Below are 144179 nucleotides of genomic sequence, written 5' to 3' on the forward strand. Positions count from 1 at the left end.
AGGATCCCTTCGTGTGGCTTTTTGTGGTTCTTTGCGACTGACTGAACAATCTGGATTTTGGAATACATATATATACAATACACATAATTTTCCTCCTTTTTTCTTTTTTGTTCTTATTAATTACTTATTAGGATGCATCTATTTGATATGCCTATGATTATACCTTTATATATGTATTGTGGTACATCTTTGTATGTATTCGGATACTCCTGTTTATCTTCAGGGCCCTTAAACTTCACTATGCATTTTATATATGTATAGTTTCTAATCATTTTTTAGTATTTATATATAATTATTATAGTCACAATATATGTTATATAATTGTTTTTTATAATTATTATATGCATCCCTTCTAATTAGGTGCAATTATCACGTATTCGGTAATGCAATTTTAATAAGTGTATTATTTATTATCTATTCGATGCATTATTACCCACTGGCATTTCACTATATAAAAATTATGTATACGATTATGACATGAATTCTCACTTTTTCTATGTTTTTCCATTTTTTATACTTATCACCATTCACCCTTATCACTACTTTCACTCAATTCACCTCACTTATGTTCGATAATATTGTCCCTTTGATTTAATCTGTACAATTATGTATTGTTTTGCTGCTAGATACAAGCGGAATGTTCCGATCATATGACCCAATGGTCCGGTACGTCATGAATCATGTGACCTATTTTCCTTCCTTCCCCCCCTCCCCCCCTCCCTTTCTTCCGTTTCTCTCCTCCCCCTCTCTCTCCGTCCTTCCTTCTTTTTGTGCATTTAGGGATCATAGTAATTTGGAGACTGTTCCGATCTCCTGTTTTTCCACGATGGGAGATTTCATCCAGACTTATATTACGATTATTATCAGTACCACTGCTAGCTATGCTAATGTGATGTTTGAGCGGCTCATCAGCATGTATCATTAGAACACTGATGGGCAGCACTTATGATGACGTGCTGACGTAGCAGTCACGTGACCTAAGTGTCATGATGACTACACGCCGAACGCCAATGACCCCTATTGATTTCCTTCCCCTTTCTTACCACCTGACTTACCATGTGAGCCCTCATTGGTGAGTCCAGCCCCATCACACACCGAATAAGGATTATTGTATTGATTACATGTATGGGAGCGATATATAAGAAGGTAGAGTTCTCATTAAAAACGCAAAAGTTCTCATTAGTCTCTTATCCCCTGAAGAAGCCAGGTTGCTGGCGAAACGGCGTTGGGAGAAGGAGACTGAGGGATCGGCGCGCTAATATTGGGTATTTTTTCTGAGCTTCTTCTAATTCCACACTGCCTATATATACCCCTATTGGATCTAACTATCCAGGGTTACTCCCCCCCCCCCTTTTTTCTGGCTTTGTTGTGGCGCGCTTCATCATTTTATGTATGCCCATGGGTGTCGATCCCCCGGTCCCCCTCGGGTCTTTCCTCACTATAACATGCCTGTTTTCTGCTGTTTTTATATGATAATGTGATTGTGTTTATTTTATTTATAAGACTTTTTTGTATTATGAGCTGGAGCGCCTTAGTTCAATTGTTTGGGTATCAACCATTACAGAAGAGGCAGTGAGTAATTTCCATACATTGAAGCTGTGCATATCCTCGGCCCCAGCCCTGGGTATTCCAAAATATGACGAGGAATTTAACCTGTTTTGCTCAGAAATGCAGGGTCACAGCACAGCTGTACTGACTCAAACATGATGACTGCCAGCGGCCAGTGGTGTACTTTTCAGCCAGATTTGATTCTGTTGCCAGAGGCGCCCCCTCCTGTGTCAGGGCGGCAGTCCAGACAATGATAGAAAAAGCCTCTGAAATTGTGTTAGACTCCCCGGTGATTGTAAAAACACCCCATGACATACAGGGCATATTAACACAGGTTCAACGTAAGCATATTTCTATGGCCAGGCAACTCAGACTCTAATGTGCACTCCTCATGCCTGCTAACATTTATTTCACAAGGTGTACTACTCTGAATCCTGCTACTTTGTTACCAATCACAGATTCAGAAATGGGGGAAGGGGGCATAGAAGGTATGGGCAGCCTCCTAAAAGACATGTTGGAACATAATCCCCATGACTGTGTACAATTAATGCAACAAGAAACGTCAGGATTTAATCATGTACATGAAAACCCCCTTGATAACCCTGATTTTGAGTATTTTGTAGATGGAAGCAGGTTGATGGGAGAGGACAGCAGGTTTTACACTGGATATGCAGTGGTCACACAGCATGAGGTAGGGATAGCTGAACCACTGCCACCTCGCATGTTAGCGCAAGAGGCGGAGCTGAAGGCACTCACTTAGGCATGTAAATTGGCCATGGGGAAGAAGGTGAACATCTACACGGACTCAAGGTATGCTTTTGGTATTGCACATGACTATGGACCCATATGGCAGGCTAGAGACTTTCTAACATCAGCAGGCCAGCCAATTAAAAATAAAGACTCTGTACTTGAAATGAACTCTCTGTTATTACCAGAGGAAGTCGCCATTATTAAGGTCAAGGCTCATACAAGATGTACCACGTGGAAGCAAAAAGCAATGATCGAGCAGACAAGGCAGCCAAACAAGCTGCACTCCAGCCACTAAATGCTGACGCCACCCCGGTGAGAGCCTTGAGGCCTGAGGACATTTCTGTAAGTACATTTCAAAGAATGCTCTAACAAGCCCCTCCAGAGGAAAAAGAACTTTGGGCAAAACAAGGGGCCAAACCTGATGAACATGGAATTTGAAGAAACAAGGACAAAATTTGTCTACCGTGCCCTCTATACCCAGCTATGGCTCAGGAGGCCCACGGGCCCACTCACCTATCAAAAGGTGCCATGGTAAGTGTGGTTAATGCAGGGTGGATTGCTCCAGTATTTTCTACAGTAGCCACTCGGTTTGTACAAGGATGTATGGTCTATGCATTGAAAAATCCGGTCAAGTGGTCAAGCACACCCCAGGCCACTTTACCCGTTCCAGAGACTGCAGATAGACTATATACAGCTGCCTAAGGTAGGAGTATATGAATTTGTCCTTGTGTGTTGATCTCTTTTCAGGGTGGCCGGAAGCCTTCCCAGTAGCAAAGGCAAATGCAAAGAACACAGCAAAGAAGCTGGTCAGTGAACTGGTGTGCAGGTATGGTGTCCCTGAAGTGATTGAATCAGACAGGATTATCCCTATTTGAGATTCTGTTTGGAAGCGCCCCCAAATTAGGATTGTATTTTCCACAACAGTTTTTAAATGAACAATGATAGCCTAACAAGCTACATGGGGGCCCTCACAAAGAGGCTTGAGAACACCCATAAACAAGTGTTTGCTTCCCTTCCAGATTCAGTAGAAGGAACACACAGTCTGCAACCAGGAGACTGGGTGGTGATAAAAAGACCTGTGAGGAAAGGCCTGGATCCCAGATTTGATGGTCCTTTCCAAGTCATGTTGACTACTTATACAGCAGTAAAGGTTGAAGGAAAGCCTAACTGGATACATGCTTCTCACTGCAAGAAAGTTCCAACGCCCAAGGATGAGGATCCTCCTGCTGATGGCCACCCTAATCCTGGGAACAACGGCACTGTACCAACAACTGAAGGATAACTGGGACAATGCACTTATCTGACACCACCAGGTGGTTTAGAGGACTCAATGACACTGACAGTAAAATTAAAGACAGTTGGATCTGTACTCACAGTCCAGTGAGTTCAAGAACTCTGCCTTATCTGGCAATCCCTTTGACTTTTAAAGAACTTATTCATATGTCTTGTTGGCAGTTTGTCTCACAAAGAAGACCAGGGCCTGATGATCAAAAGTATAACCCCACTGCAGTCCCTCTCCCCATAGCAGGGTGGGTGGAGGCTCCCTGGTGGCAAGACAAACAATAATGCAAGTAGTGTTGATTATTATAGTACTATATGCTGGGATTAAGCTTATGTTTATGTGCGCCAACAGGTTCTGTACCAAAAGGAGAAACTACCAAGATCATTGAGAGGTCTTGGGAACTGCATCAATACCTGAGAGGGAATCTGGCCTCCGGCTGGCAGTTGGACCTATCCCACCTGAAGTACCTCTGGGTTAGGATGTCAGTTCCAAGATATCTAAAAATGGGGGAATTGTGAGGGATGAAAATCCATTTTGTATTAACATGTCCTTCTTTCTTGTGCTTAGGTGTAAAAATGACTGACCCAGCTGTGAAGGATGTAGGGAGGGGGGAGGTTTCTGTTAATAAGTAAAAGTTCTGAACTCAAGATCAAGATAGCAGGTTCCTCCCTTCCTTACCTGAGTTGATGTTCCTTCTGGTTTAGGGATGTGCTGTTGAAGAGTGGTTGAGATAAGGATGGTACAGAAACTTCTTAATTAATTAAGAATTCTTTTAGCATGATGCGGAAGTATTACCTTTTATGAATAACCAATCAAATCATTAGTTTTGATTTCCACCCCCTTGGTGGTGTGCCAGATTTGTCTATGGTTATCTGTATAAAGAAACATGCTTGTATGGAATAAAGTAGAGAGTATATCTGATTCAGCGATGCGCCTGTGTCAGCTCTCTGAATTATCATGAGAATATCTCAATTTGGATCCCGACAATTATAGAGATGGGGGTTTTGCCCTAACACGACTCTTTTTGTGATAAATCTGGAGGGAAACTCAATAACATAACCATGTATAATTTCTCACCCACTTTTCAAAACTGGAGTGAGTGGTATAAAAATATGGAGTGCATGGTGTGATAGATTCCCTCAAGAGTGTTGTGTAAAGGACTCCAGAGACAATTAGAGTGCAGCTACACGGCAACATTTGTCAATGATTGTCAATGGTGTTGCAATGCGACATGCTGCAACTGCGATGCGAACAATCAAGACATGCTGGATTTTGTGTCGCAAGTTGCATGTCTCTTGCAGCTTTCATTCCAGAGGCTTTAATGTAAGTCATGCATGACATGCAACTCTCCTGCGACTTGACTGTATTCTCATAGCCAAATCACAGCTCTAAGAGTCATGCAACAGCAAGTTGCAGCCAAGTCGCATATATTTTTGTGCCACGTAGTCATACCCTTAAAGGAGCCATGGACCTAAGCACCCATTATGTACCGTACCTAAAAGAGATCAGTCATTTTACTGTTGCTCACTGTGGTACTGAAGTATCCAGCTGTTATCTATTAAAGATTGGTGCAAGGATAAGTAAAGCATTGTTGTTTTGCAAGTTTGGCGTCAGTGACTTTTCTTACGACATCCTCAGCTAATCCTTCCACATAATTTTTTTCCCCCTGGCTCCCACGTCTGGTCTGCCAGTCCAGGACTAACCCTCCACCACTCCAGGCAGAAAATTTATAGTCCTCCTGGGACCACATCCTCTGTCACTGGGATCATTTAGTGGCCCTTAATTTGAGTCCCACCCGGGGTCACACCTTCTGTCACTGGGACAGATAAATCAGTAACCTCTAATTCAAGCCCCCTCCCAGAGCACCCAAGGGATACACCCTCTGTCACTTGGACAGATAATTTAGTAGCCCCTAATGCGGCCCCGCCCGCCTGCCAGGGGAAATATCTTCCTCTGCTTAACCATTAGCTGTGACGGTGCCTGACACGAACCACACAGACAAAACACAAACCACAACCACAGAAGAGCAAACTCAAACTTTCCCTCTAAGGTTCTAGGAACTCAGGATTTTACATCAACCGGAGTTGCTACTACGTACGTAACATCAACAGCAGAACAGATTACCACAGCCCAGTTGAGTACAGCAAGAGGCAGATAAGATGAGCAGAATTTTCTCACCTTGTCTCTGAGGCTGCAGTCCTCGTCCTCAAGCGTGGTCCACCATGCTCTGGGAACCCCAAACTTCGGCTAGCGACGCTACTTCTGCTGAACCCACGTTGGGCGCCAACTGTTGAAGCTGCCCTCAATCAGGGCTTATTATGTTTGCTCTACTGCTCCAAATCATTAGTAAATCATTAGTAACCCAAGGGTTTTATGTGCACAGAAGAAAATAACTGTGACACACACACTGGGGTCAAAGCAAATTCTAATTTATTACAGGAAGTGAAACAGGTTATATAGACATCAGAGGGGCATTCCCCCTGAGGCTTGTGGCATTGTTACATTGGCTAAAATGAAAATAAGAAAAGAGATAATACTTGGCATCTGCACATTGTTTTACTAACTGTGGTATGTGAACTATGTAAATATCTAGCTGTAAGCGGCATATTCTAATGGAGTCTTCACTAACAGCAGAACAGCATATATGACATAGTAAGGAGGCGTGTCATCTTGGGTAAGATGGAACCTTCATGCTCTGGAGAAGATAAGGCGTTGTCTGAGAGCTGGAGTATATGGGCGCTTTCTTAGCTGATTCAAAGAATGATGGCCACATCTCTATCAGGGCGATTCATGGATCAAACACTTGTGAATTCTGCTGTTAAGCTCCTTGTTAGATAACAATAAGTTGTGCAAAAAGTACTTAAACATTGAACAGTTGGACATGTACATTCAAAAGTTTAGAGGTCACATTAAGTTCACCTATAAAGGTTAGAGTGCATTTTAGGTTCATCTTGAAATTTCACCCACAAGCCAAATATCCCTAACTGTTTGTGAGTAGTGTATTGTGTCTGTGAATAAACCAGTAATATGTATATTAGCTTTCAAGAGGAGGGGGAGAGCGCAGGGGGTGTTACAAAACAGTGCTCCGAGAATTCAGACCTGCCCCCTGCTGCTCCAACTTGCTCATCATTTAACCCCTCAGATGCCGCAATCACCTGTGATCTGTAAGGTAATGCCTTACGATCGGAGCTCCCACAGTTAAATTGCGATCGGTTACCATGACAGCCTGGGGCCTACTGAGACTTCGCAGGGCTGTCATAGTAATCACCCTGCTGAACTATGCACGAGACACAGCTCAGCAGGAAGCACGTCAAACTCCTATTCCATCTAATCGATCTCTATTAGGGTGAATAGCAGAAGGGATCAAAAGATCCAATGTACTAACCCCCTAAGGGGACTAATAGTTACGAAGTAGAAAAACCCCACATAAATATTAAAAGTTTAAATCACCGCCTTTCCCAATTTTACATATAAACAATGAAAAAATTAACATATTAGGTATCACCATGTCAAAAAATATCTGAAATATTAAAATATAAAAAAACAAATTGTGTGGTGAACGCCGTAATAGAAAAAAAATGAAAAACATTTTTTTGTCAACTTGCCCCCCCCAAAAAAAATTAATTAACAGTGATCACAATAGTCGTACATACCACAAAAATGGTACCAATAAAAACTACAGTTCGTTCTGCAAAAAAACAAGCCCTAATACAGCTCTGTAGACAGAAATATAAAAGTTAGAGCTGTCAGAAAATGGTGATGCAAATAAAATGTAGATTTTTTACAAAAGTTTTTTTTTTTAAAGTACGTCATGTTATTTTTAGCACACAGTGGATACTGTGATGTCAAAAGCCCAAAAACCTTGGCAGAAATGTTTGTTTTCAATTTTACCCCACAAAGATTATTTTTTCCCCACATTCCAATACAAGACATGGTAAATTACATAGTACCATTAAAACATGCATCTTGTCCCGCAAAAAAAAAAAGCCTTTATATAGCTATGTTAAGGGAAAAATAAAAAAAGTTATGGCTATTGGAACGTGGGAAAGAAAAATTAAAAATGAAAATAGCCCCCGTATTTCCTTCCCCCTGTTTTCCAGCCCCTTGTCTTGGTCTTATTTGTTCAGACTCATCACACTTATTTACATGCTTATGATAGCCATGTTTCCTTTATAATTGGGCACAGGTTATTTTGCCCTTTTCCTCACTTGTTGTGTGTCTATGTATCTCATTTTCATATTTGCTTCAATAAATATGATTGAACCATAAAAATGAAAATAGGGCCAGTCTTTAACCCCTTCCTGAAAGTGGGATTTTCTGTATTTGTCTTTTTGTTTTTCCCTCCCTACCTTCCCAGAGCCATATATTTTTTTTTTTTCCCGTTCACATAGCCGTATGAGGGCTTGTTTTTTGCCGGACAAGTTGCACTTTCTAATGCCACCATTTAATATGGAATACAATGTAGAGGGAAGCTGGAAAATAATTCCAATGGGGTGGAATTGGAAAAAAACACAGTTTTATGGGTTTTGTTTTTACGGTGTTTAGGATTACGGCAATACCACACTTACAGATTTTCTTGTGTTTTAATACTTAAAAAAATAAAAACTTGCAAAAAAAAGGAGATTTTTGTGAACTCACCTGTAAAATCTCTTTCTCGCTTAGTTCATAGGAGGCGACACTAGGCTGAAAAGTGATAACTCCTCCCCTGCCGGTTATACCCCCTCCAGCCTGGAGAGAGCATATTAGTTTGTGCCCAAGCAGTAGGAGTAGGAAAAAGAAAAAACTACAGGAAACAAACATAACTAATGCCAGTCGAACAGAACCAGAACTGAGGACCGTACAGGCAAACCAACCGCCATTACTTGCGGTAATAATAGAAACAATGGGTGGGAGCTGTGTCCCACAATGAACTAAGCGAGAAAGAGATTTTACAGGTGAGTTCACAAAAATCTTGTTTTCTCGCTCGTAACATTGGGGGACACAGGACCGTGGGACGTTCCAAAGCAGTCCACGGGGCGGGAAGAACACACCCTCATGAAAACTGCCTCGCAGAAGCTCAAGACACCGCTGCCTGCAAGACCTTGCGGCCCAGCGCAGCGTCCGCTGATGCAAAAGTATGCACCTGGTAAAACTTGGTGAACGTGTGCAAGGAAGACCATGTCGCTGCCTTACACAACTGTGAAGCGGAAGCATGGTGGAACCGAGCTCAGGAAGCGCCCACTGCCCTAGTCGAGTGGGCCGTGACACCGAGGGGCGGTACCTTGCCCCGGGAGCGGTATGCTTTAGCAATCTCCAAATGAATCCACTTGGCAATCGTCACCTTAGAGGCTGGCAAGCCTTTGCGGGGACCTTCAGGAACAAAAAATAGGGAGTCCGTACAGCGGAACGAACTACAAAATGGACAGGTAAATCCTCAGAGCCCGAATCACGTCCAGCTGATGGAGAGCTCGCTCCCTAGGATGTGAGGGAGAGGGGCAGAACGAAGGGAGAACAATGTCTTTGTTAACGTGGAAGGCAGAGACCACCTTCAGCCAAAAAGAAGGTACCGGGCGGAGCACAGCTTTATCTTGGTGGAGAACAAGAAAGTGCTCCTTACAAGAGAGCGTTGCCAATTCCAACACGGGCCTAATGGAGGTTATTGCCACCAGGAAGGCAAACTTCCAGGAAAGAAGACGGAGGGAAACAGCGTCTAGAGGCTCAAAAGGAGCAGATTGGAGGGAACCTAGGACCAGGTTCAAGTCCCAAGAGGGTAAAGGGGGGCGATACGGCGGGACAGTGTGAGCTACCCCTTGTAGAAAGGTCTTAACCGGGGCCTGTCCGGCTAAAGGACGCTGGACAAAAACTGACAGCAAGCACAGTGGAGGGAGGCCACGTTCCGCGCAGAAGTACAGAAAGGACCTCAAAGTTCTATAATAAATCTTGGAAGACGCTGGTTTCCTGGCCTTAATCATGGTGTGGATGACCCTGTCAGGGAAACCTTGCTGCCTCAGAATGGCGGTTTTAACAGCCACACCGTCAAACATAGCGACTCTAAACGCTGGTGGAAGACAGGACCCTGAGAGAGAAGATCGACTCTGAGCGGAAAAAGCCAGGAGCATGATATCGGTGTACCACGCGCAACGGGGCCAATCCAGAGCAATGATAATCATCTAGATGCCCTCCAACCTGATTCTGCGCAGGAGTCGGGGAAGGGGAGGGAATATGTACAGTAGAGAGAACCCGTCCCATGGTGCCACCAGTGTGTCTACGGTGCACGCTCGAGGATCTCTTGTTCGAGAGAAGAAGGCGGGAAGCTTGTTGTTGAGTCTGGATGCCATCAAGTCCACCTCTGGTCGGCCCCAACGGAGACAAATGGAGTCGAACACTTCCGGGTGCAGCAACCACTCTCCCGGGTCCACAGTTGTCCGACTGAGGAAATCTGCCGTCCAATTCTCCACCCCCGGAATGTAGACCGCCGATAGCGCTCGTACAGAAATCTCCGCCCACTGCCAGATTTTGGCCGACTCTTCCATCACCGCTTGACTGCGGGTTCCCCCTTGGTGGTTGATGTATGCCACTACCGCGGCATTGTCCGACTGGATCCGAATCAGCTGGCCCCTCAGCAGAGGGGTCCAATGGAGAAGCGACAGATGAATGGCCCGGAGCTCCAGGATGTTGATGGGCAGTTTGGACTCCGACTGAGACCATACACCTTGGACTGTCCGGGGTGGGAAGACTCCGCCCCAACCCTGAAGACTGGCATCGGTGTTAATGACCGTCCATGAGATCTGGAGAAAGGACTTCCCCACCTCCAAGGTCGGGGCCGAGAGCCACCACCTGAGTGCCAAACGCACCCTTGGGGACAAGATGATGTGACGGTCCGAGATGATGTGACGGTCAAATTGTTTGTTGAAGGGGACGAGCGTGAAATTGTGCAAACGGAACTGCCTCGAAGGAAGCGACCATTGCATCCAAGATCCGCATGCAAAATCGGATCGATGGCAACTTGCGGCGGAGAAGACGGACCAACTTCAGAAGGGCTAGCCACTTGTCCAGAGGAAGGCGAACTAACGCCGCGTCTGCGTCGAGGATAATCCCAAGAAAGGTGATCCACCTGGTTGGGCGTAGGGAAGTCTAGAAGTTTACCAGCCAGCCAAAGCGTGTCAGGGTGTCGAGAGTGATACGTAGACTGACCTCGTTCTTACTGAAGGTCGGCGCCTTGACCAGGGTGTCGTCCAGATATGGATTCAGGGTGATACCCCTGGCACGAAGAAGGGCCAGGAGGGGAGCGAGCACTTTCGTGCTCGTGCTAAGCCAAAGGGAAGGGCGACGAACTGGTAGTGGCGGGGGCCTACCGCGAAGCGGAGGAAGCGCTGATGTACCGGAGCAATGGGGACGTGTAAGTACGCGTCCTGGATGTCTATTGAGGAGAGGAATTCTCCCCGCTCCAGTGAAGCAACAACGCAGCGAAGGGACTCCATTCTGAAGTGTTGGACCCGGAGAAACTGGTTCAGCAGCTTGAGGTCCAGAACTGGACGAACTGACCCTTCCTTCTTGGGGACGATAAATAGGTTTGAATAAAACTCTATGAAGTGTTCCTCCCGGGGAACCGTGGAGATCACGCCCCGATCGAGGAGAGACCGAATTGCCTGAGAAAAGGCGACAGCCCGGTCCGGATCTCTGGGGGGCTGGGACAGGAAGAAAGGGTCTGGGGGAGGAGAACCTGAGGTTACAATTTCGAGCGTCCACCCGTCTGAAATATGGGCCCTCCAAATGTCCTGAAAAAGGAGGAGACTACCCCCCACCCATGAGGATGGGGGCGCCCTTTCATGCAGAAGGCTGTTTACTGGCCAAGGGACGAGTGGGCTGTGCTCGTGGGCGCCAGGCTGGTTGAGGCCGAAAGAATGGCTTTTTTCGCTGGTCTTGCGTGGAGGACTTGGGAGGGGCTCCTGCCACCGGACGAGTACCCGAAAAGCGGCGAAAGGAGTAAGTCCGGGCATTTGGGGACTTAGCGCGAAACGTGCGCTTAGATGGGAGGTGGGTACTTTTACCACCTATGGCCTCAGAGATAATTTCATCCAAACGGGAGCCGGAAAAAGGGAGGCCTGCCAAGGAACGCTTTGAGGACGAATCCGCTGCCCAGATCTTAAGCCACAGTTTGCGCTGTAAGACTACCGCAAGAGCTGATGAGCGGGCCACCAGTGCACCTGCGTCTAAGGAGGCCTCACAGAGATATTTCCCCGCCTGGGAGATTTGCACGGCCAAAGACTGGAGCTCCGCCAGAGGGAGGTCTGTCGCCAAGTCTTGATTTAACCGGAGTGCCCATTCTGAGACCTCCTTAGCCACCTAGGCGAAAGCAAAAATGGGTCAAAGTGCTGAGCCACTTGCTGCAAACGCCGACTTAGCAAAAGACTCCATATGGCGATCTACGGGATCCTGGAAAGATGAGCCGTCAGCCATGGGAATGGTGGTGTGTTTGGCGAGACGTGTGACCGGAGGATCCACCTTAGGCGGAGAGGACCATTTTGACACACAATCCGCCGGAAAGGAATACAGTAGATCAAGTCGCTTGGATGTGGTAAAGCGACGATCTGGGCGGTCCCACGCCTTTGCAATGACCATCAAAAAGTCGTCATGTAAGGGAAAAGCTTTAGGGGAATGTCTTGAGCGGAGAAAAGACACCCCTTGATTGCTCGTGGAGGGGGAGTCATCCTACACCTGGAAGGTGTCACAGACAGCAGTAACTAGGCTGTCCACCATGGAAGCAATCTTAGAAGACTGTTCCGGATCCATATCAGAGTCAGATTCTCTAGTCTCCCCATCGGACAGAACTTCCCCTGGGAGGGTGAATGCGTCCGAGCGTGACCCAGGTGGGGTGGAGGAATGATGACCTGCTCTGAGCCACTTGTGCGAAGTTCTGCCCCTAAGTTGTTCACCCGAGGAGGGTCCAGTGATCCCAGTGGAGCTTGAGGCAGCCTGAACAGTGCGGGGAAGCAAAGGGTCCTCCCACAGAGCCTCAGCGGGAAGCACATCGCCGCCCCCCTCGTCATAGCGGTAGGCGGCAACTTGCAGCCTGCGTTTCCTGGGAAGCTGCGGCCTAAATTCGCAACCCGCGGCCAACCGTGATGCACTTCCGGTCGGCCGGGGGAAAAAAAGGGGCCCGGAGCGGAAATGGCCGCGTAGACCCCCCGGTGACCCGATAGCAATCCCAGAGAGGGCGCGACCCGAAAGGCAGGTAGGCCCGAGAGAAGCCAGGGCCTAAAATGGTGCAGAGGCAGGCCAGCGCAGCGGTGGCCCCCGGAGGAGCGCGGGATGCTCTGTAAGAGCTCCCTGTGGTGCTCTGAGGACAGAGCACCAGATGTTCAGCCCACCCACTCAGGGGACGACTGTGCTGGAACTGGAGACCCAGCAGGTGCCCATACTAAAATAAAAAGGGGGGGAGGGACTACACCCCCGTGGACCCTGAGAATGGTGAGACCCGGCGAGAGAAGGAGGGGGAGGTAAAATACTCACCCAATCTCGATTACTCACCCCATCTTCATCCTCTTCACCCTCCCTTAACGGACCAGCAGGGTAACCTCTTCAGCAGCTGGCACCCAAAGTGGCAGGAGACTGGTATAGCGGGAGGGTCTTCACAGAACCAGGTGACCCTTTGGCTGGCGGGAAGCAGGGGAGCGAGGCTGCCCTGGTCCACCTCTTCTTCTGTGGGGATGTCGGGCGGTGAGGGAAACCGACACCGGTCTTGCTCCCCGGGAAGACAGAGAGGCTAGGCGACTCTGCTTCTCATACCTAAAAAGGGAAAAAAAGGAAAAATAACAAAAAGGAAGCTGCCCTGCAAGCAGGGAGGTCTGCCTCCTACGACACTAAGTTAAAAACTGATATGCTCTCTCCAGGCTGGAGGGGGTATAGCCGGCAGGGGAGGAGTTTTCACTTTTGACCCTAGTGTCGCCTCCTCGTGGCAGCAGCAGCTATACCACGGTCCTGTGTCCCCCAATGATACGAGCGAGAAAAATCTATTTTCACTTGTCATATCCGTATTCTGCCCCCCATAATCTTTTTAAAGTTATGTCTACGGAGATGTGCGAGAGCTCATTTTTTTTGCCGAATAATCTGTTGTTTTTGCTAATACCATTTTGGGCTGTGTATGACTTTCTGATCACTATTTATTCAATTTTTATTGGGAAGTAAAGCGATGAAAAAACAGCAATAAGTAAAGATTTTTTTATATATATTTTAATAGTACAGACGTTTTCAAGCGTTGTAATGCGCATGATGTTATTTTTTTAACAGTTTATTTTGATTTTAGCAAAAGTGATTTGAATTTTTCTATTTTTATTTTTTTCAAAACTTTTTTTTAGGTCCCTAAGTGGATCCCAACTTCCAATCATCAGATAGCAATTTGTATAGAATAATGGAATTTGCTCCATTATCCTATACAGAAATAGGTATATTACAGTTCAGTGCTGCCCCCTGCTGGCCTGATCTGTAATATACAAGTAATGAGCCTGGAGGCTCAGGCTCATTACATGCATAGAATGTTTTTCCCGATCTCTGCTGGGAAAAAGCATTCCTGCCCTGGAAGCGCGTTCCAGGTTTTAGCCCTCTAAGTCGCCATGGTCACATTTGACAATGGCATCTGAGGGGCTAAATGCGCACGGTCAGCATTACCGCCGATTGTGGACATTAGCAGCTGTATGAAATAGTGCCATCTTTAAAGACCCGACATCTGTCGTTACATGTATGGCGGATGTTGTGAAAAGGTTAAGGGGTTAATACTTTCTTTGAGTGAAAATGTCCCTCCTTGCTGAATCTGTGTCTAAAGAATGTGTGTGTGGTTTCCTCCCAATCTACAGCCTCTTACTCTGCTGTTATCTCTAACACACACACAGTGTAGATTACTGCATACCACTAGCAGAGAATAATAATCACATTAATATACAGTAAAAGGCACAACATACAGATCACGAATAAGGACTAGTGCGGTCAAAAAAGCACCAGGGTTTTCCTTTGTGTATAAATGCCCTGATCTGTATATTTTCTGCTGCCTGAATCCCTGTCATGAGTAAGGGTCTGATGTGGTGGCTCAAAACGAGTAGACGCTTCTTGTCTTCTTTAATTGGCTGTTACGTCCTTGATAAAATAAGGCATAATTCTATGGAAGCTGGAGTTCCTCCATTTTACATGTTACCATATGCCTTAGTCTGATCCAGGCCATTCTGTGCTTCCAAGTGCCTTCAGGTAAGCTAGACTGGTGCTGTTTATTACATGTGTACTTTTAATAATACATTTTGGTGTAGGAGCACCTAAGTACAGTTGAAGCTTCTTACCAAAAGTAAGTGAAGTAATTAACACTGAAGAGGACAATATACTGCTACAGATGGATCTGGATAGATTGGAGGTTTGGGCAGATAAGTGGCAGATGAGGTTTAACACTGACAAATGTAAGGTTATGCACATGGGAAGGAATAATGCAAATCACCCGTACATACTAAATGGTAAAACACTCGGTAACACTGACATGGAAAAGGATCTAGGAATTTTAGTGAACAGCAAACTAAGCTGCAAAAACCAGTGTTAATGGGTTGCATCAAAAGGGGCATAGATGCCCGTGATGAGAACATAGTCCTACCACTTTACAAATCGCTAGTCAGACCACACATGGAGTACTGTGTACAGTTCTGGGCTCCTGTGAACAAGGCAGACATAGCAGAGCTGGAGAGGGTCCAGAGGAGGGCAACTAAAGTAATAACTGGAATGGGGCAACTACAGTACCCTGAAAGATTATCAACATTAGGGTTATTCACTTTAGAAAAAAGACGACTGAGGGGAGATTTAATTTCTATGTATAAATATATCAGGGGTCAGTACGGAGATCTATCCCATCATCTATTTATCCCCAGGACTGTGACTGTGACGAGGGGACATCCTCTGCGTCTGGAGGAAAGAAGGTTTGTACACAAACATAGAAGAGGATTCTTTACGGTAAGAGCAGTGAGACTATGGAACTCTCTGCCTGAGGAGGTGGTGATGGTGAGTACAATAAAGCAATTAAAGAGGGGCCTGGATGTATTTCTGGAGCGGAATAATATTACAGGCTATAGCTACTAGAGAGGGGTCGTTGATCCAGGGAGTTATTCTGATTGCCTGATTGGAGTCGGGAAGCTCCCATAGGAATGAATGGGGGGCTGCCATGCATGCGCAGTGCGCACTCCGGGGCTTTGCGGGCTCCGATCTAAGTATAGGTGCAGGTCCCAGAGGTGGGACTCGCACCTAATAGACATTGGGGACATATCCTGGCGATATGCCCCCAAAGTCCAAGACTGGAATACCCCTTTAATATTAAATATGTTCTACTTCATAACAACGCAATACACCAATGTGACAAGTGCAGGAATTGCATTATAGCAGTCAGCAGAAATACAGTCAGTTCTCATTTAAATGAATGCCACACTAACAAAATAAATACCATATACAATCGTGTAGAAACATGACGAGATGGCACATTTTATTATTTAAATGTTATTACATTTTTGGATCCTGACCATAGACCTGCATATAATACATATAAAACCCAGCATGTGTTTTATAGAAAAGGCCATAGGAAATCAGAAAATACATGAAGAGATCATATTCACAGAAAGTACAGGCATTGGTAGTGGCACAGAAACCTCACAGAAAATGTGAAGTGCATAAGACAATGTAACATTAAAGGGTTCTCTGGGCTTTTCCAATTGATGACCTATCCTCAGGCTTGATAAAGGCTACCATGAAGCAAAAACGTTGCTGTCTGGTTTTTATAATACACTTTCTGTGAAGCTCGTCCAATAAAGAATGCACTGAAGACGCTGCCGTTGCCTCTTCGTTTACGGTTCGTTGGACTGCTGAGGATCTGCGGTCGTGGCTCGGCTGTTGCATTCCAGTGTGGTCACAAGGTCCGTGAGTGCTGCTCTACAATTGCTATTTACACTATCCTCAGGATAGGTCATCGATATCACATTGGTGGGGGTCCGACACCCGGCACCCCCAGCGATCAGCTGTATGAGGAGATGGTGCATGGAGTGTGCACATGTCGTCTCCCTTCTCTCTTCCTGTTCACCACTGCTGTCTATGGAAAAGACCATAGACAGCAGAGGCGGACAGGAAGAGAGAAGGGAGACGGCATGCGAACACAGTCTCCTCATACAGCTGATCGGTGGAAGTGCCGGGTGTAGGACCCCTGCCGGTCTGATGTTGATGACCTATCCTAAGGATAGGTCATCAATAGTAAAAGCCAGTACTCATGTCAAATGCAGTAACAAGAAAATGTTACATAACTGTAGATATTGTCACTTTGTGCAGTTCCTGCATACCTCTTCTAGTAATCATGCCTCATGTTGCGCTGCTTAAATTTAAAATGTAATACCTTGCCTAACCACAGGGTGTGCTGTTAATAAACAGTGTCCAAGGCCCCACTGTTCAGTATAGATCAGCACACTTTAGCATCACATAGTGGTAAAAATGTTTAGTGCAATAATCTGAAAACCATAAAGTCACACTGCGATTCTTGTACTTATGGTGTCACAGCATAGTTTTAGATAATCTCATCAATTCTATATTTATTTTACAATATAAAAAGCACAAGGAGGGCAGCACGCCAATGAAAATTCGGGCTTTTATTCGCCCAGAGTTAGCTTAATGCAGCCATTTTCAAGCATTTAGCAGCTGAAACATTGCAAACTCTGGGTGAATAAAAGCCTGAATTTTAATTGGAGTGCTGCCTTCCTTGTGTATGGACTGATGAGGATTTGGATTCTATCTCCCTGGGGGCGTGCACCCGTTTTCCTTTCTTTTTGTTAATTTTTACTAATTTTCTTCTTTTTTTTTCTACCTCACTGTGCTGCTTCAATTGCTCTCTTCTATTTTACAATATATATGCAGGCTATCAGACCATCAATTGGTATGGGTATAGTTACAATATATAAAACAGATAAATTAAACCACCGTGACTGGCAAAGTTTTGGCAAAACTACCTGGTAAAATGCTCTTCCTAGAACAAGAATTTTACAATGACAAAATAGTCTTTTGAACAATATACAGGACAGAATATATACAAAGATGGAAATAAAATCTGATGTATTATAAAAGAAATGGAAATCTAAAAAATCAAGGACCCCAAAAACTTAATGCAGGTAAAGTGTTACTCCCACCTCAGCTCCTAATGGCTGAGATCGGAGTAACCCTTATTAGCGGCATCCAGATGTGGCCGGAGTGACGGAACCAGCTGAGCAGGCTGTACTACACCCTGAACTCCATACAAGTGAATGAGAGCTACCGAAACAGCATAACACAGCAAGCTCAGCTTTTTCTGTAACTCTGGTGACATCGGCCTGCCGCTAACGACTAAGTCCAGTAATGAAAACTGGGAGCTGCGGAGCCTAACAGAGCGGCAGGGTGCAGGTAAGTGGGTGACAATGCCCCGGACAACCGCTTTGAGGATACATCCATACAGGTCAGTGTGCCTGGCAATTAAGGGTACTTTCACACTTGCGTCAGAGGATTCCGGCAGGCAGTTCCGGATCCAGCAAACGGATGCATTTGTCATACGGATCCGGATCCATTTTACAAATGCATTGCAATACCGGATCTGTCTTTCCGGTTGTAATCTGCAATAACGGATACGGTATTTATCTTTTTAACATGTTTAAAGGTCTGCGCATGTGCAGACTGCAAAACCGGATCCATTTTTCCGGAACACTTGGGGCCGGATCCGGCATTAATGCATTTCAATGGAAAATAATGCCGGATCTGGCATTCCGGCAAGTGTTCAGGATTTTTGGCCGGAGATAAAACTGCAGCATGCAAGTAAGAGGGACTGAGCTGATGCATCCTGAACGGATTGCTCTCCATTCAGACTACATTAGGATAAAACTGATCAGTGTTTTTACGGTATTGAGCCCCTAGGACGGGACTCAATACCGGAAAATAAAAACGCTAGTGTGAAAGTAGCCTAAGTCTGGGATTAACGGCTTGCTGCAAGTAGTCAATACAGATGTGGTTATAACACAGATTTAAATTTCTAGCCTACAACGGTGTATCAAAAATAATCATACTTAAAATACAGTTCTTTGCAATAGGTATACTGTATGTATAATGCACACTCTCATACTGTAAAAGCTAGTTAAAATCCTATTATATGATGTGCTAAAGGTAATTTCCTGAGTAGTATTCAGAGGGCCCCCCTATATTTAAATATATTTCATTGGCACTTATTAAAAGTTGCTTACTGGACCAGGGTTGAGCTCCTGGTCCATTTATATTCTCCTGGCACTTCCGGGATCACGTGCTGTACATCGTACACATGACCCTAGCCTGGTTACAATCCACAGCGCAGGCGTGAGAATGAATCTCCCGCCGCCTTGCTAGCATGCACTGTGGGTTGTCACCAGGCTAGGATCATGGGTACGGTAGGATCACAATGTACGGTGAGTGATCCCAGAAGTGCCAGGAGCATATAAATGGACTGGGAGGGAAGCACTGGCTCCTTAAGTAACTTTTCATAAGTACCATAGAAAAAGTTATTACTCTAATTGGGTTGAGGGCACATGAAATAAAAATTTTAAATGATTGGATAACCCCTTTCACCTAAAAGTAGCACGTGTGAGAAATATTTTTAGGAACATTCAAGCAAAAAGAACAAACACATTAACAAATTAACAAAGTATAAAGAGGTTATCCACCTACAAATATTTTTAGAAATGACAATTTGAGAATTTTTAGGGCCAGGAGGCACCGCTGGTCTAATTCGCCACACATTGGGGAAGATGTCTCAATATTGGAACACGTCATGTCAAAGTGATTCTGAACCACTGCTCAACTCATGTTAGGAAAAGAGGCGCGGGGGCTTCATAAATACGGCATTCAGACTGTACGCCATATTGTCGGTGCTGCACGTACACTGATATATCTGCCACGTTGTCATCTGTCGGATCTACCGTAGAGTAGTGTGGGCAGTGTTTCATGGCCTACTTCTACCCCAAACACTTCATGGTCAGCCTGGTACCAGGGGGCAGCAGCTGTACAAATACCCACAGCAACCAATAGCACAATATGGTCTCCAGTGTAAAAGATGGGGGTTCTTTCTAGGTTGCTCCGGGTACTGCTCTATGGAGCACTCAGGCATTTTGGAATCCATATTTGAGATAGGACAGCAGAATCATTTGAGGCAGACCTCGGCCATACTAATACCGTAATATACCGCTTAGGATATATCAGATCGCTGTAGAACTATCATTAGGTGGAAAACCACTTTAACTGGTCATATACACACACAATCAAAAATAATACAAGCTTTTCCTCATATACAATTCAAATATAGCTATACAACTGCATTCTCAATAACTGAGAATATCAATGTAAAAGCTTGTTGATTTAAAGGGCCTGTCTGGTTTGGTAAAAAATAACCAGCTTAGATTGCTGGTCCCCTGAGACAAACTAACCAAGCACCAGTGGCACTTCTGGGAGCCCCTTCAATCAGCATTCAGATGGTTTACATTGAAATCAATGGACATTTAATTCTTTCAATAGAGGTCAGCGGCGGTCCTGAGGTCCACTACATTGGCCTCCTACAGTCCAATCAAGGGGTTAAGAGAACTCAACATTGTCTATTAAGACATGTAAGGGGCTTCAAGAAGCAGACATCCCCTTTAAGGGGTGCCTTTTAGGAGTGATATTTACATTGCTGAATATAATCATATAATAAACCCTTAGTGACCAAGCAATTTTTTTTCATAGTCACATTCTTAGAGATATAATTTTTTTTTCGTTGATTTAGCCGTATAAGGGCTTGTTTTTTGCTAAACAAGTTGTATTTTTTTATCTTTTAATTGCACCATTTCGGGGTACCCATAACTTACTGATTAACTTTCTTTTAACTCTATGGGGGAGGGGGGATTGGGAAAAACTAAAATATTGCCACTGAGCTTTTACAATATAAATTTTGTGGCATTCATTTAGGTTTTTTAAGTTTTACTACTTCTGCACAATAAAATCTGTTTAAAAAAGAAAAGAAAATGTTTTTGCATCGTTGCACCCCAAGAACCATAACTTTTTTTTCTCTATGTTAGAGGGCTTGATTTTTGCAGGACAATTTGTACTTTTTACTGGTATCATTTTGGGGTATACAAATATTTTTGATCGCTTTTTGTTTATTTTTTTGTTGGCTAATAAGTAAAAAATAGCAATTCTGTTACTGTTGTTTTTTACAGCGTTTATCGTAGAGAATAAATTAAATAATTGTGTAGCGAGGGTCATTAATGACACGGCGATAGCTTTTATGTGGCTTTTATAATACGTCTGTACTGCTTATGCAGTACAATGTATTATACCGTCAGTGCTTTACTGACAGTCACCAGCAGGCTGCGCCAGAGAGGCACAGCTGCTAGGCATACAATGCAGACAGGCCTGGGGCATCCATTAGGCTCCAGGCTGCCAAGCAAAGACATCGGGACCCCACCACCCCACCATCTCATTTGTGGGATACAGATGGAAGCTCCTTCCTTCTAAACCACTTAGATGCTGAAGTCTCTATTGACAGCGGCATCAAAGGGCTTAAATGGCCAGGAGCGGTGCTTCTGATGGTCCAGGCCATTAGAGCAGGAGCCCAACTCTCATGTGAGACCAGAGCCCCCGCTCTCCTCTGCATAGGAGACCCGTGCAGCGTTTAGACTAGGCCGCAGTAAAAAGGCAGCAGCCTAGCCTAAGGCCCCTCAGTGACCACCATAAAAAGACGTATTGATGTCACTAAGGGGTTAAAATTACCTGTTATAAAATGTTTCATTATTTGGTAAGAAATGCAAAGCTTTTTCACTTGTAAAAAAAGATATGAAATTCCTGCATGTAAATGAGGCTCCTATGAATTGCATAGTAATGTATATAGTATGGCTACAGTTCATATCAAGTTTTCTTCAAGTTGTCAATAAGGTAACATTTTTCTTTTCCATGCTCTGCACACGGTTTCTTCAAACACCCGAAACAAGAGTTTAGGAGAAGATCTTCATGAAGTGAATGATTTCACCGTACATACGATCTGCAGCATCCAAGCCCCAGATAAAATCCAGATGTTCCCAGTCTGGCAGCTCTTTGTGGTATACCAAATTACTGATTTGGCTTAGCAATAAAGATACATCGTTGCGATCAGCCAACCAGTCGTTGCCCCCACTCCATAAGGCTGTGGGAATTGTCATATCCTTCACACTGTATAAAGGAGCCGTAGTCTAGAAAACAATAGTCCACAAATTAAGAGGAGTTACAACTCAGTGCAAAGAACAACAATAGCATAGTCCACAGTGACCTTCATATTACCCAGTGGGCAACTATAGGCAGCCATATGCACGCGTTTCAGAAGACCCATAGATACGTAGAGCGACCGTATTCATAGACCCATAGATACAGTACATTTGACATAATGGCGTTACTGTCACTGTACCTGGATAATAGAGTTTTATTACCTGGTTGTAATGAAAAATATTGCCCTTTGTTCCATAGTCAAATGCCTTCAGTTCTCCAGTCTTTACTGCCTAAAAAATCAAGGGGGTAAAAATGTTGTCACTTTAGATGCAATGAGCTAAACCATGAGGTTGTCTCAGTTTTAGCAAATGGTATTTATCATGTAGATAAAGTAAAAGATTGTCTAGAATCGGCAAATAGCATTTATCATGTAGAGAAAGTTAATACAAGCAACTTACTAATATATTGTGCTTGTCCATATTGCTTCCTTTGCTGGCTGGATTTATTTTTCCATCACATTATACACTGATCTTTCCATGGTTACGACCACCCAGTAATCCATCATGGGTGGCCGTGCTTGCAGATTATAGGAAAAAGCACCAGCCTATGTACGCTCCCACAGGCCCACCCACCAGAGAGGTCAACACTTTTTCCAATAGTGTGCAAGCACGACCACCGCCATAGCTACATCTACTAAAACAACTACAACTCGAGCCTCAGGAATGCCCAAGTGCAGAAAGGTTGCTGGTTTTCCTTAGGTGTGCCACAATAAAGCAGCAATTGATCCTTTGGCACTTTTGTCTCCTTGCATGAACTGAGGTGGATTTCACCCCCCAAAATAGCACGCCTTCTCGGACCTAGTTGACATGACATCCATTTGGATACTGATACTACAAAAAATATCATCCCTCCTGCAACTACTACTGACACTAATGCTGCCATTTTACTTCACCAAATGCCATAAACACTGCTATAAACAGCACTACTACAACTACAACATATAGTGCTACTACAACAATAACAGCATATACCACTACAATTACTACACAACATCTGCTACTACTACATATATTCTACTCTCTGTTCTCAGCATTAGGCCTCATGCACACGGCCGTTGTGGGTCCATTCTGTGGATTGGGGAACGCAATTTGCGGTCCCCAATGCATGGGCAACGTCCGTGCAGCGGCCGGGATGAATTGAGACCCATTCCACTTGAATGGGTCCGTGATCCGTTGATACCGCAAAAAAAAAAAAAGAACAAGCTCTATTTTTTTGTGGTGCAGTGGCACGGCCATATACACCAAAGAAGCACTTAGTAGGATTCCAATCCGTGCTACTGTTCTGCATATCCGTGATTGCGGACCCATTCAAGTGAATGCGGGCCACAATACAGCCGCAGGTACACAACAGCCGTGTGAATGAGGCCTTAGAAATGCCGGGAAAGGCCTGCTCAGCCAACGGTATTACAAATACTATCTCTACTACTACTACAACAGATATCACCATTACTACACCATGCACCACTATATACCAGAAAATATCAATACTATTAATAAAAATACCACTACCACAACGGCTCTTCCTGCGCTGCTCCAGTCCTTGTTGCCCTACACCCGAGAAAAGGCCTGCTTAGAGAATCAGTGGCTGAGGTGGGCCACCTCCATTTCCGGAGGGTTGAGCCAGGACAGAAAGTGCAGAGCATCAGGGTCAGATCAGCAGTGGTGGGGTATCGTGGAGGTGAGTAATGATTTTTTTAAACATTTTGTGGCCTGTTTAAGACCCTATTCACACGACCGTATGTTTGGTCCGCATTTTTTGGCGGATTGCACACAGACTCATTAATTTCTATGGGTGAAGACAGTTTGGAATTAGGCGCATCCAGCCACACCTTTATTCCCATTCAATGAGGCCAATAGGTGAGTGGTTACCCACCAGAGGTGTTCGCATGGGAATCATGGTAAAAACTACGTGGGAATAAACCATGGTCACATGAATGGCAGTGTGGTCTCCCACAAAAAACTATGGGAAGGGGTGAACCCATGCCCAGGGGGCCGCCCAAGCCCTCCTCATGGCTGCCAGTCGGGTACATAGAGATCTGATGCTCTCAGTGTTAATCTTTGGAGCATCTACTACCTATGCACTTGGCTGGCAGAAGAAAGTGCCCTCCTGCATTCAACTGTATTGCCATCCTCAGGACGGTGACAGAGTTCAGTGTTGCGGCACTGTGTATTTGGTTCTGCCGGGGCAATAGTTTGTGCTGAACTACAGTATTTTTGGCCCAGCCTATTTATATTGGCCCTGCTTTGTGTCAATTTGGACCCGCCTACAACATAGGGCCACTTTAACTCCTTAACGACCCAGGATGAGAATGCTAGTCTCAAATGGCCGGTACTTTGTGCCCCAGGACGAGCATTCTCGTCCTGCGATCCTTCCTTCTTTCCCCATGTGCGCTGCTGCGATCAGCAGAACGGATTCGGCTGTTACTGACAGCCGAATCCGTGCTGCATCCACCAGCATCGGTGATAACGGCAATGCCGGTGGATTAACCCCTCATATGCCGCGGTCAGCGCTGACAGCGGCATACGGGAGGTTTGCACTCCCTCTCCTTAGCAATCGGGTCCCTGCGCATTGGTGGCGGGGACCGGATGGTTGCCATGGCAGCCCCGATGCCTATCAACAGGCATCGAGGCTTGCCAGCTACAGAAGCCCAGGAGATCCAGCCTGAGCGCTGGGTCTCCTAGGCAACTGTCAGCGTCTTACTGTGTAAGACGCTGACAGTTCAATTGAGTACAATACAGAATGTATTGTACTGAATTAAAAACAGGGATCAAACCCTGAAAAGGTAAAGTCCCACAGTGGGACAAATATAAAAAGTAAAAAAAGAAAGAAAGTGTTTTTTTATAATAAAAAATAAAAAGTTTCAAGTAGAAAAAAAAACATCCTTTTCCCAAAATAAAGTTAAAAAAATTGTAAAAAATAGGGAAAAAAAGAAAAGTAGACATATTAAGTATCGCCGCGTCCGTATCAACCAGCTCTATAAAAATATCACATGACCTAACCCCTCAGATGAACACCGTCACAAAAATAAAATAAAAACTGTGCTAAAAGAAACTTTTTTTTGTCATCTTACATCACTAAAAGTGCAACACCAAGCGATCAAAAAGGCATATGCCCCCCAAAATAGTACCAATCTAACCGTCACCTCATCCCACCAAAAAATCAGCCCCTACCTAAGACAATAGCCCAAAAAAAAAAAAAAAAAAAATACTAGGGCTCTCAGAATATGGAGACACTGAAACATGATGTTTTTTTATTCAAAAATGCTGTTATTGGGTAAAACATAAATAAATTATACATATTAGGTATCGCCGCGTCCGTAAGAACCTACTGTACAAAAATATCACACGAACTAGCCCCTCAGGTGAACACCGTAAAAAAATTAAAACTCTGTAAAAAAAGCCATTTTTTGTTGCCTTACATCACAAAAAGTGCAATAGCAAGCGATCGAAAAGTCATACGCACCCCAAAATCGTACCAATCAAACCGTAATCTCATCATGCAAAAAATTATACCCTACCTAAGACAATCGCATAAAAAAAAAAATTAAATATGGCTCTAAGTGCAGCGTCCCACTACGTGTGTGTGGGCACTGCTTAAAAGCACTTTTTACCTTGTCAACAGTATTAGGTTGTAATGTATGATTTTGTATTTATGTATCTGCAAAATCCCTGTTAACAGGCAGATTAGGTGTAATTTATACATCCCACCACTAGATGGGGACATAGCTTAGGTCTTATATATACCTAGGTCAGGCCTAGTGAGGCAGTTCAGATCAGGTTGTTGAAAATGTAGTTCAGAAGAGAGCAGATCTGAGGGAGGTCAGATCAGATTAGTGGGTGAAAATGTAGAGTGAAGACTTCATTACACAGATTAGTGAGTGGAGCCAACTTCGCTAGGAGGTAGTACTCAGATGTGAGGCGCAGAAGAGCGTTTTCCTTCTGCGGCCGGACTATAGACTTGCATCCCTGACCAGTAGGAGAAGAGTTTGCCTCCCTGGAAAAGAAACAAGCTTTCCTAAGGAATCATCGGTTATAAGAGCCCTTATTGAGGGCCACAGACACCTTTGCATGGTGGAGGATTTATAGCTTCTGGCAGCCACACCAAAATTCAGAGAGACAGTTGCGTTTTCCTGTCTAAATATTCAGCTTGTAGGGAAAGGACAAGGAATAGGATCCAGCACATCAATAGGAACAAGGTACACCTAACCCACTGCTCCAAACTAAAAACCTGAAAAGCCTAGAAACTGTGGATTTGCAGAATCAACTCTGTACTATCAAGAAACGGCATTTTTGTACTGCTGCAACCAAAGACATCAAAAGTAAAAGTTGTGAGTTGCATCTTACCACTGGCTACCTCCTTATTACCATTATTGGTTGTACCACCATTAACGGTACTGGCGTCACGACAAAAACCATCAAGGGACTCAGCCGCAACAAGCACCCTAAGCACCCCTAACATCAAGGGCACCTCAACCACCATCTTGGCTGATGCTTCCCTACCACAGAGCGTGCCCTGGAGGATTTCGTGCTGTCCACCTCAACACTGTGCTGCCAGCCCAGGGAGGCTTTCTGCTAACCGTGAGTAAACTGATGAACTGTGTGTTCTATCGGTCCACCGTGCACCTCACGTGTTGCCCCTGCACTACTGGCTGGCTGCATCAGAATAGGGAGACACTGAAACATGATTTTGTTTTAATTCAAAAATGCTGTTATTGTGTAAAACTTAAATAAATAAATAGATAAAAGTATACATATTAGGTATTGTCGCGTCCGTAAGAACATGCTGTATAAAAATATCACATGACCTAACCCCTCAGATGAACACCGTAAAAAAAATAATAATAATAAAAAAGTGTGTCAAAAAAAGCAATTTTTTGTCATCTTACATTACAAAAAGTGTAATACTAAGCGATCAAAAAGTCATACGCACTCTAAAATAGTATCAAACAGTCATCTCATACCGGATTTTTACCCTACATAAGACAGTCGCCCAAAAAAAAAAAAAAAAAATATGGCTTTCAGAATATGTAGACACTAAAAAAATTTTTTTTTCTAAAATGCTTTATTATGTAAAACTGAAACAAAACCAAAAAAAGTCATATTAGTCAATAGTCATATTTGATATTGTCGCGTCTGTAACAACCTGCTCTATAAAAATAGCACATGATCTAACCTGTCAGATGAACATTGTAAATAAAAAATAAAAACAGCTATTTTTTGTTACCTTGCCTCACAAAAAGTCTACTATAGAGCAACCTAAAATTATATGTACCCTAAAATAGTACCAACAAAACTGCCACCTTATCCCATAGTTTCCAAAATGGGGTCACTTTTTTGGAGTTTCTACTCTAGGGGTGCATCAGGAGGGCTTCAAATGGGACATGGCAGCTTGAAATTATCCCTGTGAAATCTGCTTTCCAAAAATCATATGGCGTTCCTTTCCTTCTGCACCCTGCCGTGGGCCCGTACAGCAGTTTACAACCACATATGGGGTGTTCCTGTAAACTACAGAATCATGGCAATAAATATTGAGTTTTGTTTGGCTGTTAACCCTTGCTTTGTTAGCAGATTTTTTTAAATTAAAATGGAAAATCTACCAAAAAAGTGAAATTCTGAAATTTCATCTCCATTTTCCATTAATTCTTGTGGAACGCCTAAAGGGTTAACAAAGTTTATAAAATTAGTTTTGAATACCTTGAGGGTGTAGTTTCTAAAATGGGGTCATTTTGGGTGGTTTCTATTATGTAAGCCTCACAAAGTGACTTCAGACCTGAACTGGTCCTTAAAAAGTGGGTTTAGGAAATCTCCTAAAAGATTTCAAGATTTGCTTCTAAACTTCTAGGCCTTCTAACGTCCCCAAAAAATAAAATGGCATTCACAAAATGATCCAAACATGAAGTAGACATATGGGTAATGTAAAGTAATGACTATTTTTGGAGTTATTACTATGTATTATAAAAGTAGAGATATTGAAATTTGCTAATTTTTTGTAAATTTGGTATTTTTTTTATAAATAAAAATGAATTTTTTTGACTCCGTTTTACCACTGTCATGGAGTACAATATGTGACAAGAAAGCAATCTCAGAATGGCCTGGATTAAAAGCATTTTAAAGTTATCATCACATAAAGTGACACGTCAGATTTGCTAAAAATGGCTTGGTCCTTAAGGTGTTAAGTTCCTAGACTGTACCTGACTATGGGAGGGGGGTTGTGGAGCAGAATCTGCATCAAGAACCACACACAGAAAACTTTGTGTGGTCAAGGTCTTAATGTTCATTGATAAACAATAAGTTCACATTGCTGCTGTAAATCCCATCCTTACCTGGGCCCAGTGGATCATATTTTTCACAGATGTTCCTGCGGGACAATGGGTTGCATATACATTTAACCGGCTCTAAAAGGAGGAAGATATAAAACAAGTTAAATTTCCAAATTTTTTTGTCTACCAAGGCTAGATATTTCCCCCCCACACAGATACTAACATTAAGCCAACTAGCCAGCTCTGCATTTGGAAGAGAGCTACTCCCTGGATGCTTACACCAAGCAGCACATCTATCCCACATGTCAGCACAAAGGCCAATTGGAAAATTGAAAAAAAAAAAATATAATAATTTAAGGAAAGTTTATATTTTACTTACCATGTTGAGGTTCTTTTCGTTGAATCCACTTATAATAAAGAAAACATTGCCACACATTTCCTCCCATATCACTACATGGTCGCAGAAGCTAGTGACAAGCCATTTAAGGACGTATGACTGGGGGAAAAAATCCCTTTTCCCAAACAACTCCTAAACAAGAAGAAAGAAGTCAAGTGTCCTCTACTTATAAGGAGCATGTTCATACAAAGCCCAGGATTCCTACATTTTCCTAAATAATAAAGATGTTTAAAGGGGTTATGTGGTCTTTTATGAAACAGACAAATATATCAGAGCAATCAGAGCACAAGAAGAGAACATATCATGCACTCTCCTGCTCACAAGGGATACAGCGCACAAAAGTCATAAGGAATAGAATAATCAATCCCTTTGTGCTACCTGATCTAAAATTTTAAAAGTACATACAGTATAAGGGTTGTACAGGATTAAAAAACATGGCTGCTTTCCTCCAAAAGCCAATATCACAACCAACCCAAGGACAACTGTGGTGCTTTTTTTGGAAGAAAGATGTCATGTTTTTCTGATTCTCTACAAATTCTTTAAAGAAGTTATCCAAGAGTCAGACAAACCTCCTAGGGTGGCAGACTGGCGGTGGAATTCATACTTACCCGGTCCCTGCCACTGGGTACCGTGTCTAACGCTGCAGGGCTAGCCTTTCATCTCCTTGCCGCGCTATGATCAACATCCATTGATGGGGGAGAGGGGGACGTGTCTTGTCCATCAATGGATGTTGATTTCAGTGCAGCAGGGAGAGGAAAAACCCGCCCTGGTAAGTCTGATCTCCACCGTGGGTCGCCCATCTGAGAGGTCTCTCTGACTCTTGGATAACTCCTTTAATGTAAAATGTATGTGTTAAGTTCCCTCTAGGGGTAAATTGTGGAGATCTTGCTGTATAATGCTGGTGGTGCGCCCCAGAGAAGAGTCCAGCTTTCTTCTTTGGAAAGGCTGCAGCACTCCGATCCGGAGCACACGGTCATCATTAAAATGAAAGTATAAAATGGATAACAGATTCCCTTTCATAAGGGCTGTCCCATCTGGGACACTTATGGCATATTGCTAGGATATACCATAAAGGTCTGCTCCTGTCTCCAAATCAGAGTCCCCGAAGTGAATAGACAGCACACTGCACATGTGCAGTGTCCTCTCCATTCACTGGTATGGGATTTCCAAAAATAGCCAAGTAAATCATGCACAGTCACCCCTCCACTCACCACTATGGGACTTCTGAATATAGTCGAGCAAGCACTCAGCTATTTACCAAACTCCGACAGCGGTGAAAGGATGGTGGCCACACATGCGCTGCTTCAACTTCCTTCATTATGGAGTGCCATTCTGGAGATAGGTGCAGGTCACCGCCAGATCCCAGTTGAAAGAGTTTCTCTTTTAGACCTTTTCATAAATCTGTCAATTTATTATACTGGTCATATGGAGCATACCTTGAAATAGAATTCTGGAATAAGGCCTAGCTTTGCCAATGGACTGGTGGCGAACTTGACTGTAGCCACAGGACCCAGACCAAAAAACATTTTCACTTTTTTCGCCAGCTGGGGCAAACTTGAAAACGCGATAAATCCTAAGGCACAAACATGCAGTATGCAACAATTAGGTCATTGTCCAAGTATATACTAACAGCAATAAGGCCACATTCACATCTCCAGTGAACGTTTCCAGCAGACTGCCAGAGTTCACTGGATATGGCGTTGCCAGATTCTACAGATGACCACCATACGCCTATTGATTTTTATTGGGATCCAAAGGTGATCTTCCACTCACTGGGGCATTTCACCACTGCAATAAAACAAAGACTACCAGAGACCACTGAAGCATCTCACCACTCCAAAGTGGCGATTAAAGAGCGAGTGGCCGGGAAGAGGGCAGAGTTGGCTCATTAATCATTTTCCTCGCCAGTTTTTTGGGTGGAAAATGCACTTCGCTAGAAATAGGACTGGCGTAGAGTTAAGTATTTCGCACAGCCTGTCAGACGAAGCCCCAAACTTATATAGTGGATTGCGCCTCTACTAAACGTTGGCGCTTCCTCCAGCAGATCAGAAGGACTTGAGACTGGCGTGTAAAATACCAGTCTTGATAAATGTCCCTCTTTTTTATAGCATTTCCTCATGTTTGCTTCATTTCTCAGTTTTTTTTCTAGCACATACCTATAGTGGTTCCCTGAGAATGTCCAATGTAAAAAATTTGCTCCTGTCCGGTTTTTTGTAATATAAAGTTTATGACTGCAGGAAGATCAAGTAAAGCCATCTCATCATAGCTGGAAGAAAGCGCAATATAAAACATACAAAGATATTAGTTATACAATTAAAACCTCTGCACATCATTATGGAGATCATATTGTGTAATTCTGTCAATGCATTGCTTTAGTCAAAGTGGTTGTACAGGATAAGAAACACATGGATGCTTTCTTACTAAAACAGAAACACGTCTGGCTACAGGCTGTGTCTGTACTGCAGTTTAGCACCTTTCATTTCAGTAGCACTGTGCTGCAATACTAGATATGACCCATGGACTGGCGTGACACTGTTCCTGGAAGAAAGTAGAAATGCTTTTCGGATTATGGACAATATCTTTAACCCCTTTAGGACCCAGCCTTATTTCACCTTAAGGACCAGGCCATTTTTTGCAAATCTGACCAGTGTCACTTTAAGCGGTGATAACTTTAAAATGCTTTGACTTATCCAGGCCATTCTGAGATGGGGTTTTTTCATCACATATTGTACTTCATGACACTGGTAAAATGAAGTAAAAAAACTTCATTTTTATTTATAAATTTACCACAAATTTGTAAAAAAAATAGCAAATTTCCAAGTTTCAATTTCTCTACTTCTATAATACATAGTAATACCTACAAAAATAGTTATTACTTTACATTCCCCATATGTCTACTTCATGTTTGGATCATTTTGGGAATGATATTTTATTTTTTGGGGATGTTATAAGGCTTAGAAGTTTAGAAGCAAATCTTGAAATTTTGCAGAAATTGTGATCCCATTCTAGAAACTACACCCCTCAAGGTATTCAAAACTGATTTTACTAACTTTGTTAACCTTTTAGGTGTTCAACAAGAATTAATGGAAAATAGATACAATTTTAAAATTTCACTTTTTTGGCAGATTTTCCATTTTAATAATTTTTTCCCAGTTACAAAGCAAGGGTTAACAGCCAAACAAAACTCAATATTTATGGCTCTGATTCTGCAGTTTACAGAAACACCCCATATGTGGACGTAAACCGCTGTACGGGCACACGGAAGGGCGCAGAAGGAAAGGAATGCCATACGATTTTTGGAGGGCAGATTTTGCTGGACTGTTTTTTTGACACCATGTCCCATTTGCAAGCCCCCCTGATGCACCCCTAGAGTAGAAACTCCATAAAAGTGACCCCATTTTAGAAACTACGGGTTAGGGTGGCAGTTTTGTTGGTACTATTTTAGGGTACATATGATTTTTGGTTGCTCTATATTACACTTTTTGTGAGGCAAGGTAACAAGAAATAGCTGTTTTGGCACCGCTTTTATTTTTTGTTATTTACAACATTCATCTGACAGGTTTTTATAGACCAGGTTGTCACGGATGCAGCGATACCTAAGGCCTCTTTCACACTTGCGTTGTTGGGATCCGGCATGCACTTCCCTTGCCGGAGGTGCCCGCCGGATCCGGAAAAACGCAAGTGTACTGAAAGCATTTGAAGACGGAACCGTCTTCCAAATGCTTTCAGTGTTACTATGGCACCCAGGACGCTATTAAAGTCCTGGTTGCCATAGTAGGAGCGGGGATCGGGGGAGCAGTATACTTACAGTCCGTGCGGCTCCCGGGGCGCTCCAGAGTGACGTCAGGGCGCCCCATGCGCATGGATGACGTGATCCATGCGATCACATGATCCATGCGCTTGGGGCGCCCTGACGTCACTCTGGAGCGCCCGGGGAGCCGCACGGACGGTAAGTATGCTGCTCCCCCGCTCCCCACTACACTTTACCATGGCTGTCAGGACTTTAGCGTCCCGGCAGCCATGGTAACCACTCTGAAAAAGCTAAATGTCGGCTCCGGCAATGCGCCGAAACGACGTTTAGCTTAAGGCCGGATCCGGATCAATGCCTTCCAATGGGCATTAATTCCGGATCCGGCCTTGCGGTAAGTGTTCCAGATTTTTGGCCGGAGCAAAAAGCGCAGCATGCTGCGGTATTTTCTCCGGCCAACAAACGTTCCGTTTCGGAACTGAAGACATCCTGATGCATCCTGAACGGATTTCTCTCCATTCAGAATGCATTAGGATAATCCTGATCAGGATTCTTCCGGCATAGAGCCCCGACGACGGAACTCTATGCCGGAAGACAATAACGCAAGTGTGAAAGAGCCCTAATATGTATACTTTTTTTTTTATTTATGTAAGTTTTACACAATGATCTCATTTTTGAAACAAAAAAAAAATCATGTTTTAGTCTGAGAGCCATAGTTTTTTCAGTTTTTGGGCGATTATCTTGGGTAGGGTCTCATTTTTTGCGGGATAAGATGACGGTTTGATTGGCACTATTTTGAGGTGCATATGACTTTTTGATCGCTTGCTATTACACTTTTTGTAATGTAAGGTGACAAAAAATTGTTTATTTAGCACAGTTTTTATTTTTTACGGTGTTCATCTGAGGGGTTAGGTAATGTGATATTTTTATAAAGCCGGTCGATACGGACACGGTGATATCTAATATGTATACTTTTTTTTTATGTAAGTTTTACACAATAACAGCTTTTTTAAAACAAAAAAAATTATGTTTTAGTGTCTCCATATTCTGAGCCATAGTTTTTTATTTTTTTGGGCGATTGTCTCAGGTAGGGGCTTATTTTTTGCGGGATGAGGTGACGATTAGATTGGTACTATTTTGGTGGGCATACGTCTTTTTAATCGCTTGCTGTTTTACTTTTTGTGATGTAAGGTGACAAAAAAATTGTTTATTTAGCACAGTTTTTATTTTTTATGGTGTTCATCTGAGAGGTTTGGTCATGTGATATGTTTATAGAGCCGGTCGATATGGATGCGGCGATACCTATTATGTCTAATATGTCTTCCCTCCCCCCCTTTATTTTTTACCAATTTTTTTTTACTTTATTTGGGGAAAATTACGTTTTTGTTTATTTTTACATGAAACTTTTTTAATTTTTGGGGAGGAAAACTTTATTTTTTCAACTTTATTTTTCATTCTATTTTTTGTCCCACTTTGGGACTTCAACTTTTGGGGGTCTAATCCTTTACAATGCATTCCAATACTTCTGTATTGGAATGCATTGGCTGTATGAGTAATAATGTGTGTATTACTCATACAGCATCCGGCCTGTGAGATCCAGGGGGCTAGATCTCACAGGCTCGTCACCGGAATGCAGCGTGATGCCTTCCATGCCATCGGGTCCCCCCTACAGCCCCACGGGGACCCGATGGCACCTGCGCCCGCCGCACCATTGAAAAGCCGCGAACCACAAGTCTGAATTGACCTGCAGTTTGCGGCAATCGCCGACATGGGGGGGTCACAGGACCTCCCCGCGCATTTAGCCAAGGTGCCTGCTCAACGATTTGAGCAGGCACCTTGTTCCGATCAAAGCCCGCAGGGCGGCGGTGATCGGAAATACACATGACGTACCGGTACGTCATGTGTCCTTAAGTACCCGGACAACATGCCGTACCGGTACGTCATGTGTCCTAAAGAGGTTAAAGGGTATCTGACTTGTCCTCCATCAACTAATCTCCATCATCGTCACTGAAATCACACAGCAAGAGCTGCTCTGAGACTGTCAGCACCGACTGGACAGTGTCTGAGCATTCAGGTTCACGCCCCATTGCCACCTATTGCTCATCCATGGTGGTAGGGAGAGGTGAAGCTGTTGGAGGACATGACAGGTCCTCTTTAACTGGTACCCATCCTTGCTCACAACAGGTGTTATAGTCCAGGGTTGCATTTACAATTCTAGCAGGCTTCAGAGCTGAAATCTCTCTACACTCTTGGCTCAATGCCCGTACAATGTTTAATCTGACGTAGGGGAAACTAAGGGGCACATTTATTAAGACCAGAGTTTAAAGAAGTCCTTTCACCAGATTTTATTAATTGAGTAAAGTACCTGTACTTCGTTAAAATAGCGCTTCTACGCCGCGCTGTGCCCCCCGGCATTTCCCCCGCTTAGTATGCAAATACTGAGCATCGGAGCAATGAGGAGGAGACTGAGTCTCTCTCTGTGGGAGTTTCCTTTTCCCTAGCTGTAGCGCTGTCCAATCGCAACACAGAGCGTCACATCCAGGGAGAAAAAACCTCCCTGGCCGTGACGCTCTTCGATGCGATTGGACAGAGCCACAGCCAGGGAGAAGGAGACGCCCACAGAGAAATACTCAGTCTCCCCCTCATTGCTCCGATGCTCAGTATTTGCATACTGAGCGGCGTAGGAGTGCTATTTTAACAAAACAGGCAGGGTGGCAGCATCAGGTACTTATCTCAATTAATAAAATCTGGTGAAAGGTCCTCTTTAAGCCCTGCACTGGCGGTGGATCTGCTGAAGTTATGTAGAAGTGCCGGCCTCTACATAACATCGGCAGATCCACCGCTGCTTCTAAATATAAGACAGCTTCCTAGCTGTCTCACATTTAGACCATTTTCTATGCCGAAAACAGGCATATAAAATAGAAAATGAGACGGGCCTGCTGGCCCGGCCCCTTCCCCGCCCACTTTTTTAGACCTGGCGTGAGAGGGGAGCAGTCACAGATTGCGAGCGAAGACCTTTGCGCCACAAATAGCCCTAATTTAGGTGTATTTCTGTTTGAAGGGGGTTCACTGGGAATTGAGAAAATGAAAATAATTAAATATTACTTCATTATAAATATATTAACAAATACCTTTCTTTAGTTATAAATGGCTCGGTTTGTCTGGGGAGCAATCATTAGGAAAAATAAAATGGCCGCCATCCTACTAGTCCACACAAAACCTGTCCTAACCACAGAGGAGGACAAGTTAAATAGCTGCGCCATCTTCCTCTCTTACTTGTCAGGGATTAAGATCCTGAATACAATTTAGGCCTCATGCACACGACCGTTGTGTGCATCCGTGGTCGTTGTGCCGTTTTCTGTTTTTTTTCGCTGACCCATTGACTTTCAATGGGTCCGTGGAAAAATCGGAAGATGCACCGTTTTGCAGCCGAGACCGTGATCCGTGTATCCTGTCCGTCAAAAAAATAGGACCTGTCCTATTTTTTTGACAGACAACGGTTCACGGACCCATTCAAGTCAATGGGTCCGTGAAAGAACACGGATGCACACAAGATTGGCATCCGTGTCCGTGATCCGTGGCCGTAGGTTACTTTAATACAGACGGATCCGAAGATCCGTCTGCATAAAAGCTTTTTCAGAGCTGAGTTTTCACTTTGTGAAAACTCAGATCCGACAGTATATTCTAACACAGAGGCGTTCCCATGGTGATGGTCACGCTTCAGGTTAGAATATACTAAAAGAACTGTGTACATGACTGCCCCCTGCAGTTAACACATTGGTGGCCAGTGGGCCCCCCCTCCCTCCCCTGTAGTTAACTCGTTGGTGGCCAGTGCGGCCGGCCCCCCTCCCTCCCCTGTAGTTAACTCGTTGGTGGCCAGTGGGCCCTCTCCCCTCCCGCCCCCTCCTAATTAAAATCTTCCCCCCTTAATTAAGGTCATTAAGCAATGCGCCGCACAGACCTGTCACTTACCAGTAGGAGGAGCTCCCGGCCAGACGCAGACATCGCAGCTTGCAGGTAAGTATAACGCTTCTACAAATTGCTAAGTAACCATGGCAACCGGGACTGCAGTAGCGTCCTGGTTGCCATGGTTACCGATCGGAGCCCCAGCGATTAAACTGGGACTCCGATCGGTACTCTCCGCTGCCACCAATGATAGGGGGGGGAGATTTTAATTAGGAGGGAGGGGGGGCCCACTGGCCACCAACGAGTTAAGTACAGGGGAGGGGGGGGGCCCACTGGCCACCAACGAGTTAACTACAGGGGAGGGAGGGGGGGGCCCACTGGCCATTAACGAGTTAACTACAGGGGAGGGAGGGGGGGGGCGGCCGCACTGGCCACCAATGTGTTAACTACAGGGGAGGGGGCTGCCCCCTGCTGCCTGGCAGCACCTGCCAGGCAGCAGGGGGCAGTCATGTACACAGTTCTTTTAGTATATTCTAACCTGAAGCGTCCCCATCACCATGGGAACGCCTCTGTGTTAGAATATACTGTCGGATTTGAGTTTCACGATCTAACTCATATCCGACAGTATATTCTAACATAGAGGCGTTCCCATGGTGATGGGGACGCTTCAAGTTAAAATATACCATCGGATTGGAAAAAACTCTGATCCTATGGTATATTAACTCCTGACTTTACATTGAAAGTCAATGGGGGACGGATCCGTTTGAAATTGCACCATATTGTGTCAACGTCAAACGGATCCGTCCCCATTGACTTGCATTGTAATTCAGGACGGATCCGTTTGGCTCCGCACGGCGTGTCCGTGGATCCTCCAAAAATCAAGGAAGACCCACGGACGAAAAAACGGTCACGGATCACGGAAAAAAATACGGTCGTGTGCATGAGACCTTAATATGATCTTCAGATGAATCTCTGTAGGAATGGAGATCATGAGGAAACATGAAGTACAGAGAGGATAGTGGAGGTGTAGATAATGAGCAGCAGCACTTGTATACAGTCTGTTAGCCCAGCGGTCCATGCCGGCGCCGCTGCCCCTATCCGCAGGCACGGGCGCCCTCTTTTTCCTCATGCCGCCATGCTGACAAATGCGGGTAGCAGGTAGCTTAGGGTACTTTCACACTTGCGGCAGAGAATTCCGACAGGCAGTTCCGTCGCCGGAACTGCCTGCCGGATCCGGCAATCTGGACGCAAACAGATGCATTTGTGAGACTAATTCGGTGTTGTGTCCATGTTGCATCCGTTTTTCACTGAAGACTAATAGGAGATTCTTTTTAAATTAGTTTTCAGCTGAGCAACTTCTGTGAATTATGGATGACACACAGATGGTAAAAACTTAAACACGGACCAACCACGGATCCTTCACGGACAGCTTCACGGATGAAACACGTACGCTTTTTTTTCACAGACATGACACTGACACAGAAGTATGAATGAGGCCTCAAGGTTGGGTTTCCGCAGGGTGGGTGTGGTACGACGGCTGCAACCCCGCCAACCAATAATGACCAATGGCCACACACATTTCAGGGTTAATGGCGGTATTACCTCAATATTTGTACGACCAATGGCCACTGTGGGTGGGCAGGGATGAATCAGCCATATTATGCCCCACCTATGGAAGGTCAGCCTAAAACAGATGCTCTTTATGACTTACAGCTGTGCATGGTCATTGCTCATAATTACCTGAAAGCCCAAAATTCTTCAGAATCAGGAGAGAGAGTCTTGTGTTTCCGAGACCACGTATTTCCCCGACTATTTCCTATCCACACATCATACCCTGCATCTGCCAGGATAAAGCCCAAACTGTTGTTGGCAAGATTGCTAACCCAGTTACTGCCATCTGCAAGTAGGCCATGCTGTAAGAGCACCACAGGCTTGGGTCCTGAAATGTAAGACATATATTACATGGCACAGCTTTATACAGTACAGTGTTTGAGAGTCAGATAAGTGCAGGTTTTTGGGAAGTCAAGACTAATTTGTTTTCAAAATGAACCAAACAAATTACAGGTATTTGGAGTCAGATATTTTGCATCTTACATCATTGATCTGTTGCAAAACTAAAAAGATGCAATTTCTACGTTGAGAGTAATGTTTCTGTAAAATGTGGCATTCACAGCAAGACCCATTCAGATTCTCTATGCTTAAGCCCTTATTGCTATACCACCATGAGGCACTAGGGGAGCCGGTGTCTCATTTTTAGGCATATTGCTTTACAATGTGTAGTAAAAATGTCCACATTTAATGAACAGTATTGCTTAATGTTTTTATGGTGTTGAAATGCCAGACACCCAGGCACACCACCAACAACAAGAAACAGCTTTTACCTTTAGTGGTATAACTCACCATAAAGAGGAAAAAGAATAAAGACATGCATGGGCACAAGCTTAGCTAGTTTCCACTATTGTGTCTGATATTTTTTGCTGTAAATCTGTGCCAAAAGCATAGCAAAATCTGCTAGTGTTAGGTCCCATGAACACGACCATATCCGTTTTGCGGACAAATATAGGGCATTTTCTGTTAGCGGACTGAAATACGGATGTAGAAAGAACAGTTACCATCCATGTGCTTTCCGTATCCGTATGTTCGTTCTGCAAAAAGAAAACAATAGACCCGCAGATAACATGTGGTTGGCACACAGACTGCATCCGTTTTTGTGTGAAATCCATGGTGAAAATCTTTGCCATAATCTGGTCTTCAGAAAATATATAATTTAAGAGACTGGCACTCCCTCGTACGGAAATAAAGCAATGATAATAGTGGTGACTGAATGTTACACAATATTTAATATGGCATATTTGCTTAAAATACAATGTTAGTGGTGACTGAATGTTACACAATACTTAAAGAGGACCTTTCACCTGTATAAACTATGGTAACTGAGTATGCTGACATGTAGAGCGGCGCCCGGGGATCTCACTGCACTTACTATTATCCCCGGGCGCCGCTCCGTTCTCCCGTTATAGGCTCCGGTACCTTTGCTTCTTAAGTTATAGTAGGCGGTGTCTTCCCTTGTCCTGTGGGCGTCTCCTTCTCCTAGGCTGCAGCGCTGGCCAATCGCAGCGCACAGCTCACAGCCTGGGAGAAAAAAACCTCCCAGGCTGTGAGCTGTGCGCTGCGATTGGCCAGCGCTGCAGCCTAGGAGAAGGAGACGCCCACAGGACAAGGGAAGACACCGCCTACTATAACTTAAGAAGCAAAGGTACCGGAGCCTATAACGGGAGAACGGAGCGGCGCCCGGGGATAATAGTAAGTGCAGTGAGATCCCCGGGCGCCGCTCTACATGTCAGCATACTCAGTTACCATAGTTTATACAGGTGAAAGGTCCTCTTTAAACATTTATACAATGTTAAAATACTTCACAATTGCTGCAGCAAAAACACAATTACCATAAACCCTAAAATTACCTAAAATCTAAAAACTTGAATAAAACTCAAAAACAGTCCAATAAGAAGGGGACCATACGTCCTGAATGAGAAAAAATATTGCAAGCCAAAAATATAGATTATCCAATCAGTCTCTTCCTTGTAATAATATTAGTGTCTCTACAAGGCCCTTTTTCAAATATTCGAAATTGTTCGATTTAAATATTCGATGAAGTATCCAATTGGACATAAAAGTTTTTACTCCCAGGTGAATGTCGATTATCCTGCGGTCCCAATATTCAAATGAAAGTTATGTTTTAACACCTAAAGGAAAAACATAATTAAAAAAAGATGCTGTTTCTCTAAATGACCTGATGTTGATAGTAGTGTTAATAGAGTCTCAAAGGTTTGTAAAAATAGTGTACCTGCTTCTATAGACCTTTGAGACTCTATTACCACTACTTTTAGCATAAGATCATCTGGAGAAACATCAGGTTTTTTAATTATTATTTTTTCTTTAGGTGTTAGAGCAATCAAATGGAGGGGGAGAAATGTGACATAGGTGAGGATGGGGTTACATGATGGGCCGGAGACAATGTCTGTAGTCTGTCTGTGCCATGGACGGGGAGAAATATGACATGGAGGGCTGATGGCTAACATGGGGATTGGTTTAGGAATGATATGGCTGGTATATATTTTTTCAAACCCTGGTGTGTCTGCTAGATAGTCTTATAATTTGAGAAAGCTGAACCCCCCCCCCCCCCCAGGAAAAAAAAATTATCTACGGCCCTGGCACTTGGCAGCTGAAGATATCTGTGTTGGTCCCATGTTCATATGTGCCCGCATTGCTGAGAAAAATTCTTTAATATATGCAAATTAGTCTCTAGGAGCAACGGGGGCGTTGCCATTACACCTAAAGTCTTTGCTCTCGCTTCAACTGCCACGTCATCTGCACTTTGATTGACAGGTCCATGTCTGATGGTGTTTTCACTGTGTTGTTCTCAAATCAAAGCGGAGAGGCCGTGGCAGTTGCAGAGAGAGATGAGCCTCTAGGTGTAACGGTAACGCCCCCGTTGCTCCCAGAAGATAATTTGCATATAATAAAGCATCATCTTTCTCAGCAATGCGGGCACATATGAATATGAAGTATTGCTGTTTTTCCCATCTCCCTCCCAGAAAGAGTTAATAAAAGTTCATCAGAAAGTTATGTATACCCCAAAATGGCGCCATTAAAAACAACAACTTGTCCAGCAAAAAACAAGCCCTCATAAAGCTATATAGACGGAAAAATAAAAAAGTTATAGCTCTTGGAATGCGACGATGAAAAAAGGGAAGAAAAACGCTTGGTCAGTAAGGTACAAAACAGGCTGGTCACTAAGGGGTTAGATCTCCCTATTGATTCCAATTTGTGTCAATTCTTTTGGAGTCTCAAAGCTCTATCTCTTAATCTACAGTCGGGTCCATAAATATTGGGACATCGACACAATTGTAACATTTTTGGATCTATACACCACCACAATGGATTTGAAATGAAACAAACAAGATCTGCTTTAACTGCAGACTGTCAGCTTTAATTTGAGGGTATCTACATCCAAATCAGGTGAACGGTGTAGGAATTACAACAGTTTGCATATGTGCCTCCCACTTGTTAAGGGACCAAAAGTAATGGGACAATTGCTTCTCAGCTGTTCCATGGCCGGGTGTGTGTTATTCCCTCATTATTCCAATTATAATGAGCAGATAAAACGTCCAGAGTTCATTTCAAGTGTGCTATTTGTATTTGGAATCTGTTGCTGTCAACTCTCAAGATGAGATCCAAAGAGCTGTTACCATCAGTGAAGCAAGCCATCATTAGGCTGAAAAAACTAAAGAAACCCATCAGAGAGATAGCAAACCGGTGAGCTCAGCAACACCAAAATACCTGGAAGACCACAGAAAACAACTGTGGTGGATGACCGAAGAATTCTTTCCCTGGTGAAGAAAACACCCTTCACAACAGTTGGCCAGATCAAGAACACTCTCCAGAAGGTAGGTGTATGTGTGTCAAAGTCAACAATCAAGAGAAGACTTCACCAGAGTGAATACAGAGGGTTCACCACAAGATGTAAACCATTGGTGATAAACAGGAAGACCAGATTACAGTTTGCCAAATGGCATCTAAAAAAGCCTTCATAGTTCTGGAACAACATCCTATGGACAGATAAGACTAAGATCAACTTGTTCCAGAGTGATGGGAAGAGAAGAGTATGGAGAAGGAAAGGAACTGCTCATGATCCTAAGCACACCACCTCATCAGTGAAGCATGGTGGTGGTGGTAGTGTCATGGCGTGGGCATGTATGGCTGCCAATGGAACTGGTTCTCTTGTATTTATTGATGATGTGACTGCTGACAAAAGCAGCAGGATGAATTCTGAAGTGTTTCGGGCAATATTATCTGCTCATATTCAGCCAAATGCTTCAGAAGTCATTGGACGGCGCTTCACAGTGCAGATGGACAATGACCCAAAGCATACTGCAAAAGCAACCAAAGAGTTTTTTAAGGGAAAGAAGTGGAATGTTATGCAATGGCCAAGTCAATCACCTGACCTGAATACGATTGAGCATGCATTTCACTTGCTGAAGACAAAACTGAAGTGAAAATGCCCCAAGAACAAGCAGGAACTGAGGACAGTTGCAGTAGAGGCCTGGCAGAGCATCACCAGGGATGAAACCCAGCATCTGGTGATGTCTATGCGTTCCAGACTTCAGGCTGTAATTGACTTCAAAGGATTTGCAAATCAAGTATTAAAAAGTGAAAGTTTGATTTAGGATTATTATTCTGTCCCATTACTTTTGGTCCCTTAGCAAGTGGGAGGCACATATGCAAACTGTTGTAATTTCTACACCGTTCACCTGATTTTGATGTAAATACCCTCAAATTAAAGCTGACAGTCTGCAGTTAAAGCACATCTTGTTCGTTTCATTTCAAATCCATTGTGGTGGTGTATAGAGCCAAAAATGTTAGAATTGTGTCAATGTCACAATATTTATGGACCTGACTGTACATCTCATGTTTGTGAATGGGTTTTCTCTAGCTGCATTTGCATGCAACGAAAAATTTCCAGGCAGATTTTTCGAGCTGCAATGGCACAAAACTCTGGCGCAAAAATGATTAGCATGCTACTTATTTCACATGGAGAAGCAGAGGACAAAGGGGCTAATTATCCGCAGCAGAAATCTGACTGTAAGCCTTGGATTTCTATGGTGTATCTTAGTAAATGTGTGTGAATGTGCCGCGAAGGGAGTTGTCAAAGAGTTTGACGTGTAGGGCTCGGCAATGATGCCAGTAAACATGGCATGTGCTGGTACAACAGGTTATTTTACTTGCAGCCTGTTAACAGACACTGGTGGAAGCTCCGAAGCATCAGAAGGGGTCTAGGAGGTGACTATTGTTTGTTTTTTGCTATATTACATAGACCAGGATGTAATATAAGAGAGCAGGATGTACGTAACGCAAGAGAAAATAATCATATTTAAAATGGAAAAGATAATTCCTGCACATAAAAACCAGACCGTTTTTTTAAACTCTTACATGAACTCTTGCACCAAGTGGGAGTCATATTAGGCTACTTTCATATGAGCGCTTGTTACTTCCGTTTTTACTGAATTCTGTGATGGAAGACCCAAAAGGAGATTGGCAAAGAACGCAGATATGAAAGCAGCTCTAGATGTAAGAACACTGTAACGACAAATTAATCCAAAATTAAATGGAAAAACATGAGATTCCAGAGGAAAACACAAATCATCGATGACCTTGGCAATCATATCTCATGGCTTTGTAGCAACAAAGGATTTATTCAGTCAGCGCACTAACATCCTGACAGAATAAAAGGGAAGTCAAAACCCTCAATAATCTTTACTTAACCTTTAGAGAAAATCATGCAATGACACAATGTGGAATAAGCATGTTGCCATCTGTATATAAATCATCAAAAAAGCCAAGATTTGAGTCACGAAGCTCAGTGACAACATATTTCCAAAATATCCAACCTTCAAAGGATTCATGATACTTATTGAAGAACCAATAGCCTGAGGAACATAAAATCTGAAAGTGTATTCTTGTTCTTATACCAGATTGGCTCAATATTGCCATTTCCAGAGTAGTAGGGATTTATTGGAACTACACGTTTCCATGAAGTAGCCCTTGGCACGTTCTTCGATGTCTTCTAATGAAAGTCATGTTCTGTCATCGTTCCTCAGAGAGCCTTGAATTCACTCTCCTTTTCACACATTTCCAGATGAAACGCAGCTCTTCCTAAACTCTTGGTTTCTTCCAAGAACACGTTTAGTCATGGACATCCCGTCCTAGCCGAAAGGAATACCCATGCTAGGACTTGGCTCTAATATGGATGATGTTACTGTTGCGTCAAAGCCAAGTGAGAACAGAACAGCTGAAACCTTGTCCTTGTTACCGGTCCTCATAGGCATCTGCGTGAGGCCCGTGTGACATCACCAGATCAATGCGCAAACCTTTCACATTTCATTAACTAAAAGAGCAGGATGTACGCAACGCAAGAGAAAATAATCATATTTAAAATGGAAAAGATAATTCCTGCACATAAAAACGCTCATTTATGGGGACTTTTTCACAGGCTACTGTGTTCAGGGATGAAAGCCAGAAAATCACAGTAAAAAGACAGCTGTCCTCTAACACGGCTGCAAGCGTTAAAGGAAAAAGACATGTGCAGTAAGCCGGGTTAGAATAATGCACTCTGACGCTATAATATGCAATGACTGGGTCAGGTGTAAATGATAGTTAATAGTTTTGTTCGTGACGCCAATTGCAGCATACGCAGGGTACAGTCTCAGGGGCCTTTAAGATGTTGCAACTCACGTACCAGGTTAGGAATGCCAGAGTGGGGTAATGTCTCCGTGTGATAGTGGCAATAGTGTCAACGGTGTCTCCTACCTGGGTACGGCTGGACTCCTGGATCCTGGCTCACTTGCAATAAAATGAGTGTGCGGCTAGTAGGAGTAATTGAGGGATTTGCAGCAATAATTGAGATCCATACTTGGAATAAAGTTCAAACTTGTCTTTACTAGATGCAGCAGTAATCCATGTGAGATACAGCAATAGTCTGAAGTCCCAGCAGGTATTGGCAATGTGTGGCAGGAATCTATATCTTCTGCTTCTATCATGTGCCTGGAGCTCTCTGCAGGATAAGTCGTCTGCTTGTGGCTCTGTAATGTGGCAGAAATTTATATCTTCTGCGCTGTCTTCTGCTGTATTGGGGACTGACTAGCTGAGGAGGAATTTGGCTTCTCCTGGTCTCTGGACGGTACTCACAGTTGTGCTCATAGGGTATGCTTCTTCCTGGAGTTCTGCAGGTGGCTGCTTGCTTTCTACCAGCTGAGGCTGAAGGACTCAGATTGGGAATGCTGATCTTTTGTCTCAGCCAAGACAAGATAGTGGGTTGGATCCCTAGAACTGGGAGCTCCTACTCGCACAGCCTTCCCCTAGCAGCAGTAGCTGGCACACTAACTCTAACTTCCTCCCCTTCCCATGAGGCAGGACATGGACGAGCCCACTCTGCTCAAAGAGGGGGGTCTAAACTGGAATAAACTATTCCAGTCTAGAAACACTAAACTGAACTAAGGGCTCTTTCACACCTGCGTTCTTTTCTTCCGGCATAGAGTTCCGTCGTCGGGGCTCTATGCCGGAAGAATCCTGATCAGGATTATCCCCATGCATTCTGAATGGAGTGAAATCCGTTCAGGATGCATCAGGATGTCTTCAGTTCCGGAACGGAACGTTTTTTGGCCGGAGAAAATACTGCAGCATGCTGCGCTTTTTGCTCCGGCCAAAAATCCGGAACACTTGCCGCAATGCCGGATCCGGAATTAATGCCCATTGAAAGGCATTGATCCGACTCCGGCCTTAAGCTAAACGTCGTTTCGGCGCATTGCCGGAGCCGACATTTAGCTTTTTCTGAATGGTTACCATGGCTGCCGGGACGCTAAAGTCCTGGCAGCCATGGTAAAGTGTAGCGGGGAGCGGGGGAGCAGCATACTTACCGTCCGTGCGGCTCCCGGGGCGCTCCAGAGTGACGTCAGGGCGTCCCAAGCGCATGGATCATGTGATCGCATTGGACACGTCATCCATGCGCATGGGGCGCTCTGACGTCATTCTGGAGCGCCCCGGGAGCCGCACGGACTGTAAGTATACCGTTCCCACGCTCCCCGCTCCTACTATGGCAACCAGGACTTTAATAGCGTCCTGGCTGCCATAGTAACACTGAACGCATTTTGAAGACGGTGTAATTCCGGCAAGTGGAGTACATGCCGGATCCGGACAACGCAAGTGTGAAAGAGCCCTAAGTCCCTGGTAACACATTGTTGAAAATTACAGCAATACATATTTAAACAAGGCTTAGATTGCACATTTGATGTTAAATTACACAGGATGACAATGCAGATACACTTAGCAGGTTGTAGCGGGGTAAAAGAGTTTCGTAACATAATTCTGGGATGTTACATTCCCCCTTACTTCGAGTTAAGCCGCCCTCGGCTTATGCTTATGAGGGAAGAGGAACCAGCTCTGGGGTACCCAATAAAATACAAAGTGCTGCATGTATTACATATAAAGACAAACAAAGACAAACATAAAACGGCTACCCTGGGTTCCTGCCCGCATGAGTAGGGTGTCCTTAATTAACAGTTTCCCTCTCTCGGTATAACCAGTGAACCAAATACTACACTAAGCAAACATTACTGACTGACTTTGTAGTGTTCTGGATCCATTAAACACCAAAGAAAGCATGGGGGTGTCTTTACTCTGTAGTCCCACCATTATGTAACGGAATGCCCGCAAATGAAAGGGTGGCTTTATCCTTGTCACGGAACCATGAACCAGACGTACAACAAGAGATAAGAGAAAATAAGAAGGCTTTATTGAAAATAAAGCTGTAAAGCAAAAGTCCAAACGGATGGTGAAACCGAGCAGAGTCTTTGCGAAGCCAGAGGTCAGGAACCAGAAGGGTAGTCAGACGAAGCCAGGATCAGGAACCAGCAGGGTAGTCAGACGAAGCCAGGATCAGGAACCAGCAGGGTAGTCAGACGAAGCCAGGATCAGGAACCAGAAGCAGCAGCAGTCTTAGAAGCATGTGAACACAAGAGGACCAAGCAAGGAACTGAAGCCACAGACCTCCTATATATATGAGCTAGGCATCCAGCTCCTCCCAGTGGGAAGGAGGAGCCGCAGGGTGGAAGGCTACAAGAAACCCAGAAACCAAGATGGCCGCCAGCACATGTCAAACGAAGGAGAACAGCAAGAAGGTAAGACCATGACAGTACCTCCCCCTCAAGGGCCCCTCCTCCGCGGAGCACAAAACGGTTTCTGAGGGAAGCGTGCGTGGAAGGCTCGGAGCAAGGCAGGAGCATGGACATCTGCGGAGGGAACCCAGGAACGCTCCTCTGGACCATAACCACGCCAATGGACCAAAAACTGCAACCGACCGCGGACCAGGCGTGAGTCCAGGATATTGCTCACCTCATATTCCTCACGATTGCCCACTTGGACCGGACGAGGCCGAGGAAGTGAAACGATTACACACCAGTGGCTTCAACAGGGAGACATGAAACACGTTGGAGATCCGCATGCCAGGAGGAAGCGCAAGGACATAGGCTACCGGGTTTACCCTGCGAAGCACTCGGAAGGGACCAACAAAGCGAGGCGCCAGCTTGGGAGTGGGCACTTGAAGGTTGAGGTTGCGGGTGGACAACCATACACGGTCTCCGACCTGGTAGGAAGGAGCAGGCGCTCGTCTGCGATCAGCCTGGAGTCTCTGGCGCTGCGCAGAGACCTCAAGGGACTTCTGGATCTGTACCCAAGAAGCACGTAGGACGGAAAGGTGATCCTCCACAGCCGGAATATCCTGGGGAGAGAATACCTCCGGTAACACGGCAGGTTGGAACCCATAATTGGCCATGAAGGGAGACGTCCCAGAGGAAGAGTTCACCGCCGTGTTCCTGGCAAACTCAGCCCAAGGCAGGAGGTCAACCCAATTGTCTTGGTGATCGGAGACATAGCAACGAAGGAATTGCTCCAAGGCCTGATTGGATCGTTCTGCGGCCCCATTGGACTGAGGGTGGTAGGCCGAGGAGAAGGAGAGATGAATCCCCAACTGGGAGCAAAAGGCGCGCCAGAACCTGGACACAAACTGACTCCCCCGATCCGACACAATCTCCTTGGGCAAACCGTGCAACCGGAAGACCTCCCTGGCAAAAATCGTGGCCAACTCTTGTGCAGAGGGTAACTTCTTGAGAGGAACACAGTGGCACATCTTGGAAAACCGATCCACAATCATGAGAATGACCGTATGGCCTCGGGATGCAGGGAGGTCCACAATGAAATCCATCCCCAGGTGTGACCATGGGCGCTCCCCGGTGGCTATGGGTTGCAGAAGGCCCAACGGAAGGTGCCGAGGGGACTTACTCTGGGCACAAACGGAGCATGCCGCTACATATGCGGCGATGTCGGAACGTAGGGAAGGCCACCAGAACAGACGTGAAACAGCCCAGGACAGCTGATTCTTTCCAGGATGCCCCGCGGTCTTGGAGTTATGGTAGGTTCGCAACAACCGAGTGCGCAACTCCTCAGGCACAAAACATCTGCCGTTGGGTCTCCCAGAGGGAGCACCAGATTGAGTCGCCAAAATCTGCTCACCCAGGGGAGAGGTCAAGCTGGTGCGAATGGCGGCCAGGATCTGATTCGGAGGTATGACCGAAGTCGGAATCGACTCCTTCCTGGACAGCTCGGAGTACTGCCGTGATAAGGCATCCGCCCTGATGTTCTTGGAACCGGGTAGGTAGGAGACCACGTAATTAAAACGTGACAAGAACAGAGCCCATCTGGCCTGACGTGGTGTCAATCTCTTGGCCTCAGAAAGGTAGGTCAGATTCTTGTGGTCCGTCAGGATGAGAACCGGAACCACCGAACCCTCGAGCAAGTGCCTCCATTCTTTAAGGGCCTGCACGATGGCCAATAACTCCCTGTCACCAATCTGATAGTTGCACTCCGCGGAAGACAGTTTCCGGGAGTAAAACCCACAAGGAAGCAGAGGACCCTCTGGTGTTCTACGCTGAGACAGAAGGGCGCCTACTCCTGTCTCAGACGCGTCCACCTCGAGGACAAAGGGCAACCCAGGGTTGGGATGCGACAGAATCGGAGCCGACACAAAGGCGGACTTTAGGGCCTCAAAAGCTCGGATGGCCTCGAGCGGCCAGACCTGGGAATTACTGCCCTTCCTGGTCAGATCCGTGAGAGGCTTGGCCAGCATGGAAAAGTCCCTGATGAACTTCCGATAATAATTGGCGAAGCCCAAAAAGCGCTGCAGGGAACGAAGACCACTGGGCTGGGGCCACTGTAAGACAGCCGAAACCTTCTCAGGATCCATGGAGAACCCCTCAGCGGAAATGATGTAACCTAAGAAGTTTACCTGGGATCGGTGAAATTCGCATTTCTCAAGCTTACCGAACAGCTTGTTCTCTCGTAACCGTTGCAACACTCGTCTGACATCCAGAATGTGGGCCTCCATGGATTCAGAATATACCAAGATGTCATCCAAATAGACCACCACACACTGCTGCAACAGGTCACGGAAAACATCGTTGATGAATTCCTGAAAGACTGCGGGCGCATTGCACAACCCAAAGGGCATAACCAAGGATTCATAATGACCGGTCCTGGTGTTAAACGCGGTCTTCCACTCATCGCCCGCCTTGATCCTTACCAGGTTATATGCCGCCCTCAGGTCGAGTTTGGTAAAGACCGTGGCCCCTTTAAGGCGATCGAACAGCTCGGAAATCAAGGGTATCGGGTAAGCGTTCTTGATCGTGATGCGATTGAGACCCCTGTAATCGATGCAAGGCCTCAACTCACCGCCCTTCTTTTTCACAAAGAAAAATCCAGCCCCTGCCGGGGACGAAGATTTGCGAATGTGTCCGCGTGAAAGCGCCTCCCTCACGTACTCCTCCATGGCCTCATTCTCCGCTACCGACAGTGGATAGACTTTGCCACGAGGAGGAACGGCACCAGATTGTAACTCTATGGCACAATCGTATGGGCGGTGCGGAGGTAGGGCAACCGCGCGCACCTTATCGAATACATCCCGGTACTCCTCGTATTCAGGAGGCAACAGAGAGTCCGAGGAAGTACACAGCAACTTGACAGACCCATGGATGCAACTAGCCCCACACTGCGGTGACCACGAGAGGATCTCGACCGATCTCCAATCGAAAGTCGGATTATGCTTCTGGAGCCAGGGGTACCCCAAGACCACCGAGTAGTGTGGAGACGAAATAACCTGGAGGCAGACCGACTCTCTGTGAACGGCACCAATGGCTATCCCCACTGGAAGGGTCTCATGAGTCACGTGTGGCGGCAGAAGGGGTCTGCCGTCTATCGCCTCAAGAGCCAGTGGGGAACCTCGAGCCTGCAGAGGAATGGAATTGGCAGCAGCGAACACACTATCAATGAACAAACCACCAGCACCAGAGTCCACCAACGCCTGGGTCGTCACCGAGCCCCCGACCCAGGAGAGGACAACAGTGATCAGTGGTTTGTCAACACGGGAAACCGGGGACGAGGAGACTCCACCCAAGATCTGCCCCCGACAGGATCTCAGGTACGAGCGTTTTCCCGGACGGTTCGGACATGCCAACCGAAAATGCCCACCGAGACCACAGTACATGCATCGGCCCTCGCGTCTCCGGAGTGCCCTCTCCCCCTCGGACAGGCGAGCAAACCCCAGCTGCATGGGTTCACCCCCAGACAAGTCATCCCCAGGAGGCGTGGGAGGAGAGGGAGGCACGGGTGGGACAGCAAACGTAGGCACCAATCTGTTAGAAGACCTCCGCAGGTTCTCCTTAAAGGAAGGTCTCTCCCTGAGTCTGGTGTCAATCAAAATCAGGAAAGAAATAAGAGACTCGAGCTCAACTGGTAGGTCCTTAGCTGCAACCTCATCCTTCAAGGCATCCGAGAGACCATGAGAGAAAGCAGCGACCAGAGCCTCATCATTCCAGCCCACCTCTGCTGCCAGGGTACGAAACTCAATGGCGTATTCAGCTACGGATCGTGAACCCTGTCTGATGGACATAAGGAGCTTCGCAGCAGAGGCAGCACGAGCCGGCACATCGAATACCTTCCGAAGAGAAGCAACAAAACCGGAAAACTCGGCAACCACCGGATTGTTGTTCTCCCATAAAGGGCTGGCCCAGGCCAAGGCCTTGTCCGAGAGCAGCGAGATCAAGAAGCCCACCTTTGATCTCTCAGTGGGAAAGGCATGTGGCAGCAACTCGAAATAAATGCCCACCTGGTTAAGGAAACCTCGGCACTGAGTTGGCTCTCCCCCAAAGCGCTGTGGAAGAGGGGCAGAACCGGTCATACCCCGAAACACCGCAGGCGCAACAACAGGTGTCGGGGTAGACTCTGGCGCAACAACCGGAGCGGCAGTATGAGCGAGCCCAGGAGCGACAACCGACCCATCGGCAACGGGAGCGAAATGAGCCGTGCGTTCAAGCAGGGTTTGCAACGCCACAGCGAACCGACCCAACAGGTGATCCTGCTGATCAAGTCTGGCAACCAGCGTGGGTAGCGAGGATGGCCCTGTACCGTCAGAATTCATGGCTTGGTCCTAATGTCACGGAACCATGAACCAGACGTACAACAAGAGATAAGAGAAAATAAGAAGGCTTTATTGAAAATAAAGCTGTAAAGCAAAAGTCCAAACGGATGGTGAAACCGAGCAGAGTCTTTGCGAAGCCAGAGGTCAGGAACCAGAAGGGTAGTCAGACGAAGCCAGGATCAGGAACCAGCAGGGTAGTCAGACGAAGCCAGGATCAGGAACCAGCAGGGTAGTCAGACGAAGCCAGGATCAGGAACCAGAAGCAGCAGCAGTCTTAGAAGCATGTGAACACAAGAGGACCAAGCAAGGAACTGAAGCCACAGACCTCCTATATATATGAGCTAGGCATCCAGCTCCTCCCAGTGGGAAGGAGGAGCCGCAGGGTGGAAGGCTACAAGAAACCCAGAAACCAAGATGGCCGCCAGCACATGTCAAACGAAGGAGAACAGCAAGAAGGTAAGACCATGACAATCCTGTATTCCCTTCCCTGCACCAAAGTCAGAAAAATATGGCTTATAGCACGATCACTATGGTGACTAAGGGTAGCTAAATGTGGCTCAAAGGCTTGAGGTACCATACCTTAGGCAAAGGCTCAGAAGGGGAGGTATTTTGCATCTTCATACACTTCTGGCAATGTCACAGGAGGAGGGTAGTATAATCCCATAAAACTCCTGGAAGTAAAACACCTCAGGATGGGAGCAATCCTGAACATATAACGAGCGGGAAGGAGGGGTCTATGACTACTAACCATTCCCGAAGCAGCGGGGTTACCCGTGTAGTTACTAGACCTGCCAGGACTTACCAGTTGGTCCTACCCTGGGTACCTGGTATATATGACTCCAGGTGTAGGCCATTAGTATTAAGCGTCCGTATAAAGGCAGTCCGTATAAAGAGAGGAGAGAACATGAGCTGTAAAATGAGGTATATTGGAGTAAGTTGCTACATTTTTGGTTAAGTGCAATGTTAAGTGCAATTGTCACAAATAGTGCAGGAAGGTCACATTGCGGCATCTGGAAAAGAATACACACAATGGGCATGTTATCTTTAAATGTTTCACAACCTTGTAAACCGGTAATTAGTGCAATAATATAGCAATGGAAATCACAAAGAGCTCAGGTTCACGTTTGAGTCTTTTCTTTGGGTGCAAGCTTTTAACGTTGCAGTAAACATTTTTTTATAAAAGTAGTGCAATTTTATTAATGCAATAGAACGCTCAAATAAAGCTTGAGTCCTTTTTCTTCTTGTGCTTAATGTTGAATCCTCTGGAAACAGGGCAAAAGTCAATTGTAATCCACAGGAATAAAAGTTAATTGTAATCCAAAGCAAGGTATAAAATATCATGTAAAAGCACATAAAATTAGCAGCTTAAGAACCGTAGTTCCATGAGGTTATCAAGTAACCTAAGAAAGGGGGTAAAACAATGAACTTGGACGTGAGGGGTTAAATAATGATGGGGGAGTCCCTACAACTCATGACCAGGGTGAGGACAAAATAGGGCAACCTGAAAGAGAAAACGTTAAAACACAATGCCAATGGGTCCTCACCCGTCAGGAACAGTCCATGACGTGGCTCCCAAATAGTTCCTTATTTTTTAAGGATGCATTTAGAGAAGGACATCCATGTCCTCCTCGCTGCTGGAGCTACTAAAGCGCATCAGGGGGCGCTCTTGCCTCTGGTAGCTCAGGGTTGCAGCTGTGGTAGTGCGCCACTGACCTCTGGTGGTTGCTTTTGGAGTTGGCTGTGCAGACAGCCTGGAGAAAGCAGCTGTAACCTGCTGCAAGCCGGGATCCCTAGCCGGTGCAGAGACGGTTAAAACCTCCGGCTGAAGGGGTTCTGGGAGGCAACTTGCAGGTGCCTGGGGCAGCTTCCAAGGAAGAACATATGGCTGCACTCTAGGATTAAATGTCAGCACAGAATTATTTATCTGGCCCACCCGTAGTGTTGGTGGTGCAGCCAGGTCAGGGATCACAGGTTCAGGTTCTGGCTGGGGTTGCTCTCTGAAACGTAGTCTGCCGTCCTGAGTTTCTTGAAGGCAACGGACCTTCCCTGCAGAGCCTGGGTCTTCCTGCCAGGTCTCTGGGGTGACTGCAGGGGTTAATGGTTTAGCCAGCAGGGTCACACCGGCAGCAAAGGGGCCTTGGACGGAGCGCATAGGGGTGTATTCCACTTGATCGCCCACATACAGACTGTGGCGGGCCTGCGGCAAATAGGGGCGCTTAACAGGACGGCGGCCCACAAACATCTCTGTTCCAGAGTAATTGTCCTGCAAGAATCCCACTCCTGGCTGGACGGAAGACCAGAGCACTGTCCCTGTCCGTCTGGTGAGCTTAGGATCGCCAGGCTGGGGGTCGTCTAGGACCTGTTTGACCCACTTTTCTATATTGGTCTTGTATTCCCATGGGGTCTGGGCATAAGCGGTGATCTCCCACGGGACTTCGGGGTTAAGGCATCGGGCGGCGGAGTGGAAGTACCGGCCGCCTCCGCCACACCAGTAGGTGTCCTTGGCGGAGCAGGCCTAGGCCTGTTGGAGATATCGGGACCCACAGGGAGCGGTGCAGGGGTAGGTACGGACCGGGCCTGGGCCTCAGAGAGCGCGTCTGCTCCTACCTGATGTCGCAGCCGGGCGGCCGGTTCCGGTGCCTCCTGGTAGTCATCTGGAGCTTCCGGTGCTGTCCACGGTGCAGGCTGGTCCAAAGCCTGGGCGACTGTATCAGCGGTGTCCTCCGCAGGAGCAGGCTTAGCATCGGTGGCCATCTTGGGGGACGTCTCGCCTTCGACTCTGTGAGCAGTAGTGGCGGAGGGATCCACTGCCTCCAAGGTCTGGACTGGAGTCACGTCTTCTTCCGCGGGAGCGGGAACAGCGGTCTTCTCTTCTTCGCCGCTGGTAGCAATTGGGGTTGCAGGCTCCGTAGCCGCGGAGGGATCCACTGCCTCCAGGCTTGCGGCAAAGACGGAGGGACCACTTCTCTTCACCAGTTGAGACAGTTGAATCTCCGTGGGTAGTCTTCGTATACTGCCTCTCCTCCAATAACCATCTGGTTTCATCTTTGTGAAGGAAGCGCCATCTTCCTTGGCTCCACTGTCTTTCAGGAAGTGAGGGTGGAGCCCAGAGGGAGGAGACTTCACTCCCTTGGCTCACAATGCAAAGTTCTTGGTGGGCAGGCTTTAGATTTCCCGCTTCTAGGGGGGCGTATTCGGTATCTTCGCGCTCTTCAGGGGGCGTTCTTGTTTTTTCCAGCTTCTGGGCATGAAGAAGCAACGCCATTTTGCAAATATGGCAAATTAACCCTTTGAGTGCTGGAGCGCACGTTTTAGCGCTTTCTGGCACAGCAACAAGGCAATAAAGTCAATTTTCAGGGTTTTTGCACAATCTGTGGATCTTGCAGTACTGTGAAATATGCAGTTTGATCCGTTTAGGCACACAATTGGATCCGATTCTGTTGGCACACAATTCAGTTCGTATCCTGTTATGGCACACATTTTAATTCGTATCCTGTTGGCACACAGCTCGATCCTGTTGGCACACAGCTCGATCCTGTTCGTGACGCCAAAATATGCAGTAAGCCGGATTGGAATAATGCACTCTGACGCTATAATATGCAATGACTGGGTCATGTGTAAAAGATAGTTAATAGTTTTATTCATGTCGCCAATTGCAGCATGCGCAGGGTACATGCAATAAAATGAGTGTGCTGCTAGTAGGAGTAATTGAGGGATTTGCAGCAATAATTGAGATCCAGACTTGGAATAAAGTTCAAACTTGTCTTTACTAGATGCAGAAGTAATCCATGTGAGATACAGCAATAGTCTGAAGTCCCAGCAGGTATTGGCAATGTGTGGCAGGAATCTATATCTTCTGCTTCTATCATGTGCCTGAAGCTCTTTGCAGGATAAGTCGTCTGCTTGTGGCTCTGTAATGTGCCAGGAATTTATATCTTCTGCGCTATCTGTCTTCTGCTGTATTGGGGACTGACTAGGTGAGGAGGAATTTGGCTTCTCCTAGTCTCTGGACGGTACTCACAGTTGTGCTCACAGGGTATGCTTCTTCCTGGAGTTCTGGAGGTGGCTGCTTGCTTTCTACCAGCTGAGGCTGAAGGACTCAGATTGGGAATGCTGATCTTTTGTCTCAGCCAAGACAAGATAGTGGGTTGGATCCCTAGAACTGGGAGCTCCTACTCGCACAGCCTTCCCCTAGCAAGGGTGGCTGGCACACTAACTATCTTCCTTCCCTCCTCATGAGGCAGGACATGGGCGAGCCCACTCTGCTCAAAGAGGGGGGGGGTCTAAACTGGAATAAACTATTCCAGTCTAGAAACACTAAACTGAACTAAGTCCCTGGTAACACATTGCTGCCACCTGCTGGTGAACATGAAAATTACAGCAATACATAATTAAACAAGGCATAGATTGCACATTTGTGAGAATGTGATGTTAAATTACACAGGATGACAATGCAGATACACTTAACAGGTTGTAGCGGGGTAAAAGAGTTTTGTAACATAACTCTGGGATGTTACACGTGTTCGCAGATCTAGCGGGAAAGCTGAGACATAGGTTCAGTTCTGTCCTCAAGCAGCAGAAGAAAAAAAAAAACTACTAACATTAGTGTACATACAAGCAGGGGTGTGTAAATCTTATCGCCCGACGCCCAGGACCCGGGCAGGTAGTTTGTTCAGTAGCTTAGCCCTGCTGCGGGCAAGTAGCAGGGCTGAGATGGCTTTGTTTACCGGAGCAGTGGATCGGCGACGAGCTAGGCGTGGAGAGGCATTCCCATGGTGATGGGGACGCTTGAAGTTAAAATATACCATCGGATTGGAGAAAACTCCGATCCGATGGAATATTCTAAACCCGAAGCGCCTGAGGGGTTAATTGCGCGGACGGCAGCTCCCTGTCAGAGGTCGGATGCCGGGAATGTTTCTACAATGTTTGCATTGGTGGGCAGTAGAGAATCGACCGATATAGATTTTGGGCCGATACCGATTGGGCCGATACCAATAATCTGTGAACTTTCCGGCCAATAGCCGATAATTTATACCGATATTCTGTGAATTTTCATTTTTGGAAAAAAAAAAATAGAAAATCCTACTCAAATCTGCTGACAATGAATGTTTATTGTTAACGTGTAGTTATTTTTTTGTAAATCTTTCTTTTTCATTTATAATTAATATTTTGGTGTGTTTTTTTTTTGTTTTTTTTTACTAACAGCCCTCTTAGGGACTAGAACCCTTGTCCTATTCACCCTGATAGATCTCTATCAGGGTGAATAGGACCTCACACTGTCCCTGCTGCTCTGTGCATAGTGCACACAGCAGTAGGGAGCAGACTATGGCAGCCAGGGCTTCAGTAGCGTCCTGGCTGCCATGGTAACCGATCAGAGCCCCAGGCTTACACTGCTGGGGCTCCGATCGGAACTGCCACTAATGCAATGAGAAGAAGCGGAGGGGACCACTGCCACCAATGATAATAATACTTGGGGGGGGGGAAGCGCACTGCGCCACCAATGATTTTAATACCGTGGAGTGGGGGGGCGCACTGCCCACCAATGATTTTAATACCGTGGAGTGGGGGGGGGAGGCGCACTGCCCACCAATGATTTTAATACCGGAGGGGGGGGGGGCGCACTGCCCACCAATGCAATGCAAACATTGTAGAAACATTCCCGACACCCGACCTCTTACAGGGAGCTGTGATCACATTAACGCCTCGTTCACACCAGGCAGTGCGTTATTGTGGGGCAGGAGGGGGCGTAGTGGTCTGTTGAAGTGGTTGGCACCATAACCATGCCCAACGACTGCAATGCGATCGGCTGCACATTATGCCTGCGGTCCAGTCCAGCATTTTGACCGGACCTAAGGCATAATTGTGCCTTGTGATCCCGTGCATCTGATCGCCTGCGGCTGTGGCTACGGTGCCATTCACTTCAAAGGATCGTCACGCCCCCTCCTGCCCCACAACATAGTGAGCTGGTCGCGATGTAGTGCATTCTGGACAGAATCATCTGGTGTGAGCGAGGACTAAACTTAGAGTCATTTCACACCACAAAGACTGGAACGCAAGCCAGCCAGCTCCATGCATAAGGAAGCATTGAAATATGGTTTTGATTTAAAATTAATTTTTTGTATCAGGACAAGTCATGAGGGACAAGGAGATCGAGACCCTGCTTTAGTTCTTCGACAAGTAGTTTTTTTTTTTTCCACACCCCCTGTACAAGGCATAAAAAGTCATTTTGTGGACAATTTTAAAATCCAAAATTTATCAGGCATGGGCCAAATTCATACATTTCAATGAGACAAGCAGTCGTAACCACACTGCACTGCCGCTGTAAGTAAGACGAAGCGCGCTGCCTGTCCTTCAAAGAGCAGATCGGCAGGGGTGCCGGTAGTCAAATCCCCACAGACCTATCTTCAGGATGGGTCATCAATATAGGAAACTAGACAACCCTTTTAAAGGGAATTTCTCATATTTTTTTAGTTTCATAAAATACATATCAAGCGGTATTTCCATCTGGACATTTATGGAATATCCAAATGAACATTTGCACTCGTACACTGCTTGAGAAAAGTCCCAGTAAGAGGACTGAAAGGTTGCACTGGTGAATAAGGCTACATGCACACAACCGTATGTGTTTTGCAGTCCGCAAATTGCGGATCCCCCCAAAAAAACGGATGACATCCGTATGCCATCCATTTATTTTTTTTACGGATCCATTGCAACAATGCCTGAAACTGACAAGAATAGGACATATTCTATTTTTTTGCGAGGCTATGGAAATGACATACTGATGCTGTCCGCATTTTTTGTGGACCCATTGAAATGAATGGGTCCGCATCCTATCCGCAAAAAAACAACAACGAACGGACACGGAAACAAACAACGTTCATGTGCATGTACAGTAGCCTAAAGGTCACCTTATTTGACCACATTTTGGGAGAGCTGCAGAATTCTCTAGATGGAATATCGACAGGATATGTCACAAATGCCTGACAGTTGTGGGCCCCAGAGGTGGTCTCAAGAATGGGGCCCCTATCTTGAGCCCTGTGAATGGATAGGTGGCTGTGCACGTTTGGTGCTCCCTATTCACTTCTATGGGATTTTGGAAAGTAGCACAGTAAGCATTTTTGAAAGTCCCATAGAAGTCAGTGGATAGAGCTGCGCATGTATGGCCACCTGTTCATTCACGATGGTGCATGATGGGGCCAAATTCTCACAATAGGAGTGAGTGCCAAGGGTGGAACCACATCTGTCATCTGACATTTATAGTATATCCTTTGAATACGCCATAGATGTCTGACTTTGAAGCCAGCAACCTGTTATGTCCTAAAGTGTGCCTAGAACATTAAAAACCTCACTCCGCTATCTGCGTTTCTGCCGTTGCCTCGCTAATCTCCTCTTCAGGCCTCCGCTAAGTCACAGCAGTGATGTCACGTTGGCCTGTGTTTATGGAACCATTCCTCTAAGTGGTCCTGTGGGGACCAGAAATGACTGGGAACGGAGCAACGTTGGGACCACGGGCAGGTGAGTAGAGTTTTTTGTGTTCAGGTGCACCAGTTAGGACCCCAGGGGTTGTTAGCTCCAAGGCTGGACAACCCCTTTACGTCTGCTGAAGATAAGAAATGCACTTTACACCAAAAAAATTCTACAGTAAATAAAAAAAAAAGAATATGTTAAAGATACATTACCTTAAAAAATATACCGCACAGGATTCTATGCAACGTTTTTCGTGACTAAACATTAGTGACTGGTCTTAAAAAGTGAGAAAATACCAAGCTTTGACGTCCACACACACCTGTAAATGGAGATTTGACACCAAAAGGTATCCTGTTGATATTTAGGATATAGCCGTCTTCAGTAGTCACATCATATTCCTCGCTGGGATATCCTTTGTATTCAATTAGTTCACTCTACAAGAAATAAGACAAGGCAACGTTGGAGTGAATTGTGCACTACACGGCTACACAGCAAGCTGCGGGGCACGGTGTGTTCTCAGATCGTTCTATCAAGGCTAGCATTTAAGGAGTTTTCCGAGATATTTTTCTTGATGACCTATCCTGAGGATAAAGCCTCATTCACACATCAGTGTTCGGTCAGTGATTTCCATCAGTGATTTTGAGCCAAAACCAGGTGTGTGTCTCTAAACACAGAAGGTGCAGATCTTTTCCTTCTACCTCATGTCTGTGGAGGCTCCAAACCAGGTTTAAGCTCACAATCACTGATGGAAATCACTGATCGAACACTGATGTGTGAATGAGGCTTAAATGGGGATACCGCACATGAACCATATCCGCACCAAAATCCACAATTTCTAACACCGGTGCAGATTTGATGTGGTTTTGCCGCAGATCTTACCCTTCCTTGGAAATCTGCAGCTAAAACCACAACCATAATTGGCATGCTGTGGATTTGGAAATCCGCATGGCAGCTCAATTTCCGCACGGAAAAAATCCCCAAAGTGTATATGAAATTTTTGAAATCTCATTGTTTGTGCCTGTTTTTAGTCAAAAAAATGCTGTTTTAGACAGTCTTAGGCCCCTTTCACACGAGCGTGATTTCCGCGCGGGTTCAATGCGTGATGTGAACGCATTGCGCCCGCACAGAATCCGGACCCATTCATTTCAATGGGGCTGTGTACATGTGCGTTGGTTTTCACGCATCACCTGTGCGTTGCATGAAAAACACAGCATGTTCTATATTCTGCGATTTTCACGCAACGCTGGCCCCATAGAAGTGAGCTGCGTGAAAATCGCAAGCATCCGCAAGCAACTGCGGATGCAATGCGTTTTTCACGGATGGTTGCTAAGAAATGTTGTTTGTATACATTCAGTTTTTTATCACGCAAAACTCATTGCACCCGCACGATAAAAACTGAACATCTGTACGCGAAGCAGTTATCCCTGAATGCATCTGCAAAGCATTCGGACCTAATCCGGACACGCTCATCTGCAAGGGGCCTTATTCTTTTAGTTGCATTTACTACTGAAATTGCTCCTGTTTTGGAGGCTTTTGCGCCTCTATTTTGATTTTTTTTAGACTAAGGCTACATGCACACGAACGTTGTTTGTTTCAGTGTCCGTTCTGTTTTTTTTTGCGGATAGGATGCGGACCCATTTATTTCAATGGGCCCACAAAAAATGGAGACAGCACAACGTGTAGCCCCGCCAAAAAAATTTGACTTGAATGGAGCCACGGAACGTGATTTGCGGCCAACAATAGGACATTTTCTATCTTTGAACGGAAAGGAAAAACTGAAATACGGAAACAGAATGTATACGGAGTACATTCCGTTTTTTTGCGGAACCATCGAAACGAATGGTTCCATATACGGAACAAAAAAAACGGCCCATATACGGAACGCAAAAAAAGTTCGAGTGAACGAGCCCCAAGGGTGTGAAGCCCGTGCTGTGGACCGCAAATTGTGGTCCGCAATGCACGGGCACGGTCCGTGGGGCAGGCGCATGGGGATCGCAGACCCATTCACTTGAATGGGTCCGCGATCCTTCCGTTCCGCAAAAAGATAGAGCAAGTTCTATCTTTTTGTGGTGCGGAAGCACGGAACGGAGCCCCAGAAAGCACTCCGTAGTACTTCCTTAGTGTTCCGTTCCGCATCTCCGGATTTGCGGACCTATAGAAATGAGTGGCTCCGCATCTGTGATGCGGAATGGCCACGGAACGGTGCCCGTGTATTGCGGATCCGCAAATGCGGTCCACAATACGGCAACGGGCATCACACGTTCGTGTGAACGAGCCCTAATTCAGATGTTTTCTAACTTTAGCAACTTTTTTAAAATCTAGTTATGTAGGTGCGCCTTTTTTTTGCGCCTGAATTTGTCGCAAAAATAGTCTAATTTCTACTCCACTCTAGGGCTGGCGTACTTTTCTTCACCTGTTTTCAGTGGTGAAGTGAGACTTTTGCATTTAAAGACATGCGACTTTTCTCCGCAAAGATGCAACTTTTTTCATGTGCAAATGTCTAAGTGAATAGGAACCAGTCTAAGGCCTCCTGCAAACGACCGTAGGTGTCCCGTTGCCGTATTGCGGACCGCATTTGCGGATCCGCAATACACGGGCACCGTTCCGTGTGCATTCCGCATCACGGATGCGGACCCATTCACTTCATTGGGTCCGCAAATCTGGAGATGCGGAATGGTGAGAAACGGAACCCTACGGAAGTACTACGGAGTGCTTCCGTGGGGTTTCGTCCTGTACTTCCGTTCTGCAAAAAGATAGAACATGTCCTATCTTTTTGCGGAACGGCCAGATAGTGGACCCATTACAGTGAATGGGTCCGCGATCCGCTGCGGCTGCCCCACAGAAGGTGTTCGTGCATTGCGGCCTAACTGTGCAGGAGGCCTAACTGAAAAACCACCAGAGGTCAGAATAATAAGAATACACCTAGTCTAATTACTAAATGCCAAAAGAAAGACAGCCAAAGGAAATACGCCCATCTAATTTTATGGGCAAACAAAGGCCGCATTCACTTTGCTGTTACTGCATTACATATCCCTTCTGATTAATTCAGAAGTTTTCTAACTTTTGAGTCTATTTTCGGATCTATTTATGTAGGTGCCCCATTTAGTCACAAAAACAGTCTAAGGGCTCATGCACACGGCCGTTCCCGTATTGCGCCCTGCAAACAGCCGGTCTGCAATATGCGGGCACTGGCCATGAGCACCCATTCACTTGAACGGGTCCGCAATCTGGAAGGTACGGTGCAGAACAGAGGCAAGGAACCCCACAGAAGAACTATGGAGCATGGAGTAGTAGGTTCTCGCCGTGTCTCTGCGCCGCAAAAAAATAGAACTTGTTCTATCTTTTCGCAGTGCGGACGGATCACAGACCCATTCAAGTTGCGGTCACCAATGCAAGAAACAGCCGACCAACGCCCGTGTGCATGAGCCCTAATTTGTTCTCCACTTCAGGGCTAGCATATTTCTTTGGGCTCATGCACATAAACTTTTTTTTTTTCCCGTTTCCGTTCCAATTTTTAAAGGTCCGTATGCAGAACTATTCGCTTCAATGGGGCCTGAATAAAAACCGAAATGACTCCGTGTGCATTCCGTGTACATATGTCCGCCAAAAAAATAGAACATGTCCTTTTCTTGTTCATTTTGCGGACAAGGATAGGCATTGTTACAATGGATCCGCAAAAAAAACGGATGCAATATGGATGTCACATGGACATCATCTGTATTTTTTGCGGATCCGTGTTTTGCAAACTGCAAAATACATACGGTCGTGTGCATGAGCCCTTTCTCAGTTTTGAGTGGTAAATCCTCAGCTGGGTGAGATAAAAAGAATATAGGAGGGCAATTTTCTCAAGAGGTTTTGCGCCTGTTTCAGTCTTATTTTATCTGTGTTAGACCTCCTGCACATGGACGTGTGCTGCTCGTTGCCGTATTGCGGATCTGCAATACACGGGCGCCGTTCCTTGGGCATTCCGCATCACGGATGTGGACCCATTCACTGTAATGGGTCCGCAAATCCGGAGATGCGGAATGGTGTAGAACGGAAGCACGGAACGGAAACCCATGGAAGCACTACGGAGTGCTTCCGTGGGGTTTCGTCCCGTACTTCCGTTCCGCAAAAGGATAGAACATGTCCTAGCTTTTTGCAGAATGGGCGGGTCACGGACCCATTGAAGTGAATGGGTCCGCGATCCGCTGCGGCTGCCCCACCGTCGGTGTTCGTGTGCAGGAGGCCTTAGGCAAACTTTTCTATTTAAAGGGGTTGTCCGAGCTTTTAATCAATATCAGATCCTCGGAGGTCCGACACCCCCAACGATCAGCTTTCTGACGAGAAGACATGCGCCGTGCGTGCGTGCCGTCTCCTGTCTCTCTTCCTGTTCGCTGTTTCTATGTCTATGGCAAGCAGGAAGAGAGACAGGAAACCCCCTTTAATCGCATTTACTGTTTGCGTCTTGTTTTAGGCTGGGTTCAGACCTGAGCGTCTTTGATATGCGCGTTTAACGCGCGTTTGTGTGATTGACTGCAATGTCCTATGGCCACAAACGCGCTGTAAAACGCCCCAAAGAAGCTCAAGTACTTGTTTGAGCGTAGGGCGTTTTACAGCGCGTTTTTCAGCGCTGTAAAACGCTCAAGTGAGAACCAGGGCCATAGGGAAGCATTGGTTTTCATGTGTTGAGCGTTTTACAGCGCGTTTGAACGCGCTGTAAAACGCTCAAGTGTGAACCCAGCCTTAGGCTCAATTCACACCTGAGCGTTCTGAAAGGAGCGCTCTGTATGCGCGATTGTACGGACGTTTACAAGCGCGCATACAGAGACAAGTGTGCACACAGTGTCGCGCGTTCCCGAAAGTCTATGTACGGGAACGCGCGACAAGCGCCCAAAAAAACGCTCCTGTACTTGTGTGAGCGTCGGGCGTTTTACAGCGCGATCGTACGCGCTGTAAAACGCCCAGGTGAGAACCATTCCCATAGGGAAGCATTGGTTTCTCCTTGTTGAGCGTTTTACAGCGCGTAGGAACGCGCTGTAAAACGCTCAGGTGTGAATTGAGCCTTAGACTTCACATCGTGTTTGTGGGCTGGATTATTGTGGAATGGTAGGTAGGTTTGGCAGTGTGACATACCAGTCCACACCCTTAGGCTGGGTTCAGACCTGAGCGTATTTGATATGCGCGTTTAACGCGCGTTTTTGTCGCGCGTTTTTATGCACGTTTTTTGCAATAGTAAACGCGCGTTTGACGCGCGTTTGTGTGATTGACTGCAGTGTCCTATGGCCACAAACGCGCGTCAAAACGCCCCAAAGAAGCTCAAGAACTTGTTTGAGCGTAGGGCGTTTTTCAGCGCGTTCAAACGCGCTGTAAAACGCTCAAGTGAGAACCAGGGCCATAGGGAAGCATTGGTTTTCATGGGTTGAGCGTTTTACAGCGCGTTTGAACGCGCTGTAAAACGCTCAAGTGTGAACCCAGCCTTAGGCTGGGTTCACACTTGAGCGTTTTACAGCGCGTTCAAACGCGCTGTAAAACGCTCAACACATGAAAACCAATGCTTCCCTATAGCCCTGGTTCTCACTTGAGCGTTTTACAGCGCTGAAAAACGCGCTGTAAAACGCCCTACGCTCAAACAAGTACTTGAGCTTCTTTGGGGCGTTTTGACGCGCGTTTGTGGCCATAGGACATTGCAGTCAATCACACAAACGCGCGTCAAACGCGCGTTTACTATTGCAAAAAACGCGCGTCAAAAACGCGCGTTAAACGCGCATATCAAAGACGCTCAGGTCTGAACCCAGCCTTACTCCAGACCAGCTATTCAGACATCTCAACCTGCAAAAACTCATTTCAAGGAGGTTTTAATTTTTTTTCTTTTACAAACTTTTTATTACATTTTCCAGACATATGCAGTATCTGCACACTTTGCTCTATGCTGTGGAGGACTGGGCTCATTACCCTGCCCCAAATTATCATATTTCTGTATATGATTAAAGGGATTCTGTCACCACCTATAAGCCCTGTGAGCTAAACATCTGCTCATGTCCAGGTAGCATTCTGATTTCTAAGGTGGCCTTATAAAAGCTATTTGTGGCTTTATTCTGCGGAAAAAACAGGTTTTACTAACCTGTCAATCATTGAATTAAGGTGCCCAAGCAGGGGAGGTCTGTGGATGCATGGTGCCCGGCCGCACACATTGCCGTTTGTGCCCAGCGCCGCCTTCTACTCCTCAGTGCCGCCTCTCCCTCCCCCTCCTCCCGCTTTGAGATCCCGCGCGTGTGCGCACAGGCTCAGCCCGATGCGCCGTTGCGGACTGCTGGCATCGGCTTCTTCTAGCACTGTGCGCACGCGCCGAGAAGGGGACACTGCTACAGGTTGTCGGAAAGATTTACTGTGAGTAAACTAGAGATGGGAAGTTCGGATCTTTTACATGAATCGGTTCATTCGCTGAGCTGACAAGAAGCAAGGGAACCGAATCTTAGGTTGCGCAATGAGCATGCGCTGATGACGGAAGCTTGGATTCACTTGCTGACTCGCTGAGTCGGCTCTTGGTCTGAGTCAGGAAGTTCATTCTTTAAAACCCTGTGTGTAATTATCTACCCCACTGTAGGAAAAAAACAAGCATCCAGGGGGGGTGAATTTAACACTGGGGTAAATAATATAATTAAAATGGAGGGTTAAATGTGTAAATGTATTTAAAAAAAATACATCTCTCTCAATAGTTCTATAGCTACTGAATGAGACAGAAGAAGGGATGCCTTTAACATATATATCTCCTTGAGAAGCCAATTTGAGCCTAAAGGGTTAATTCAACCTGTAATCTAAACTCTGTCCTGTCACTTCTCTTATCAGTGAACCTTTCCGGGATATATTGTCTCACATGCGGGTGTCAGGGAGCCGCTATCTAAGGCTAGGTCTACACGACGACATTTGTCGCACCAATGTCGCGTGACAATTTTTATAATGGCAGTCTATGGTGTCGCACTGCAACATGCAACATGCTGCGACTGCGACGCAACAGTCGCAGAAAATCCATCGAGATGGATTTTTCTGCGACTGTTGCGTCGCAGTTGCAGCATGTCGCATGTTGCAGTGCGACACCATAGACTGCCATTATAAAAATTGTCGCGCGACAAATGTCGTCGTGTAGACCTAGCCTAATAGCGGGAGACTCCCTGAACTTCAGGGAGACTTGAGATCCCTGAGCTGTTCCACCTAGCCTGAGGAGATCCCAGGTGTGGTTACTGGGATCGTTACTGGGGAATAAATAGAGGCCTCAGCGGCTCAGTCAGTGTCTGCTGGTTATGTGACTGTGTGAGGACTGATCTGCTGAAAGGATAGGTGAGAAGAGGCCTCTGTATAGTTAGCGCCCAGAAGAGCAGGAGTTTATTTCATGTCATGTGCTGTGGCTTCACCCCAAGTCATGGGTAACCTGGATGCCCTGTACTGTTGTGCTGGGTGAAAAATAAAGCACCATATGGACTTTTAGAAATCTGAGTCTGTCCCTGCTGACCCCACAGCCAGTAGATGATCCCCACAGCTTGTAAATATAATAATCATTCCATAATGTCTAATTTATAAGGTGGAACTTCTACAAGATGTCTCCCGTGCCCTCTGTCCTGTCTAGTAATAGATTAGCTAACTGGCTTGTGTCTGTATTTTCAAAAGAATCACCCCCTCAGGAAGATAAACTGGGGTAGAGTTATCCAAACTGGTGTAGAGGAAAACTTAGTTGCCCGTAGTAACCAATCAGATCCTACCTTTTTGTTTTTTCAGTGCTCATATGGAAAATGAAAGGTGGAATCTGGTTGCTATGGGCAACTAAGCCAGATCTCCTTTACACCAGGACGGATCCTCTCACTGACACGCTGCAAGTTACATGCACTCAACTCGCTCGTCTGTATCTGGCCAAAATCTGCTGTGTGTGTGAGGGCACCCTAAGGTTAACTTTTTGTGAGTCCTATAATAAGGTATTTTTTTTATTTTTATGATTAATTAGAGGGTTAGGCAAAAAAATAAAATCTTTTATAAGACACCCCCCCCCCCCCCCTATATGATGACCTTAATAATAACAATGCTTACGTGTTTGTTGTGTAAGGGGCCCCTCTGAAACTACATTAAGATGGCTGCTGTCCTCGGAGACTTTGTCTTATGCATGTGTTACATACATACCAACATTTCAGTTGGTTAAATCGGAGCATGTAAGTCCTGCCCATTTTCGGCCCAGAACAGCGCAAATTTTCTGTGACCTGAAAATCTGGGACAGTTGGCAGCTATGGTGTTGCTGTATGTAGCGGTGCATGCATCAATGTATTCCGTAACTAATCCAAACCTGGACTTATTAATGACTGCAGCGCACGTGACGAATCCGGGCTCAGATTTGTTATGAAATACATTTATGTAGGTGCAGCTATTTACAGTAATGGCGCATACACAAGACTAATCTCCTGATAATGTAGTCTCAGCAGTGCCCATACGTTTCGCCCATACCAATAACCTGGGCTCATCAGGGGATAGATCAGTTCAATAACCTGATAGGCATCTGTGTTAACATGAATGGGACACAGTCTTCAACACAGATGCCTATCAGGTTATTGAACTGATCTATCCCCTGATGAGCCCAGGTTATTGGTATGGGCGAAACGCATAGGGATTATATATATTTTTCACCATTTTCCCACTCTGGGACTTCAACATTACAGGGTCTGAACATCTGTATTGAACTGTTAGTGTCTTACACTGTAAGATCCTAAGTTGCCTAGGAGACCCAGCCTGTCGGCTGGGCCTCTTAGGCCTCCGTACATGCCGGGCCCCAAGCCTTGGAATGGCTTGGGGCTGCCATGGCAAGCATCGAGTCCATGCCACAGCTGCGCGGGGACCCGATGGATGAGGTGAGGGAGCGCAAACCTCCCATATGCCGCGGCATATGAGGGGCTGATCCACCGTTATCACTGATGCTGGTGGATTGGATGCAGCAGGGATCCGGCTTGGGGGGGTAGCAAGTGCCGCAGGACGAGAATGCTCGTCCTGGGGCACTAAGTACCGGCCCTTTAGGACGAGCATTCCCGTCCTGGGTCCTTAACGTGTTAATATTGCTAAAACACAAACCAATTACCATAACACAAAAGAGAACCACGTTAAGCACTAAAACAAATATTTAACAAACCATAACACAACCTTTATACATGGAGTGCAGAATTATTAGGCAAATGAGTATTTTGACCACATCATCCTCTTTATGCATGTTGTCTTACTCCAAGCTGTATAGGCTCGAAAGCCTACTACCAATTAAGCATATTAGGTGATGTGCATCTCTGTAATGAGAAGGGGTGTGGTCTAATGACATCAACACCCTATATTAGGTGTGCATAATTATTAGGCAACTTCCTTTCCTTTGGCAAAATGGGTCAAAAGAAGGACTTGACAGGCTCAGAAAAGTCAAAAATAGTGAGATATCTTGCAGAGGGATGCAGCACTCTTAAAATTGCAAAGCTTCTGAAGCGTCATCATCGAACAATCAAGCGTTTCATTCAAAATAGTCAACAGGGTCGCAAGAAGCGTGTGGAAAAACCAAGGCGCAAAATAACTGCCCATGAACTGAGAAAAGTCAAGCGTGCAGCTGCCAAGATGCCACTTGCCACCAGTTTGGCCATATTTCAGAGCTGCAACATCACTGGAGTGCCCAAAAGCACAAGGTGTGCAATATTCAGAGACATGGCCAAGGTAAGAAAGGCTGAAAGACGACCACCACTGAACAAGACACACAAGCTGAAACGTCAAGACTGGGCCAAGAAATATCTCAAGACTGATTTTTCTAAGGTTTTATGGACTGATGAAATGAGAGTGAGTCTTGATGGGCCAGATGGATGGGCCCGTGGCTGGTATCATCAAAGATGAGCTTGTGGGGCCTTTTCGGGTTGAGGATGGAGTCAAGCTCAACTCCCAGTCCTACTGCCAGTTTGTGGAAGACACCTTCTTCAAGCAGTGGTACAGGAAGAAGTCTGCATCCTTCAAGAAAAACATGATTTTCATGCAGGACAATGCTCCATCACACGCGTCCAAGTACTCCACAGCGTGGCTGGCAAGAAAGGGTATAAAAGAAGAAAATCTAATGACATGGCCTCCTTGTTCACCTGATCTGAACCCCATTGAGAACCTGTGGTCCATCATCAAATGTGAGATTTACAAGGAGGGAAAACAGTACACCTCTCTGAACAGTGTCTGGGAGGCTGTGGTTGCTGCTGCACGCAATGTTGATGGTGAACAGATCAAAACACTGACAGAATCCATGGATGGCAGGCTTTTGAGTGTCCTTGCAAAGAAAGGTGGCTATATTGGTCACTGATTTGTTTTTGTTTTGTTTTTGAATGTCAGAAATGTATATTTGTGAATGTTGAGATGTTATATTGGTTTCACTGGTAAAAATAAATAATTGAAATGGGTATATATTTGTTTTTTGTTAAGTTGCCTAATAATTATGCACAGTAATAGTCACCTGCACACACAGATATCCCCCTAAAATAGCTAAAACTAAAAACAAACTAAAAACTACTTCCAAAAATATTCAGCTTTGATATTAATGAGTTTTTTGGGTTCATTGAGAACATGGTTGTTGTTCAATAATAAAATTAATCCTCAAAAATACAACTTGCCTAATAATTCTGCACTCCCTGTATATGGGACAAACACAAAACTATTTCACAAATACCTGGCCAAAAGAATCCTAGACAAATCACAAACAAAACCTGTTAACCACATGAAGAAACCAGATTAAGGCTACTTTAACACTCGCGTTTTGGGCCAGTCCATCATGGATCTGCAAAAACGGATCCGTTACAATACAACCGTCTGCATCTGTCATGAACTGATCCGTTTTTATTATCTGTAACATAGCCAAGACGGATCAGTCATGAACTCCATAGAAAGTCAATGGGAGACGGATCCGTTTTCTATTGTGCCAGATTATGTCAGAGAAAACTGATCCGTTTGTATCCTTTTCCATTCAGAATGCATTAGGGCAAAACTGATCCGTTTTGGACCGTTTGTGAGAGCCCTGAACGGATCTCACAAACGGAAAGCCAAAACGCTGGTGTGAAAGTAGCCTAAGGGGGCACACCAAATGCACTAAGAACTAACCACGGTATTAATACACAACTATTGAAACAAACCAAAAGAAATACCGCCTACAAGGCTGCACCTTTTTTATAGTAAAAATGTTTATTTGAGAGCACAAAACCCACAGATTAAAATCATTGTATACAATTACAAAGCCATGTGTGGAAAGGAAAAATAGGTCCAACACATATACCTGCAATCAGCAGTTTCTAAATGGAAACAAACAATGCCAGAGTAATAAAAAATACCTATATATAGCATAATGAATACGGAATCAAAAATTGTAGATAATTATCAAAAAGGTAGGTCAGCGGGCATGGTGTGTAGGTAAAATATGCCCCACGCGTATCGCCAGGTCAGACTGGCTTCCTCAGGGGTCCATGCTGGACAACTCCTGTCATTTGCACATTGTGATGAGATCACACTGACTAGAGACATCACCACTGGTTGTTGATACAATGGGAGAGTCCATCTGCCCTCCGGATGCCTTAGAAACGTAAATGATTGTAGACATCCTAAAGAACACTACAGAAGGCTTCTCTACAACAATTGACCCCAAGAATATTGGAAAACCTTTATCTGCCATATCAATGACTCTACAAATCTGATATAGTTCACTCAATTCATTAAATTATAACTCGGCCCATAAGACATTTTATGACCATATCTTACACAGTGTCTTCTGGCATACTGTTCCTCTGCCGGAGGAATATCGTAGACTTTGGTGCAAGCTGGCCACAATCAGCTTCATCATCTCTGTAAGGCTACTTTCACACTAGCGTTCGGAGCGGATCCGTCTGATGTTTCATCAGACGGATCCGCTCCGATAATGCAGACGTTCGCATCCGTTCAGAACGGATCCGTCTGCATTAAAACTTAGAAAATTTTCTAAGTATGAAAGTTGTCTGAGCGGATCCGTTCAGACTTTACATTGTAAGTCAATGGGGAACGGATCCGCTTGAAGATTGAGCCATATTGTGTCATCTTCAAGCGGATCAGTCCCCATTGACTTACATTGTAAGTCTGGACGGATCTGCTCGCCTCCGCACGGCCAGGCGGACACCCGAACGCTGCAAGCAGCGTTCAGGTGTCCGCTCACTGAGCGGAGCGGAGGCTGAGCGCCGGCAGGCGGATGCATTCTCAGTGGATCCGCCTCCACTGAGAATGCATTGGGGCCGGACGGCTGCGTTCAGGACCGCTCGTGAGCCCCTTCAAACGGAGCGCACGAGCGGACACCCGAACGCTAGTGTGAAAGTAGCCTAAGGTGTGCCTATTGTCTTAACTGAGAAGATGGTGAACCCACTGGTTGAGACTGATCAGCCGGTGTGGCCAGCGAGAGGCTGAGCAGGTAGCAGGCCTATGATGGTCTCTGTCAGGGTGGCAGATACTGTTTGGGGAGAGTTGACATTAGAAGACCAGGAACATAAAGGAAAAAAAACTGATCCTTTGCATCAGTTATTTCCGTCTGAGGTGTGTTTTCTTGGACAGAAAACTTTTTCGGATGTAAATATGCCTAAACTGGTGCACAGGATCTGTTTTTCTTTATTTTTCTGTCCTGACAGATCAGAACAGAAAAATAATTGTGATGTGAATTCTCTTATTTGGTGAAAATGGAAACAGTAGTTGGATTGTCTTAACTTTTTTACAGGAAGGGGTTAACTTGTTAGACATGAGTCTTGTGACTTTTTTTTTTTTTTTTCCTTGTGCTATGGGGAAGTAAAACATGAAGGTATTTCACTACTGACATGAGACTCGCTACTTTGGAGATGGTAGGAAAGAGTTTTCTAGGAAGAAGTTGGGACATTTTTTATAAGAAAAACCGAAGTACCGTATTTCTTTCCTGATGCAAATGTCCGGTCCGTTTTTTGTGGACCGAATGCAGAACCATTCATTTCAATGGGTCCGCAAAAAAAGGAAGTTACTCCATGTGCATTCCATTTCAGTTTGTCCGTATTTCCGTTCCGCAAAAAAATAGCACATGTCCTATTCGCATTACGGACAAGTATAGTACTGTTCTATTAGGGGCCAGCTGTTCCGTTCCGCAAAATACAGAATGCACACTGACACCATCTGTATTTTTGGTGGACCGCAAAATACATACGGTCGTGTGCATGAGGCCTTATTCTGTGGGTCAGTGCGATTACGGCAATACCAAAAACAAAAAAAAAGAAATTACCGTATAAGCCATTTATTTTTGCAGAGCAAATTGTAGTTTTTTGGGGGTTTTTTTGATCACTACAACTCAAATTTTTTTTTGGGGGGAGGACTAGATGCTTTGAAACACTGTTGCGTGAAAGGAGGAGTTCTAAAAAAAAAGTGTAATTCGGCAAATAAAAACTAAATCCTCATTCACACGTCCAAATCCATAAAAAGGTGGTCGTGACTCCTCTGAAGATGTCCGTGAAGGATCCGTGTGTGGTCCATGTGTCCATTTTTTGCTGTCCGTGTTTCACGCACACTGTGCAGATGAAAAATTTATTTTGCATCGTGAGGGAAAAAGGAGTGGAGCTTAGAGGGATATAGGAAGGATCTGCTCCTGTTCTATTTTTTTGACTCATTCCTGGTTTTGACTCAATGGCTGATGGAAATCACTGAGCAAACAGTGACTGTAAAAAAAGACTTGGGGCTCATGCACACGAATGTATTTTCTTTGTGTCTGTTCAGTTTTTTTGTGGACCGTATGTAGAACCATTAATTTCAATGGGTACAGACAAGGATAGGACTGTTCTATTAGGGGCCAGCTGTTCCGTTCTGAAAAATATGGAATGCCCACGGATGTCATTTGTATTTTTTGCGGATCCGTGTTTTGCGGACCATAAAATACATACTGTGGTGTGCATGAGCCCTTATTCATGATATATACAAACTTACACTTAATCATTTTAATAATCTTTTTAACACCTATGTATTAGATATTGCCCCTATTTAAACCAGGAAATTACTAAATAGAAGGAAACTCAAACACTCAGAAATTGTCATAAAAAATTATAATTTATAATATAAATATATAACTAAAATAGTATTTTTGGTATGTTATGAACTTATGACTAAGATTTTAGATTTTATTTTTTTGGGGGGTGGGATGTTTTAGATTATTAAAATGTGTTCTGTATTTTATGTTGTCCATTTGTTTTGGTTTTTTAATTGAAGGGGATGAGCATGGTGACATGCAGAGGAGCCCCCTATGGATGCAATTTACACAGAGCTGATCAGGGTCTGCTAAAACCCAGCAGCTCTGTTTTTCCTGAGACCACACTGTGATCACATGATCATCCTTGGTGCACTTAACTGCTCATTTGCATATGGATTAAAAGAACTTTTCCTTCAGAATGAATTAAGGGATCACTAAAGGTCCCTTTACATGAGGCGATAGAGCAGCAGATTATCGGGAATGAAGCGTTCCTTCCCTACAATCTGCTGAACGCTGGTGGAGGAGACCGTTATATTTACATGCAGCGATCTCCTCCAGAGCCATCGCTCTCCCCCCCCCCCCCATACTGACTCATTGTTTGCCAGCAGACTATCTCGGTTACACGGCACAATCTCCTGCTGGCAAGTGACGATTTGTCCCAAATGATCGGATTACCAGATGAACAAGCATTTTGCTCGTTCAACGGGTAATCGGCGGTACGTTTATACGGCCAGATAATTGCTAACGAGCATTCCCATGAACGCTCGTATTGGTATATTACACATTTTTATATATGTATGATATACGATATTGACACATGGCCATTACATGGATCTAACATTGGAAGACATTTAATCAGCCGATAATCCTAGTTAGTCAGAAGCTATTTTCTAGTAAAGGTGACTATTGTCTGTCACCTAGGGTCTGCACAGAACTGGCCGAACAAGAATTTTCCCTCCGCGTTTTAAGTTATACATCTGCCACCACTAAACTGGGATTAGACAATCAACCTATCAGAATATCAGTTTAGTTTAAAACGGCCAATGGACTTATGATCAGGGTTGAAATTTTGTACCAGCCTATTAGATGTCCTCCACGTGGCCTCAAAGGCCCCATTCACATTTTCAGCCTCAGTTTGCTATGCTAGGAAAAGCCCCGGGTGTAATTATCTAATAGAAGGCTGCAATAACAGAATGACAGACATATATCTATTCAGCCTGTCGCTCCAGAGGACGGCAGAACCCCTCCCCCCCTCCCTCAATGAGATAGAAATGTATCTGTTGTCGCTCTATAGGCACACAGTGGAATATGTTGTCTATATGGTGATGACAAAAAAGTGCGTTTCGCTCTATAAATTTTGTACTGTTGTAAATTTTGAAAAAAATATTTGTGGTATACCAACATACTCTGGGCGAATGTATAGGTCAAGAGAAGTCTCTGACCTCCATGGGGTGAATGGAGCCCTGCGGACGTGCTTGGCATGTAAGTCAGGTTTACCTAATACACCATTAAAGTAATGTGAACCAGGCTTTATCTGGCTTGTGAAACCCACTGTTAAAGACTGAGCGACTCTCAGCATGATCACCCCTATTAAACCAGGTATAATGCAATATAGGTCATGCTGAGTAAAATACCTGACTTCTGTCTCTAGGCTGAACTGCTGGAATATATCTTGGGTAATTTGCAAAAATATATTTTAAACACCAAAGGACTGGCCATAGTGCTTGGAGCACCACTAATGCAATGCCGCTGTGCCCTCTGCACTCCCCTTTAAACAACAGGGCTAGACATCTCATCTAGCCCTGTGTTCTCGCCTTGGCTCGGTAGCTCTGCGCTTGTGCAGTAGATCACATGCTACTTTCTGAGGTCATCGGATGCGCTGCACAAGCTGTCAATGAGCGTCCTGTCAATCAAAGGGGGGATGGGAGTGCACAAGGGTGTTAGGAGTGCTACAGCCAGCTCCTTTGTGCTCAAAACAGACCAACTGCATATAAAGTATCTCAGAAGCAGCTCACTATAGAGACAAGACGCGTGTCCTTTTATTCAGGATGACGAACCCTCCCAGGCACTACCCCTGGTTTAATAGGGCTGATCATGCGGACAGGTGTTCTTTAATGGGGTATCCCGGTTATGCTATCGCCTATCTGCAGAATAGAGGATAACTACTAGACTGTGGAGGTCCTACCGCTGGGACCACCACAGATCATGAGAATGGGTACCCACACCCCTCGGAGTGCCCCAAAATGAACAGAGCGGTAGGTTGTGCATGTGACTTGCCATACGTCAAGGTGCTCCGAGGGGAATGAGATACCTGTTCTTGTCAGAACTTAAAAGCCAGAATACCCCTTTAATACAATTAAGCAGAAAGCAGCAGCACACATTGTGGAATACGTGCAGAAAAACCGCAGTGTCGTACAGTACCAGCAGAGTATGAGATGACATGTATGTAATGTACACTTTGCAGATGTTTTCCATACAGAAATTGACCTGCTGTGCGGATTTCCAAATTTGCCGCATGTCAGTTATGCTTGTGGTTTTAGCTGCGGATTTCACCCTTTTCAGTAGATTGGTGAGATCGGCGGCAAAACAGCTTCGAATCCGCTGTTACAGATTTTGGAGCTGGATATGCTGCAGAAACGCATACAGATTTGTGCGGGTCTTGTGTGCGTTCACTCCCAATTGTGTGCGGGTGGCCTTAAGGTGCCTTTACCCATAGGTTTTTAGTAGTGTGTTTTTTTTTTTTGTGCAATTCTGCGTTTTGTGGGGTTTTTGCTGAACAAAAATGTCAGCTCCAGGTGATAGACTATGGGAAGACTGAAATGAAGGACATAAGTTATTGGCTAGTGGTAACTTTTGGCATGATTTGTATGAGAAGTGGCGATTACGGGGTTCAGCAGCGCATCACTTTTAGCCCGTCACACATCAGTGAAGTCGGCAGAGGCTGATTGGCCCTTGACCTTACAGGGAAATTTCCTGGTGGGCTGATGCCCAGGGGGGGCTGTCTGGGTCCTCCTCACAGCTGGCCTGTAGAAGTTTTTGGGGATGTGTATTGTGCTGCTGGCGGCAGTATTTTGTGATGGACTGTGGTATTTGGCTCTGTTGGGATGGTATAATGTGCCACAATATGGTATCGCTACCACTGCCTTCCATCAATGTGGACCTGACAACAACGGGGCCACTTTAAGTTCCCAGTCCGAACTGATGGCAGGAAAAGGGAAAGGACTTATTTTCAGGACACCTACCATAATACCCACATCTGTGTAGAACTAAGTTCTTTGAATGTGATAACCTATGTACATCGCCACTGGGGCCGTCAATGGCTGTTCCATCCCTTTTTGATGGCAGCCGCCAGCACAGATGCCTGTATAAATCAAAATGATACAGTACTGAGGCCACACTAGCGATACAGTACTGAGGCCACACTAGCGATACAGTACTGAGGCCACACTAGCGATACAGTACTGAGGCCACACTAGCGATGCAGTACTGAGGCCACACTAGCGATGCAGTACTGAGGCCACACTAGCGATGCAGTACTGAGGCCACACTAGCGACGCAGTACTGAGGCCACACTAGCGACGCAGTACTGAGGCCACACTAGCGACGCAGTACTGAGGCCACACTAGCGACGCAGTACTGAGGCCACACTAGCGACGCAGTACTGAGGCCACACTAGCGACGCAGTACTGAGGCCACACTAGCGACGCAGTACTGAGGCCACACTAGCGATGCAGTACTGAGGCCACACTAGCGATGCAGTACTGAGGCCACACTAGCGATGCAGTACTGAGGCCACACTAGCGATGCAGTACTGAGGCCACACTAGCGATGCAGTACTGAGGCCACACTAGCGATGCAGTACTGAGGCCACACTAGCGATGCAGTACTGAGGCCACACTAGCGATGCAGTACTGAGGCCACACTAGCGATACGTACCTAACCTTATTACAATTATGAGGTGAACGGTGTATGTCACTTACTATATTCATGTTGTCTTCAGGGTCTGCAGTGTATCGGACGTCCTGAAGATCTCGTCTAGCTTTCTGTGCCACATCCAGTGACTGTGTGGCAAGGCCACAGATCAATACGGTTACTGCAGACAACAACCACATCCTGGGACCACTGAAAAACAGAAATGGACACGTTATAGTCTCAGACTGACCAAAGAACTTACACAAGATTACATTTTATCTTGTTCTTTTTCTAAGGGTTCCTTTTTAAGTCTAGGGCCTGTGCCAGTAACAGAAGGGGTGTCTAGTAGAGAGAGGGAAGGTCTTTAAAGAAACTGTCCACCATGGATTATAGAAGGGGCCCCAAACACTGGATCCCCCATGCTTTACACTGCATGTGACTGACATGAATGCAGTCCTCACGGATTCCTTGATCTGTCAGTGTGACCCCACCCCCTGAAGTGGCCACATGCATGGGCAGAGAGAGGGGTTTGTAATACTTTGAGGGTCACATGACTGATAATGTAACAGTGGACAAGCTTCCCCTGCAGCTGCGCTGATCACTTAGAACGCGTTCTGTATAATTCGCGTGCGTAACGCACTTTATATAACTTGTGTAACAGATCAATGCTTGCAGTACGCACTTTATCTAGAAAATGCCCCATTTTCTGGGGTCTCTGACAGATCCAGTATTTTTAGGACTGCTACAGAAACAAAAACAGCTTCTCCCAAATTGTTGTGCACAATGCACATCCCCCAACTACTATGGCAGTAAAATTCAACAAAGCAGCTAGTAAAAAGACAGAAGATGCAAGTAATACAATACAAATGGCTGGAGAGCTCTATGCATTATCCATACATCACTGCACAGAAGCAGTGCCTCGTACGTACCAGGCAGGGGGGAGCAGCATCAGTACCACCAGGACAGTCCGACACTGATGAAGACAGGGCTTCAGCCTCTCCTCGCGCTCCGCTGCTCACCCCATAGACTCTTCCCTGAAGAGGCGGGGCCTGGCCGTGCCTGCCGAGCCGACCAATCAGAGCGCCCTGTAGGAGAAAGGTCCAATCGGTGTCCTCTGTCACAACCGTGTGATAGTCTGTCAGACTGAGCGGCGGCGCGGGTCACGTGACGCTGGGTGTTGTGACGGCTGAGCTCACACCTCACCTGTTCCGTCGTCCTGCTTTTGTGCGGCTTTTTAACCCCTCGAAGACCGGGCCAGTTTGTGTTCTTACTGAGCTCACACTGCGGAGGTTTACAGGAGGGCTTTCTGCTTTTCTACCGCGTGCATACCATTTTAAGCCCTTGAGGACCGAACCAGTATTGGCTTCAAGGACCCCAATTTTTTTTTTTTTTTTTTTTTTTTTTTTTATCTTCCTTGTAGAACGTCATAACTTGTTCTTTATTTTAATTTACATTTTTCCTTCCTGTACAATTTTAATTTTTTTTTTGGCTGGACAAGTTGTATTTGGAGGCGTGTGTATATTAGCATTAGGCTACATGCACACGAAGAGACTTTCCATTATTTTTTTTTGGATGCGAAGCAAGACACACAGTGCAAGTCAATGGTGGCGGATCCGTTTTCTTTGCCACAGTAGAAAACTGATCCGTCCCCCATTGACTTTCATGACGGATCTGTCATTGCTGTGTTAGGCTACTTTCACACTAGCGTTCAAGTTTTCCGGTATTGAGATCAGTCATAGGGGCTCAATACCGGAAAGAAACACTTCCATTGTGTCCCCATTCATTGTCAATAGGGACAAAACTGAACGGAATGCTCTAAAATGCATTTTGTTCCGTTTGGTTGCGTTCCCATACCGGAGAGCATGCTGCGGTTTGCTTTCCGTCCTGGGATGCGGAGCAAGACGGATCCGTCATGACCAACAATGCAAGTCAATGGGGGCGAATCCGTTTTCTTTGCCACAATAGAAAACGGATCCGTCCCCTTTTGACTTTCAATGGAGTTCATGACGGATCCGTCTTGGCAATGTTAAAGATAATACAACCGGATCCGTCCATCACACGTCAGTTTTTCACTGTTGTGTGCATATAGCACAGAAAAAGCACTTCCAATTCAGATTTTTATTTTAAATTATTCTTTTTTCTATGACCTTCATGATTCGTGCTGTGCAGGTGTTTACCCTTCTGACGAGACCAAGTTTGTATTTTATTTTTCGGGACTTATGAAATTTACTTATTGTAAAAATGAGTGTTTTTTTTAACTGATATTTTATAGAATTATTTTATGCACTTCTATAGCGCGACTTTATTCCGCAGTGCTTTACAGATATTTGCATCCAACTGTCCCCAATGGGGCTCACATCTAAGGTCCCTCTCAGTATGTCTTTGGGAGGCAAAGCAACAGTGCTAACCACTGAGCCACCGTGCTGCCCAAAGGCTTAGGCTGGGGCTACATGGTGACATCAACCGCGCAGCAAAAAATATGTGCGACAGGTCTGTGACTTGCTCTCATGCGACTATTTTCGACTTGTACAAATGCAGGCGCGTTGCGTGTCGCACACGACTCGGGCCTCTCACGCGAGCGCCATGGATTGGGTCAGGATCTGTTCAGGAAAAAACTGATGGTTTGGCGCACAAGTTCATTTGGTTTTATCTGCATTCAGTGTTTGCTATTTTTTTCCCCCATCACACGAGTGAAAAAAAATCTAATAATGAACAACAATCTACATCTCCTAGAAACCTCAACACACTGCATGCGGATGACATCTGTTTTTTATGCAAGTCCCATTTGTAACATCCCAGAGTATGTCACTAAGGGAGCATTCATACGAACGTGTTTTTCTTCCGTGTCCGTTCCGCAATTTTGACGGACAATGCACGGACCCATTGATTTCTATGGGTCCGTGAAAATTGCGGTATGCCTTTTATTCTCATCCGTGTGCTGTCCGCTCCGTGTGTCCGTTCCTTTTTTTTTTAGAACGTGTCCTATACTTGGCCGCAAATCGCGGTCCGTTGCCCCATAGAAAGTCATTGGGTCCGTGAAAAACGGATAGCACACGGAAATGCATCCGTGTGTAATCCGTTTTTAACGGACCCCTGGACTGATAACATTCTAAGAAGTCCCATTTCAGTTTTTTGCGGACCGTGAAAAACGGATGACACACGGAAGCACCACGTCCGTATTATACGGACTTGTGGAACGGAAAAGGAAAGATAACTGAAGACATACGGAACACACGGATCCGTGAATTACGGACCGCAAAACCAACACGGTCGTGTGAATGCTCCCTAAAACTCATGCCATGATGCCACAGGGCTGGCCTGAGCTTACTAAGGGGCGGAGTTAGGCGCGAGTGAGGCGGAGGAACTTGGGCACTTTCAGAAAACTCTCCGCCCCTGGGCACTTGCGACGGCTCATTAGCATATCATAAAAACGACTTTTTGGGTGATTTGAAGCATCAGAAGAACTAACCACGGGTAACACCTGTCATGTCTTTGTGCCCCACTGAACAATGTCACCTGTTTGAAACCGGTCAGGTAGGTGACAGACTCCCTTTAATAGACCTGCATACAGGAATTATTTTGTCTGATTAAAAGGCAAATCAGGATTTTGAACGGACACTGAACATTGTTTTTAATAAAGTCTGTTGGGATCAGTTATCTGCTCTATCTGGCACATCCATTATTTCCACTGTTCTCCTATAACGGAGCAGAAAGGAGAAAAATAGCAGTGATGTTAATTAGTTAGCGGCAACATTGGCAATCGTTAGGCGCCGTGTATCCCAAGCCTTGAACAGCAGAGATCAAAAGTTCCTCTGATCCTCCTCCAAGCGTAGCGGGTCTGTGCATGACACCCATTGTCCTGAGGGCACGGACACGCTAGCAGCGTCCGCCTGCTCCGCATCATGTTCAGAGTTGTCAGCCAGTGACGATGAGTTGTTGGGTCTTTACCAGCCCCAGGTCATAAATATTTTCATTGGGAGTAAAATGCTATCATGGACAGCCAACTGCAAGATAAGGAAATGAGAAAGATGCATTGGATAACGATCTGTTTTGCACAAGTATAACAAGAAATGCATGTGTATGCCCCCAGTCTTAAAGGCAATCCAACAGGTCCCACAAGAAGGACCGGTCACCTCTCCTGATGTCTGTTTTTGCAAACTTTGGATCGGGCTTCCCCCGCCCCCCATTTTTACAAAGAGGCAACAGATTTTCTTTACACTAAGGGCTCTTTCACACGAGCGGATGCCGTGCGGGTAATCCGCTGCGTGAAAGAGAGCCAAGCCCCGTTCCAGACAGCAGAGACACGGAGCATTAACATGATTGATAATGCTCTTTGCCTCTGATCTTTTTTACAAAAAAATCTGTGAGATAAAGTTGTCACCGTGATTTTGTAATAAAAAGATCAGAGGCACAGAGCGTTATCAAACATGTTACTGCTCTGTGTCTCTGCTGTCCAGAACGGGGCTTGGCGCTATTTCACGCAGCGGATTCCACGCACGGCATCCGCTCGTGTGAAAGAGCCCAATGCATGGCTACACTCGCCCAGTCCTAATAAAATCTGGTCCTAACTCATCCTGGGTGTTGCTGGCATCGGCGTGATGTCCGCTGGGTCCAGAACAAGGTCCCTGTGGTGATGGAGGGAAAAAAAGCATCCGCTCATGTGAAAGAGCCCTTAGTGTAAAGAAAATCTGTCGCCTCTTTGTAGCTTGGAAGAAAGACGAGACAGAGGGGATATGATAGAAACTTTTAAATACATAAAGGGAATCAGCAAGGTAAAAGAGGAGAGAATATTTAAAAGAAGAAAAACTGCTACAAGAGGACATAGTTTTAAATTAGAGGGGCAAAGGTTTAAAAGTAATATCAGGAAGTATTACTTTACTGAGAGAGTAGTGGATGCATGGAATAGCCTTCCTGCAGAAGTGGTAGCTGCAAATACAGTGAAGGAGTTTAAGCATGCATGGGATAGGCATAAGGCCATCCTTCATATAAGATAGGGCCAGGGGCTATTCATAGTATTCAGTATATTGGGCAGACTAGATGGGCCAAATGGTTCTTATCTGCCGACACATTCTATGTTTCTATCACATAAGGAAGGGATGGTGACTGCCCCTGTGAAATCGCCCGCAGGGGGCGCTGTGCTAGCCTGTAAGACTGAGCCATGCCCATGTATAGCAGGGTAATATAAGACATTTCCCCTGCTACCACACAGTACTAATGACCACTTATTGGCCCCTCACAGTAATTAAGCCCACCTTGTGGTCCCTTCAAAATAGTTATGTCCTCCTTGTGGCCCCTTACAGTAGTTATGCTCACTTTTGTGCCCCCTCACAGTAGTTATGCCCAGATATGTGCCTCCTCACATACTTGCCTTCTTTCCTGATGATTCGCTCCCGCACTCACGTCGTGCTGTGCTAGAGGCTGATTCCCAGGCCTTCAGCGCTCCTCCCACAGCCAGCAGCGCTATGTGCGGCCTGCAGGGGGAGCACTGGAGCTCAGAAGAAAACAAGCAGGGAGTGGAGAGGTGTCCCTGCTTCAGTCTGAAAACTAACAGCCCGGCAGTGTCAAGAACTGCCAAGTGCGTGTGCCCCCTCCCTTCCTTACCTCTGCAATCCCCCTGCGGCCCCTCACGTTTGAAGACTGCTCTGACGGGTCCAGCATTCTCACTGTACTTCACATTACATGTGAGTGCAGCAGGCCGCACCCTCTGCAACCGCGACCGTTACGCCCCTGTCTGCACAGTTTAATACTGACAGCACTAGACAGCAGCTGGCTGTGCAATAACATATCCTAAACTGGTAACACCAGTTATTAATAATTACTAGTAGGAATAATAGAGGAATAGCAGTCATAAGAATAGATGCCCCAGAACTGTAATTTCATAGGGAATATAATTATTTACTAGGACAGACATGTCATGAGACTTTTAGTAGAATTATGAAACTATTGCTGTCTAGTTTATTCTCTGTATAATCCCGTGAAGGGACTGTCACGGCTTGGTGGTGGTTTGCCGTGACACTTTCGCCACGCGTGCTGGTTGCCAGCGGCAACGTGTTGTTGTGTTGCATGCGTGTGCTTTTCCCCTTTAACTGCTTCCCGACCGCCTAACGCACGGATGCGTCCTGGCGACGGTCGATTCATTCCTCCTGGACGCATCCGTGCGTCATCTCGCGAGACGCGAGATTTCCTGTGAACGCGCGTTCACAGGAACTGCAGGTAAGCGAGTGGATCTACAGCCTGCCAGCGGCGATCGTTCGCTGGCAGGCTGTAGATGCGATTTTTTGTTTTTAACCCCTAACAGGTATATTAGACGCTGTTTTGATAACAGCGTCTAATATACCTGCTACCTGTTCCTCTGGTGGTGCCTTTTGCTTGGATCGACCACCAGAGGACACAGGCAGCTCTGTAATAAGTAGCACCAAGCACCACACTACCCCCCCCCCCCCTGTCACTTATTAACCCCTGATCACCCCATATACACTCCCTGATCACCCCCCTGTAAGGCTCCATTCAGATGTCCGTATGTGTTTTACGGATCCATGGATCGGATCCGCAAAACATATAGACTCCCTGATCACCCTCTGTCATTGATCACCCCCTTGTAAGGCTGGCTCCATTCAGAGGTCCGTATGTGTTTTGCGGATCCTTGGATCCATGGATCGGATCCGCAAAACGCATACGGACGTCTGAATGGAGCCTTACAGGGGGGTGATCAATGACAGGGGGGTGATCACCCCATATAGACTCCCTGATCACCCCCCTGTAAGGCTCCATTCAGACATATTTTTTTGGCACAAGTTATTTTTTTCTTACAAAGTCTCATATTCCACTAACTTGTGACAAAAAATAAAATCTCACATGAACTCACCATACCCCTCACAGAATCCAAATGCGTAAATTTTTTTTTACATTTATATTCCAGACTTCTTCTCACGCTTTAGGGCCCCTAAAATGCGAGGGCAGTATAAATACCCCACATGTGACCCCATTTTGGAAAGAAGACACCTCAAGGTATTTTGTGAAGGGCATGGCAAGTTCATTTAAAATAATTTTTTGTCAAGTTAGGCTACTTTCACACTTGCGTTGTTCTTTTCCGGCATAGAGTTCCGTCACAGGGGCTCTATACCGGAAAAGAACTGATCAGGTATGTCCCCATGCATTCTGAATGGAGAGTAATCCGTTCAGTTTGCATCAGGATGTCTTCAGTTCAGTCGTTTTGACTGATCAGGCAAAAGAGAAAACCGTAGCATGCTACGGTTTTATCTCCGGCTAAAAAAACTGAAGACTTGCCTGAATGCCGGATCAGGCATTTTTTCCCATAGGAATGTATTAGTGCCGGATCCGGCATTCAGAATACCGGAATGCCGGATCCGTCGTTCCGGTATGCGCATGCGCAGACTGAAAAAAAGGTGAAAAAATAAATGCCGGATCCGTTTTTGCCGGATGACACCGGAAAGACGGATCCGGCATTTCAATGCATTTTTTCGACTGATCAGGCATTTTTAAGACTGACCAGGATCCTGATCAGTCTTACTAATGCCATCAGTTAGCATACATTTTGCCTGATCCGGCAGGCAGTTCCGGCGACGGAACTGCTTGCCGGATCTCTCTGCCGCAAGTGTGAAAGTAGCCTTAGCGGAAAGGGAGACTTTGTGAGAAAAAACAAAAAAAAATCATTTTCCGCTAACTTGTGCCAAAAAAAAAATAATTTCTATGAACTCTCCATGCCCCTCATTGAATACCTTGGGGTGTCTTCTTTCCAAAATGGGGTCATATGTGGGGTATTTATACTGCCCTGGCATTTTAGGGGCCCTAAAGCGTGAGAAGAAGTCTGGGATCTAAATGTCTAAAAATGCCCTCCTAAAAGGAATTTGGGCCCCTTTGCGCATCTAGGCTGTAAAAAAGTGTCACACATCTGGTATCGCCGTACTCAGGAGAAGTTGGGCAATGTGTTTTGGGGTGTCATTTTACATATACCCATGCTGGGTGAGAAAAATATCTTGGTCAAATGCCAACTTTGTATAAAAAAAATGGGAAAAGTTGTCTTTTGCCGAGATATTTCTCTCATCCAGCATGGGTATATGTAAAATGACACCCCAAAACACATTGCCCAACTTCTCCTGAGTACGGCGATACCACATGTGTGACACTTTTTTGCAGCCTAGGTTGGCAAAGGGGCCCAAGAGCACCTTTAGGATTTCACAGGGCATTTTTGACACATTTTGATTTCAAACTTCTTCCCACACATTAGGGCCCCTAAAATGCCAGGGCAGTATAACTACCCCACAAGTGACCCCATTTTGGAAAGAAGACACCCCAAGGTATTTCGTGTTGGGCATAGTGAGTTCATGGAAGTTTTTATTTTTTGTCACAAGTTAGTGGAATATGAGACTTTGTATGAAAAAAAAAAAAAAATCATATTCCGCTAACTTGTGACAAAAAATAAAAAGTTCTAGGAACTCACTATGCCCATCAGCGAATACCTTAGGGTGTCTACTTTCCGAAATAAGGTTATTTGTGGGGTTTTTCTACTGTCTGGGCATTGTAGAACCTCAGGGAACATGACAGGTGCTCAGAAAGTCAGAGCTGCTTCAAAAAGCAGAAATTCACATTTTTGTACCATAGTTTGTAAACGCTATAACTTTTACCCAAACCATTTTTTTTTTTTTACCCAAGCATATTTTTTTTTTTTATCAAAGACATGTAGAACAATAAATTTAGAGAAATTTATATATGGATGTCGTTTTTTTTTGAAAAATTTTACAACTGAAAGTGAAAAATGTCTTTTTTTTTTTGCAAAAATGTAGTTAAATTTCGATTAATAACAAAAAAATGTAAAAATGTCTGCAGCAATGAAATACCACCAAATGAAAGCTCTATTAGTGAGAAGAAAAGGAGGTAAAATTCATATGGGTGGTAAGTTGCATGACCGAGCAATAAACAGTGAAAGTAGTGTAGTGCAGAAGTGTAAAGTGGTCTGGTCATTAAAGAGGATCTTTCACCAGAATAGAAAATCTAAACTAAGTATACAGACATGAAGAGCGGCGCCCAGGGATCTCCCTGCACTTACTGTTATACCTGAGCGCCGCTCCGTTCTCCCGGTATAGGCTCCGGTATCTTCATATGTTCGGCTCCACCCAGTTGAGCCTGCCGGCGTCTCCTTCTCCCATGCTGTAGCGATAGCCAATCGCAGCGCTCAGCTCATAGCCCGAGAGGTTTTTTTTTCTCTCAGGCTATCAGCTGAGCGTTGAGATTGGCCAGCACTACAGCCTGGGAGAAGGAGACGCCAGCAGGCTCAACTGTGTGGAGCCGAACATATGAAGATTCCGGAGCCTATACCGGGAGAACGGAGCGGCGCACAGGGATAATAGTAAGTGCAGGGAGATCCCTGGGCGCCGCTCTCCATGTCTGTATACTTAGTTTAGATTTTCTATTCCAGTGAAAGGCCCTCTTTAAGGGTGTTTAAGCTAGGGGAGCTGAGGTGGTTAAGGCTGTCTTCCTTCCCATTATGGTAAGCACAGGGTTAAAGTATAACTGTCATATTTTCTTTTTTTTTGAGTATTGGCTTGTGGTGATTATCTCCTTGGTGGCCCTATTTCAACTTTTCACTGTGTATTGAATTACCCCTTAATTCCACATTTTTGTCCCCTGTACTGCCTACTTTTACCTGTGCTTAAAATAGGGTTGCTAGGCATGGTCCGTCTATCTGTTGAAGGACGGAGGACACAGAAGCAGGCTGCCTGCAAGGTCAGATTACTGACAGCCAGGGACAGTAAGTAAATGATTAAAGCCAGGTCCTCCCCAGCAGCTAACAGTGCCTGGGCTGTGTGCACTTCTCCCTGTCCCTGCGCTTGGCAGACGCTCCCTCACTCAGCAGAGCTGGAGAAGGCAGAGTTGAACCAGTGCACAACAGGGAAGGGAGATCTGCCATCTGCTCAGTGTATAAATGAAAGCAACATGTGGTAAGAGGACCCCTTTGTGCTGCAGGAGATTAACCCTTTAGGGGGGAGGGTTCTGGTTACTGACACTTTTGGGGGGCTATTGTTACTGGCTAGTAAGGGCAGGCGGGATTAGCCTCAGGGTGAGGGCAGTGGCGGCCCTCTTAACTGAAGTGAGATTGCAGTTTTATGCAGACTGGTTACTAAGGGCTGAATCTTATTTAATATGGGGTACGTCAGTCTAATAGTAACTGATTCTGGAATATCATGTTATTAGTAACTACATATATAGAAATTGAAATTGGGGTCTAAATGTGACAGTTATCCTTTAAGTAATGTGCAAGGTGGAGCTGGGTGTGGTCTCATGGCTCTTATGTTCTGAGCTGTGAGCCTGTGTTCAGTTTGTCTTCAGTGTCTTGAGGAGCTGGTGCTATTGTATCTGCCCAGTCCTTAAGGGCAACCTTATGGGATATCGATGTCTCCAGCGATGTCTTATGTCGCCTTCATTTTCCGTACCTTACCTGTTGTAATGTTTTGATGTGGGTATATGTTCTGGGGTTGTTCCGTGTCTGGTGTATTCTGTCCGGCATGGATGCTAGATGTTCCTCTTTGTCTGTACCTCTGGAAGGGGGTCCCTGGGGTTCCCAGAGGGGGAACCAAATGTCTGTGCGCAGCTCTGCCGGGAGCCACCATGCATCCTGTCTGCATGGGGGTCCAAGCAAGTACTGGTGTGCTGGATTCCTGTATTAGTTGTTTGTGCTGTGTCTTGTTAGGTGTTCAGGTTCCAGTACTGTTTCATGGAGTCCAGCTGTCCTTGTTGCTGCGGCAGGTAAGTGCTTTTTGTTTCTTGGCTCTTGCCTGCTGATCCAGTAGCTGTGTACTGTCTGCCATTCCCAGTTGTTAGGCCTGTGTGAGACTCCGGTTCATCTGTGTTGTGGATGAACCAGTCGTCTCCTCCCCCAGACCTTACTACCAGGAATCTTCAGGGCTAGTAAGGGCCCAGGTTCGAGAGTATGAGCCCCTCCCCTACCATCGAGGGCTGCTCATACGGTTAGGAGGTCAGGGATAGGATAAGTGAGGCGATAGGAGGTGACCTGTCCCTTTATCCTGGATTCCATGCCTAGTGGCTTTCCTGATTTTCAGACCTTTTTACGGTGGGGGGTTTCCCCGACTCCCCATAGTGATACTGTGTCATCTGGCACTTTGATGTCATCAAAGTCAAATAGGTGCGGGTCCCATTTCTGAGACCCGCACCTGACAGTGGTGGCATATCGATATGCCAGCAAAGTCTGAGAGGAGACAAGCCCTTTAAAAAATGTTGTCTGCTCTTGCATCGCCATATTCTGACCTTAACGATTATATATTTAATCACAGCCTATAACACTATGTGCATACCCAGATCACCAAAGAAAAAGCAACCATATGTAGGGGAAGCCATCCGGCGAAATGCGTAGGGTAAGTGAGGGACACTGGGTGGGCGATGTGACCGTTGGTACGTTTGTTTACTATTGAATGAGCTATTATATGTGGTTCCTGATCTCCCTGAGGCACTATGTACTTTACTAGGCTTTTTGCCTGTGTGGAAACCTGCTGTAGCATCTATGTCTCTCATTTTCTGTGACTTACCTAGGGCAACATCTATACCTGTGTATTTATTTGTTGCTCCTCCTATATGTATTCATATTTTTAAGTCCCTCTTTTATACTTGTTTTACTCCACTCAACGATGTAAGACTCCATTTATGTGTTTTATTGAGTAGTTCTAATATTCTAACAGTTTATATGTTGTGAGTTAATCAATATATGTGGCCCTTATAGGTCGTCTTTATAGGTTTTTGTCTTTTTTATATATTTAGGCTACTTTCACACTTGCAGTAGCAGGGTTTGGCAAGCTGTTCTTTTTTTTTTTTTTTTTTTATAAATATTTTATTGTTATAATACAAAAATTTAAATCCATATTACATACTTGATATTATAAATTCCATAGATCCGCCAATTCTGATCTGTAAACATAATTGACAATAATTTCATGCAAATATCCATAATATGTCAGTATTTGAAAATCAAAGGGAGGTCTCCTACTGGGGAGGGTGACAGGGCTCACCCGACATCCTAGGCTTGATAATGCAAGTGGAAAAAGCAACCCACTTAGCCCAGGTTCTCCATTCGCTACAGGGATAGGGGCCCGAAATCCAGACAGCCGCCCGGCAGCGAGCGCCGCCCGCGCACGCCCTCCCCCAGACACGGGCAAGTACGAGCGGAAGGACTGGCACTCATGTGGCCGATCGCTTTATGCTCACATGCTGCCTAAAGGCGAGCTTGCAGCGATCTTTAATCGCAGGCATTTGATAAAGCAAAAACCAGAGAGGGGAGTCCAGCAGTCTTTTACCACAGTGGTAGAAACCCACTCGTATATTTTACTGCCTCATCCCCATATGATTAAGTCAGCTATCGGTTGCATGGTTCACCATACTTTGCGTTTATTCGCATTGATATTTCATGTATGAATATATGTGGCCCTTATAGGTCGTCTTTATAGGTTTTTGTCTTTTTTATATATTTAGGCTACTTTCACACTTGCAGTAGCAGGGTTTGGCAGGCTGTTCTGGCGGAGAAACAGCCTGCCAGATTCGTGCTTACGCTAGCCCACCATGCCGCCAGAAGTCCGCTCTGGCCCCATACATTATAATGGGGGTGGGTCGAAGTCCGGCCGCAGCACGGCAAACAAGCCGAAAGGCGGCCGGACAAAACCGCCGCGTGCTGTAGTTTGTCTGGCCATCTCTCGTCTTAGCGTGCTGCGGCCGGAGCGGACCTCCGGCAGCACGGTGGGTTAGCGTTAGCACGGATCCGGCAGGCTGTTCCCCTGCCTGAACAGCCTGCCGGACCCTGCTACCGCAAGTGTGAAAGTAGCCTTACATCTACAGAGATGTGTGGACTGACTTTTCCTGGTGCGATCTGTAGCTTTTATTGATACCATAATGGAGTGTGTATGCCATTTTGAATACAATGTTTTTCTCTCCATAGGACGCACCTATGATTTAGAAAATAAAATATTTTTCATCAGACCACCAAATCGGGCCTCCCCTTATCTCATCAGACCCCTATTCCCCATCAGACATAAAATACATTTTACCTCTTCTGCTCCTGACACCCGCTGTACTGCAACCTGACATCACGCTGTACAGATTGGACAGTGCAGTGCGGCACTAAGAAGACCAGGGAGCGGTAAATACAACCTGCACCGGGAGCGCTGTATTCACTGCTCCCTGGTCCTACTGTGTACTAGTGAGCGCTTCTGTAATGGACGTACTCATTCACATTCGCTCCATAAGTAAAATAGTACTTAAATTTTTTGGGGAGAGGTGAAGCAACTGAAAATGGTGAATTAATCACTGAAATATTTTTTTTTTCCGTTATGGCGTTTAATGTACAGGATAAATACAGTATGTTTTAAAGGGAATCTGTCACTTTATTTTCACGAGTATAACTAGCAGCATTGCCCCACAGAAGATTGCAAGCACATTCCAAACATACCTGTGTGTACTTTGTCTTGATTCCATATCCAGAAAAGTGCTTTTATATTGTAGGAAAGCAGCGGCCAAGTGCCCGGCTGGGCAGAGTTTGCTGTTTTGTGCCCAAAGCAAACCAGACTTAGAGGGGAGGGATGCTTTAGCTGCTCATATCTTGGGATTGGTAGCAGCTAGATATGGGCCTGGTCTTGTTTGAAAGCTGGCATTTCAATCAAGTCAGAAGTGAAATTATGAAATGCATTTTTACTTTCAACTGCATTTTCTGCCATCCCAATTTCTAACACCTATATCTTTCGATGTAATGAATATAATGCTGTGATTCTGGTACTTGAAATGCCAGTTTTCAAACAAGACCAGGCCCATATCTCTAGCGGCTACCAATCCCAAGATATGAGCAGCTAAAGCAGCCCTTGCCACTTCAGTCTGGTTTGCTTTAGGCACTTGGAACCGCAAACCCTGCCCACCCAGGCACTTGGTCGCAGTTTTGCCTGCAGAATAAAAGCACTGTTTCTGGACATGGAATAAAGACACAAAGGGGATCATTTATTAAGCCTATATTAGGTTTATTTCAGGTGCAGATTGTGGCACAACAGCTAGTTGCGCCACAATCTGCGACCTCTCCCTGCTCACACCAGATCTAAAATTGTGGGTGGGGACAGGCTGAATGCGCCGAAGTTATGTAGAGGCCAGCGCAGAGGTTTATTAAGACTAGTGTCTAAAACATCAGTCCTAAATGTGCCCCAAAGTACACATGTATGTTTGGAATGTGTATGCAGTCGTCTGGGGCAATGCTGTTGGTTACATTGGTGAAAATGACATGACAGATTTACTTATAGTAGGACAGGCATTTTGGGATGCGACAATGCCAATCTTTATTTTAATTTTTTTTTTAATATGAGGAAAGGATTAGAATTTTAAAATTTTCTATTTTTAAAAGTTTTTAACTTTTTTTTTTTCACTTTCAGTTACTCTAAGGGATTGTCTGATTGCTTAAAACATGGTTATAAGGGAAAATAATAGCATTCTGAATACAGAATGCATAGTAAAACATCGCTGGAGGGGTTAAAAAAAAGAGAATTTTTTAACTCACCTTAGTCCACTTGTTCGCGTAGCCCGGCATCTCCTTCTGGCTTCATCTGATCTCTGTGCAGCAATAGGACCTTTGACGTCATTCTGGTCATCACATGATCAATCACCATGGTAAAAGATCATCTGATGGATCATGTGATGACAAGAATGACGTCACCAAAGGTCCTGTTGCTGCACAGAGATCAGATGAAACCAGAAGGAGATGCCGGGCCGCGAACAAGTGGACTAAGGTGAGTTAAATTTTATTTATTTTTTTAACCCCTCCAGCGATGTTTTACTATGCATTCTGTATTCAGAATGCTATTATTTTCCCTTATAACCATGTTATAAGGGAAAATAATACTATTTACAGAACACCGATCCCAAGCCCGAACGTCTGTGAAGAAGTTCGGGTTTGGGTACCAAACACGCGCGATTTTTCTCACGCGAGTGCAAAACGCATTACAATGTTTTGCACTCGTGTTCCCGTAACGCACCCGCACATTTTCCCGCAACGCCCATGTGAAAGGGGCCTAAGGGAGGAACCAGTATTCCCTTTATTACTGCTAACCAGGGAGCTCTTTCAGATGGCACAGGAGAAGTACAATCTGCGTTTCATCTTACAGACAACTTGTTAGATTTCCTCAGTACAAAGATAAGCCAGGGGTAATGGATACTATCTTTTAGGACCTTGTTTAGCAGTGGGGTTATCCCTCTATAGATCTATTTGCAACAAGTGTAAGCAGGAAAGTGGACATATTTTATTTTTTTCCCCTGAATCCACAGGATGTTCTAAGGGCTCTTTCACACTTGCGTTCTTGTCTTCCGGCATAGAGTTCCGTCGTCGGGGCTCTATGCCGGAAGAATCCTGATCAGTTTTATCCTAATGCATTCTGAATGGAGTGAAATCCGTTCAGGATGCATCAGGATGTCTTCAGTTCTGGACCGGAACGTTTTTTGGCCGGAGAAAATCCTGAACACTTGCCGCAAGGCCGGATCCGGAATTAATGCCCATTGAAAGGCATTAATCCGGATCCGGCCTTAAGCTAAACGTCGTTTCGGCGCATTGCCGGATCCGACGTTTAGCTTTTTCTGAATGGTTACCATGGCTGCCGGGACGCTAAAGTCCTGGCAGCCATGGTAAAGTGTAGTGGGGAGCAGTATACTTACCGTCCGTGCGGCTCCCCGGGCGCTCCAGAGTGCGTTTGCGTTTTTCCGGATCCGGTGTGTAATTCCGGCAAATGGAGTACACGCCGAATCCGGACAACGCAAGTGTGAAACCAGCCTAACCCAAACAACGGCTTAATGCTTCATCAGGGGGTAGTGCTAGCTAGCATTAAGCGAAACGCACGTCGGGACGTGAGAGGTACAGACACTCTTGCAGGTATACTTATTGTTATGTGGAGATCTTTGAGGTTGGGATTATCCATCTGCAGTTTGGTATTTGATACTCTATGCAATGATCTTATGCACTTTATGCGGTGACCTCCTACCCCTATCTATGTATGACTGAGTTACACTCTGGAGCTTATACTGTTTATCTCCTGTGTGGCAATTTCAGCCTCATGTGTATTTGCACCTCCAACTGATTTTAATTATATTTTATGTATTATGTACAAATATATTATTTTCTATCCAGATTGGCCATTGTTTGTGTTATACATTAGGGGAATATCCAGATGATATTGGATTCTGCCCACAAATATTGGTGTTGAAGGATGTTCTACTAGCAATAGATGCCTTAAGCCAGAATTGGGGTCATAAGCAGGGGCATAACTACCATAGCGACAGACCATGGGACTGCTTATGAGGCCCAGGGCAAGAGGGGGTCTAGTTGGGATCATAAACTCTTCTACTGGGGGTGAAAACTTGGTCAGGACTCTACCCTCTAAAGCAGGGATGCCCAACCTGCGGCCCTCCAGCTGTAGCAAAACTACAACTCCCAGCATGCCGGGACAGCGTACAGCTATCAGCAGGGCATGATGGGAGTTGTAGTTTTACAACAGCTGGAGGGCCGCAGGTTCAGCATCCCTGCTCTAAAGGAATAACTGTTAGCAAATGAAGCAGTGGAAAAAAATGGACCAAGGGTCACTGAAAAGGGATTAGGCAGAAACCCTTTTGTCCTGTGTGGGGGGCCTGGTTTGATCCTGGCTATGGGGCCCTTCCTTCTCTATGTACGCCAGTGGTCATGAGTAGTCTATACCTTTCATCCCATTTTCCTCATCCCCCAAGATTCTCGGTTTAGATGCTGAGGGTGATGTGGACCAGTAGGGGTATATCTGATAGGGGGTATATCCTCCTTATTTGGCAAGCAAGACTATGGTGGTAACAACAACAAAATACCTTAGTTTGGAGAGCATTTTCTGTGTTTTTAGATAGAATACTGATCTGTTGAAAGACCCTTTCCTTCCAGAAATTTTAGATATCCTGCACACATGGTTGGATAAGAATCTTAAGCCAGCCACTTTGAAGGGACAGACTGCAGCCTTTAGTTGTTTTTATGGCTGATCATCCTTGGATTAGAAGCTTTGTCAGTTGCCTCCAGATGGTATTTAATTGAACCCTTAAACTCCCCCACTCCTAGGATTAAAATTTTGTTCTCTTGCCCCTGTCTCAAACTCATTTTGAGCCTATTCACAATATATCTGTTCAGACTCCTAGGCTAAAAATGGTCGTTTTGCTTGCTGTCACTACTACTAGGAGAGTCTCTGAGATTAAGGATTTTTTGGCCCTTATTCTCTATACAATGGTTTTGGAAGATAAAATAATTATACCTTTATGTCCTTTTTACCCAAGGTAGTATCAAATTTCCAAAGGAATCAGGATGTTTTACCTTTTTGTCCAAACCCAGGGAATGCATTAGAGAAGAATTTCCTTTGTCTAGTCATGAGAAGGTGTTTAACATATTGTATATAGAATCCACAGCTCGTTAGCTATGAACTGCCTGTGTTATACTGCCGCCCATTACCAGATGAACAAGAAAACGCTCGTTTGCTAGTGACATAGGACTAATATACACTGCTCAAAAAAATAAAGGGAACACAAAAATAACACATCCTAGATCTGAATTAATTAAATATTCTTCTGAAATACTTTGTTCTTTACATAGTTGAATGTGCTGACGACAAAATCACACAAAAATAAAAAAAATGGAAATCAAATTTCTCAACCCATGGAGGTCTTGATTTGGAGTCGCACTCAAAATTAAAGTGGAAAAACACACTACAGGCTGATCCAACTTTGATGTAATGTCCTTAAAACAAGTCAAAATGAGGCTCAGTAGTGTGTGTGGCCTCCACGTGCCTGTATGACCTCCCTACAACGCCTGTGCATGCTCCTGATGAGGTAGCGGTCGGTCTCCTGAGGGATCTCCTCCCAGACCTGGACTAAAGCATCTGCCAACTCCTGGACAGTCTGTGGTGCAACGTGACGTTGGTGGATAGAGCGAGACATGATGTCCCAGATGTGCTCAATTGGATTCAGGTCTGCGGAACAGGCGGGCCAGTCCATAGCATCAATGCCTTCGTCTTGCAGGAACTGCTGACACACTCCAGCCACATGAGGTCTAGCATTGTCTTGCATTAGGAGGAACCCAGGGCCAACCGCACCAGCATATGGTCTCACAAGGGGTCTGAGGATCTCATCTCGGTACCTAATGGCAGTCAGGCTACCTCTGGCGAGCACATGGAGGGCTGTGCGGCCCTCCAAAGAAATGCCACCCCACACCATTACTGACCCAATGCCAAACCGGTCATGCTGGAGGATGTTGCAGGCAGCAGAACGTTCTCCACGGCGTCTCCAGACTCTGTCATGTCTGTCACATGTGCTCAGTGTGAACCTGCTTTCATCTGTGAAGAGCACAGGGCGCCAGTGGCGAATTTGCCAATCTTGGTGTTCTCTGGCAAATGCCAAACGTCCTGCACGGTGTTGGGCTGTAAGCACAACCCCCACCTGTGGACGTCGGGCCCTCATATCACCCTCATGGAGTCTGTTTCTGACCATTTGAGCAGACACATGCACATTTGTGGCCTGCTGGAGGTCATTTTGCAGGGCTCTGGCAGTGCTCCTCCTGTTTCTCCTTGCACAAAGGCGGAGGTAGCGGTCCTGCTGCTGGATTGTTGCCCTCCTACGGCCTCCTCCATGTCTCCTGATGTACTGGCCTGTCTCCTGGTAGCGCCTCCATGCTCTGGACACTACGCTGACAGACACAGCAAACCTTCTTGCCACAGCTCGCATTGATGTGCCATCCTGGATAAGCTGCACTACCTGAGCCACTTGTGTGGGTTGTAGACTCTGTCTCATGCTACCACTAGAGTGAAAGCACCGCCAGCATTCAAAAGTGACCAAAACATCAGCCAGGAAGCATAGGAACTGAGAAGTGGTCTGTGGTCACCACCTGCAGAACCACTCCTTTATTGGGGGTGTCTTGCTAATTGCCTATAATTTCCACCTGTTGTCTATCCCATTTGCACAACAGCATGTGAAATTGATTCTCACTCAGTGTTGCTTCCTAAGTGGACAGTTTGATTTCACAGAAGTGTGATTGACTTGGAGTTACATTGTGTTGTTTAAGTGTTCCCTTTATTTTTTTGAGCAGTGTAGTTATGTTCAGCTGTCATTAGCACATCACTAATGTCAGCCAGGTTTATACCCATTTTTCTGCTGACAGAAACCCTTTAAAGTGGCCCTGGAAAAAAAAAATACTAAAACTACCTGTTTTGTAGTCTGGTCCAATTTGATGGAAGGCAGGGCCAGCAATACCATATTGTAGCACATTATACCACCCCAACGGAGCCAAATACCACAGTCAAGCATAAAATACTGCCAGCAGAAACAAAAATCCTTCCCCATAAACTTCTACTGGCCGGCGGTGAGGGCCCAGACGGCCCACCGGGAAAATTTCCCTGTAAGATCTATGGCCAATCTGCCCCTGACTGCCAGGATAGAATTGCTTAAGCTGGGAACCTTGTGGGGCTTAACCAGTCTTCAGAGTTACATTAAGAAAAGACACTTCCATAGGGCTTGCATTTCAAAGAGATCCCGACACGGATTTACACACATTCAAACAGAATTGTGAATTTTGTTATTGGACTTTCATGAGAAAAGAAATAAAATATGAGAAAAAGCCATGTCCTTTAATAACAGCTGTACGATGACCTCAATAGCAAAGTGAAAATGAACCTAAAAAAATTGGAACTTGAAATTACTAAAACAAAACAAGCTAAATGTTTCTGCGATTTTAAAAGACTATAAAACCGGTTTCATATATAAATGAAAATACAAAGGTGAGGAATAAAATACAAGAAAAGGTCACCATTATCCTCGCCGTCAGCGCAAGGATATTTAACCTGTCTGCTAAAATGTTGTCATAGCAACAACTTGATGTACAGTCGTGGCCAAAAGTTTTGAGAATGACATAAATATTAGTTTTCACAAAGTTTGCTGCTAAACTGCTTTTAGATCTTTGTTTCAGTTGTTTCTGTGATGTAGTGAAATATAATTACACGCACTTCATACGTTTCAAAGGCTTTTATCGACCATTACATGACCTTTATGCAAAGAGTCAGTATTTGCAGTGTTGGCCCTTTTTCAGGACCTCTGCAATTCGACTGGGCATGCTCTCAATCAACTTCTGGGCCAATTCCTGACTGATAGCAACCCGTTCTTTCATAATCACTTCTTGGAGTTTGTCAGAATTAGTGGGTTTTTGTTTGTCCACCCGCCTCTTGAGGATTGACCACAAGTTCTCAATGGGATTAAGATCTGGGGAGTTTCCAGGCCATGGACCCAAAATGTCAACATTTTGGTCCCCGAGCCACTTAGTTATCACTTTTGCCTTTTGGCACGGTGCTCCATCGTGCTGGAAAATGCATTGTTCTTCACCAAACTGTTGTTGGATTGTTGGAAGAAGTTGCTGTTGGAGGGTGTTTTGGTACCATTCTTTATTCATGGCTCTGTTTTTGGGCAAAATTGTGAGTGAGCCCACTCTCTTGGATGAGAAGCAACCCCACACATGAATGGTCTCAGGATGCTTTTGGCCCCCTGAACACGATCAGGATTGCGTGCGGATTTGCGTGCGGAAAATCCGCACCGTAGCTCATGTCCATTGTATTCTATGAGAATTGGAAATTCTCAATGCACACGATGCGGATTTTTTCCGCGCGGATTTTGACCTGCGGTGCGGATTTTAAAATCCGCGACATGTCAATAATTTTTTTTTTTCCTGACCGGATTTGCTTCAGTTCACTTAGTGAAATCCGCATGCGGAAAATCCGCACGCAAATCCGTATGCAAATCCGCACCAATTAATGCGGATTGACCGCACAGATTTGCCTGCGAACACCTGCGGATTTCAGTGCGGATTCTCCGCACATGAATCCTGAACGTGTGCATGTACCCTTACTGTTGGCATGACACAGGACTGATGGTAGCGCTCACCTTTTCTTCTCCGGACAAGGCTTTTTCCAGATGCCCCAAACAATCGGAAAGAGGCTTCATCAGAGAATATGACTTTGCCCCAGTCCTCAGCAGTCCATTCACCATACTTTCTGCAGAAGAGCAATCTGTCCCTGATGTTTTTTTTGGAGAGAAGTGGCTTCTTTGCTGGCATTCTTGACACCAGGCCATCTTCCAAAAGTCTTCGCCTCACTGTGCGTGCAGATGTGCTCACACCTGCCTGCTGCCATTCCTGAGCAAGCTCTGCACTGGTGGCACTCCGATCCCGCAGCTGAATCCTCTTTAGGAGACTAACCTGGCGCTTGCTGGACTTTCTTGGACGACCTGAAGCCTTCTTAACAAGAATTGAACCTCTTTCCTTGAAGTTCTTGATGATCCTATAAATTGTTGATTGAGGTGCAATCTTAGTAGCCACAATATCCTTGCCTGTGAAGCCATTTTTATGCAACGCAATGATGGCTGCACGCGTTTCTTTGCAGGTCACCATGGTTAACAATGGAAGAACAATGATTTCAAGCATCACCCTTTTTTTAGCATGTCAAGTCTGCCATTTTAACCCAATCAGCCTGACATAATGATCTCCAGCCTTGTGCTCGTCAACATTCTCACCTGAGTTAACAAGACGATTACTGAAATGATCTCAGCAGGTGCTTTAATGACAGCAATGAAATGCAGTGGAAAGTTTTTTTTGGGATTAAGTTAATTTTCATGGCAAAGAAGGACTATGCAATTCATCTCATCACTCTTCATAACATTCTGGAGTATATGCAAATTGCTATTATAAAAACTTAAGCAGCAAATTTTCCAATTTCCAATATTTGTCATTCTCAAAACTTTTGGCCACGACTGTACACTCAAGGGTTTTCTGGGATTTTAATACTGATTCACACCTCCGATCATTTTACCCGATAAAAGAGCATTTGACTCATTCATCAGGAACGAGTGTTGGTAGGAAAACTATGGGAGCATTATTACTTCTGGGGCACAGTGGGGACATTATTGTTGCTGCACTGTAGGGGCATTATTACTAAGTGCACTCTGGCAGAGAATTATTACTATTGGTGGGACTTTGGAAAGCACTGTTACTGTGGGGAGCACACTGGCACACTTAAAATGAGCACTAGTACAAAATACCCTCTAATCGGTGGCGTACCGCCAATATAGGCAGACAACGCAGCTGCTATGGGGCCCGTGGAAGGCCCTGCCCCCTACATCTACAGACTCGGTCAGTTTATCGGGCATTGAGGCGGCCCGCGCACTTGTCCTCCGTTCGGTCCTGGCCGGGCCCTGCTTGCTTCCCTTATGCTCAGTCTGGGCCCCCCTCTGAACTTCCCCCGTCCCCCCCATTGTGTACACAAAGGGAGCACGTACCGCTGATGTCCCGACCCTTGAGACATCGCTTCCTATAAGAGAGCAGAAACTCTGAGGGGCATGGCTACGAGTCGCCAATCGGAGGGGCCGCAGAGTACCTGAAATGGTTGGGCTCAGCTGATGTCTTCCAGCGGAGTTGTTTTTAAGAGAGTGAGAACTGCAGAGGAGAGCGGGGGCGCGGTCACATGCCCCGTCCTTCCTGACTTGCCATGACCGCTGCCATCCCCTGGGCAGTGGATCTGGGGCTGACTGTGCTGTGCTCCCCTGCTCTTTCTGGCGGTTTACATGCAGCTTTGGCTGCTCCTCTGCTACAAGCAGAAGCGGCTGAGTTACCAGAGCCTGTTCCTGGGCCGGCTGCAGGACCATCCTATTCTCCTTCTACCTTATGAACTGTGCCCAAGCCAATGCACTGCAGCCTTTCCCGCACTGGCTGCTCTATTGCGCCCCATCTGCCTGCAGTTCTTCAACCTGTGTCTCCTCAACCTCTATTTTTCACAGGTAAGTCGTCTTGGGGGGGCGTCTCACTGCTGACTTATCATCCGGGGGGGGGGGGGGGGGTGCTGTTCCGCTTGTGGCCGGCAGGGGACGCTGTTGTCTTCCCCCGTCCTGTGATTCGGGTCTTCGGATAAGTTCTTGTTTTGCAGAAGGCGGTGACGTCACTGCATTAACTCTTTAGTCTCTGGGGCTGTGTGTAAGCTTGTACCCCCTGTGGCCTGTATGGGGCGTGGGGGGGATAAAGGGATGGGCGGAGTTAGGAAGCCCAATTCAGATTCTTGTTATGGGGCCCAATGATTTCTATGTACGCCACTGCCTCTAATAATGTGCACTAGTACAAAAATGCTCCCATTCTCTGTGCCAGTACAAAAAGATTACCCCCTTTTAGTGCCCCCAGTTGAGCTAGTGTCCCCATGGTGCTCCTCTCCCCACCCTTATAGTGTCGCCCATAATGTGCCAGTATAAAATGCCCCTTAGTGCCCCCAGTAGATGCCCCATAGCACATTTAAGTTCTTCCCTCCCCTTCCCTCTAGTGCCCCTATAATGTGCCAGTATAAGATGCCTCCCTAGTGCCCACCATGATGTGCCAATATAAGATGCCCCTAGACAGTGCCATCATTGTGCTCCTCTCCCCCTATAGTTCGCCACTATGCCATAGATAAAAAACACTAATACTTACCTCCACGCTGACAGCGATGCAGGCCTCTTCCAGCCTGTGTCCCTCACGGTACGCTGTCCGGCTCGGGCACCGCATTGTGCTGCCTGCGCTGGCCTCTGATAGACTGCAGGCACTAGGCCTCTCTCCTGCTGCAGCATTCATCTGTATAGCTGTCCTGAGGACGGTGATGCAGATGAATGTAGGGAGATGAGCGCTTCCACAATGGAAGCGCTCATCTCCAGCTACCCTGCCACCTCCACCAGAGCACCAGATCGGGATTCAGACGGTAATGCGGTTCTCCAATCCAGCTTTAATTTAAACAACTGCATCTGGAGAACTGGAGGGAACCAGCTGAATCCCATGCCTGTCCCTACATAAACTGCATTTGCATCCTACTCCAAAATTGGGAAAACCCAATATATCCAGACACACTAAACTGACCACATAGCAACAAAGATAAATCACTATAAAGTATTAAATATGTAACTTGTGCTGCACTATGGGTATTATCAATACAAGGTGTCCACATAACCAACCCACATGTTTTGCTGGAAACCAGCTTGCTTAGGGGTCATCCTCTCATCTCTTTTTTGTCTTATGTTTTGTGATGGCAGCCGCATAGACCTGGAAGCACAAAGAGGCCCAATAGGGCTAAAAAAAAATATGCGGAAAAACAGGAAAATTTTTACTTTTAATACCGGTAAAACCACCCTTAATAGTCAGTCTTCACCATCTGTGTTTTTTTTCTACTACCTATTGATTCAAAGACATCTGTCAGTGTAACTATGGTCTCTGGTCTAAGTTTAAAGTTGGATTACACGGGCCGATGAGCAGCAGATTGTCAAGAAGGAAGCCCGTTCAGTGGGGGTGAAGCATTGCAATTGCAGGATGTAAATGCAGAAGTCTCCTTCACTGAATGAACAGCCAACTGTCGGCTGCACAATCGCCATGTCTAAATCCAAATTAAGGGATGATTGGGACATTTTTATGGGGGTGTATGATTCAAGACGTGTAAAGACTGTATTAAGTTTATTTAGTCATAGGGGTGTGTTAGTGCTTTTACATGTGATGTGACTGTAATAAACTTTTAATCAAATTAAGGGAAAAAAAAACATTTATTAACAAAGTATTTCCTACAGTGACAAACAAAACAAAAAACCTGTGCCAAATATTGAGCACGGTCAGTGAGATTACCTTGCTGATAAGGGCTTGTTGGTGCAGCTCTTAGAAAAATTTGCCCAAAAAATTTGCAAAGATGAGAAAAAACCTCCTTCACCAATAACTGAGCAAAGATGCTGATCAGTGACTTGTCATTGATCAGTGCACAGTAGCCACAGGACACAACCAGAACAGTTGGTGCATAGTTGAAAGGAAAAAAAAAACACAAAAAAAGTTCAGAGAGCTCAGCGTCAACTGAAAGCATGCATAAGGGGAGAAACAGGGATTTGGGGTTAGTAGATGGGATCAGGAAACTGTTGTATTTATCACACTTGTTTGATGATGATCACGGCAGCAGAACCCACAGCAGTTCACCACCACGGTGCATATCCCGTCCCAGCAATGACCAGTTACAGTACAAAGAATCACACAGCCCTCTCTGTACTCCGTTCCTGACTGAAATGGTGTCGTGCAGAGAAGACGTCATTATTCTATATGGCTGTCTTGTGCTGCAACTATTGGTCGGTTTGTCATACCAGCCAGTAACACGTAGAAGGGTGATACCACCACCGCACCTCTGTAAACATGACTGATTGGTGTTGTGCTGTACAGCATCGGGGTCCATTCACACGTCGGCAAAATGGTTCTGCATCCGTTCCACAAAATTGATCGCGGTGCGGACCCATTCATTTTCAATTGGGCCGCAAAAGATTTGGACAGCACAGTGTGCTGTCCGCATCCGCACCTCCGTTCCGCGGCCCTGCCAAAAAATAGAACATGTTCTATTCTTGTCCGCAGCCACGGACAAGAAAAGGCATTTCTATCATAGTGCCGGCAAAATGCGGAACGCACATGGCCGATGTCCGTGTTTTGCGGATCCACAATTTGCGGACCGCAAAACCATTTCGGACGTGTGAATGGACCCTCAGTCTGTGCACACCTGCAGCCCCCTCACTGGCTTTTACAGTGAGGAATCTGTGACTGGCCAGTCAGAATTGACCGGTCAATCACATTGATTGCATCTGCTTCGGGGAGCCTGCTCTTGGGAACAGCAGCCATCTTTCCCCAGTCGCTGGGTTATTAGACACAGTACCCTTTTTCCATTGCGCGATTAGACACAGTGCCCATTTTCTGTTGTGCCATACATGTACGGCACGTGTCAGGAATTGTTAAAGGGAATCTGTCCACTAAATAACGGAAACGTTTCCAACACAAGCCTATATTAATTCGATATGAAGTTTCCAGCTGACTTTCAAGTGTCCTGGGTTCTTGGGTGTAAGCCCTCCCCAACCCTTCCCTTCGGCACTGCAGTCACTGCTTTAGCTGTCTCCTATGATAGTGAGGACCTCTAGAGCTGTCAATCAAGACCATAGAAAAAGGGTTGGAGATTTGGCTAACACCCTAGAGCCCAGGAAGAGTTAGTTCTTGATGTGTTGGAACAGAAAAAATGCACAGGTACAAGGATTTGAGTGACTTTAACAAGTGCCAAATTGTGAGTCAGAGCATGTCCAGAACAGAAGGTCTTGTGTGGTGTTCCTAAAGTGGTCCAAGCAAGAACCAGGCTAATTGATACACATCATGAGCGAAGACTAGCATGTCTATTCCAATACTACAGAAGAGCTACTGCAGCACAAATTGCTGAAAACGTTACTGCTGGCTTTGATAGTGTCAGAACAGTAAGGAGCTACGTAACCTGACTCCTGTCTACCACCAAAAGCAACTACAATGGAAATTGAGCATTATTATTGAACAAGAGCAGAAGGTGCCCTGCTCATTTACATCATAAAGACAACTATTCACATGAATGGGAACTGCAGCAACACAGCGTGGCGGCTACACAGTGGATGGATATGTCTGCTTTCAAATCTGTCCATTGCGTTTTATCCGGCTTAGGTCTCTCTAGATGGGACGGTACAGCGGCAGATTGTCAGGAAGGAAGCTTTCCTTCCCAACAATCACCTGCTCGTCAGTGGAGGAGACCGCTGCATTTACACAGTTATCTCCTTTACAGTGTGGGGAGGAGCGGTCGGTAATGGTTAGAGAAGAGCGAATTTTTCAATAATTCGGTTTGCTGAATTTTTGGGGGAAAAATTCAGTTTGATCTGAATATATTTGCGGTGAATTATATTTAAAAACTGCTATTTCCTGGCTGCTGAGAGCCTTTATAGTGGTGTAGAACACTGTGCCTTGTAGTAACACGCATAGGGAGTTTGCTGTGGTAGTGAAATAATACTGTGAATCTGTATGACATGCAGATTACAGGCGTCGCTCTTAGAATCACTGCCCCGTTACGGGGCCAAAACTGACCAAATTATTCAAGTATGAACTCAGACTTAAAGGTCAGCCCGGGTGTCAGGCTGTTAGCTATAGAGGGGGGTGCTGCCTGAGCAGCGGCGCCCGGCCCAATGTCTCTGCAAGGAAGGAGAACTGCGATTCTCTTAGGAGAAAGGACCTTTGACATCATCACCATGTGACCAGTAACATATTGATATTACTGGTCACATGGCTATGAGGTAATCAAAGGTCCTTTCTACCAGGAGTGTTGCTGCAGGAGAAGTTTGCCATAATTGTGGAGCTTTTTTTGTGAAGATTACATCAGGAAAAGGTGAGGGGCTGTTGTGCTATTACACTATAGTGTGGAGCGCTACACTTCTCTACTGTATACTGTGGGGTGCTGTACTGCTGCAGTATACTGTGGGGAACTGTATACTGTGGGGTGCTAGATACTGTGGGGTTCTGTATACTGTAGGATGCTATACTGCTCTACTGTATACAGTGGGGTGCTATACTGTATGCTATAGGATGCTATACTGCGTACTGTGTATTGCATACTGTGGGGTACTATATACTGTGGGGCTTTGTATACTGTGGGGTGCTATACTATATATTGCATACTGTGGGGTGCTGTATACAATAGGGTGCTATACTGCATACCGTGGGGTGCTGTATACTGTGTATTGCATACTATGGGGTACTGTATACTGGGCGATGTTATATACTGTATACTGTGGGGTATTACACTGTATACTGCAGTGTTGTACGCTATACACTATGAGGGGCTGGGGGTGTTATACAATAGACGTCAATTCAACAAATCTGACCTAGATAAATCAAGGGTATTAGGTTCTCCTAAAGAAAACTGCTGTGCTGTGCGGCCTGTGCCTTCTAGTGAAGTGACCACCTCACCAGTGTTGTGTGTGTGTGTGTGTGTGTGTGTGTGTGTCTGCAGATACACTACCGACGAGCTGAGCCTGCAAAAAGCACTGTGGTGTGTGGCAGTTAGGAGTGGTGCAGACAGGCACAGGGGCACTGTGGTGTGTGGCAGTTAGGAGTGGTGCAGACAGTGGCACTGTGGCAGAACAGTGTGCAGGCAAGAGGCGACAGACTAGAGAGGTATTTTTTCAGTAAAGGGCCTGGCTGCCTTGAATTTTCAATGGGGGGGGGGGAGGGGTGTTGAGGAGTCACAAGGCTGCTGCCAGCCAGTGCCAGGGCAGAAATTTATAAGGGGCCCAAATATAGATGGGAAAGGACCAGGCTTATTAACCTGTAGGATACCAGTGACGTACCTGTCCGGCGCTGCAGGACATGAACTTGAGTCCCAGCGCTGTACAGGTATGACGGGCTGATCGGGCAGGTGCAGGAACTGTGCCCATCCGATCAGCGGCACGGGTCTGGCTGTCACTGTCAGCTGAGCCCCTGCTATCAGGGCAGGGTGCACCGGCATCAGTGAAAATTCCAGCCCGCTCTATAAAAATATAACATGATCCGTCCCGTCAGGTGAACCTGTAAATTTTTTTTACAGCTGTGCAAAAACAGCATTTTTTTTCTTAACCTTCCTTCACAAAATGTGTAATACCAAGCTTAGGCCTCCTGCACACGACCGTTGTGTGCACCCGTGGCCGTTGTCCTGTTTAACGTGTTTTTCTGCGGTCCCATTGACTTTCAATGGGTCCGTTGAAAACTCGGCTACTGCACCGTTTTGTCACCCGTGCCCGTGACCCGTGTTTCCTGCCCGTCAAAAAATATAACCTGTCCTATTTTTTTCACGGCTAACTGTTCGCGGCCCCATTCAAGTCAATGGGGCCGTGAAAAACGCGGTTGCACACCCGATTGACATCCGCGCCAGTTTTATTTCATACTTATGCCATGGGCAAATTGTCTGGCAAAACTTGTGGCAATAAAAAAAAAAAAAAAATATATATATATATATATATATATATATACAGGAAGTTTAAGGTCACAGGATATGCAAATTTCTAGCCACCTGTGCCTAACAGCTTGTGTGTGGTGAGGCAGCCATTTCAGCTTTTTATTTCCATCCACCATGTCGCGTTGGAATGTTGAAAAACGTATAACCCTGGTCCAGGAGAGGCCCGAGCTTTGGGATACCCGATCAAATTCCTATAGTGACCGAGTCAAAAAGGATGCTTCGTGGGAGCAAGTGGCCCGGAGCATGCGCAAAAGTGAATGGGCCAAAGCTGATAGCCGAGGCCGGGCAGAATTGGGTAAGTGATAGCAATGTAGTTGTGCTGTCCTTGCCCTCTGTGTGGCCAAAAGATGTAGTTTTAAATTCCCTGAGGTCACAATAGTGTTTTTTGTGGTCCAGCCTCATTTTGCATAAAGGCCTGTACATGGTTTATTAAAGAGACGTCTATTTTTCCCCTTTTATAAATTTTTTACCTCACAATTGTTTATGTCATTTCAAAACAGTAAAACAAAACAAAACCCGCTGGGCTAGTTGCCAGGACCAATTCCGGCGGGAGATGACCAGCAAAGGCCGGAGTGGGGAGGGAACCTCCAGGAAACGGGCCTACATTTATACTGCCCAGTTGCAGTTTTTAAGGCCAGTAATGGAATTGAGGCCGTAAGTATTTTTAATGTATTTTTCTAAATGTTACATTTTTTCACACTTACGTTTGTATCTTGACGAGCTAAAGTGTACAAGAAACTAATGGATACAGTTGTGTTCTTGTATTGAAGACCTATACTTTCTGTAGGGCAGCCATGTCATAACTGACTACATCCAGCTCTTTACCAACTGAAACTCCCAGCATGGCAGTCCTGCTTGGAGTTGTAGTTGGGCATCAGCTGGTGGGCAACAGTTTGTACATGCCTGGTGTTGGTTGTCTACATCAGTTTTGTGGTGGAGTCAAACCAGGGCCTACCGCTGTTGATAATACGACATGTGTAGTGTGCAGATAGCGCCTCCCCTCTCTGTTTTGTTTGTGTAGAAGCAATTTATTGACCGTCCTGGAACAGGAGAAGGGAGATGACACGTGCGCACTGCACGCATTATTTCCTCATACAGTAGATCATAGTGTTTGCCGGCTCTTAGTCACACACCAGTTTGTACCTATCCAATGGTTAGGTACAATATTTTAAAAAGCTTTCAGAAAGCCTCCCGTTTTAATGTGCCCTGAATATAATATATATATAATTTATTTTTATTTTTTTTGGGCTACGTGACATTTTTACCATAGAGACCTATTGACTTACTTTTGTATGTTTTTGAAATTGTTACCCTTTAGGTATTGGCATTGTCATTTATATTGCTTAAATGGTATTGCACCAAACACAACATGGATTCCTTACATTGCTCATATAAAATGACAATAACCAGATCCTATGAAAATGGATAATAATGTTCCAACTACGCTTGACCAGCAGGATTAAAACTACTACTCTCACCATGGTCAAGTGTGGCCTGGTTTCTCTGTAAATTATGTTCTACAAGGTTAAAATTACATCTTGTATCTTTGGATGGTGGTAGCGGGGCACATACAGACGAGATGGCCTGAATATCAGCACTGGTTTTGGTCCTTGAATGAGGAATCCTCTTCAGAGGCTGGACAGCTCCAAACAGCAAACAATGTTTTCCCATTACAGTAACATTAGGCCTTTACAAGACTTGTCCCATCGATAGATTTTAAATGCAATCAAATTAGGAATTGCAATATTCACATAGAAGCTGTTATTCATTGTGTAAAATCAAATCTCTGATGTATGCTGCCACTCCGTATATATATTGTATACACACGGCTGTTTTCAACTAATATAATCTATGTACTTTTGTAATGTTGAAATCAAATGATCTAAAGTTTATTTTTGTTTATTTCAAATACAGTACTGTGGACAGTCTGGATCCGTCCCAAGAATCGGACACGTCTGGGAGTGAAACCCCTGCGGTTTTCTCCCCCGCAACAAGTCCTGCTCCAACGCTGGCTGAGGACCCAGATGACTCCACACTGGGCCAGGCCCCCCTACCACTGGCCAGTCTACCCCGGATTGTCCAGCCCCAGCCCAGACGTCGCCGCCAAGTCCCTCCCTCTACCTCTGGGCAAGAGAGTCGGGAAGTTATTGACGCCCGCGTCATAGATTTTCTTGCCCAGAGGAGGAGTGATGGCGTGGAGGAGAAAATGTTACGGGGATTAGGGCCGCTAATGAAGCACGTCACTCCTTTGGAGCATCATGAGTGCCTTGCTTCATTAGCGGTAGTTATAAAAATGTTTTCGATACCCAACCATGGTGACATTCTGGGGAAATTAAATGGCATGAAACGAGACATTGAGAATGCCGGACAGCAGCTAAGGCCAGGACCCTTTGAGTTTGCGCCCCAAACATCCCAAGGGCCTTCTTTCCAACAACAACCCCAGTATGGACTACCCCAGGGCCCAATGCAACAGGCGGATCAGCCCCTTTACCCGGGCAGTTTCACATCTGTGCCACCTCAACAGGCCCATGTAAGGCCACGGTCCTCGTTTGCACCGGCTTCCTTCACTCAGGACCTTAATTTGTAATTATGTTTTTTATTTTTGTTTGGTGCACTTTATATGTTTTGGCCATAATGTTGAAACCATTGGCTTCCATTTGATCACGTTGATCCCAATATTTAACATAAATGTGGTTTGGGAGAAAACTAGTCGACTGTTTTTTTTTTTTGCCACACTCCACAAAACATTTACATTTCAAATTTCTATATAAAAAAGAAACCCCACACACTTTATCTCACAAAGCAACACTTTATTTTGATGAGCAACATCTTTATTTTGGGATACTGTCATGATGAGGTATTAGAAAAAAATTTGGACCAGAAAATACAAATATAAAGATGTTAAAGTCAATTTACATTTTGACCAAATCATAATTTATATTAAGTTATATGCAGATTTAAATGTGATGTCCAAAAAATCTCAGCCCGCAAGCCCACGTCAAGGGTCCTCATTATCTTGCGAGTCCCTACACTCAACTACCACAATAATTTTTAGTATTCTATCTACAAAATAAAAAAAAAAGCTAAAGAGCCCAGAAGATTTCAAAAACTGCCACGAATAGCGTCCCTCTGCCATGGCACGGACCCCTCTGGGCTGTAAAAGTAGTCTGCATAGAGTTCCCGAACTGCAATGCCTGCAGTCCCAGGTCGTCTATGCAGGGTCCTTTAAAAACCCAAATCTGAAGACGTAGGAAGATCTTCCATGTCAACAGAAGAGGAAGCCTTGTGAATCCTGGTGAAGTTGTGTAGAACAACACATGCTTTAATCACCAGGGTAGCATTCTCTGGAGCCATCTGTATGGATGACAAAAACACCCTCCACTTGCTAGAGAGTATCCCGAAAGAGCACTCAACATCCAAACGATGCTTTGGAAAGGGCCGCCATGCAAACCCTTCATCCGCCACGATGACAAATGGAGCCGGCGGACCTGCATATCCGGGCAGTCTTCTGGACTCGGGTAGGGCAAGCTGGTTGGCACGAAGCCGCTCACCCATTCTAGAAGCACTAAAGATGCAAGCATCCGCAGTGCTTCCATAGGCCCCAATATCAACCATTATAAACCGGTAGTTACTGTCAGCAACAGCCATCAGCACTACCGAACAATATTGTTTTTAATTGAAGAAACGGCTCCCTGAGTGTGGCGGCTTCTTCACACAGATGTGCTTGCCATCCATTGCCCCGATGCAGTTTGGAAACTGCGCAGAATTTTGGAAGCCCTCAGCGATCCGAACCCAATCGTCCGCCTTGGGCTGCGGCATCACCGTCTCTCGGAGTTGCTGCCAGATGACATGACATGGCAAGTGTGTCGTACAATACTCGAGATCGTCGAGGTTCCTAAAAGAAACTCAAAATGCAGTGAGTTCCCAGTTGCAAGGAATCTGTTGAGAAAAAAAAAACAAAAAAAACAGTAAACTGCAAATCAAAGGGAACAACAGATTCAAGTATAATGTTGTATACACTCCATGATTGTAAACACCCTATGTCTAGTGGTGGGGAACCTATGGGACGGGTGCCAGAGGCGGCACTCAAGGCCCACTCTGTGGGCACCCACACCTATTGAAAAGTTTATAGTTTACAAATATACACCCTTGAGTTTCCAAAGCATTCATCAGCACAGGGCACACTATGAAAACGACAGGCAGCACTGAATTTAAGCCGGAAATTAGAGCAAAATGCTAAAATGCAATGACGTTAAACTATATTGTAGCAAAGTATTCATGCAAAATTGCTGTGTTGACATTTTGCAATAAAAGCTACGGATCTGGCTACAACATTGGCAACTCAGTCTGATAACGTCTCGCTATCACTGCCCTATGTCCTTGGTTGATTAAACTGAAAAAAAAAAAAAAGGTGTATATGAGCTAAACACTAACAGCTATTGGGGTGTGGGCAGTACTACCACAACTAAGTTACATAAACTGTGTTTAGCCCCTTTAAAATGCTGAGAGTGTTGTACAAGTTCGAAATTATGTGAACATTAGGCATGATGAGGACGTTTGATGGAAATCTCAGGGGTTGGCAGCAGCACAATCCTACGAAATAGGGTACAGACCGGTATATAGACTTCTAACAGGGTGGTGCACGCAGATTGTGATCCTGACAGAGGGACCAAATTCTTTCTGAAACAACAAAAATCCCCTGCACTCGCCACTAATTCAAGAAAAATATGAAATCATTCACTCAGACAGGCAGGTTACAGCCTGCTGTAACATGGCTGACTGAATCAAACAACATTTTAAACAAACTACTGGCGAGTGCAGAGGATTCAAGGATTGTCTGGAGGCCGTTAGCTGAACACAAGTTTGAAAATTGCACAAAAGCAAAAAAATAAAAACAATATTGGGATGTTATGTGCCAGGGATTAACGGGATAAAAAAACAACCACAAACGGAAAAAAAACAAAAAAAGGGGAAAGAAAGGTTACTTCAGCAAACAGTAGCACATGTCTAACAGCAGCCATTTTCTAGCACATGTTCCTCCTGACACAAGCACTGCACATTACTGTTTGAACTTTAAAAGTACTATACTGCTTACCTCAACGATGAGCCTTTCCTCAGGACTAATGCTGCGCCTCATATTGGTGTCCATGAAGGTAAGGACAGCATGTAGAGACGACAGCAAGCGATCAAATGTAGGCACTGACATCCGACAGAAGGAGTAGAACTTCGCAGGATGCAGGCGCAGATCTTCGTAGAGGGAATGAAAGTGTCCTTCGTAGTTGGGAAACAATCGGATGGACCCAAAATCGTCGGCTTCTACTCGGTTCCTCATTCAACAAAGGAGTGCGTGGTCCCCATTGCCGAGAAACAACCCAATGCAGTAAGATCTCTTCCTCTGAATCAGACATGGTGAAACAGCAAAGAGAAGCAGCCAAATGAATCTCTGTACTCTGTGAGGACTACAGAAAATGGCCACAAATGCATACTCAGGTGACCCTCATTTATACCAGTATCCTGGGTGGAGTTATTAAAATAAAAAATTTTTCACCATGCAATGTTTTCTGACGGGCCGCTAAAAAACGGGAACACGGACACACGGAAGTACAACGGAAGAAAAAACGGGCACGGATCACGGAACCACGTTTTGCGGGACGTTAAAAAATCAGGAGGCCTTACATTGTATTTTCATGGTGACAGATTCCCTTAAAATTTTCATTTACCAGCAATTTTCTGTTTACTAGCGATAATTTTTTTTATATCAAACAAAATAAATTTCTGTATATTTATTTAAATGGGAAAATAAAGTTTCGTATAGTTTCGGCAGGGGGGGAAGGGGGGTACCAGAGAGAGTACCCGCCCCGGGTGCCAAATACCCTAGGCACGCCACTGAGTTTTTGTTGATGTCACTGATTAATTTGCCTTTCCTCTGATCCGTCAGAAAAATAACCCACAAAAAACGAATCCTGTCTGTGGAGCATCCGCCTTCACTCGGTCAGCATTTGCTCAATAATCCATCAGTATTGCTAATGGCAAAAAAAATAACAGGAGTGGATCTAAAACAGAGATGACAAGTGAATGGAATATTTTCATGTCTTCTGTGTTTTGTACCCACTCAGACAGGATCCATTGTGCGTCTACTTTTTCCTTCCTTCTGACAGATCAGAAGAAGGGTCAAACAAATGTCAGCCAGGCTGAAAGCCAAAATAGTGGCCCAGTTATGAAGTGGGGAGGGTTGGAACAGCATGAGGAGACCACAGAGTGGCCTAATGACCGGGTCTGGAGGTGGCGGCAGCATCAGGAGGCCACAGAGTGGCAAGGTGACATAGTGTGGAGGTGGCAGCAGCATGAGGAGGCCACAGAGTTGACGCTTCATCTATTCATTTATATTGAATATGAGACAGAACAGAAGGTTAAAATTTCTCAACTTTATAAAGTGCTGCTTAAAAGACTATTTAATAATACACTTTCTCCGGCACAAAAGGCTTGGCAAATTGATTGTCTGTGAATTTCCCTCGAAGATTTGGATAATATATTGGCGAATTTAAGTTTATTTTCTTATAATTTTAATCAAGTTTTTGTTAATTTTTATTATTTATTAAATATAAGTGTTGCCTATAAGACAGGAGAGAAACCGCCAGTCTTCTGTTTATTCGACAACGTGATTACGATGGAGAAAGCATTCCCAAAAAAAATTCTCTCTACCTGGAGATGAATCTTGCCAAGATTGATGCAAGTGCGGTAACGGCTGCTCATCGAGCCAGATACTTCTGGGGGAACCTGCCTGGCATGAACAGGCCTCTAGTAGCTACAGCCAATAAGGAGACGAAGCGTCAAGATAGCTTTGAGCCAGGAAGAGTTGCGAAGTTCATAAAGATTGATAAGGTACCTTGCAGACGAACATTGCGGATTAGGTCCGGATGCGTTGTGGGCGCTTTCCGGGAAAACTGCGCAATTCTGCAAGCAAGTTCAGTGAGTTTTGTCTGCAATTGCATTCCGTTCAGTTTTTTCAGCATGATTGCAATGTGTTTTAACGAGTTTTGCACACGTGTGATAAAAAACGGAATGTTTACTAACAACATCTCTTAGCAACCATCCGTGAAAATTGCATCGCATCTGCACTTGCTTGCGGATGCAATGCGTTTTTCACACAGCCCCATTCACTTCTATGGGGCCAGCGTTGCGTGAAAAACGCAGAATATAGAACATGCTGCGATTTTCACGCAACGCACAGGTGATGTGTGAAAAACAACGCTCATGTACACAGCCCCATTGAAATGAATGGGTGCAATGCGTTCACGTCACGCATTGCACCCGCGCGGAATACTCGCTTGTGTGAAAGAGGCCTAACTTCCAGCCCCTGGTCTCTTCGTCAGGGAAAACCTCCTGAGTTCCCAGTCATCATGGATGGGAAGGAGGACATCCTGTGGTGCACGGAGATGGAGAGGGTCTTCGGATTCCCCCCGCACTATACGGACGTCTCAGAAATGAACCGCTGCTCCCGACAGCAGCTCCTGGGAAGGTCATGGAGCGTCCCAGTCATCCGGCATCTATTTTCCCCGCTGAAGGATTATTTTGAAAGTGTGTAGAAGCGACACGGGGCCCCCACGCTGCAGATTTATCATGGAGATTTTATTGCATTAAAGCCGCAGCGCTGACCGCTGAATAAATTTGTTTTTCGATCGAAATACGTCAATAAAGACTTTACCACATATAACTGCAGCGCTGAAGAAAATGTGTTTTTAGACCGAAATATGTCACTAAACATTTTATCACATATAACTGCAAAAGTGAATGCTGAATATATTTTGTTTTTGTACTGAAATAATAACTGCAGAAGTGAAATGCGTATATATATATTTTTTGTACAGAAATAGGCCACTAAAGTCTTTCACCACATATAACTGCAGAAGTGAAATGTGTATATTTTTTTTCCTTTTTGTACTGAAATAGGCCACTAAACTCTTTCACCACAAATAACTGCAGAAGTGAAATGCATATATATTTTTATTTTTCCACAGATATAAGCCACTAAAGGCTTTTAGACATAGCACTTGCACCCCAATAACCAGAACAAATTGCAGGAATGCCAGAGCTGTATAATGGCTATTTGGATCCCCAAATAATGTTTCCCTGCACTTGTAAATCAGATTTTTTTTTTTTCATAATGAGGTTTTTCTAGCACGGTCCCTAGCGACTTCAGACGTCTCACCCTGCACTAAGATGCTGTGAGATTCCTCCCTATCGTTTCCCTGCAATCTGAATAATGTTTCTCTGCACTTATACATCTCTTTCTTTTTTTTTCACAATGAGGTTTTCAATATAACTCTCCCTAGCGCCTGCAACGTCTGTCCCTGCACTCAGAACGCTGGAAAATGTCTGAATCCAAGATGGCTGCGGGTATTTATAGGGCTGTGGCATCACAGGGCTGGCTGGCTGCTGACTGGCTGCATGCATGGCATTATGGGTCAGCTCGCCTTCCCAGAGTTCCTTGCCCCATGTCCTCACACGTGTAGCTGCCATTTTAGGAAAAATTGCGATTCGTTACCACGAAGCGCAAGGAATTTCGCATTCATTGTGAATCAAATTTTTCCTCACATTCGGATCCAATTTCACTTCGTCAGCTTCAATTCGCTCATCTCTGGTAATGGTAATCGCTTGTCCCCATACTGACTCGTTCGCCGGCAGCAGAATCTGTTTACACAGCACAATCTGCTGTCGGCAAACGATAATTTTTGTGACTGCATGAATGATCTATTAACCAATGAATGACCGACCGTTTCACTCGTTCATCAGGTAATCGGCGGCACATTTACACCACCAGAAAATTGCTAACGAGCGTTCCTATGAACGCTCCTTATGCCTCATTCACACGTCAGTGCTTTCTATCAGTGATTTTGAACCAAAACCAGGTGCGACTTTAAACACAGAACAGGTACAGATCTTTCTCTTAGTGCTCATGCACACGACAGTATTTTGCGTTCCGTATACAGACCGTATTTTGATTCTGTATACGGAACCATTCATTTCAATGGGTCCGCAAAAGATGCGGACAGCACTCTGTGTGCTGTCCGCATCTGTTGCTCCGTTCCGTGACCCCGCAAAAATTATGAGACATGTCCTATTCTTGTCTGTTTTGCGGACAAGAATAGGCATCTCTATAATGGGCCTCCTGTTCCGTTCCGCAAATTGCAAAAGGCACGCGGGCGGCATTCGTTTTTTGTGGATCTGCAATTTGCAGACCGCAAAAAACGGCACGGTCGTGTGCATGAGCCCTTATACTTTATTTCTATGGAGGCTCCAATCCTGGTTTTGGCTCACAATCATTGACCAAAACACTGATGTGTGAATGAGGCTTTAGTGATTATCTGCAGGATTCTCAGTCCGTGTAAAGGGCCCTTTTAGTCATCAATGCCTTTTAAGTCCTGGTATTCATGTGGATGTTAGTTTGACACTTTACCTAGCAATAGATTGTTGAACACCAAGTACACCCCTTCACTGCACCAGTATTCACTAATGCCCTCTTTCAGTAGGTTAATGTGCCCTTCCACGTTGCAAAATTTGTTCAAGAATGGTTTAAAGTACATGACAAAAAGAAAAATAAGTAAACTAAAGAGATCAGGATGTAGACTTAGCCTCCAGATTCTCAAAATTTCAATCCAATCGAGCACTGGAGAGGTGCTGGTAAAACAAATTCAATCCACGGACGCCTCACCTCGCAACTCAGAGGTGTTAAAAGGGTTTTCTGGTAAATAGGATTTTCTTAACACATTTCTGTAACATGGTCCCTGAAACAGAAGATTCATGCTTACCTGCTCCCCACCATTCAGGTCCTTCGTGCTACCACCGCGCTCTCCATTTTTCGCTCCCTGCACTGTTTACATCCAGCCGGTCACATGCACCACTCCATGAGACCGCTGCAGAAAGAATTGGCGCGTATTAACTACTTTTAAAGAATATGCAACTGATATATTGGTGCCAGATATGACCGGACATCTTCACAGGTAATGACAGCATCGATGGGTCAGATGTGTTTTGGCAGCATAAGCAGAACCTAAAGAATATTAGGGAGTTGGAAGGGAAGGTCATTTTTCATAATTTTCCAGTGACGAAACTCGGCGAAAGTTGTTTATTTTTAGAACAAGGTCACATTGGCATTATAAGATAAACTGTACATGTAGATGCTTTGATTGTGGTTTTATATAAAAACAGTTCTAGGAACGCTTTCCTATCACTGACCTTGTTCACATCTAAATCTTGTCAACCAGCAGATCTCCTTTTGGGCCAATCCTAAGGACATTATCCTGGCAGTCCCCTGGTATTCACGCTTTATGCTCTATACAGGGATCTAAACTTCAGTGCAGGGAAGCCTCCAGGCAGCTACCTCCTAGAGTATTCTCTGTGCGGTTGACAGCAAACCCCTGGGGGTCAGAGACACTGGTGTGGGCCACTGAGGGATCCAGCTAAACTAGTCAGGGACAGGCTGAAATCGGGGAAGGCAGAGTATGTGCAAACCGATAAACAGTCCAAGGTCAGGGCAGGTTTGCGAAGGGTCAATGAGGAGGTTAGTTGTTTTGGATGCACACCAGCTGTGCTATCGTATCAACTGTCTGCTCCCAATTGCAAGTTGTTAGTGAGTCGTGCACGATGAAGTAAACCATACTGACACCTCTCAAGGATCAAAGCAGAATTCTCATTTATTAGAGGCGGTTAAGCTGTATATATGTACATCAGAGGGGGCGTCCCCCTTGAGGCTCGTGGCATTGTTCTATTGGTCATTATACAAAAATACATTTTCACTTCTGCGCAATTAGCATAGCTAAGGAATGTAAACTATAGATAAGTGAGGAGTGATCCTGGATGCCAGCTCCATCTTGTAATGGCTTCAGATCTATCAGTCTCATATCCACAACATTGTCACAGGTCAGGTCAGGTAGCAGAGCATCAAAATTCAGGAAATGGGCAGACAAACAGATACTGCCAACTTTTACAGCAACTGGCAAGCTAGGTAACCTATTGCTCAGGCACCCTCCTACTTTGGAAGGTGCCTGAAGTACCCAAGGGTTGCCAACAACTGGCTGGTGAAAATTAGGATGTGTGCACTGGCCCTTTAAGAGCTGGCTTTAGCTGACACCTTACAGGCAGAAGGAAGGAGACAGGCCAGCAAACACACGCTGTGCCAGGGAGAATGTAGCACACGACTACAGTGGCCGAACCTGCCTTAAGGAAACTGCAGATGACTGGCAGGTCCAGACCACCAAAGAAGCTGCAGGAAAGTGAGCGAAGTGGCAGCGAGCACGGGCTGAAAATATAACATATTATAATGATATGTGTTCTTTGCTGAATTTTTTCACGTGTTACTGGTGCCACTGCCACTACATTTGAACAAACCATAATCCTGACAGTGGCCTTTTTCAGCAGGATAATACTTCCTGCCATAATCCAAAAAAATGTTCAGGATTGGTTTGAGAAACCTATTAGGAAGGATTATTTCCATAAGGCCTCTTGCACACGCCCGTATAGATTTTTCTGTATTTTGTAGTCCGTTTTTCACGGATCCATTGTTCAGTTTTTTGTTTCTGTTCCGTTTTGCCGTTTGGTTTCCGTTTTTGCGGATCGGAAACGGAAGCATGGCACCTACAGTATACAGTAATTACATAGAAAAATTGGGCTGGGCATAACATTTTTAATAGATAGTTCCGCAAGAACAGAACGGATGTGGAAGACATACGGATGCATTCCGTATCCGTTCCGTTTTTTTTTTTACAGCCCCATTGACTTGAATGGAGCCACGAAACGTGATTTGCGGGCAATAATAGGACATGTTCTATCTTGGAACGGAAAAACGGAAACGGAATGCATATGGAGTACATTACGTTTTTTTGGCAGACCCATTGAAATGAATGGTTCCATATATGGAACGGAACCGGAAAAAAAAAACGTTTGTGTGCAAGAGGGCTAAGGCTTGGGTTTCATCATAGCATTGCCATAACTTGCACAAAGCCTCAACGGTGTTCTCCGTGTGGTCACACAACAGTCAGTGTTCTTACAAGGTCTCCATTCTCGCGATTAAGTTGACCACAACTTTTTTCTTTGAGGAAACGATGCCTATGAGTCACCATAATGCCACAATTCATTGAGTCACCATAATGCCACAATTTTCTTTTATCCCCTGCCCGCGTGATTTTCTAGTCATGCTTGAAGTCAAGGGGGCAATGGCCTCCTTGCTTCAAGTCAGGGTAACCGTGCCCCCTTCCCTGCCTCTTCGCCTGTGACTGACAGCCGGCTGCAAAGGCAGCCGAACTCTCGTGCATAAGCGCTGTCAGTCACAGCGAAGGGGCAGGGAAGGGGGCGTGGTTACTTTGACTTGAAGCAAGGAGGCCGCTGCCCCCTTGACTTCAAGCATGACTAGAAAATCACGCGGGCAGGGGATAAAAGAACGTTTTCTGAGCTTTTGCTTCATCTGCCTTCAGGAAGAAAATGATGGTCAGAAACACGCTGCTGGCTTCTCTCAGGTACTGCTGGCGGCTTGGGATAGTTTTTGGAAGTGACAGGTTCCCTTTAATCTAATATATAAAGCTGAGTGTATGTATGTATGTATGTATGTATGTATGTCGGCTAAAGAAATCAGCACCGTCACATTTATAATCACGAAATTTGGCGCATATGTACATCAGGTGTCTGGGAAGGTTTTAGACCGGGTCTCAGCTCTCTAGCATGTACCATTCCTGAGATATTCCCCAAAAATGCATTAGCCAATAGAAGCTTGATCACATGACCCTTATCAGCCTATAGAAGCTCGCAAGCCCTTAGTCTCCACATACACACAGTTTTACACCAGGTTTCTATAACAACTCAGCCATTTTTCTTCACTGCTGTAGGTCAGCTTTAACGGGGCAGGGCACTGTGGATAACACTGTTAAGAGAGCGGAGTGCTGTGGAGGTCACAGTTAAGGGGGCAGGTAGGGTGGCCCAGCCCCTAGGCCTGCTAAGCCACGCTCCTGACTTGATTAGGTCACGCCCCCTTCCACTCCACAGCCAACAGGGATTGAAAAAAATGAAGGTAAAAATCAACTTATGTCAGCTGCAAGGGTGGAAGGGAGGGTGACTTTCTCCATGCAGCTCCCGCTCAGGCAGCACAGCGCTGCTGTCTGAGAGTGAGCTGTTCAAAAGGACATCCCTGTGTCCGTCCAGGACCTGCATCGGATACAGGATAGGGAGTCTAAAAGCCGGACTGTCTGGCCTAAAACTGGACCTCTGGCCACCCTAGGGGCAGGTTGCTGTGGAGGTCACGGTTAAGGGGACAGTCCTCTATGGAGGTCAGTGTTAAGGGTGTTTTGGAAATGACTGTTAAGAAGATGTGGTACTGTGGAGGTCACTAATAAAGGGGCGGTCACTGTGGAGGTCACTGTTAAGGGGGCGGGACACTGTGGAGGTCTCGGTTATGGGGGCAGGGAATGGTGGACAGTGGCATCTCTAGCTTTCAAATTTTGGGGGGGCACACTGGGGGCCAGGACAAAAGTAGGGGGGCAGCTATAACAACGATACATTTACACAAGTATGCTTAGAAATGCTGCGATACTTTGCCCAATACCTAAAACCGCAACAGGGAAGAAAAGTCCTGCTGTCTGTCACTCAGATTTCAACATGTCCTAGTTGCCTGTGGATGACACTGTTATAGGGAGGGGGATTTGTGGATGACACATACCGTATATAGCATCTTATGCTATATGTGTCATCCACAGATCCACCCCATGACCGTGTCATCCACAGATCCCCCTCCCTATAACAGTGTCATCCACAGATCCCCCTCCTATAACAGTGTCATCCACAGATCCCCCTCCCTTTAACAGTGTCATCCACAGATCTCCCTCCCTATAACTGTGTCATCCACAGATCTCCCTCCCCGCCTCTCACAGGAGTGTACATTTGACATTTCTAAACTGAAATCCATATCCTGCAGTAACTTTAACTTTAAATCAGGATTAAGTGGCCGCTCATCTCTACTAGTACCTTAACCTTACACCACTCAGCTAGCTTCGGTAACAGGGCCAGGCTACAGCCTACAGGCACTGCCTGTTAGTTGTTACCGAGCAAGTGCTGATTTCTGCAGGTCAGAGGATACGGATTACAGTTTAGAAAAAATGTACACTCCTGTGAGCGGTCCAGACCAGTGGCGGATCCAGAACCTGGTCTCGGGAGGGGCACTTCCAGATTATTTTTTGTCCGCCGCCACAAAACAATGGTGCTTATAGACCAGACACCACAGTGTAGAGGTATACTGTATATTGTGTGGCACAGTGTAGAGGTACACTATATATTGTGTGGCACAGTGTATGCTATATGTGTATAACAAACATATGTCATATGAAAACTTACAATTACTTGGCTTGGCCCTTGGGGATCTCGGACGCCACTTCAACATTTTGGCCGGGGACTCGGCTGAGCTGATGTTGTGTTTTATCCTAATGCGAGAGATTTCATAATAAGGATTTGGAGAAAGGGCAGAGGGATAGCAGAGCAGGGAGAGGCTGGTGCTGCTACTAGGGGGCTCATACCATGGGGGAGTAATAAAGCCCACCATAATGCCCCCCCCAGTAGAAATAATTCTCCTTATAATGTGACAATGCAAAAAATACCCCCTTCTAATGCCTCCAGTTGAGCTAATGTCCCCATAATGTGTCAGTATAAAATACCCCTATATAGTGCCCCCAGTAAATGCCCCCATAGTGCTCCTCTCCCCCCTTCTTCCTAGTGCCCCCATAATGTACCAGTATAGAATCCCCTATATATCGTGCCCCAGAAGATGCCCTCAGTGTCCCCCATAATTTGCAAGTATAAAATACCCCTTCTTAGTGCCCCCCGTAGATGACTCCATAGTACTCCTCTCCCCCCTTCCCCATAGTACCCACCATAATGTGTCCCAGTATAAAATGCTACTGTACAGAGCCCCCATATAAAATACCCCTTCTTTATGGCCTCAGTAGATGCCCCTATAGTGCCCCTATTATGTGCCAGTAATAAGCCCCCATCATGTGCCAGTAATAAGCCCCCCATCATGTGCCAGTAATAAGCCCCTCATCATGCGCCAGTAATAAGCCCCCCCATCATGCGCCAGTAATAAGCCCCCCCATCATGCGCCAGTAATAAGCCCCCCATCATGTACCAGTAATAAGCCCACCCATCATGTGCCAGTAATGAGCCCCCCCATCATGTGCCAGTAATAAGCCCCCCATCATGTGCCAGTAATAAGCTCCCTCATCATGTGCCAGTAATAAGCCCCCTCATCATGTGCCAGTAATAAGCCCCCTCATCATGTGCCAGTAATAAGCCCCCCATCATGTGCCAGTAATAAGCCCCCCCATCATGTTCCAGTAATAAGCCCCCCCAATAAAACTAATGTAAAAAAAAAAAAAAAAAACACTTATGCTTACCTCCATTGCAGCGATGCGATGCAGGCCTCTTCCGGCCTGTGTCCCGCGCTGTATGGCTCAGCCTGCGCGATGACATCATCGCACCACCTGCGCCGGCTTCTGATAGGCTGCCGGCCTAGTGCCTGCAGCCTATCAGAGGAAGGGGAAGAGACACGCCTCTCCCTCCCTGCCCCGCCGGAGCACAGGTAGATGACTATGGAGATGAGCGCAATGGAAGCGCTCATCTCCCTGTGCCCGGCTGCAGCCGCTCAGGGGGCATTTTAGTTTGGGCACATGGGGGGGCACAGCGTGATGCAGGGGGGGCCGTGGCCCCCTCTGGCGACGCCACTGATGGTGGAGGTCACAGTTAAGGGGACGATCCGCTATGGAGGTCAGTGTTAAGGGGCGGGGTGCTGTAGAGGTCATTGTTAAGGGGGCGAGTGTTGTGGAGGTCACATTTTAAGGGAATGGAGCTCTGTGGAGGTCACTGTTAAGGGGGCGGGTTATTGTGGAAATCACTGTTAATGAGACGGGGTACTGTGGAGGTCACTAATAAAGGGGGCAGGCAGCTGTGGAGGTCACTGTTAAAGGGGCGGGGTACTGTAGATATCTTTTAACAACACACGCAAACATTAAATAAAATAGATGAAATATACCCGTGCGAAGCTGGGTCCTTCTGCTAGTGTTTAATATTTTCCAAAAACAAAAAATGGTCATCCATAATGAAATGGTTATTACAGTGTTTTGACTTTGATTCTATTTATTTTCTTTTTTTGAATTCTGTACTTTGCATTGTGTTTCTTTTTTTCCCAGCAGTGATACAATGCCTAGACTTCACATTCTAATAATGCAGCTGACACTGTAAAAGAAAGCATATTATCATAATAATAAATGTAACTGATACATGTAGCGAAATATCCTCTTCATCTCTATGGAAACTAAAACGGGAGTAAATCGGTAGAAATCACAGTTGGCGTAAATAGCAGCATTCGCTTAAAGACCTTTTTTAAGGAGATCAGTGTTATAACAGAAAGTATTTCACCATGGCTTCGTACTCTAGAAATTTGTTTTATACTTATCCTTTTGGGAGCTGAATTTGTATAATTTTATGGTAAGCTGAAAAAAAATTTAAAATAGAGACTTTACCACATGATTAATGTAAAAAATAAAAGACATCATATAGTACATGACGGTCTCTTTCCTTAGAACTGGCCCTGTATCTCACAAGGATCCAGAGAGCTCCAAATTTATTTCTCCAATTGCTCTGCTAACATTTATTTCAAGCTGGCAGAATAGGCGGCATGACCTTTCACAGAAGACATGTCCTTTCTGCTGCAGCTCTCTCCCTATAACTGTCACAACTTCTAACCGTAGACAAAAAGCAGCAGGTGGCGCCAGGGGTGTTGCTAGGGTCTCAAAAGATCCGGAGCCCAAGCCCCAATACATATGGCCCAGTTCTCTAAGTTGACCCCCCCTCCTTCCTCACACACTGCATTCTTCTGTACTTGCTATACAGCAGAACATACCCGTCACATCCAGTGCCTCCCAGGTGACGTCTCCTCCTCCTATGTAGATCTTCTCTGTCATCATCTTCTCCACTCGGTCCAGACTTCTTTCAACTGCGCCTCGTCTCTGCAGAGTGTGACACACAGACATCTTAAGCTCCTTACATTTCTATCATCATCACCCAACCTGGAGTCCCCACAGTGATATCCTGCTGCATGCTGTGCTCCCCAATACCCCCAAATACTATCCTGAAGGAAAATGAGTGCCCCCCATAGTAATAGTCCTCCTAATAGTCCCACCAACAGTAATTCCCTTCTAGAAGGCCTTAATTAGTAATACTGCTCCCTACTGGACAGTCATAATGCTCCCCAAGAATGCCCCCATTAGTAATACTGCCTACAGTGCCCCCAACCGTGATAACGCTTCCCAAGAGTGCCCCCATTAGTAGAAGAGCCTTCCAGTATTAATATTACCCTCACAGAGCCCCCAGTAGAAATAAGGCCCCCTATTGTTCCCCCAGTGGTAATAAAGTTCTCTACTGGCCCCCACAGTGTTCTTAGTAGAAATAAGACAGATTTATAAGTCCCTCCTACAGAGCCCCCAGTAGTAATAAGAATGCCTATAATGTCCCCTGGATTTACAGTGCCCCCAGTATTTATATTGCCCCTACTGTTATAATGCTCACCCTGAAGTGCCCCCAGTATTTATAATGCCCCCTGCAGTGCCCCCTGTAGTTATATTCCTCCCTCCACTATACAGTCCTATGTAAATAATATCACACCATCTCTCCTGTCCACCCCAAAATACAGTTATGTAAATAATATCACTTCCCTCCCTTCAGCCCCTCTAACATATAGTCCCATGTAAATAACACAATTGCCCTCCCTCTGTCATAGAGTCCAATGTAAATAACATCACACCATCTCTCTAGCCCCCTCCAAAATACAGTCCCATGTAAATAACATCACCTCTTCCCCAGCTGCCTTCAACATACAGTCCCAAGTAAATAAGATTGCCCCCTCCCCAGCTGCCTCCAACATGCAATCACATGTAAACATCACCCCCTGAACATTCAGTCCCATGTAAATAACATCATTCCCCCACCAGCCACCTTTAATATACAGTCCCATGTAAATAACATCACCCCCTCCCACAGCTGCCTTCAACATTCAGTCCCATGGAAATAACATCACCCTGCCCCAGCCCCCTCCAACATTCAGTCCCATGTAACACCACTCCCTCCCCCAGCCCACTCCAACATACAGTTCCATGTAAATAACATCCCTCCCTACAGCCCTAACATACAGTCCCAGATAAATGACCACAAATCCTAGCATCGCTCTGCCTCCCCTCTCCTCATGTAGCAGATCTCACCACAGCTTCTTCCCCCAGGACTTCTCCTCTTCACTGCCGTCCTCTCCTTCACTGGTCACATGATGGTGACAACATCGCAGGTACTAGTCACATGACCTGTGATGTCACCACAGGTCCTTCAGCTCTTCCAGTGCATTAGATTCAATTGTATTGCCGTCCTGAGGACAGCAATACAGTTGTATCTAGCAGGCAGGCAGGACATTCGGGGTCTGGGACAAAACATAAGGGGCCCAGGCCCCAAATGATTTAACCTAGTAACGCCCCTGGGTGGCGCTATAGAGATACATTTCATTGAATAACTCAGTGGCTATACTACATTTTGAATTCCATGCAATAAAAAAGTATTCAGATCCAGGTTCTTGTTTTAAAGAATATTTTACGTGGGGCAACCCCTTTAAGGGTTCCCCAGAAGACAAGCAGGAGATGTCACGTTTACATTAGAAATGCTTGAAGATGCTAGACCCAAGGTATGCAAAGATTACAGAATACTTTACACCCTATGGCATGTACAGAATGAGAATTGTAGACATTTTTTCAGGGGTTCCCTTATGGTAATGACTTTGGGAACCACTGATGTAAGAAGTACTAACCCAGTAATGTACTTCAAAGTTGAGAGATGTTAGGGTATGTCCAACATTACCATCAGTGTGGCTGTTGGTTTCATGCCATGGGAATGTGGAGCAGTGAGCGGAGAAAGTGGAACAAGTAATAGCATCAAATTTAGGCAGTACTTTTTATAAGGAAACTGTGCTACCCCAAAATTTTGCTTTCTGTTATGTCTCTGCTGTTTTTGCATCCACATCAGAAAGTTACCAGATTGTGGGAACTTTGTTCACAGGCACGTTTGTAGCATACTGTATCCTGGATGGCATTACATGGGAGAAACTGGTTGTTGGAGGGAGAGATCTAGGAAGCAGGCAGAATCTAATGTCCTGCGTGCATGTTAAGCAGGGAGCAGAGCAGAGGAGGGTATAGTACAGAGCTCCATGTGAATTGCATAACCCCTGGAGCACCCACAGTCAGATCACTAAAGCAAACCAGAGAGCCAGATACTTCAGGGAGCAGCCAGTTAGTGTGAGCAGTAGGAAAGCTAATGGTGACACGTCTGCAGAGGAGTTCAGTAAAAAGCAGAAGGCATCTGGTGAACCCACACAATGATTTGCTGAGTCATCAGAGACTGTGGACCAGGTTCATGAATTCCTGACTGGCTGTCTAGACCTGCACCAGAATTATCACTTTGGCTTAGGCGGGAATATAAATCTGGTGCAGGAATAGACACTTTTCACTGACTCTATACCAACTATTGGTTTGCTTACCTTGAGACAGATTCTTACGCCAGAATTATAGGCTCTGCCCTTTTCCAGTGAAGCTTTGTCTACTTTCCACAAGGCCCCACAACTTTTTTGAGCATGTTTGAAAAAATTGTAGAAACCCTAGATGTTCCAAATTGCCCCAATTTCCAATTTGCGCTCTTTTGCTCCATTTAGTCAGATTTTTCATGCAGATGCATTAGTAAATCTGAGCCTGTGTTCTGATAATTAAGTACAGGGGGCATAATTTGAAGTCAATTTTCCTTGAGTCTGCGTTGGAGTACTTTGCGCCAAATTAGGCCCCATGCACACGACCGTGCCGTTTTTTGTGGTCCGCAAACCACGGATCCGCAAAAAACTGAAGCCGTGTGCCTTCCGCAATTTACGGAACGGGCGGCCCATTGTAGACATGCCTATTCTTGTCCGCAAAATGGACAAGAATAGGACATACTATTTTTTTTTTTTGCGGGGCCTCGGAACAGAGCAACGGATGCGGACAGCACACGGAGTGCTGTCTGCATCTTTTGCGGCCCCATTGAAGTGAATGGGTCCGCATCCGAGCCGCAAAAACTGCGGCTCGGATGCGGACCATAACTACGGTCGTGTGTGAAAGGATATATGTGACTCTATTTTGTCTGTTCTAACAATATGTATTGCGATAGCATCTTGTTCATGCACTGTTTCAAGTTCCCCCACTGGGACTTAGGAATTTCTCTCTTTCCTTTGAGCATTTCCTGAAATTCCTAGGTTCCTAGTGAAAACAGTCATGCCTTACAAGGTCATCCTCGTTTAATGTTTGCCGGCCTATATGTGTCTACATATGATTGGTTAATGCTGTTACTATGAGGCATCTATTATGTTAATGCAAGCTTATGTGTATTCATGCTATAGGCTAAGGCAAATGCTAACATATCATTGGATGTCAAGGAAGTTCAACCCCCCCCCCCCCCCCATATCAAGCACTTACAAGCTGCTAAATAAACTAGAGTGAATTTGGACAGACACATGTTTGTTTTATATATATATATATATATATATATATATATCTGACAAGTTCATTCTCCTGGCGCCAGATAGACTTAATCCAAGCTGACCACCGAAAGTCTGGTATCAGGGATACCATAAGCAAAGGGTCCAAATTTCGTTACAGATCTGGGGGCTCGTGTCCGGGATCGAGAGGGTCATCCTCGGGTCTGGTGAGAAAGACATCAATTTTGTCCTCCGTCTGATCCGAGGGCACTGGCCATGCCTCGACCCAAGTAAGTTGAACCATCTACTTAAGACTTCGGGAGGTCGCTGTGTCAGGGACACAGGAGACAAGGCTCAGGGAGTCAAAGGTGATTAAAAGGGACTCCAGGAGTCCACATCACCGCAGATAGATAAAGTGCACTAAAGAAATACTGTTCAGGGAACAGAAGGTTACAAGCTTGGATTATCTCTTATATATACAGTATATATATATATATATATATATATATATAAGCGATGAAGAAAGGGCAGCACTCCAATAGATAAAAATGAAAAAAACTTTATTTACCCATAAGGCTGTAGCGACGTTTCGGCTCTTACACAGGAGCCTTCCTCACTGCTTGAGGAAGGCTCCTGTGTAAGAGCCGAAACGTCGCTACAGCCTTATGGGTAAATAAAGTTTTTTTCATTTTTATCTATTGGAGTGCTGCCCTTTCTTCATCGCTTACATTATTGGATTGGCTTCTATCCATACTGGGCTTTTTGCACCCTTCATTCAATTCTCATCTGTGACGGTGCTGCCATTTCTTTCTTTTTTTCTTTTTTATATATATATATATATATATATATATATATATATATATATATAGTATAAGTATCTTAGAAGTGATAAGATTATCTGTTTGTGTGAGATACTGACCGGGTGGTAAGTGTACAGTCACATCCCACTGTTATTGTCAAATTGATGTATTTTTGGGTTAACTACAGTTAATGTGTAAAATTGTATTTGCTGTGGAGGATCGTTATACGCCCCACTTCTTCGGCTAGGAGTAATCCGTTGACCCGGAGAATGTGAACGCATGTGGCGGTCCAAAACAGCAATAGTCGATAGGGGTCCGAAGAGTATAGAGAGACATTAAGATACGAATCCGCTGATCAGTTGACAGGATTTTTGTCAGAACCTTTACGGTTCAGTACAGCCAGTCCTGACAGCGATTGTCTCACTTATTCTCTAAAACACAGAAAACTAACATGGGAGGACAAGGGTCTAAAACGAAATATCCTAAACCATAACCAGGAGAAACCTGCAAAATCTATGTAGCTCGTGTTAGTCCAACAAACTATTTCCTGATCAACCCATGGGTAGATAATCTAGCAGGCTGGACTGAGGTAATGGATGCTGCAGATCCATTCCCCAGGGACGGTGATAATAGTATTTATCATATGGATATGGTCAAAAGACTATGTCTAGGTGATAAGACAGCCTGGCCGCATTTCGATGCTGATCCTTCCTGGGACATGGAGTACATGTCCAGGGGAGGAGAACAGTGGCTTGAAATAGCCCCCCACTGGTATGATGCAGGTAATAGAAAAAAGAATAAGAATCCAAAAGGTCCCAAAAATGATAGGACCCTACATGAAATAGAACAGGAGGTAGACACAAAAAAGAGAAGTAAGAAACCCCCTCCACCCTATAATAAATCCACCCACACGGCACCTCTATACCCTGTTCTGACCCCAGATGAAGAAGATGCCGCAATAGCAGCCATACCATTAAAACTAGAAGAAAAATACCAACCCCCCCCCCCACTCCAACATTTGGAAACATAATGGAGCGCGGTCTAATTACTGGCACACCGCATACTAGTTATAATACACGCAGTGCAAGTAAAAAGAGAGATGAGACAGAAGAGGAAGAATTAAAAGAGGAAGTCCAAATAACTGCTCCCTTTCTGACAGTAGGACACCACTTAGTAAAAAAGCCCATAGAAATAGAGGACCTCAACAAAATTATTAAATATTGTCCCAAACCTTCTGTAATGGAACGCCTAGCACCCCGACCGGGTACCTCCGTCGATAGGTGCTCCTAGTGCTTCCAGAGGACTCCAAGCACTCCACTTGACACCATCAGCACTGCAGACCCCACGAACCGCTGAAGCTTGGTGGAGGTCTCGCCGTCTCCTACACACCCTGGACCTACGACAAGGCTCCAGGCTCCAGTGGGTGAACCTCTCCTAAATCCAGAGACAGAAACCAGGAACAAGCTCTTACAAGAGCTTATACTCAGGGGAATATTATGATATAGCAATCCCCAAGAGTGTAGTTATCCCATGAGCCAAACATGAGCCAAGACTTCATGAAGGTAAAAAACAGGGACTCTTTATTGAGGGCTACCCACCCGTATTTATGCAGGTCCCCATCTGGTGGACACGCCCCTAGGGGACCAGAAGGAAGACTGTGACACAGGACAGATACGTAGCAACTCAGGATACACAGACACAACACATCCCCACAATGCATCATGGTTTCCTCCTCTCTGCCCTGGAGACACCCGAGGAGTAATTCAATTATCTCTCAGGACAAAGGGAAATCGCCAATACACATGTGGGGGACAACAGGACAGAAATCACCACCCAAACACACAATGTCACACCCCCACAGCAAACACAGACATTTAACATATTCCCAGATAGCTCAAGTCTGAGTGCATATCATTAGGTGAATGGCACTCAGAATACACGAATACAATAAAATTAGCTATCTGGGTACCCTCACATAACAAAATACAATTGCAAAGACAGATTTAAGCTGTGCGGCCGGTCTGTCTGCTCCTTTAAAGTTAGTATGGGTCATAATCCTGAGGCAAGAGGCTGGTAGCCAGGACCCTCCAAAACCCAGTGGCGAGGTTGGTTTCGCCATACCTTCCATAGCCCCACTGGGGACTATTACATACCTAAAGAAAGCCTGTAAAGGGAGGAACTACACACAGGAATATTTAAGGCTTATCATGGGTGGTATTATAGGCACACACACAACATGGGATTGGGAGCAGGTCAAATCCATATCTACTGTTATACAACGCGTTGATGCTCCAGATTATATATGTAACACAAAAGAGGGTCAGAAAAGGATATGGAGGGAGATAGAGGAACACATGAATGAGGTATTCAAACAAAAATCTTCATTGCCCGTAGCATTGGCCTGCAAACAGAAATCTGCTGAATCATTCACTGAATTCTGGAAAAGATTCATGGACTGCTGGAAGACTGAGGCAGGGCTACCTGTGCGTGACAATGACAGTTTGATTATCTCCACATTTGTGAACAATTTGTCAGACAAATTGATCTTAACTGTAAAAACAAAATGTGTCCTCTTGGACCTCAGATAAAACCGACGATTTTGAGAAACATCTCTTTGAAAAGGAAGCAGCAGGATGCTTTGAGATAAGGAAAACAACATCCCCCACACACGCATATAGTAATAGAGGCAGGGGCAGAGGAGGAAGGAGGGGTGGAAATAACAGCAGACCCTACAATGGAAGACAGGACTCATTGACAAATAATTGTTGTTATAACTGTGGAAAGGAAGGACATTGGACACGGCAATGCCGTGCACCAAGGAGGGGTGGGGGAGGTCAAGATTACAACACACAGAGACCCGACACTCAGTCACAAAACAATCAAACAAGTCAGACAAGCCAAAGACAAGGTTCACAGGGTCAGCACAGATTCCCACTAGATTGGCACCAGCAACAATCATACTGAGGATGCCCGGATGGACAAAACCCAACTTTCACACAGGTCACTACACATTGGAAGGACACACCAGTAATTCTACTCAGAGTAGGAGGAAGGAGAGTAGGATTCATGGTAGACAGTGGAGCTACTTCTAGTGTGTTAAACAGCTCAATGTACAAAGGATCTTTAAGAAAGTCTGAGCCCTCTATGGGAATAAATGGGGTATTGACAAGAACATACAGAACAAATTCCTTACCACTGATAGGGAATACATTACAGATCATGCTTTTAGCATCATACCTGAATGTCCTGTGAGCCTTCTGGGAAGAGACTTGTTCATTAAGTTAGAGTTGCAAATTACTGTTGAGAACAATGGCATCAGTGTACACTCTGATGCTTTGCCCATAATAACCCCCGCACCTCTGATCTTTACAAACTTACAAAATCACTCAGAATTAGAGGATATAGACCCATCATTATGGGCAAAGGGGGACTATGACACAGGATTTATTGACTTCACACCATACAAAGCAACCATCAAAGAAGGTAGTACACCTGTATATAAGAAACAATACCCGCTGTCAAAAGAGAAACTTGATGGACTTAGGCCAATGATAGAAGAATTCCTACAAAAGGGAATCCTGGAAGAGGTGATTTCACCCTACAGCACGCCCGTGAATCCAGTGACAAAGGCAGATGGTACTACCCGCTTTGTACAGGATTTAAGGCCAATAAATAATATCATTGTGCCCATTGCTCCTATTGTCCCAGATGTCACCTCACTTCTTTCTGCAATTCCTGCAGACGCTGTCTATTTCAGTGTGATAGATCTGAAGAATCCTTTCTTCTCTATCCCAGTTGATAAGGCAACCAGACTACTTTTTGCTTTTTCCTTTGACTGACGTCAACTGACCTGGTGCAGAATGCCCCAAGGATATGCTGATTCACCTGTAGTGTACAGCATAGTCCTCCAAGCCATGTTAAAACCATGGTACCCCCCCCCCAGGGTTCTGTGCTGCTGCAATATGTTGATGATTTGTTACTGTGTAGAATGTCAGCGGAGGCCAGCATTCAGGATAGTTTATCACTGTTACAATGGTTGTCAGGATGTGGTCACAAAGTGGCACTTAAGAAAATGCAATGGTGTAAAATGCAGGTTGAATACTTGGGCTTTGTCCTCACAAAAGGTGAAAGGAGAATCAGCACAGAAAGAGTCCAGTCTATTGCGGGCCTGGTCACCCCACACACCAAGAAAGAAATGTTATCTTTCCTTGGGATGATAAACTACTTTAGACAATGGATTCCTGATTGCTCCTATTTGGACAATGTTTTAAGGCAAGCCACTGTGGAAGAAAATCCAGATTTGATTAAATGGTCTTCTGAAATGTACAATGCATTTGATTATCTGAAATGTTCACTCATGTCGAGTCCAGGGCTGGGCCTCCCTGACTATAATATGCCCTTCCACATGTTTGCACGCCAAAATTGTAAAACCATGGCGGGGGTACTGACACAAGAACATGGAGGCAAGTTGCGTTTTTTCAACTGTTATGCCCACCTCTGTTCAGGGGATCCCGGCATGTCTGCGTTCCCTTGCAGCCTGTGCAATGATGGTAGAATTAGCAACCACTTTCACGCTGGAACATCTAACCTTTTTGCACACTACACATGATGTTGTAGGCTTGCTCAGAGGTGTACATACACAACACATGTCAGCGCAAAGATTATCTGGATATGAGATCCTGTTGCTCAGTAACCCTTCACTCCAGATTAAATATGCATCCGACATTACAGGACCAGCACCTATTTTGAATGCATTACTAGGGCTAAAAGGAACAGAAGACGTCCTACCTGACACACATGATTGCCTACAGGTGCTCAATCATGAGACGTCACCCAGGGCTGACTTATCAACTGTTCCCATACTTGACGCACCAGAAGTCTTTGTTGATGAATCATGTTCTCGTCCCACTGACACCATATTCTGTGCAGCATATGCTATTGTCATGCTGCCAGACATAGTCCTGGAAACAAGCCCAATTCCCATTCAGTCTGCACAGGCAGCTGAACTCATTGCACTCACAAGGGCTTGCATACTACACACTAATAAACCTGTCACCATTTACACAGACAGCAGATATGCTCATGGTGTAGTATGGGATCATGGAATGATTTGGCAGAGGAGAGGATTCACTGCAGCAGATGGTAAGAGAATCTCACATGCACAGCTAGTCACGGACCTCTTGGCCGCAATCAGATTGCCTTCAGATCTAGCTATAGTACATTGCAGGGCACACACAAATGTAAAAGACAGAATTTCAAGAGGAAATGCACTTGCAGATAGTGTAGCTAAAGACACAGCCAAGAGAAACCCAAACAGAACGAATCATGACAATTGGGAAATGGCAGTCCTACACCCACCCTCACCTGATTTGACACACATGTTAACAGACCTACAAAGGTATGCAACTGAAACAGAGGAGAAGGATTGGTGCTATCCAATTTTGCAGAAAAATCCAAAGTCTGGATTGGTCTGCAAAGAGGGGAAGCCATGCATACCTCAGCATAGTGCATCCATCTTCATTGCACACTTTCACGGGGTAGGACACAGCAGCATTCAAACCACTCACATGTTGTTGAGCCAAAGTTTTTACATCACTGATAGCAAACAGCTAGTCACGGACTACATACACAGATGTATTACGTGCTTGAGAAACAACCCTAACAACCCACTGAAAATACCCCACCAACACCTTGACTACCCCACTACACCATTCACCCACTTGCAGGTGGATTATACGCATATACCTAAAACAAAAGGGAAACAAGAGTATGCATTAGTGATAGTGGACATGTTCTCAAGGTGGCCAGAAGTCTTCCCTACAAAGGCAGAAGATGCTAAAACTACAGCCAAAATCCTGACTCAGCAAATAATCCCAAGGTGGGGCTGTCCTCTGGTTATTGAGTCAGACCAGGGGCCAGCCTTCACCTCAAAACTTAACAAGGAGATACCCAGACTGTTACAGGTGGAATGGAAATTTCATATTCCATACCACCCACAAAGCTCAGGCATTGTGGAAAGAATCAACAGGACAGTTAAAGACAAACTTAGGAAGGCCACTGCTGGTACATTTGAAAAATGGAAACAAATCCTACCCATAATACTTGCAGAAATTAGAATGACGCCTAATAAGAAGTTAGGGATGTCACCATTCGAAATTCTAATGGGTAGGCCTTTCCCCACACCATGGGCAAAACACCCCCTGGTAGTGCAGGAAGGGGACTTGGACCTGATCAGAGATGAGTATGTTACTAATCTGATCAAGGTCCTCAGTAAAACTGAAGAAAAAGTTGCTTGTAAGTCTCCTTCTCTTTCACAGGAACCAACCCACCTATTCCGGGTAGGAGATCAGGTGATGGTCAAGATCTTAAAGAAGGGAAAGGAACCAGGAAGCTTCACTTACGGACCACCTACCGAGGTAGTCGCGATCACCAGAACAGCAGTCCTCACTAAACAGTCACCCACGTTGATCCACGCCACAAGAATTAAGTTGGTGAAGAAAAGAGAGGTACTAACGGAGGCAGAAAGCCTTGACCTTGAAGAAGACACAGAAGGGGTACTAACGGAGGCAGACAGCCTTGACCCCCAGCAGGATGATGCAGTCGGAAAATTCCTTGAGATGGCTGAGATGCAGTGCCTTGATAATTACGATTTTGTGTCTCCTACTCACCCTCCCACAGTTGTGGGACAGGCAGATACACCTGAAAACGGAATGCAGGGGGGAAGACAATCTGTGGAAGACGAAGGAGAATTTATGGCTGTACCTGGCCAAAACTCTGAACTTAACTGATTTCTGTCTCCGAACCACTTTATCTGCATCTAACATTTTGAAAACATGTCTGGTAGCAGTCCCCACCCCAGTAGCTGTATTGACGGGGCTCTTACGTTCCCAATGGAATGACACTGATCTACAAAATGATGATGTTAAATATGGACATGTAAATCCTTATCATGCTTGTTATAACTGTTCTACATATGAGACTCTGCAAAGTAACATGATAAAAATAATTACAGGTCTTGTTACAGCAGCATAAATATGTTACAAGTTCACCTGCGATGAGAAACTATTGCCTCCCTGCATACAAGCAAAAATGCAGAACAAGACTAAGGCCTCTTTCACACTTGCGTTGTTGGGATCCGGCATGCACTTCCGTTGCCGGAGGTGCCCGCCGGATCCGGAAAAACGCAAGTGTACTGAAAGCATTTGAAGACAGAACCGTCTTCCAAATGCTTTCAGTGTTAGTATGGCAGCCAGGACGCTATTAAAGTCCTGGTTGCCATAGTAGGAGCGGGGAGCGGGGGAGCGGTATACTTACAGTCCGTGCGGCTCCCGGGGCGCTCCAGAATGACGTCAGAGTGCCCCATGCGCATGGATGACGTGAACCATGCGATCACGTGATCCATGCGCTTGGGGCGCCCTGACGTCACTCTGGAGCGCCCGGGGAGCCGCACGGACGGTAAGTATGCTGCTCCCCCGCTCCCCGCTACACTTTACCATGGCTGTCAGGACTTTAGCGTCCCGGCAGCCATGGTAACCACTCTGAAAAATCTAAATGTCGGCTCCGGCAATGCGCCGAAACGACGTTTAGCTTAAGGCCGGATCCGGATCAATGCCTTCCAATGGGCATTAATTCCGGATCCGGCCTTGCGGCAAGTGTTCCGGATTTTTGGCTGGAGCAAAAAGCGCAGCATGCTGCGGTATTTTCTCCGGCCAACAAACATTCCGTTCCGGAACTGAAGACATCCTGATGCATCCTGAACGGATTTCTCTCCATTCAGAATGCATTAGGATAATCCTGATCAGGATTCTTCCGGCATAGAGCCCGACGACGGAATTCTATGCCGGAAGACAATAACGCAAGTGTGAAAGAGCCCTAAGCCAAATATTTGCAACAGAAACATAAATAGCTGTAAAAAGATAGTATCAGGAAAGAATATGCAATGTAACATTACAAAAACAGTACCATCCCTAGACAAACATGTACCTCTACCAACAGGATGGGTATTGGCCTGTGGAAATACTAGTTACACTTACATACCAGCCAATATTACAGAGGGACCCTGTACGATAGCTAGGTTGACGTTAACAATGATACCACTAGTCCCAGTAATACAGACGCGACACACGAGAGACACTTCCCTGCAGCTACCAGAAAATTGTGACTACAATGTGAACCTCCTCTCTAGAGCAGAGTACATGAGTTTAGGGTATCTATGATAGGGGTACCTGGGTTGGCCATATATAACCACAGGACAATATCAAAACTTGCCTGTTTTATGGTAAAACAGATAAATGTCACTAGTGCAATTCTGCAAGATATACTGCTGGATATACAATCATATAAAAAGGCTATCTTGCAGAATAGGGCAACTATTGACTATTTATTGCTTCAACATGGTGTAGGATGCTCAGCGTTTGCAGGGATGTGTTGTTTCAATTTATCAGATCACTCCCATGGAATAAAAGATAAAATAGGCCAACTAGAAGAAATTATTAAACACATAAAACAAGATGTTGACCAAGGATGGTGGGACTGGCTTTTTGGCTGGATACCTGACTTTGGTCAAATAAGGTATGTCTTAGGAGTGGCACTCGCCGTGGTCACTGCAATAGTGTGTCTCTGCTGTTGTCTACAGAGTGTGCCCTCCCTTCTTGCCATATGTCAAAAAGTGGCCGAAAGAGGGGTACACTCAACATTCCTCTATACTCCGGTAGAGATGGAAGAGGCAAATACAACTCCAACAAAACCTGAGGATTATACTCCTGAAGGGTATATAGAATATCTAAAGGCTTACAAACAAACTAAGGGAGAAAAGAGAAAGAACCATATAATGTAAGATATAAGGTTCTAAGAGGGGATTGAAAGGATATATGTGACTCCATTTTGTCTGTTCTAACAATATGTATTGTGATAGCATCTTGTTCATGCACTGTTTCAAGTTCCCCCACTGGGACTTAGGAATTTCTCTCTTTCCTTTGAGCATTTCCTGAAATTCCTAGGTTCCTAGTGAAAACAGTCATGCCTTACAAGGTCATCCTCGCTTAATGTTTGCCTGCCTATATGTGTCTACATATGATTGGTTAATGCTGTTACTATGAGGCATCTATTATGTTATAGCAAAGCTTATGTGTATTCATGCTATAGGTTAAGGCAAATGCTAACATATGATTGGATGTCAAGGAAGTTCAACCCCCCCCCCCCCCCCCTATATCAAGCACTTACAAGCTGCTAAATAAACTAGAGTGAATTTGGACAGACACGTGTTTGTGTTATATATATATATATATATATATATATATATATCTGACAAGTTCATTTTCCTGGCGCCAGATAGACTTAACCCAAGCTGACCACCGAAAGTCTGGTATCAGGGATACCATAAGCAAAGGGTCCAAATTTCCTTACAGTGTGCATGAGGATTTAATCAAATGTTGCATGATCTTTGTTAAATTTGGTGTGTCTTTAAAGGGATTATCTGATATCTAAGATATCTCCCCAGTGCCCGGGCCCCTTGTATGGAATATACTTACCTGCTCCCTGGCACCCCCTTTGCTCCGGAACCCTGCACGGCTGCCGCTGCAAAACATCCAGCAACAGGGGGAGCAGCCAATAGCAGGCCGCAACAGTGACCAACCTCAAGGAGACTCGTCCCCATCACGGCCTGCTATTAGCTGCTCCCCCCAATGCTGGATGTTTTGATCTAAGTGTCGGAGAACAGGAGGAGCACTGCCAGAGCCCTGCAAAATGACCTCCAGCAGGCCACAAATGTGCATGTGTCTGCTAAAACGGTCAGAAACAGACTCCATGAGGGTGATATGAGGGCCCGACGTCCACAGGTGGGGGTTGGGCTTACAGACCAACACCGTGCAGGACGTTTGGCATTTGCCAGAGAACACCAAGATTGGCAAATTCGCCACTGGCGCCCTCTACTCTTCACAGATTAAAGCAGGTTCACACTGAGCACATGTGACAGACGTGACAGAGTCTTGAGACGCCGTGGAGAACGTTCTGCTGCCTGCAACATCCTCCAGCATGACCGGTTTGGCATTGGGTCAGTAATGGTGTGGGGTGGCATTTCTTTGGAGGGCCGCACAGCCCTCCATGTGCTCACCAGAGGTAGCCTGACTGCCATTAGGTACCGAGATGAGATCCTCAGACCCCTTGTGAGACCATATGCTGGTGCGGTTGGCCCTGGGTTCCTCCTAATGCAAGACAATGCTAGACCTCATGTGGCTGGAGTGTGTCAGCAGTTCCTGCAAGATGAAGGCATTGATGCTATGGACTGGCCCGCCCGTTCCCCAGACCTGAATCCAATTGAGCACATCTGGGACATCATGTCTCGCTCTATCCACCAATGTCACGTTGCACCACAGACTGTCCAGGAGTTGGCAGATGCTTTAGTCCAGGTCTGGGAGGAGATCCCTCAGGAGACCGTCCGCCACCTCATCAGGAGCATGCACAGGCGTTGTAGGGAGGTCATACAGGCACGTGGAGGCCACACACACTACTGAGCCTCATTTTGACTTGTTTTAAGGACATTACATCAAAGTTGGATCAGCCTGTAGTGTGTGTTTCCACTTTAATTTTGAGTGTGACTCCAAATCCAGACCTCCACGGGTTTAAAATTTGATTTCCATTTTTTTATTTTTGTGTGATTCTGTTGTCAGCACATTCAACTATGTAAATAACAAAGTATTTCAGAAGAATATTAAATTAATTCAGATCTAGGATGTGTTATTTTTGTGTTCCCTTTATTTTTTTGAGCAGTGTATAATCCTTACAAGGGGCCCAGACATAGATTTAAAGGGGTTATCTGATATCTAACACTTTTGTCTAGAGCTGTTACTCCAGTTTTCCTACACCACCCTTCTACTGGTGTGAGTTTGTGACTCTTTTTGAGACTCTTTAAAAGTCTCAGTAAAAGAATTGGGAGGGAAACTCATTAACATAAGCATGCGTAATTTCTCACCCACTTTTCAAAACTGGAGTGAGTGATAAAAAAATGAAAAAAGCTTTCGTACAATGGACTCAGAAGCAGTGATGGCCAGTTCGCAGTGTTCGCCGACGAACACATGCGATCTGCCATCTTTATTCCCAAGCCTACGCCGCGAGCCGCTCTGAACACTGCGAACTGGCCATCACTGCTCAGAAGGTCACAAAGCCCCTATCTTATGACTTTGAAACCAGAAATATGAAGTGCATGGTGTGATAGATTCCCTCAAGAGTGTTGTGTAAAGGACTCCAGAGACAATTAGAGTGCAGCTACATGGCAACATTTCAAGTAATGATTGTCAATGGTGTCGCAATGCGACATGCTGCCACTGCGATGCAAAAAAATCAAGACATGCTGGATTTTGTGTCGCAAGTTGCATGTCTCTTGCAGATTTTATTCCAGAGGCTTTAATGTAAGTCATGCATGACATACAACCCTCCTGTGACTTGACTGTATTCTCACAGCCAAATCACAGCTCTAAAAGAGTCATGCAACAGCAAGTTGCAGACATGTCGCAGATATTTTTGTGCTGTGTAGCAGGGGCGTACATAGAAATCACTGGGCACCTTAGCAAGAATCTGAATTAGGCCCCCTAACCCTGCCCACTACCTACCCCTGGCCCATCCCACCTCCTGTCCTGGCCCCTCCCCTGCCACACTCCCATTTTCCAATAAAGAAATATATAGGGGGTCAGAATATGGTGATGTAAAAAAGTAAATATTTTTTTTTCAAAGTTTTTATTTATTTTTACACTATTTAGACATAAAAAAAACTATACATATGTGGTATCATTGTAATCGTACTGACCCAGAGAAAGAAGGGCAGGATGATGCAGTCGGAAAATTCCTTGAGATGGCTGAGATGCAGTGCCTTGATAATTACGATTTTGTGTCTCCTACTCACCCTCCCACAGTTGTGGGAACGGCAGACACACCTGAAGACTGAATGCAGGGGGGAAGACAATCTGTGGAAGACGAAGGAGAATTTATGGCTGTACCTGGCCAAAACTCTGAACTTAACTGATTTCTGTCTCCGAACCCCTTTATCCGCATCTAACATTTTGGAGACATGTCTGGTAGCAGTCCCCACCCCAGTAGCTGTATTGACGGGGCTCCTACGTTCCCAATGGAATGACACTGATCTACAAAATGATGATGTTAAATATGGACATGTAAATCCTTATCATGCTTGTTATAACTGTTCTACATATGAGACTCTGCAAAGTAACATGATAAAAATAATTACAGGTCTTGTTACAGCAGCATAAATATGTTACAAGTTCACCTGCGATGAGAAACTATTGCCTCCCTGCATACAAGCAAAAAGGCAGAACAAGACTAAGCCAAATATTTGCAACAGAAACATAAATAGCTGTAAAAAGATAGTATCAGGAAAGAATATGCAATGTAACATTACAAAAACAGTACCATCCCTAGACAAACATGTACCTCTACCAACAGGATGGGTATCAAGACATGCTGGATTTTGTGTCGCAAGTTGCATGTCTTTTGCAGATTTAAAAAAGTAAATATTTTTTTTTCAAAGTTTTTATTTATTTTTACACTATTTAGACAAAAAAAAACCTATACATATGTGGTATCATTGTAATCGTACTGACCCAGAGAAAGAAGGGCACTGGTCAGTTTTGCCTCAAAGGGAATGCTATTGGAGCAAAACCCGTAAAACGGATTTGGAATTTTTTTGCCCACTTCACACTACATTGTATGCCATATTAAAGTATAACTTCACCCGCAAAAAATAAGCCCTTTATAGATCTATGTGAACGGAAAAATAAAAATGGCTCAAGGAAGCTAGGGAAGAAAAAGAAAATGCAAAAACAAAAAAACCTCCGGTATCCTAAGGGTTAAAGGGGCTATCTAACCCTTATTATGCCCCTCAAAATGCCCAGGCACCGCATACAGATAATTTTGGGGGGAATTATAGGGGTTGAATAACCCCTTTAACTCCTTTCTGCTGAGTGTACACATAGCCATCAATCATATCCCCCCCCCTCCCCAAAGGTGAATGATGTGCTGTGTGGGGGGCGGAATTTGCTCCCCCAGATGGAAGTTAACTACAGCATAAGGGGTTTGGAGCATCTTCTGCTTTGTAAGACCACTTTATTCTGTGAATCTGTTTTTGTATGCATGACTGGAGGTGTAGCAACTCCAGGTCTGAATGTGCCTGATTTTTAACTATGGGTAACATTCAGGTGCACCTGTTTTGCCTGCATCACATGAATCAGTGATAGCTGGGACTCACAGCATCCTCCCTCCTCCCATTGTATCTGTGATTTCACGCTGGAGGTAACTGGGGGTCAGTTGGCTGTGTGTCGGACTCTATGCCCCTTTCAACAATTGCTTATATGCCATAGGTAGGTTAGCGTTAGGTGCCGTGTGACCATGAGAGACCTTGGCGAGGTGTGCGGACTCCAGTATGTTCTTGATATAAGAATCTATTGGAGAAAATCTCATATTTAATACCAGTATGAGGGTTTAGCCATATATTGTCAAGTGAATGTACCATTGTTGTGCACAATTTCTTTGTCCACTTTTTGTTCTATTTTATTAATTACATTGTGGTAAATGTGGTCCGCTGCGGGCATCCCCCTTTGTATGCAGGAAAAAATGCTGGGGATTGCTGTTAGCAACGGACCACATGTGCAGGATATGCTCCCCTGTTTAAGAATATGCAACAGCATTTGAGGTCTGAGCATTTTTCTGCCTTTCTAAACCACTTTGGTATGTAGGATGTTTTTGTGGCACATGTGGTCCGTTGTGGTAATCATCCATTGTATACATTATTGCTGGGGATTGCCTTTGGAAATGGATCACATGTGCAGGATTTGCTCCCCCGTATGGAAGTGCGCTAGAGCATTTTGGAGCATCTCCTGCTTTGTAAGACCACTATATTCTGTGACTCTATGTGCACACTTAGCATCAGCATCAAGGAGTTAAAGATGTTATCCAACCCCATAATGCCCCCCAAAATGCCCGGGAAGGAGGAAAGCACACTGTCCTCCTGGGTCCTCTATGAGCCTCTATGAGCCCCCCCCCGGGTCCTCTATGAGCCTCTAGTAGCCCCCCAAAACCCCACTGCTTGCTGCTGCCCTCAAAAATACCCATATCCAACCATGTACCATATAGACTGGTCCGAAGCGGACGGTCCTTCAGTCTGTGCCGGGGTGGGGGGGGGGCTGCACTCACTGCCACTGTCTGATGGCTTCACTTCAGGCAGACGTGAGGGCGCCTGCCAGCGATACACTAGCCAATCAGCAGCAATCGCATCCACAAGGGGGTTGGGGAGAGGATGGAGAATACAAGCGGGCGGGCCTGCCTTAATGCCCCATAATAATTCTATGAATGAGTAGACGGAGGGGGCCGGGCCTTCTGTGTGCTCCGGGCCTTCTGTCTGCAGAGATATATTGTTCTGAATTTCAGAGATGGGCAGCTGATACTGGTTGGAATGATGCTGCACTCCGAAGTCAATTTTGCCATGGTCTTTCGGAAAGATTGAAAGATGCATTTGCTTTTCATGAGAGACCAGTGTCGTTAGAGTCTGCCATGTCTCTAGCTGTTCGTATTGACAGGCGTCTTAGAGAGAGAGAGAGGAGACTACTCTTTCCTGTCATATTCAGCCCAAGGACAGTGGGGCTGTCTCATTCAGTGCGCAGGGGTCTCAGTCTGTCTCAATCCCCTCTGAGGAGGAGGCCATGCAGCTGGGTTTGCTTGCCTCTGATAGTAGAGGATTCAGCTCTCAGAGGAGGGTTTGTTTCTGTTGTGGGGGTATAAATCATTTGGCTAATGTTTGCCCCTCTAGGAGATTCATGGAGTTTTCTGAGTGTAATAATAAATAAAAAAAACTCTAATAACTTTCCATTTGCTAGTATTGGCAAGGTTGATGCGGAAATTGAAATTGTAGTTCCCGTTTTCTCCTACCTGCCAGGGTGGCGCTAGACAGCAAGAACATTATTTGTGAGATTTTTGTAGATAGTGGAGCAGCTGTCAATCTCATTGATAATCAATTTGAATCAACGCATGGTTTCCAGGTATGCACTTTGGAAAAGGATATACCTGTTTTTGCTATCGATTCCGCTCCACTTTCTCAAAGATCGTTAAAGGGCATAGTTCACAATATCCGTTTGACTGTGGGTGACGTTCATGTTGAGGATATGTCATGCAGTTTTGCAGAGAGAATTGCCTCACGGCGTCTCTTTCAGAGGTTTCTACCAAGACTGTGCCATCTTTTCTCTCTGAATTTTCGGATGTGTTTTCCGAGAGTGGTGTCCAGGAGTTGCCCCCTCACCGGGAGTATGACTGCCCTATTAATCTCATCCCAGGCGCCAAGCTGCCAAAATCACGATTATACAATCTCTTCTAACCTGAAAGAGTCGCTATGCGTACTTATATCTCTGAGAGCCTGAGAAAGGGACACATCCGACCCTCGAAGTCACCTGTTGCCGCTGTTTTTTTTTGTTAAGAAAAAAGATGCTTCTTTCAGACCTTGTCTGGATTTCAGGGAGCTGAACCGTATCACGATTCGTGACCCATATCCGCTTCCTCTGATCCCGGACCTATTTAACCAGATTGTTGGGGCTAAAGTTTTTTCTAAGTTGGATTTAAGAGGGGCATACAACCTAGTCAGGGTGTCACCGCCAGCTCTCTGAGAAGGTCTGGCAGACGTTCTTCTATACCTCTTGCATGATGTTCTTTGTTTTGGTTTCACTTTGTCATCTCCTTTCCTTCTCCCAGCTGTCATCTATTTACACTGATTGCCTCCCTTTATATTCCCTCCCATACTGCCTCACTTTGCGGTTTATACTACTTCCTGGATTGTGTTCACTGCTGGAGGCTGCAACTGCTGATTCCTCAGATAAGTATTTTTCCCTTTATTTGTGTTTCCTTGCTGGCTTGATTCTAGGTGACCCTGACTCCGTCTGTATTAAGTGCAGGGAGCCAGTGGTCGTGTCCCCTCACTATTATAGGGTTTTCAGGTGTCACACAGTCTAGGTACGAGGGCTACCATAAAGACCTTTGCATGGGCATAGCAGTCAGGGAGAGTTCTAGGGGATTTATAGGGCTCATCCATATGTTTCTTTAGTTTGGGATCAAGTCAGTCGGATGTTTATTTATAACTTCCAGTTTTCTGCAACACCATCCGTGACATTATAAACCGCCAATACAGTCTTAAGCATGGATCAGGTTTCAGCCTTGATTGACCGCATGCAGGGTCTTTCACTGGAGGTAGCAGATCTCTGTAAAACTGTGTCTCAGTTTCAGGTGACTGGTTCTGCTTGCGTTCATGGAGTTTGTTCCGAGCCTAAGATCTCGCTTCCGGATACGTTCTCCGGGGGTAGTGAGAATTTTGTTCGCTTTAGGCTACTTTCACACTGCTGTTCAGAGCGGGTCCGTCTGATGTTTCCTCAGACGGATCCGCTCCTATAATGCAGACGTTTGTATCCGTTCAGAACGGATCCGTCTGCATTATAACTTAGAAAAATTTCTAAGTGTGAAAGTAGCCTGAACGGATCCGTCCAGACTTTACATTGAAAGTCAATGGGGGACGGATCCGTTTGAAGATTGAGCCATATAGTGTAATCTTCGAACGGATCCGTCCCCATTGACTTACATTGTAAGTCTGGACGGATCCGCTTGCCTCCGCACGGCCAGGCGGACACCCGAACGCTACAAGCAGCGTTCAGGTGTGAAAGTAGCCTTAGAGAGGCTTGCAAACTCCATTTTCGCCTACTTCCCCATTCCTCTGGTGATGAGGAGCAGAGGGTGGGGATCATCATCTCGCTGCTCAGGGATAACGTTCAGTCTTGGGCCTTTTCGCTGCCGGTGGGGGCACGGCCCCTCCGATCGGTGGATTAATTTTTTGTAGCCCTGGGGCAGATATATGATGACCCGGATCGTATTGCTCTGGCTGAATCTAAACTGCGTCTTTTATGCCAGGGTAAACAGTCCGCAGAAATATATTGTTCTGAATTTCGGAGATGGGCAGCTGATACTGGTTGGAATGATGCTGCACTCCGAAGTCAATTTTGCTATGGTCATTCGGAGGGATTGAAAGATGCATTTGCCTTTCATGAGAGACCTGCCCCGTTGGAGTCTGCCATGTCTGTAGCTGTTCGTATTGACAGGCGTCTTAGAGAGAGAGGAGAGACCACTCCTTCCTGTCATATTCAGTCCAAGGACAGTGGGGCGGTCTCATTCAGTGCGCAGGGGCCTCAGTCTCTCTCAATTCCCTCTGAGCAGGAGGCCATGCAGCTGGGTTTGCTT

General features: G+C 45.4%; 1 protein-coding gene and 1 long non-coding RNA gene across 2 annotated transcripts; one reads left to right on the forward strand and one right to left on the reverse strand.

Annotated features, from left to right (window-relative positions):
• Positions 1-16698: 16698 nt before the first annotated feature.
• Positions 16699-19153, forward strand: LOC121005373. The gene is made up of 2 exons (XR_005779929.1): positions 16699-18051; positions 18545-19153. It is a non-coding gene; the product is annotated as an uncharacterized LOC121005373 (long non-coding RNA).
• A 2224-nt stretch (positions 19154-21377) lies between these two features.
• Positions 21378-77705, reverse strand: LOC121005371 (lysosomal acid lipase/cholesteryl ester hydrolase-like). Its single transcript, XM_040438062.1, has 10 exons — positions 77586-77705; positions 76725-76866; positions 59062-59176; positions 37934-38132; positions 30696-30805; positions 29976-30112; positions 28522-28671; positions 28206-28277; positions 22045-22113; positions 21378-21810 (listed from the first exon to the last, which is right to left on the reverse strand). Exons 1-10 carry the CDS (start codon positions 77603-77605, stop codon positions 21577-21579), a joined length of 1248 nt encoding a protein of 415 aa, XP_040293996.1. The 5' UTR covers positions 77606-77705; the 3' UTR covers positions 21378-21576.
• Positions 77706-144179: the final 66474 nt, after the last annotated feature.

This window comes from Bufo bufo, chromosome 6, assembly GCF_905171765.1.
Source record: "Bufo bufo chromosome 6, aBufBuf1.1, whole genome shotgun sequence".
NCBI classification, from domain to species: Eukaryota; Metazoa; Chordata; class Amphibia; order Anura; family Bufonidae; genus Bufo; species Bufo bufo.

Coding starts and splice junctions, on each gene's coding strand:
- LOC121005371 (XM_040438062.1), bottom strand. CDS start 77,605: ATGCTGCTCCCCCCTGCCTG. Junction 38,133..59,061: donor TGTCAAATCTCCATTTACAG/GTGTGTGTGGAC, acceptor CTTACATTTCAG/GACCCAAGCCTGTGGTGCTC. Junction 30,806..37,933: donor GAAGAATTTTGGGCTTTCAG/GTAATTATGAGC, acceptor GCTTTCTTCCAG/CTATGATGAGATGGCTTTAC.